Genomic DNA, 121,896 nt, shown 5'->3' with positions numbered 1-121,896 from the left:
TTGTTCTCTTAAGTGTGCATGGTAAATGACTAGTCCTTGTCCTCTGAATTGTTGCCCAATTAATGCCTCTTCAGCTTTGTGCATCCCTTGCTTCAGCTCCCAATTTCAAGAAAAGTGAGTTAGTCAGCTGGAGATGTAAGACCAGTGTGGTAAGTGGTTAAAATGTTGGATTAGGATTGAGGAGACTAATGTTCAAGCCCATCCTCAGTCATGAATACTTAGTGGGAGTCTTTGGGCCGTTCATTATCTCACAAACTTCACAGGGCTTTCATTGGGTTAAATTGAAAAGACGACCCCTCTTGTCAACTGCCTTGATCTTGAAGAGAAAAGGTGGGATATAAATTTAATAAATAAATAAACTTCAGTCAATCAGAAAAAACTTTCCTATGTGATAGAACATTATCCTATTTACAAGGAGGCTTAAGCAGAAGTGAATGTTTGGCTAGAAGACCCTGGTGACCTTAAAGTCTTTGAATTAAAATTGACTGAACCTACAGAAATGTTTGAACCTACAGAAAAAATCCTTAAAATATGTTTTTTTGCCACTTCGTAAAAAATGTGTTACAATCTGAAGGATCTTATATAAGCCAAAAACCAGAATCAAGGAATTGCAGTTCTTCCCGTATCAGCAATCTGCTAGATTATTGATCAGACTTTTCAACCCTAGTTGAAATGCAAACTTGCAATAATTGAAATTGTGTTTCTTTACTGCCAAACTGAAAAACAATTAACTTCAAGGTGAGTATCTAGTAACTTTAGTAAGATTTACAACCAAATATCCAATTTTCCTGATAATATATTGAAACGCTGAGTTGGCAAGCAGCAGTATTTTCCAGCTGATCTTCTGCCAACCAGAATTGGGAAAAGATCCAGTTTGCAACTGATAAATGTAAATCTTTACCTCTCCAAATATATGATTTGAATTGGAGATCACAATTGGACCAGCTAATCCTAAGGATTCTGCAGTCATGGTCACAACTAAGGCAAACCTACCGTAACAGCCAGAATGAAAATAAAACTCTTCATGTGCTCATCATTTGAATCAGCTAGCTTAGAATTTAACTTGCCAAGCGCTGTCATTATTATTCATTAATTTTAGTGTAATTTCCCCATAGGTTCTGCAGATTTTGACAAAGTGAATACAAATTGCTAACAATATATTGTTGGTGGAATCTTTAATAGCCAGGATTTTAATCATAACAGGGTCTCATTGCTAAAGCAGTTTTTCAATAGGTCAAGTTGGTGGGAACTGATAATACCACTTCACTGGGAACCTTAAATTCTAGTAGTTTAACTCCAACTTAAAAGCAAGGGAAGCAGTGGCTTTTGAGCTGTTTCTAAGTTTTTGCTCAGCCTGGCCAATAGAAAGGTGCTGGGGAGCTGTAGTTTGGCAAAAGCTGGACTGCTACAACTGAAGGACTACAACTGTAAATTCAGTCCTTTGCAAAGCATCCCATTGCAATAGGAAAGTTTGAGGGCATGTCTGTTCGTGAAAAATTATGCAGACTGACTTGTTCTTATTTATTTTAGAATAGTTTCATTGACCTGGCATCTACTGTAAATAGGTGTTGTTTTTAAAAAGGGAATTGCATGGTTGTGATTTTTTTAGATGGAAATTGCATCTCTAATACACAAATAAAACAAAACCCAACAACACTTGTACTATTTTAATTTTTTATTGTGGAACTGAGCTTATTTCCTTTACATCAAATATCCTCAACGGAAGAGGGGATATTGCACACAAATATCATAAAAGCACTACATATTACTTTCACTGGAAACTAATTTTCTACTTTAGATATGACTTGATAGGATAGAGGTGATGAAGGATTATAAGACATAAAACCATACACAGCTGCAGACTGACACAAACAAGACCATTCAGAACAAGAGAGAGGAGTGTGAGGTGCTTCTCAGCCATGACAAGACTTTCTCTCCATGGTTTGGAAGAATCAAACGGCTGCAGGCCATCATGTGAAAGCATCCTGGACTTTCAGAACTGTGCTTTTCCTGGTGTGATTACAGCCCAGTCTTGTACGAATAGAACAATCGCTCTGGGCAATGAGAGCTCCTAAGCTAATTTAGTGCAGAGAAACAATTCCCCCCCAAATGTTCAAGGTTTGATGCTTTCTTATTTTGTTATTTTTATAAGATCACAACAAATATTTTTTTTGTTAAAAAAAAGAAGCAAACATCCTTAACAAGGCAAGCAATGCAGTTTGCAAATGTATATAAATAATTAGACCAATTTTTCCGGTTTGTTCAACTATCAAGTGAACAAGGAGCACTTACAATTTTTGGTAAGTTTAAATATTTCCCCATTACTATTATTTCCAGACCACAAAAATTTCTATTTTCTCTGAGCTAGAACTTATAGTTACGTATGGAGAAAAAGGCTACGGCCATTGCCCCACTAGTGAGTGGCTGAAGAATGTTTCCATAGCATCATCCACTTATCATCGAAGTAATATGTAGTCTGTCCTCATTACTGTTAATTTTGGCACATCAATGATGGGATGATTCTAGAAGATGCTTGCTAGTGGAGAAATGACCTGTGTTGTAGGAAATGCAAAATTAACTCCTTGAAGCTGGGAGTTCTTGGAATGTTTTCCTTAACCAAGAGCCTTCTCAGTTCTGTGTTGCAAGGTTCCTAAACTGCTTAATAGTTCTACTGAAGACAGCTAAATATATTTGTATACACATTTGGATTCATTTACCACTGTATGTGAAGTTAAACACAAATCATGAAGAATGGAAGATTAATTTAGTAGTTGCAGAAATTAGACCCCCCATAGGAAAATGTAAAGGCATGCAAAAAAATCTGTTTTAAGTTTGAACATGACCTCAACTAAACTGCTACCACTGAATTTTATTCAGTGGGAAAGTACTATCATAACAGCCACAATAAGGGGAATGTTATCAATGGTAACATTTTCTAGAATGCAGGTAGCACTCTAAATTTGATTCATTAATTACTTTAATCAATATTGAACCATGCTTCTAGTAATCTGTGCTGAGTAACAGAGCACAATCATGGTACTTCTGATTGACCGTCACTATACTAACTGTGTAGGGCTGTGACTAACACAATTATTAGTTCCATTTATTTTGGTATAGAGGAGCTTCCTAAAACAACAGTAACAGAAATCCAGAATTGAGTGCCATTCAACTTCAGTCCTGATTGCCATTCAAAACCCTATGCCTGCTTGTTCAAAAGACAATTGTTTATAACTGCATAACCTACTAATATAACCATATTCAGAAACATAAAAAGGAAATATAGGCTTGGATCTAAAGGCACATCAACTCATGTGCGGGGCAAATGCTAATTTCATGCCCACTACATGTCCCTGTATTTTCAGAAAGATTCTTAAATTTTTCCCCAACTCTCAGGAGCAAGTTGTCAGGAAAGGGGGCTGTAAATGAGGTTGTAATGCTAGAATCAGTGATACTGTTTTTGAAAAATGAGACCTTTGAGCAAAGCTATACAAACAGGTTCTCTCCCCCCCCCCCAAACTGGTGGCCCCCAGAGTTATCAAACTATAAATCCTTCAATTTTGCAATCAGCATGCTGGCTGAGAATGCTGGAAATTGTAATCTACTCCTTTGGACAGTAGTAAGCTGGGGAAGGCTGCCATAAGAGAACATATATTCCCATAAAAACCAAGGTTTGCTGAATTAGGTCCTTAAGTCCTTGAAGAATTTGGAAGCATAAAGAAAAGAGGAGAAGTTGACACACAAACAAAACCAATCTGATTACATTTCTGATTCTACAATAAAATAATTACAAGAGGATCAATAATGTGCTTAAAGTGAAGGAATTTCAAGGCCAAATTTGAATCCCATTAAGGTGGCAATCCTATATATACTTATTGGGAAGAAGTCCTACTTGCACACAACAGAGTTAATTTCTGAGATGACATACAGAATTATCTGTCATGCTGATTTCAGACAATCGCTACAACAGGTCTATTGCTGTTGTCTTGCTAGGCTGCCCCTTTTGGAGAGAGCAAAGTAATTTCCCTTTTGCACTTTTAAATATATACTTAATATTGCTTGTTGAGCATGCACTACAAAAAAAAATCCACATAGAAGTATCCCAGTTCAGAACAGACTGAGTGCCAACTCAGTTCACTTTTTTTTTCTTTTGGCAAGAAGAAAATTAAACATATTTCTGCTGTGTAAATCCTTCAAATTCTGCTTAACAACAGAATGGGGGAAAAAGTCATAAAATTCATCTTGAAACAATAGTTAATAAATGGAATACTGCATTGTAACTGGGAACAGCTGATAGCAATTCCTTGGGCACCCACTCAGAATAAGTCCTCTAAGTCAATCTTTCCAAACTAAGGAACTCTCCAAATGAATTTCTCCAGAATTCCCCAGCCAGCATGGCCACTGCTAAGAAGCTCACATATTTTCAAGGTGGCCAACTTGGAAAAGTAAAAGAGGGTCATTATGCTAATAATGTGATAGAGCAACAGCTTTGCCCAGTAAACTCTTACATTTTAACCCACTTTCAGTACTATTGGCCTGGCTCATCCAATGTGGATGAACATACAGTTAGGACTGTATCACATTAGTGGATGCTATAGAATTGTATTAGAAATAGCAACTGTTGGGCTAAGAAAGGGGATGAGGTATGGGAGAGTAATATTCAGGAGTATATCAAAACTTGTAGTTATTTCTGTTTAATGAGTACCAGGACAATGTTTTCCCACTTGTTCTTCATAAGAAGTCTGGTTATAAATTAATTAAGTGAAAGGACTCTTTACTGTGATGTAAGCCCATCTTAATGTTTAAAATGTTAGTACTAAAAATAAATGCAGCATTCACAATTATGAGCTCAGCTATTCTGCTTCTTTCAAAAATACATTTTCCCCTTACTTTTCATTTCACAATTATACCAATTTTTAAGACTTGGGACCCAACCCATAGAGCTTCCATCTATGTTGTTCCAAGAAAAATAAAGAGCTACAAGAACAGAAGTGTTTCTTGGATGAAGAAAAAATAATAAATAAAGTAGCATTGCTAGAGTTGACAAACAAAAATAAAATATTAGAATTTTTAAATGCACAAAACAGAAACAATATTTCACAGCATTAATTGGGCTACCCAGCCCAAATTAAAAAGGATCTAAAGTAGTATTAAAATATATATAAAAATTAGCAGTGCAAATGCACATCTAGAATATAAAACAAAAACCAACAATGTAACAATTAAAATAAATTATATAACACATAATAAACAAAATGCTGCAGTTGTCCACTACTTAATGAAATCAGAACCTTCTGAAAACATGATTGGCATAAAACAAATTCCTATTATGGAGAGAATGAGCTTATGCAAATTCTGTACAGAGCTGCAAAGTAAAACATTAGGGGTAATGGAGATACCATTACAGGTAGTGATAACATGCACTCTGGTCATGAAAGTACTATACCAGCACAAGAAATATTATCATCAGGCCTCCGTTATCACACATTTTGATTTTTCCAACTTTTTGTTTCCATCTGCCTTAATAATGAAATTATAGGCTTCCCAGTAGAGGTGGTCTTGAACATTAAAAAACAAACAAGTAAGTCTGCACTAGGCCAGGCACATGTAATCTGTTGGGTAAATGGAATAGTGGCAAGTTTGGGAAGACGAGGGAAGAACCAGAGATCCCTCCAACCCTAGCAGGTGCTGTAGTAGCAGGGAGAAAGTAGTGTGGCTACATGCTGTGTGGTGTGGTGTGGCAGCACCACCACTCTACTGCAGTTGCTGGGAAGCCAAGTGAAGCAATGTGTGACCAGACAACCCAAACTCAGTCACACATAAAGTTGATTCCTGTAATCTGCAGAAATTATGCATACCTGAATGAGTTTTGCATACTTTGTTTTTCTGTGCTAGACTTGAAAAGATGTGGAATATTAAATCCCATCTGATTGTAAGAAATCCTAATCAGCAGCTCTCATTCCTGTAATTCTAGCAATTAGAACCTTTAAAAAACTTGGGAGTTGAGGTTCTTGTCAGCTGAAATCTGTGACCAGGATTACATTTTGCACTTTTCTATGATCTCACAGAACCACAGTATATACCCTGTTCTGGTTTTACTTTGGGGAGGGATCCTTCAACTAATTTTATTTAAGACAGTATAGGATAAAAGAATATCTAGGAAAAACTAAATCAAGTTCTCGGCTGCCCAGCTAACACTGGAGGGTTTGACAGGTGTCTCACAGGATTGCTTATATGTCAGAGGGCGGTTTGGTGCAACCCCCAGTTGTAAGCTGTATTCATTGGTACTGTGAAATATTGCCACCACAAATGACTCCTTGGGTTGCATGAAGCCATGGGCTAGCCCCAAACCCAGGCTGCCTGTTTAAAAGAAAGCCAATTAACCTTTCAATCCTTAGTTCTTTGATCACTAACACATAATGATATTGCTAGTGCGCTCTCCGCAAGATAATCCTTGGCAGTCAACTATGTTCAATAAATATGTTACTGCTTTATCATACTTCATTCTCACCAGAACTCAAAATAACACTATGCGTTGTCTTACAAAACTACTAAAAAATTTGCCTTCACCTGATTTTTTTCTTTGCATTTTCCTGTAAACAAAACATGTTTAAAAATTCATCTATTAAAAGTTCGTGCTGAGCTAAAAAAATTCTTCTGTACATTTGTCCCCATATTCACTCTTAAATTAACAGTCAAAATAATGTAAGACAAAGGAAAGCTTCAAAGACTGTACAGATGTGGAGACAACCTTTTTGTAACATCCCATATGTTTTTGTTAAGTTTTGCGTTTCTGGTACTGAACACCTTTTCTTTCATGCTTCCAGGAAGCAGGAAAAAAGAGAGAAAAAAATAACTTTTCAAACAAGGTTTGCTGTTCAGGTGCACCAATGAAGTGTTCAACTTACACACATAATTCATAGCACCAAGCTGTTTGACCAATCAGAGAGGTTTCCAATAGCACACATGCACACGCATAGTTCTGTACTGGTGTAACTATAATCCTACACAGATGGTTTATAAACTTGCTATCTTGCATTAAAAAATAAGTGCATCAAGTATCTTTGTACATTCAAGTCACTTTCTAAGGCAAATTGTCTACCATAGGTACTCCCAACTGCTTTGGTATTTTGCTTCAGTAAACTTGTCGGTGACCTGGGTGTTTTAGCATGCAAGTTTGTCAAATTTGAGAGGACTCTGGATTTTCACTGGGAGCATGCCTTAGACCAATATGTCTGCACATTAAACTGAATGGGGTTCAAACTACTTGCATATTTTGTCTAAGAGAATTATGTTACGTGACAATGAAACACTGAACGGGAAGATGCCAACAGCAAGTCAGTGTTTCCAATGCAATGTCCCTTCAAAGCCACATTCTGTTTCACTTAATTTTCTAGCTAAGTTGTCACTAAATTAAAAATGCCTACTCTGAAACAAACAGATTTTTCTTTCTATGGGATGCCAGACTGCAGGAGGTAAGTCACTGACTGCTTTGTAAGTAATGCAGAATTAATTATTTTATTCTCCTCTACTCCACCCAATTCATCTTCCCCCTCCCCCCTCTCTCCCCCTTTTTCTCTGTTTCTTCCAAGGGCAAATGCCCCCAACCTGGTAGAAGTCAGCAGTGTTTGCTAGTGCATGGTTTCCAAGTGTTCAATGAAGATGAACCTGGATCTGCAGATTTGCAGTAATTTGAACCCTATGGTGGGAATACTGTTATTTCCCGTAGCAATTAGCAAAGACTGAAAAAAAAATAGTGACTTGCATCACTCTGATACAGTATAGCATTTGGCAGGTATATATAGTTCAGCAGCTGAATTAGATGGATTATATTTTTAGAAAAAGTATTTTCAAATTGAAGAATTTCTGGAAACAAAGTTTAAAGTTGAAATGCATTGCTTTTTTTTTTTTACAGTTCAATCTTGCATGCAGGGAAAGATTCATCTTGCATAACAACAGTGCTACTGCTTGCCAAAACCATGATGTTAAGATCCTGTTGTTTCTCGTGGGTCTCTTGATACCATTCCCTCATCACCTCTGAGTCATGGGTTGGGATTAAAGTCACCTGTCATATAGAGTACATTAGAGAAGAAATTACAAAATGAAGGACAAATTCTAATCAGAAATCTCACTACAGTACTGACCCCCCTATGGATTTTTCTGGAATGGAAAGTTGTTTTCTGGGGGATGGTTCAGTGATTTCTGGAAGTAAATCCAGAACATTATAGAGTATTTACTTCTGAAAACTGCCAAGTTCCTCCCCCCAGGACATCATATGGATAGGGAACAGAACATTCTGAAGTTCTCCAGAACCTGCAGTTCTCAAATTGGGGAGTTTTGCAAACCCCTGTGACTGCACTACCAACCCTGTGTGCAATCTTACCCAATTTGCCATCCTCTAGGTGTGTTGGAATTACAACCATTAACATTCTCAGACAATCCCAACACATCTGGAGAGTGCCCAATTGGGAAAGCTTGATCATCAGAAGGAGTAACGACATAGGAAGACAATTGGTTGTTATGGATTTTGAAAAGCAGAGCAATATCCCAAGGCACCACCATCCTTATTGTACCACTACTGAGAATATATTGCAGTTCTATTATTTATGTACTTGCTACATTATTATACTACAATGTTCCACAAGCACTCATTACTTATGTTTTTCATGTTCAAAATTTTAAACTTACTTGAGTGTGATTCAAAGTTTTGTTAACCATTATTTTAGATGTGTGAAAACCTCTCTTCTATTAATTGGATCCTGCCCAGATACAGTAGTTGGGGCACTGAAACAATATCTAGGGAGGCATGCGATTAAGTAGATTTTTAACGTATGTGTTGTATTAATATTGTATTTTAATTCATGTTAGCCAAGCAGAGTCACATTGGTGAGATGGGTGGCCATATAGATAGATATAAATAAATACTAAAAATGTTAAAAGTGCAAGCATTTTTAAGGAGAGCAGCTTTTTGCATATGATCTTAGAAGTTAGCTTTATATCATTAAACAGTGAAAAATAATTAATTATGCGCACACACAAACAAAATTTGGTAAGATATAAATCAGTGCCTTCCATGTGTGAAAAGTAGCATACACATTATTCCTTCCCACTATGGTGCCCTCCAGATGTGTTGGACTACATCTGTTATCTCCAAACAGCAAGTTTATATTTCAACACAGCTGGGGAAAGTACCAGGATGGAAAAGATCAACACAACTTTTATTTTTTTGCTTAACTCTCAAAAGAAGGTTCTTCTGTTTAAGTTATTTATTTTTAATAGGACTATTTCTGTGCCTGAAAGATGATGTTGTACTGACAGAGCTGTCCAAAAATAGTAATGAGAAGGGAATTTAAAGCAAGACATTACCACATTCAAGCCCTGCACTTACATATGACTATAGCCCCAATAGCTAACATTTTTCTCTTGCTAGGCTTATTTATGTTCAGTCTCTGAACTATCTATCAAAAACAGGAGGGTGAGGGAAATTCAGACCAAGTAGTCAACAGTAGAAGGATACAGCAAATCCACTTACAATCCTCTTGAAATCACTGGATTGCACTTCATATTATAGCAGTTAGATGATTTACATTCCAGTGAGACCATTTCCATTCTGTATAGTTCTGTTTTTTACAGGTCCATTAATACCTTTATTTCTATTTAAAATATTCAGTTAACCAAAAAATCTTATTGGGACTTTCCTTCCTAAAGCCCTGCCAGCAACAAGTGATTAAGCAGGAGTAGGAAGTAGTGCTCACTGCCATTCTTTTCTTGATTCTTTTTTTCAATTGAAAAGCAGTCTTTCGATTTCTTACAATGGAAGTGAATCCATCTAGATCCATTTTCGAACATTTGGAGTTATGATGAAAAGTTTGGAGTGCTGAGGATCATTTGGATCTTCAGTGGTCCCATTCTGCTCAAAGAACCAACCCTTTCAAATCCTCCCAATATCAGAGTTTTAGATGTAGGAAAACTGAGTTCAAAAGCAATCAGGAAGAGGAGAGATCCAGTATTAGTTTTCACTCTTCATAGTCAAAATCCCAATTTGGGAAGTGGGAAAAAAACAAATATTCATTTTGCCCCAGGAGGTGCTGTCTCAAAGACTGTAGTATTGCACACAGAACACATGATTAATCAATTATAAATTATGCAATCAACTCTCCTTAGTAAAAAGACAACAGTTGAAGATTTAGATGTGGCACTCCTTTTATCTCGTGATTTTAAACAAAAGTAAATTCTTCCCATTTAATACAACTTTCACTAATTTATGTGAATAAAAGGTGGTTCTTAGCATCTTACTTTAATTTTTCCTTTACTTTACAAATCCTGGAGAACGTACCTGCATGTTGCTTCCCCACTGAGCTTTGCCTTCCAACAGGGAGTCCAAGACAGCCCTGCTTGGTTCTTCAGCAGCAGGATCATTCCCACTCACAACATAGTAGGATGATCTCACCCTCTTGAAAAATTCTACATCAACATTCTTGCTATTGCTGTGGTTGGGAATATAGACCAGGTCCAAATACACAGGAGGTCCTGGAGGCACAGCTATAGATTTTGTTGCTTTCCCGTTTCCAGGTCCTAAAAAATTAAAAACAACAACAACAAAGAGTCTTGTCTCAGTTTGTGATAAAATGGTAATACACACTGTCTATTAATGAGAAACTCAAGTTGGACAGACCGCCACATCAAACTCCAGCTGTGATATCCATATATATTTCTTGATGATTTTGAGTTATCCTGTGGAATTTAAGCAGTTGCTAAAATCAGGTATTTGTACCATAAAAATCTACTTAGTGAACAGAACAAGAAAGTCACATACAAAAAGAATAAATTATTAACTTTATTTATTTGATTTATATTCTGTCTTTTATTATACAGGAACTCAAGGCAGCATATATAGTACTTCTTCCTCCTATTTTCCCCCATAACAATTGTGAAAGAAATTGGGCTGAGAAGTGAGTGAGCTTCCTTGGCTGAGGTGGACTAGAACCTTGGTCTCCCTGCTCTTAGTCAAATAGCTTAACACCACACTGGTTCTGAACACCACATATTACGACAACTATGAAATATAAGAGATTCAGAAGCACAAGCATTAAGATAGTGAAGCTTGATTTCTGGTGACTTCATGGGCATGTCCACATAGTTTTCTTGTAAACAACTCTATGGAAATTATTTGTTCCTTTCCTTGGCCAAGATGCTTTTAAAACACCCCCATTTTAGCCTATAGCCTAATTTTTCTTGCAAATCGCATTTCCAAGTATTAACTAGGTCTGACCTTTTTTTCAGATTAGCCAACGTTGTCTAAGTGCTGTCACCTTGCTGGGCAAGCCCAAGCTGTTAGTGCATGCTAATCAAAGATGAAAATAAAGCAAGTAAAATTAGCCTATATTGGGCATACTGTAATTTATTTGTTTGTTTATTTATATCCTGCCTTTATTATTTTTATAAAGAACTCAAGGCAGCAAACATACCTAATACTCCTTCCTCCTCCTATTTTCCCCACAACAGCAACCCTCTGAGGTGAGTTGGGCTGACAGAGAGTGACTGGCCCAAGGTCACCCAGCTGGCTTTCATGCCCAAAGTGGGACTAGAACTCAGTCTCCTGGTTTCTAGCCCAGCACATTAACCACTAGACCAAATTCTACCACTATATTTTTTTCAAAGGAGAACCAAAGGTAACAAATAGAAATCACAAATGCAGGGTGATGTGAGAACTTGTAGTATAAAGAGAACAAAACCAGAAGACAGGAAATATTATAGCGTAGAGCCTAGATGATGATGATATTAAACTTGTATGCTGCCCAACTCTCAACGACTCTGGGCAGCTTATGTTTCTTTCTAACATCATGGTTTCAATCCCCAGTGAAACCCATGATGGTAACAGGCTATACAGTAGCCTCCCTCAGCTCACCAGCATCCAGATGTATTAACTTTTTTTTAACATTAAATTTAAGCACTAGTACAATGAGACACTTAAGTTAGTATAGAGTAATACAATGCTCAGTGCTGTTTTTAAACTAAGTATCTGACCATAGATTTCTATGTGTATTAGGAGCAGTATGCTCCTTCTATTTACTCAGTAAAGCTATACCAAACTGTAAGAAAATAATCTTCAACTATAAATACTAAGCTATTCTCTCTATTGTCCCCCTCACTTTGTCCATTATGGCTATTTACCGATGTTATTGAATCCAGATTGACACTGTATTATTTCTGACTTCCAAACACAGCTTTTAAATTGTCTAGCAGCCACTGACAAAAATGTTACCATTTCTTAATGCAGCAATTTTTATTTATTTATTTATCAAATTTGTCACCAACCAACTCCTCTCACCAGAGGACTCTGGGTGGTTTACAACAAAATAATCAGAAAAACAATAAATATATAATACAATTACCATATATAAAAATATGCTTTATATAAAAAAATTACAAATAATTAATAATTATAGATAAAAATAAAGTCCAGATGGCTATGATCTAATTCAGTCCTTACATGAGAGGAGCACTTTAGGACACTAGCCATCCCCAGGCATGACTATTCCCCTCCATGCCCCAAGCCAGGTGGCAGAACCAAGTCTTCAAATTCCTCCAGAAGGCCAGGAGTGATGGGGCTAACCTCACTTCTAGGGGCAAGATGTTCCAGAAGATGGGAGCTACTGCAGAGAAGGCCTGCCTCCTGGACTCACCAGACAGAATTCACTTATTGAAAGGGTCCGCAGCATGCCCTCTCTGCATGATCGGGTGGGACGGGTTGATATAATGGGGAAGAGGCAGTCCCTCAGGTAGCCTGGTCCCATGCCATGTAGGGCTTTAAAGGTGATAACCAACACCTTGAATTGGACCTGGAAGGAAACCGGTACCCAGTGCAGCTTGCGTAGTGAAGGTGTTATATGCGCCCTTCTAGGGGCGCCAAAGATAGCCCGCAAGGCTGCATTCTGGACCAGCTGTAGCTTCCGGATACTCTTCAAGGGTAGCCCCATGTACTGTAGAGTGCATTGCAATAGTCAACATGGGAGATAACAAGGGCATGAGTGACCATTCAAAGGGCCTCCCAATCCAGGAAAGGGAATAACTAGTGCACAACATGAAGCTGCGCAAAGGCCGTCCTGGCCACAGCTACCACCTGCTCTTCGAGCAGGAGCCGTGAGTCCAGGAGGACCCCCAGATTATGCACTGGGTCTGTCTGGGGCAGTGCAACCCCATCCAGAACTATAGATGACAAAGTCCCAGATATGAAGAGCCATTAACCCACAGCCATTCTGTCTTACCAGGGTTCAGCTGAAGCCTGTTGTTCCCCATCCAAACCCCTACAGCCCCCAGGCACCAAGAAAGGGTGGTCACATTGTCACTTACCTCACTGGGAATGGAGATGTACAATTGAGTATCATCAGCATATTGATGATATCTCATCCCATGATGACGGATGATCTCACCCATTGAATAGGAGAACTGAACCCTGCGGCACCCCACAAAGGAGGGGTCGAGGGTCAGACCTCTCACTCCCTATCAACACCAATTGGGACCGGCCCTGGAGGAAGGAGGTGAACCAGCACAAAACCACACCGCCCACCCCCAACTCCCTGACCCGACCCAAAAGGATACCATGGTCGATGGTATTGAAAGCCGCTGAGAGGTCAAGAAGAGCAAGGATGGATGCACTCCCTCCATCCCCCTCCTGCCAGAGATCATCTAGAAGTGCGACCAATGCTGTTTCTGTCCCATATCCAGGCCTGAAACCTGACTGAAAGGGGTCTAGATAATCCGTTTCATCCAGAACCCTCTGGAGCTGCAACGCCACCACTTTCTCAACCACTTTCCCCAAAAAGGGGAAGTGGAAGACTGGACGAAAATTGTCTAGTACAGTAGGGTCCAGCAATGGTTTCTTGAGGAGGGCACACCAGTGCCTCCTTAAAGGCAGTTGGAAACACCCCCTCCCTCAAGGATGTATTAACCATAGTCTGGACCCAGCCACATGTCACCTCCCGAGCTGCTTACACCATCCAGGGGGGACATGGGTCTAGATGACAAGTGGTCGCATTTACTGAGAAAGCAAATTTTTCATTTGCTTTCTCAAATGCTGATGGTAAGGATAACCTAAGACCTAGCACAGGATCTGCTGTGTTAACTCCAAATTCCATAACTTGGATTTCTCTGTCTAGGTATTATGGGTTTTAAAGTCCAATCATAAAGTCTACATCTTGAAGTGACCAGTTAGAGAAGGATAGGGCACATCAATCTGAATGGCTGCCACACACCCAGCTCTTTTTTTCACTTCTGCTGTACTAGACAAAGTTCAGAAAGATCTTTTCATACATTTTTCCTGTAACAAGAGATTAGATTTCTTTATATACCATCTAATCCCAATTTGAAACACAATTTTTCCAACAAGCAATAATATATCAGCCATTTGATAAACTTTTATGCCCTTTTTTATACTTAGAAGTTGTGAGGTGTGTAAAATGATCTTAATGTTTAGTGCAGCCTGACTTTCTAGTCCTTTCTTTAACACATGAAAGAACTCTGCATTATACAATTATCTTGATGTGAGTAGGGAACCTTCTTGCTCTTGGTAGCCATCCTTTTTTTTCTTTCAAACTAGCAATAATAGTCATGAGAAACATGGAATTAAGGGTTTGTTTGGGGTTGTTTTGCTTTTTTTGCTTACCCCCACTCTCGAAAAGATTTCATGAAAAATCACGGCAATAATATTTTTCTGCATTCTAACTGCAGACTTTAAATTGAACTGGACTGAAATGTATACTCATCGATCCTTAAAAATGCTAGCATATTGTCCACATGCTAAAACGTTTACTGTGGGAATTTTGTTTTGTCACGCATAGCGCAACACTATCCTGAGATACTGTTTAGAAACACTGACAAACATAAATGTTCCATTAAAAAAAAGATGTCCTTCTATCAAGTTGAATCATATCAAAATCATGCAGGTCAACAAGTCTGAAATTAATTGACTTGATTTAAGGCTATTTTAATGGTCTTCATGTAAAATACTGGCTTTTTAAAGCAGGCAGGTTTAAGTACAGCTACAAAAAAATCTCTACATCCTCTTCAGTAATTTAGTTAATCCAGTTGTGTTGAGATTACAACTTTCAGAATTCTTAGCCACCAGCACTGTCAATGAATTTTGACTGCTGCAATCTGGTACCTCTGGAAGACAATAGGATGAAGAAGGCTGATATATGAGATTAATTTTACAATTTATGCTCACCTGAAGTTGTAGTTTTTGCTGACTTTGATGTTGTAGAATTAGCTGCATTCTTAGTTTCCTTATCTTTCTCTTCATTATGAGAAGATTTTATCTCTGGAGTAGAGACATTTTTGGCAGCTTTTTCCACAGACTCCTTCTTCTTTGGAGAAGCTGTTCTTGAAACTTTATCCAATGATTCCTTCAAGCCAGCAGGCTTTGGAGAAGCCACCTGCTTAGGCTTGCCATCACTCTTCTTGGCAGGAGAGGAAGATTTAGTCTTAGTCCCCTGCTTTTTTGTTTTCGTCTTTTCTTTCAGATCCTTCTTCAAAGGCTTGCTGAGGTTCTGGTCAATAGGTATTGTCTCTGGATCTACCATGGAGACATCCGGGTGCCTAGGTGAAGGGCTGCGATCTTGAACAGGGGCTGGGGGAGGGTCAATGTGTTCATATGTAATTGTTTTATCTGTTGGTATAGTTTCAGATTCATCTTCTGAATCAATGTTAGCATCTGCTGTAATAGAAGGACACTCTTCTGTTTCAGGGGGTACATCTGAGTCGGTCTGTGATGGAGCAGATTCACTCACAGAAGTTGGGGGAGTTTCACCACACAGGCGGGCTTGCTGTTTTCCTCCGGAGGGTGGTGGAGCACCTCCTGACTGAACTAACAGTTTTTCTTGGTCTTGAGATTGTTCTTCATTTGCAAACCATTCTAAAGGGTTAGGATTTATAAAAGAAGGTGACAGTTCAGTTTTGGGATGCTTGTATTCACAAGATGAGACAAGGCATAAATCAACATCTTGACGGATTTCAGATTTTTCTGAAACAAGGTATTTATCATTCTCATAGTGATAACTTGAAATGCCAGGTGATTTGGTGGCTTTCTCTGTGGACTCATAAGGATAATGGACAGACTCTGATGGTTTGGTGAATTTCTCATAAGAATAATCAAGGGCTTCTGGTGACTTGGTGGTTTTTTCTGCTATTTCATAAGAAAAACTATCTGCCTCTAGTGATCTGGTGGTTTCCTTTGCTGCAGCATAGTTGTAATCAAGAGTTTCAGGGGATTCAGTGACTTCCTCTGTTTTTTCATAGGAGTAACTAACAGCCTCAGGTGATCTAGTGCTTTTTCCAGTTTCCTTATAAGAGTAAATAAGCGCTTCTGGTGATATGGATGTTTCTTCTGTATCTTCCTGATCCTTAGAGACTAGAAGCTCTTGACCATGTTTCGTCTCAGGGTCTTGAACTACTGATGTATGATAGCCAAACAATTTGTCTGGGGATACATGCAGTGATAATAGGGATGACTGAGAAGCAGCCATTGTTTCTTTCATTATGGGAGGTGAATCTGAAAAACTAGGTGAATATAAAGGAGAAGATTCCCGGGGTGTTAATGAAGATAAATCAGACTTTGGTGAGAGTTTCTCCCCCAAGCTTTGCATTTTTTCTGATGGAAATGTAGAATGGAATGGTATATCACTAGGCTGTGTAACACCTGATAGAATTTCTTCTTGTAGGGGAGAACTTGCCTGTGATGGTGTATGAACAGAGGAAGAAGAAGGTGAAGGTGAAGCCTCTATCTGAGAAACTGAAATAATCTCTGAAATATCCTTCTCATGGCCATAACATACTTGTTCGACTGGCGATATTTTATTTGGAAATCCGTGTTCTTGCATGTCTGAAGGGCTAAAATCAACTTCTGTTGGACCATTTTCAGATATATGGTGCACAGCAACACCTACTATGGGTTGCTCAGGAGACTGTCTGCTAAAATCCATGGCCAAAGACTGTTCAGGTGAATCTTGTCCAAATTCTACTGACATAGTTGATTGTTCAGGAGACCTATGATCTAGTATTGGTGTCCTTGACTTTGCTGTTTTAGGGGAAAAATCTGGTGGAGAAATAGACATTGGTCTTGGGCACTCTTCTTTAGATGGAGACATTTCTGTTTCCTGAAATGTAGTTGGTGTTTGTACAACAGACACAGAAAGAGAATCATCAACTTCAGTAGAGTGAGGAGATCCAACCTCAGCATGCAGTGAAGGAGACACATCATCAGTGGTTGGTTCCGGGAATGAACTAGTAGCAACAGATGCTGTAGAAACAGATGCAACTCCTTCAATATGTGAATAAGTATCTTCTGCTACAACTTCATCAACAGGAGTTGCAGATTTATCAGAGACTGTACTTTCAGATATTGACATTTTGGTGTCCTCTTTGAAATAGCCTAAATGACTAATATCTACCTGAGTAGGAGAAACCTCTGCTAGCTTCCTCTCTTCCAAAACTAATGCAGACTGAATTTCTGAAGTTTCTAAATCATCCTTTTCCTTTTCTAGAAGAATGTCTGACCTTGGAGGTGTCAGCTCCACATCTTTTTCATCCTGTTGCTCTTGGAAAATGTTTGTAGAAGTAAGTTCAGAAACTGAGCTCTTCTGCAACGTGGACCCATCAGTTTCACTTTTCTTTTCAAAGGTAATTTCAGTTTCTCTGACATATTTTATATCAGCACTCAAATATGTGTCATAGGAAGACTCTGTACCAATAAGGGGTGGACTTCGTAAAGGTGAGAGCACTTTCTCAAAAGGCGATTCAGAGTCTGGCACTGGTTCATCCATTGGGCTTATTCTGTGTTTTGAAATATTGTCTTTGGCATCACTAACTTCAAAACTGATCGGTACTTCAGTTGTCTTTCCAGGAATCTCAGTTGGAAGTTGGTTTGACTTTTCATCAGTGGGAGACTGATAGTAAGGTGTGTGACCAGCACTTCCAGCAGCTGATTGTGAAGGGGATATCACTTCTAATGTTTTATCATCAGGGCTGGGGCACTGCTCTTCCTGGGTTTCATGATGTTTTTCTGGCAATGTTGTGAGAGCCACAGGTTCAGTTGATGTTTTAATCTCATTGGGAGTTAGGGAAAAGTTCACACTACGTTCACTAAGAGGTGTTTTAGCAACTGGTGATAGTGGGGCTGGACTTTCATCTATACTTGGGCTAAGCTTCTCATCCCAAGTTTCCGAAATTTCTAATTTATTAATAGTTTTGAATTCATTTTCCCGAAGACGATAAAGATCCTGGAAGGAAGTTTTGTTAAATTTGTCTTCCTCTAATGAAGAAGGGGGTGAAATGGTAGAAGCTGAAACACTATAGTCTTTGCCTTCAGTAGCATCTGTTTTAGATCCTTCAGATAACCCATTAAAAGCATCGGGAAGAGAAGAAACTTTAGGCCTAGCAAGATCTTGAGAATATAGTGCTGATTCATACTTAGTAATGTTAACATACTCTTGGGAAGGAGATTCACTTTCTTCATTATTTGTTTCATCACTCATTACATCTCTTGGAGTTGACATTCCATCCATTGGAGTTGGTTCACTGGATATTTCAATTGTGGATTGAGTATAACCTGAAGTAGCAGTGAATTCCTCAGGCTGATCTTCTCTGTTTTCTTCATCTGAAACAGTTGCTTCACTTTCTGACCCACCAGGTAGAGTTTCATCATGAATTGAAGATGCTGGTTCCTTTGCTGGAGATGGAGATTCTGACAATTTAGTTGGAGTAGTTATATGCAAACTGTATTTATCATCCATTTCAGCAGCTTCAGCTGCTTTGTCTACCACAGCCATGACATAATCCTCTTCTACTTCTATTTTTTCAGCATCTTCTTCATCTTTGACCTCCTCAGTTTTGTCTTCTTCAGTCTCTTCTGTTTCTGCCTTTTCAACTGTTGTTTCTTCTACATTTTCTTTATAGTGCTCTTCATATTCCACTCTAAATTCTGCTTTTTTATCATACATTAACCCTTTCATTTTTTCATATTCAGGGGCTTCTATCATTTCTTTTTCAATCTCTCCTGTTTCGATGATATCCTTCATGTCTTGCTTTTTGAAACCTGGTGGTAGTTCATTGGCCCCTTGTACTTCCGCCTCCTCTGTCTCAGCCTTTTCTTCATAGTCACCTGCCTCGGAAGATTCTTCAAATCCTGCTCCTTCCTCTTCAAACTTTTCATTGTCATCAACCCTGTCCCTTCCCACAGACTCCAGCTCTTCAGGAGTTTGTTCGCATTCTCCCTCAGGTTCTGTGGTGGTTATGTCTTCATCAGGAGAATAAGCAGGGCCTTCTATTTCTTCTTTCTGAACTTCGTAATTCTCCTTTTGGTCTGTGTCAGTTGGCTGGCTTTCATCTTCAACTTTATCTTCCTGAAGCTTTGTTTCCTTCACCACTTCAACTTCTTCTGCTTTTAGTTCTTCAAAATCTTTTGTTAAGTCTTCTGGTGAGGACATAAGAGATCTCTCCACTTCAAGTTCTTTCCCACTCGCTGCCAGGCCAGCAGCTGCTACTGTTGCAGCCCCAGCACCCAAAGCAGTCACTGCTGCAGCTGGTGCTTCGGTCACCTTGAGCTCTTTCTTCAGTGACTTACTTTTAACTTTTTCTTTGGGTTTCCCAGCAAGCCCACTTTCTTTTTTGATGGGTTCTTCCTTCTTCTGTGGTTTTGGCTTTGCCGTAACCTTCTTTGATTCCGGCAAAGCAGCAGAGGTCTTCTTTATCTCCTTAGGAAGCTTCTTGGGTTCTTTCTTTTCTTCCTTTTTCACTTCCTTCTTCTCTTCCTTTTTGGATTCTTTTGGAAGAGCTTCTTTCTTTGGCTCTTTTTTAGATTCTTTCTTTATTTCCTTTTTGGACTCATCCTTTTTAGGCTTTTCCTCTTTCTTGGCCTGGGATTTTTCATCTCTCTTAGGCACCTCTTTCTTTGACTTTTCTTTCTCTTCTTGTTTTTCTTCAGATTTTACTTTCACTTCCTTTTTCACATGCTTCTCCTTTATTACTTTTGGTTTCACATCAGTCGCTTGTTTTTCAGGGGTTTCAGATTTCACGAGCTGCTGTTCCTTCGCCGTCAGGTCTTTTTCAGTCACAGAGAGCCTACTCTCACTTTTTGCTGATTTATCTTTTTTTATGATGGGTTTATTTTCTACTTTTTGAGCCTTTTCTGGTGGGCTAGATTTCCCCGTGTCAGATGCCTCCTCTCTCGATTCTTTTCTGACAGTCTTTGTAGACAGCGTTTTAGTAACTGGCTTGAGACTTTCTTTACTGTCTGTTCTCTGCTTCAGTTTTGCTTGTTTTACTGCTGGACTTGCCAGGTTACCAGTTAAGTCTTTTTGTGTCACCGTTGGTTGTTTAAGGAAGTCCAAATGTTTGAGCTTCTCTAGGCCATCTAATATGCTATACTGTGTACTGTTCCCTGGGAAAAGAACTCTGATAATTTTTTCAGCAGGGTTTGCAGGATGCCATACAATCAAAGACGAGATCGAAGTCAAGTAGGAAACTGGGATGTCTATTTCTTGACCATTTGGCAGCACCAGTTCAGCTTTGTCTTTGTTTGTACCTGTCCACTGATGCGTGAAATATTGCATCTCTTTGCTGTTTTTGACTGGGTTAAGCACATACATTTCCAGTTTCCCTACACCCATTTTTTGAAAAAGGATAATGGGCTCAGTGTTGTTTCCTACATTTCTAAAGAGAGGTTCTGGTTTCATGGATAGCTTGTTTAAGTACTGCAATGTAAAACAAGCCTCCTCTACACTTCTTTTTAACTGCAAATTAGGATCAGGATTTCCTAGGCTTTCAGGAACATTAAGAAATACAACTCCCAAATCAGGTGAAATTAGATTTTTCATCCAGTCACTGTTGGTAGTAGAGCCTTGGGACTGCTCCTCTTCTAATTCTGCTATTTTCCGTTGTAACATGCTGTTAATTCCTGGCAAATTATCATCTCCGATGTGAGTGAGCAAAATTGAATCCACTCGGTCCAAATGTCGGATGAGTTTCCAGAAACAAGATTTTCTCTCTGATCCTCCATTGATAAGCATGTTGAATCCATTTACTGCAAACAATGCTGAATCTCCTCTTCCACCAGGGAAAATATAACAACAAGGCTTAGAAAGTTTCAGAAAACCTCCTGATGTTGGTGGCTCCAAAATATCAAATGGTGACGGAACTTCCACTGACTCTGACAAGTATTCTGTAAATTCAGAAAGCCCTTCCATTTCAGGCAAAATAGGAGAAGAGTTCAGCTTAATGTTGATGAAGTCTTGAAGGTTGTGTCTGTCAAGGTTTGAATTCTTCCAGTCCCCTTCCTCAGGACAGAAAAGCGTTAAGCTGGCTTTATTAGCAGGGTGAGTAGTGCTCAATAATTCTCCAATCTGAAATTGCAAAACCCAAACAGAAGCGTTATATGGTTGTACACACTGAATCCATATTTCTGTCTCAAAATTAAATGAGACTGAATAGAAAGTGAATCTGCTTCCTGAGTTAGAGTTTTGCCCTTGGCCCCCACAATTGATTTCAGTATTCTAGTAAAAATCAAAGTAATTTTGCTAGTCTAAAGTCTTTTTTTCTCTGATATGCCCTGTTACCACAAGAAAAAAAATAGCAATTATACCCAGTAGTCCCAGTGCCCAGGCATTTCCATGTTAAGAAAAGCTGCTTTTATTTCAAAAGTATTTATATTCTGTCATGGGTGCAGCTGTGGAAATATCTCAGCTGTGTCTGCTGACATCCTAGAAAGAGTCAGCCAATTTAGTATTATTATTTTAGATTTGGGTAGAAAAGTTACCTATGTTTAAAGGGCAAAGTAAATCTGAAGCACATACATTTCCAGTTTCCCTACACCCTTCCCTACATTTGTGAAGGAGGCTGATATACTAGAATATACAGTACCTTGCAATGTAAAAGATCAGGAATGACAAAGAAACCTGCTTCTAGCTTTGTTTCAGAAACAAATATACCTAAAGGTCTTGGCTTCTTGTTTGAATGTATATTCATAATACAAGGAAGCCTTCATGTGACCTCATTTTTTTTAATAGCCTTCACCTGATATACTGCCTTCCATTTTTGAAAAAGATGCTTGAGAAGGTGGCAGTGTCCCAGCAACAGAGAATCCTAGAAGAAACAGATTATCCTGCTAATCAGGATTCAGGCCCAGTCCTGGGATGGAAGCAGCATTGGTCACCCTAGAGTCACCTTTATTGAGACCCTGAATATGAGAATGCATTTTCTTGGTCTTATTAGACGTCTCAGCTATGTTTAATACCATCAACCATGGCATCTTGCTGGATCGTCAATGAAGGTTTTAAGATTGTACCATGTTTTGGTGTTCTGCCCTTACCTCAGAGCACAGTTGCAATTTGTAGGGGGCAGCATTTGAACCCATGGTTGTTCCAATGTGAGGTGCCTTAGGTTTGATGCTGTTCCTGATATTATTTAATATATCTGTGAAGCTGCTTTAAAAAGTCATTTGTTGGTTTGGGGTAGGATGTCACCAGCATGCTGATGATACTCAGTTGTTCACTGTCACTCCTGGTTAAACTGTGGATGCCACAGAAAGCCTGAACAAGTGTCTGGAGGCTGTTAGGGTCAGATTAAATCCCTCCAAGAATAAGTTCCTGGACATCAATAAACATCTAAACATCAATCGCCATGGATACTCTGGGTAGGGTTGTGTTCTCCCTGAAGGAACTGCTTCATGACCTATGGATCCTCTTGGACCTACAGCTACTACTTAAACAGCAGATAGGGGCCATGGCCAATGGGACCATCAGTAACAATAGTTACACTCCTCCCTGTATCAGGATGCTCTCGTGATGGAAACTCATTCTGTGATCACCATGTAGTTGATTAATGTAATGCACTCTATGTGGGGCAACCTTTGACAATGTCCCAGAAGCTGCAGCTGATCTTGAATAAGGATGCTAGACTACAGGTGGATCAGCCCTGCCATTAGAATGTAACATTAATTTTGAATTTGCCATAGTGGCTACCAGTATAGCCACTAACTTCCTGGCCAATTCAAACTGCTTGTTAACCCTAAGGAGGCTTGGGGAAGGCATGCAAGAGTGTGCGGTGGTCACTGAGACACGGTGTGAGTGCAGAAGGGTTGGGGGAGGGTGCACGGGTGGGGGAGACTTACCCAAGCAACTTGTAATCTTCCCTGCCAGCTTCCCCATTGGCTTTGCTTGCGGGAAGCCAACAGGGAAGGTTGCAAATTGTGATCATGTGACTGTGGGATGCTGCAACCATCGTAAGTACAAGTTGATTGCCAACTGCCCAGATCATGATCACATGACTGCGGGGGTGCTGGGATGGCCAAACCTTTGAGAACCAGTCGAAACCAACACACTATGTTGTCCAGAATCTTCAGGTTGGGGATAATTACAAAAATTGTAAGCAAATAAAATAAATAAAATTGGCTTACTATTCTTTATTCCTTATTCTGCAGTCTGCATAGTACTTTAAAAATGAATAGCATGATGGGTATCTATCTCTGATTTTTTTAATCCTCTTCAAAAACATTAAATTGATGAACCTACTGTACAATTAAATGTACAAACAAAACTTCTGTCACACTGAGTTATAGAGTAGCAACAATTAAGAAACAAACCTCTTGGTCAGTGAAGATCTCAATGAAGTTCTGAAATGAGAAAGATCCTGACTGAAGAATGAGTTCACCTGTATTTTCAAAGCTCTGCCCAGTTAGTACCAGAAGCTTATGTCGTGCAGCATCTGTTATCATTAAACGCACCTGCAGCAGAAGATACAATAATGACTTTGAAACATCTTTTACACTTCATGCTTTTTTTAGGAAAAAAATATTGATACTAATATCCTCAAGGAAGTTATAGATTACCTGTGGATTTTATTTATCCAAAAAAGGAGGAATACTTGTGTTTCGGGTGGGGGTGGAAGAGGTTTTGTAAACAAACAAACAAACAAACAAACCCCACATATATTAGCAAATGAAAGAGGGGAACTTATTTAAAATCAAAGCAATAATGTTAACTCAAATCAAACAGATTTGCTTTTCAGAACAGAAAAGCAAATCCAGCCAACATTAAAAAGTTTGGAAAGTCTGGAAAAGCAAGCATCTATGGTCTGATTCACAATAGTCCTAAGCAATGGATTTGATCTGCACAACACCAGGGCTACCAGATCTGACTGCAAAGCTCTGGATGACCATTAGAGGAAAACAAAAACAGAGTTTTTGTACTACTTTGCTATCATCTAGCAGTCATCCAGGTTTTGGGTTGTTAATCCCAAGTAAACCAACCACATGATTGATTAGCATGATGTGTTAATGCCCAGGGTTTGCCTTGTCCTGAAAGGGAGTAACAGTAGATTCTAGGTGAGCTTTCATCGGAAGAGAATCCTGAGATGTGTTGTCATCACTACAAAGCTAAATGAACCCAAGATATGCATCAGTAATTAGGTCTGAAACTGAATTTGGTGTTTTAAATCTGAAAGAATAAAGAAAAGCTTTAAAAAGGTTGATGTGGCATTTATTTTCTTAGGATATGTATTCTGAAATAAACATGCATGGAAAAAAGACTCCATGTCCCCCTTCCACATGAACCTTTGCCTATGCAACCATAAGGAGCATTTGATGAGTCTCGAAATCCTCCCCTCCCCTTCCCTGGCACAACTAGACAGCCACCCCTCCATCTGGGGACAGGGCCACAACTAGTCGGGGGCAAGCGGGGCACATGCACCGGGCGCCGTGCTGGGGCGGGGTGCCAAAATGGGCGCAGAATCCATGTTTGCCCCGGGTGACACAGACCCTAGTTGCGGGCCTGTCTGGGGAATGGGGCAGCACTAACCATGGCAATTAGCTTACAGTCATCTTCTTCCCTTGCTGCAGTTTGCTGTTAAAGAAAAACTAAAACAAACAAACAAACCTGCCCATCCACTGTGGGTAAAGCAGCAAAGACATTCTGCAGAGCAGCTGTGGAGGGTAGGGGGATGGTGACAAGGCATAACTGTGCCTTTTACCTGGCAGGAAGGGGAAAATCCCAGGAGGTCAGACTAAGTGGATCATTCCAGCAATGGGAAAACTACTTGCACTGCAGCTCCACAGGAAATGCTGTACAACAGTTTTCATAGTGTTTCCTCTGGAGCAGGAGCCAAGCTGGTAGTTAATTGCCTTAGCTTCCCAAGCTCTGAGGAAGCCCACAAGATCACAGGGATATAATAGGTGGCACCAATCTGAGATCAACATAGCCCCCACATGTGGAAAGGGCCCAAATTTTCATCAACAAGAGAGAAATTTTAGCAGTTCTAGGTATCTCATCTTCATACCTGCAGTTATGGGAGAAAATTTTTTTATGCTATGTTACTAGAGATAGGAAAACAGGTAAGTGTCAGAAATATTCAATTTCAGATAGTCCTCTCTTAACAACTGCCCTGTTAAGCAACCATTCAAAGTTACGATGGTGCTGAAAAAGTAACTACAACCGGTCCTTGCACTTATGACTGTTGCAGCATCCCTGCGGTCATGTGATCACCATTTGCATGCTTCACAGCTGGCTTCCAACAAGCAGAGGCAATGGAGAAGCCAGCAGTAAAATCACAAGTTGTGGTCACGTGATGTCTTGCTTAACGACCGTGGGTGATTCACTTAATGACTGCAGTGGAAGTGAGGTCATAAGCCCATCATGATCACATGATATCTCACTTAATTACTGTGTCACTTAGTAATAGAGTTGCCAGTCCCAACTGTGGTTGTTAAGCGAGGACTAACTATAGCTAGTGATAAGAATAATTTCTTCAAATCAATAATGATAACATAATTCCCATCTGTGTCTATAATGTAAATAAATAAGAAACAAAACAGCTTTCTTTTCTCAATTATTGCTGTCACTAATTTTGCTATTCCCTAATCTTGTCCTTTTCTTTCTACTGTAGCCAACATTAGATTCACGCATCAGTTTAAGCATAACATTCTTTTGAAATGGCTTAGAATTTAGCCACTGTGGCTTGTTCAACAAACCATGGTTAAAATAAAGCATGCATAATGTATGCATTCAGTACTCATCATTTTTCAAAATTGTTTTGCTAGTTCTTTTTTCCTATGTACAACAAAAGTCAAAACTATCACTTCTTTTTAAAATAATAATATGCCATGAAAAAAAAGCATCCCCTCAATTTCTGTTCAATGTATGGGTGTCCACTACTTCAATGATAAAAAAATGACAATATGACATTATGATGCATAATTTAGTACTTGGGGTTTGCATTGGGACATCACATGTTTCCTCCTTTGCTCCTCCCTTGAAACACCTATGATTCAACAAATTACCTTTTTATTTTATTTACTTATTATCCCACCTTTATTATTTCTATAAATACCTCAAGGCAGCTAACATACCCAATACCCCTTCCTCCTCCTATTTTCCCCACAACAACAACCCTGTGAGGTGGGTTGGGCTGAGAGAGAGTGACTGGCCCAAGGTCATCCAGCTGGCTTTCATGACTAAGGTAGGATTAGAACACACAGTCTCCTGGTTTCTAGCCCGTTGCCTTAACCACTCGACCAAACTGGCTCTTTTAAAGTAAGTTCAAGAATGATCACTTAAAGCTTAAGGAAGCAGAAACAATTCCATGCTGGTTTGGCACTAATTGTGTTGGGATATAAAAATGTAACATTATTTTTAATGGGTTACAGCCCTTTCCTGTTTAGCCTAATCATTATATAATGAGGTTAGTATCTGACTATCTCATGAATGTCACTTAAATCTCATCCCTTTTAAGTGCACTAGATCCATTAAAAACAGAATTCTCTTTTTTTATTGTTTCCTGTGCCTGGTGTCACAAACATCTGATTGACCCGAGAGAAACCGGATACTCCCACTGGTCTGCCATGCAGATTCTTATTATATTCAGATTATTTGTTTTTTCCTCATAAATTAAAAAAGGAGATATACAAGGTCAGTAAGAAAATGGAAGGGAATGTGAAACAACCTCACTTACTCATAGATTCATATATTTTCATTTAGGTGTGGATGAAAAAAAGAGAGAAGCCTGCCACTGAAAATGTAACACAACTAGACTATATTATTATTATACGCTATTACCTGAATGTAAAACACACTAAACTCAGTGGAACTTACTTAACAGTAGGCAGGTATTCTGTTTCACTGTGAGTATAATATCAGTATCTCTGGGCTAGTTGCTTTTGAGTTATTTTATGACCACTGCATACACGTATAATTTTGATTAACTATATCAGCATAGTTATGATGTTGTACTACTTTACCTCAGTGCTGACAGCTTCATCTGAAGGGTTAATCAGGACAACAGTTTCTAAGACATCACTTCTATGGTGAAGGATTTTCTGACCTGTGAATATGGAAGAAAAGAAAAATGAATATTAAACCCTGCATTCAATGTATTTATGTTTTCCCAGAAGGCATTTGTTCTCCTAAGCAAACTGCTTTTTTGCAGAACATTTAAAATAAAATCCACATTTTAGTATTATGAAAGAATGGTGATCAGCTAACAACATAAAACCCCTTTAAAAAATCTGATTCATTTTGTTTCTTATTACTGGAGATGTGTTTATTTTTCAGTGTAACTGCCAGCAATAGCTTTTTCTAACTTTCCTTTTTTTTGGCATCATTCTGATGGGTGTTTCTTTGTCTGAGAGAGGCAGTGAGATTAATTAGCAATTTGCACTGGGATTATGAAGCCAATGCCACTATTTAAGCACCCAAATGGCAATTAGTTCAACATCTCAGGAAAGAACCTTGGCACCTTTTATTAAAAAGAATTAATCAATCATGGCAAGGAAAGCCTACAGAGAGTAGGCAGTTCATTTGACAAGTCTGAAATAATATTATTTTTGAAACCACACACATTCCTTTTAAAAACTTAGTGACATAAAGACTAATCTGTTAGGAGTCAGGCATTCCCCTAAGATGCTTTATAAGATAAGAACATGAAGCCCAACTATATGTTCAGATTGTCTGGGGTAAGGTATCCAGCATTTTCAGGGGAAATTTTACTTCCCTGAATTTTTCAGTTCAGTGTACTTCAGAATACTAACTTGTACTGGTTAAGTTATAACACTGAGCTTTTGGTATTATTATACAGTAACACGCAACAATATTTAATTCCTGTTTAATCAAATGCCAAAATGTCCTATAAAGTACTTCTTTCAAAGTCCTTTCTATATTCTTTTTTTTAATTGATAAATTATATTAATTGATTAAAATATTGATTTGCAATGATACCATCAATTAATCAGGTGGCAGGCTTTTTTAATCCAGCCAGTAGAAATCCTTATTAAAAACTCCAAATGGCAAACACATCATTAAAAGAGACATCCCAAGTGTATAAGAGGTAAAGAACAATGTCCAATATGATGAATACAAAAGGGACATGTATTTGCTCCTCTACTCCACCCAGCTTCAGCAAAGGATCGTTACCTTGTCGTGGTGCTGGAGCTTGAGCACCTCAATGATGCCATGAGCTAAACCGTGAAGGGCCACCCAAGACAGGAAGGTCATGACAGAGAGATCAAACTAAATACGATCCCTGGGGAAGGTAATGGCAACCCACCCCAGTATTCTTGCCGTGAAAACTAAATGGATCAGTACAACCAGAGATATGTCGGTATACCATCGGAAGATGAGACCCCCAGCTCGGAAGATGGTCAAAATGCTACTGGGGAGGAACAGAGGATGAATTCAACTAGCCCCAGACGTGATGAGGCAGCTAGCTCAAAGCCGAAAGGACGGCTGGTGGTGAACGGTGCTGGTGGTGAACGGCGAATCCGATGTTCTAAGGATCAACACACCATTGGAACCTGGAATGTAAGATCTACAAGCCAGGGCAAATTGGATGTGGTTATTGGTGAGATGTCAAGATTAAAGATAGACATTTTGGGCGTCAGTGAACTGAAATGGACTGGAATGGGCCACTTCACATCAAATGACCGCCAGATCTACTACTGTGGACAAGAGGACCACAGAAGAAATGGAGTAGCCTTCATAATTAATAGTAAAGTGGCTAAAGCAGTGCTTGGATACAATCCAAAAAACGATAGAATGAGCTCAATTTGAATTCAGGGCAAGCCATCTAACATCACAGTGATCCAAATATACGCCCCAACCACAGATGCTGAAGAAGCTGAAGTAGAGCAGTTCTATGAGGATCTGCAGCACCTACTGGACAACACGCCCAAAAGAGATGTTATTTTCATCACAGGAGACTGGAATGCTAAGGTGGGCAGTCAGATGACACCTGGAATTACAGGTAAGCATGGCGTGGGAGAACAAAATGAAGCAGGACATAGGCTGATAGAATTTTGCCAAGACAATTCACTCTGCATAACAAATACTCTCTTCCAACAATCTAAGAGACGCCTTTATACATGGACTTCACCAGATGGACAACACCGAAATCAGATCGACTACATCCTTTGCATCCAAAGGTGGCAGACATCTATATAGAGACCTCTTCCAGAAAATTAGAAACATCGGAGGTAAATTCCAGGCACAAATGGGTATGATCAAAAACAAAGATGGCAAGGACCTAACAGAAGAAGAAGAGATCAAGAAAAGGTGGCAAGAATATACAGAAGACCTGTATTGGAAGGATAACAATATCAGGGATAGCTTTGACAGTGTGGTCAGTGAGCTAGAGCCAGACATCCTGAAGAGTGAGGTTGAATGGGCCTTAAGAAGCATTGCTAATAACAAGGCAGCAGGAGACGACGGCATCCCAGCTGAACTGTTCAAAATCTTGCAAGATGATGCTGTCAAGGTAATGCATGCTATATGCCAGCAAATTTGGAAAACACAAGAATGGCCATCAGACTGGAAAAAATCAACTTATATCCCCATACCAAAAAAGGGAAACACTAAAGAATGTTCAAACTATCGAACAGTGGCACTCATTTCACATGCCAGTAAGGTAATGCTCAAGATCCTGCAAAGTAGACTTCAGCAATTCATGGAGCGAGAATTCCCAGATGTACAAGCTGGGTTCAGAAAAGGCAGAGGAACTCAGGACCAAATTGCCAAATCCGCTGGATAATGGAAAAAGCCAGGGAGTTTCAGAAAAACATCTATTTCTGTTTGATTGACTATTCTAAAGCCTTTGACTGTGTGGACCATAACAAATTGTGTCAAGTTCTTAGTGGTATGGGGATACCAAGTCATCTTGTCTGCCTCCTGAAGAATCTGTATAACAACCAAGCAGCAACAGTAAGAACAGACCACGGAACAACGGACTGGTTTAAGATTGGGAAAGGAGTACGGCAGGGCTGTATACTCTCACCCTACCTATTCAACTTGTACGCAGAACACATCATGCAACATGCTGGGCTTGAGGAATCCAAAGCTGGAGTTAAAATCGCTGGAAGAAACATTAACAATCTCAGATATGCAGATGATACCACTTTGATGGCTGAAAGCGAAGAGGAACTGAGGAGCCTTATGATGAAGGTGAAAGAAGAAAGTGCAAAAGCTGGCTTGCAGCTAAACTCAAAAAAAAACCAACCAAGATTATGGCAACCAGCTTGATTGATAACTGGCAAATAGAGGGAGAAAATGTAGAAGCAGTGAAAGACTTTGTATTCCTAGGTGCAAAGATTACTGCAGATGCTGACTGCAGTCAGGAAATCAGAAGACGCTTAATCCTTGGGAGAAGAGCAATGACCAATCTCGATAAAATAGTTAAGAGCAGAGACATCACACTGACAACAAAGGTCCGCATAGTTAAAGCAATGGTGTTCCCCGTAGTAACATATGGCTGCGAGAGCTGGACCATAAGGAAGGCTGAGAGAAGGAAGATCGATGCTTTTGAACTGTGGTGTTGGAGGAAAATGCTGAGAGTGCCTTGGACTGCAAGAAGATCAAACCAGTCCATCCTCCAGGAAATAAAGCCAGACTGCTCACTTGAGGGAATGATATTAAAGGCCAAACTGAAATACTTTGGCCACATAATGAGAAGACAGGACACCCTGGAGAAGATGCTGATGCTAGGGAGAGTGGAAGGCAAAAGGAAGAGGGGCCGACCAAGGGCAAGGTGGATGGATGATATTCTAGAGGTGACGGACTCGTCCCTGGGGGAGCTGGGGGTGTTGACGACCGACAGGAAGCTCTGGCGTGGGCTGGTCCATGAAGTCACGAAGAGTCAGAAGCGACTAAACGAATAAACAACAACTCCACCCAGAATCAATCAGATTGGGGTGGCCTATAAATGCTGTAAAACAAATAAGCAGTCTAAAATAAATAATGAATGTTTAAAATATAGACTTAATTCTTTAAAAGCATTTTCTTTCACAAGCACCATACATACTCATTCAGAAATAAATCCCACTGAACCTATGGGCTTTACTTTCGAATGGAAGGAAGGACTGGAGCCATAATAAACTATTTGTGTCTGTTGCTTGGAAGCAAGTTCCACTTTGTTAAATAAAGTTTATAGCTGCACCCATTTTTTTCCAATTTCAATAGAGGAAACATTCTATAGCCTTCAGATTTAGGAAAATAAAATTGGCTTGTGATCTAGAATCATAAAATCATAGGGTTGGAAGGGACCTTGGAGGTCTTCTAGTCCAACCCCCTGCCTAAACCCAAGGCAGGAATCCTGCTTAATCTCTGCCTACTAGCAACAACAATGGTTTCATACAAACAGTACAGCAATTTCAAAGTCTCCACAACATAATATTTATAGACAACTTTCTCCACTGTTAGGTCATGTACTATTTAGAAAGTAAAAAGTACATGCCAACCAGCCTGGATGGGAATGTTTGGAGTTACAGTTTCAATACACCTAGAGGGCATGATTGAAGGTGGCTATACTAATTATACCAGTTCTGTATATGGTGCCCAATAATATGTTAAGAGGGCTGACGTAGTTCTATATTGATTGTTTTTTTTCCTTTTTCGGGACAGCTGACTGTGACATCTGTCACCCCATTGATTAAATAAGCACCTGGGCTACAAAATGTGGGCTGCAAAAATCCAACTGATCACAAGATGGAAGCAAATACTTTTCTGTATCTTTTTGTTGGCATCTAAAAGTCATCTGGATTTTTGCAGCCTGAATCTGAATGGCCCTAGTTAAAAAAAAAATCCTGCTGGCATAATATTCTACAGATGCATTGCACCCTAGTCAAGGATTTATTTTGCTCATAGAGTTCTTATGGCAAGTCAGATGTTGACACCTTTGTCAGACAGCCATGTAAATCCAAGATTAAAGCTATTGATTTAATCTTGTCTGTGTTCCATAGATCATTTGTTTTGTGGACAAGCCATTTATTTCAGATAAAGTTTACGTTCTGAAATCAAAAATAGAGGTATTGGTAAATGAAGAGAGCACACCTTTCACACAGTTTCCAAACTAGTAGCTTTGATTAACACTAGTTACCTTTCATCACAGATCTATGGAATGTTCAATTTTAGTCAAAAACACATCACCATCATAGCAGAGTCATAATTTGCTCCTCTACTTTATCTAACTAAACATTTGAACATGAAGATTCTATGCAATGTTTGCTAGAAGTTCCACAAAACAAGGGAAAATGTTCCTTTTGATCATTTATGGGAGAGGTAGTTATTCAACATTTGAGAAAAATTTCATAAAGCACCTTCGCTTTGCTTTTAAAATTACTATTTGCCTATGGAATTGCAGTCCTCTACATGCTTAAAGGTAAAGGTGAAGGTTTCCCTTGACATTAAGTCCAGTCGTGTCCGACTCTAGGGGGTGGTGCTCATATCCGTTTCAAAGCCAAAGAGCCGGCGTTTGTCCGTAGACGCTTCCATGGTCATGTGGCCGGCATGACTACACGGAACGCCATTACCTGCCCGCCGAAGCAGTACCTATTAATCTACTCACGTTTGCATGTTTTCAAACTGCTAGGTTGGCAGGAGCTGGGACTAGCAGCGGGAGCTCACCCCGTCACACGGATTCGAACTGCCAACCTTTGGATCGGCAAGCTCAAATCCCACTATATTCACGGGGGATTACTTCTGAAATGCATAGGACTCCACTTAAGTATCACTTTTATGGTATGAATAATATATTTACTGCAGATATTGCAGCACAAGGCACTTAACATATGTCATGTCAGCAATTCTTTCTAATGAATCTTCATTTGACAAACAAAGATAAAATTGAAATGGCAGCAGGCTGGTAGATTTTCTGCATCTGTTTGCAAATTAGCTTAGAGATGCTTATGAAGCCCAGCATCTTCCTGTCAACTGGAAAATTTCCTCTAATGTGTGCAAAATAGAGGCCATAAAGAAGCCTTAGTTGAAAATAAGGAAGAATTTTGCTTTTAAAGATTCATTTGACTCTCAGATGTTTTTAAAAAATAAAATAAAGCAAATTTTGACAGTAATATTTGGTATGGTAAGTAGCAGCCTGAATTCCTTATTCTAACATTTTCATCCAGTCAGGAAATTTGCTTTGAGTAGGTGGTTAATAGCAAACAAAAGCTGTCTTTATAAATTACATGCAACACTAGATGAATCTAGAATTTATTTTATTTTTCAGAAAGAAAGGTTTGATCTCTTTAAATTTTCATGGGAGTTGAAATATTTTAGACCAATACATCAAGCAGAAATTCCAGGCTCAGTTTGAAGCTAGAATAGATTCAGTTCCAATATAGATTGCCATGCAAAATGCTACCAAATTTTGTCTTTCAACCTTTATATTTCTGGAAGGCTAATATGTGGATATCCAGATTGCCATTTTAGGCAGTGAACAAACATACTTTTTCCTGAGATCCCAAAAGTACAACCTTACACCCTTCTGCTAAAGGATTAACTGGGAAATCATTTATAAGTGACTGGAAGCACTATCTTTCTCTTAACCTCCCCTCCTTAAATGGGTAGTTTTTCCAATAACTCAGTCTCCAATGAATAAGCATTTTACGTATCTCACATAAAGCTCAGGTCTTACAATAGTTGAAACAAGATAAATCAGCAAAGTACTTGGAAGCAATACATGAATGGAAAAATAATGCAATGCACTGACCAATATAATGGAAGCAAGTGCTGTACTGTGTCAGCTAAGAGACACACAAACAATAGCTGATCTCCAATAACAGTTTTATCTGGGTATTTATTAGAATAGCCCTGATAACATAAGAATACAACCTGATTGACTGTATGAGATGAATAATGACCTAAATGTAAATTGCAAGACAGGATTCACATTAATAAACAACTAAGTAGATGAGAAAGAGAAAGTAATGAGTAAAATGTGCTGAACTTCAATACAATCCATAAACTAAAATGCCTCAGACAAAAACTACTTGAAATGTAATGGATATGTAACTCAAGCCTATGCCTATTGACTTGGAAGTAAGTTCAGTAAAGTTGTACAGCTTTGGTTAATATTCAAAGAATTCATCCACATGGGCAGGAACCAAAAATGTATGTTTCAATCACTGAGTTGACAGCTCCCCAAAGAGAAAAACACTGTACCCATGCCCTCTGGACCATATGTTTGGGATTTTAAAGTTTTACCCAAAGGAACAGTATCAACTCATGAAAAAGCAGCATAATTAGGATGACATTTACAGGATACTCTTATTAACCATCTCCATTTACTGAGATTTATTTTTATTGAGGACAATGAAATTGCTTAATCTGGAATCATGTTTACTCTTTCCAATACAATGGAATGTTGGAAATAAATTATGTAAAGAGGGTCTGCCTATCCATCTGCAGCATAACTCTGAAAACTGAACAGAACAGAACCAAGTGTCATATTGGAGAGAAGACAGGGAAAAAAAAGATTGAATATGAAAATGGACTGATCTGGTTGGAGGCTGCAAAGAAAAAATTCCTCCAACACATTCCCATTGACGACACAATTGGGTAGTGCTTGGAATACTGCCTACTTTTCCATTCTAAGCCCCTTCACTCCTTCCTCGGTCATGAGTCCCAGGGCGGACCTATTATTAAGGAGCTTGAAATAATTTCAGAAGCCATGTTCTGCATGCTTTATCTTGTTAGTTTTAATTGCTCAGTTATTTATCTCTCTCTCTTTTTATTACTTTTTATTAAAGACTTTAACAATAGTAAAAAATAACACAAAGCAAAATCAAAGATAAAGAAAAGAATAGACAGAAAAGAGAAAAAGTGCAGAAAAAAAAATAAAAAGGAAAGAATATTTAAAGAACTGGCTTCTGAACTCTTTTACAAGTACAAGAAAATTTAGTATTTCTCTACCCCCTTTGATATTACATTACATAAATAATTTCTTCCCATATCTCAACTCTTATCCATCCACAAATCCGAAAATCATTAACGTTTCTGCCCAGTATCAGCAAAAAGTCTATATAAGGTTCCCAGAACTTCATAAAATCATTTCCTATTTTAACCCTGATCAAACAGGTCAACTTTATATTCCTTTCTCTTGCTCCTAACATACTTAATCTTTGCTTCATTAAGATGCTGTCGTAGGATTTGATCTCCATCCAAATTTTTTTTCTCCAACCTTGGAAGTTTTTTTACGACTTACAGCCCTCTTTTGTAAATTTCTTTCGCAGTCTCCTTGTGAGGAGTAGCCATCTGAGATGCAAGTGGGTGAACTCTCATCCTTCTCCTCGTCCGGAGAGGTTCTGTTGGACTGGGCTTGTTGCTTATCCGTTGGTCTTCTCTGCAGCGTCACCTCTGCTCCTTTGGAGACAGCTTTAGCTCACCAATCCCTCACTCGGAAGTCCCAGTGATTTATCTCTCTATTATAGCTAATAAGATGTTTGATAAGAAGTGCTGTACAAAATTGTAGTAAAATTGTTTTGTATATATTTTTATTACTTACTGTCCCTTGTGGGAGGATAAAGTCCTGCTGGCTGTTGAGGATACATCTATATGAAGCCCACTGGGTGAAGTCATCCAATGGTTTGGGCTGAGGGGACCTCAGGTGACTGTGGGTTTTCTCAAATACTGTGTATTCTAATTTTTGTATATGTACCTGTTTTCTTTTTTATTACTGTTCGCCACACAAAGTTGTTGAAATGGGAAGCTATACAAATTGATTAAATAAACAAACTAACTAATAGGATATTACAAGCAATTCACATTAGAAAATTACAAATTACAAAATTACAAAATGGGTATGTTTTCTAAATCTAACATTTAAAGGTTCTCTGATAAAAGTAACACGGGACAGTTCCTAAAATGTGTTTCTAGCACTTTGCATTTTGTAATTTGTTTGTAATTTGCTTCTCCTACAACTTTTATTTATCAAAATAAAGCCCTTAAAACCATTTTGCAATGCAATCCTAAGCATATTTATTCAGAAATAAGTCTCTGAGTTCAATAAGATCTGAACTATAAGAAATACATTTAGAATTGAAGGCTATAAGTTTTTTGCAAAATCCAAACATTGAACTGAGAAGATATTTAGGAATAAGTTAAAAGAACATTCTTCCCTCAAGTATTTTACTAAATAATTTAACAGCAAAGCAAAGCAAAACAAAATCAAATTGATTAATACATACAAAATACACATACTGATTTTTTTGTGGGGGGAGACAGTATTTCAATCCTGGCACCTTTCAAGACTTTGATCCTCATTTGCCAGTGGTGAAAAATATTTTGGAATATCTACTTGGAACATCTATTGAGAATTGTTGCACTTAAACGGTAACAATATTTATGATGAATGCCTGTAAACCTAAATTAAACAATACTTTATCTGAACTTTTAAAAGAAACAGATGATTGCCTTGATATTTGCTGGTAAATTTTAATAATGGCTGCGTTCTACTCCCAACTTTCAAGAAGAAGCATCAGCTGTCTCACGAAAATACAATCTGCTTGGAATTGTTCCAATTATTGCCCATCGACTTGAATACTTTAGAGGATATTTTGAACACTCAAATAGTTTTCTATGAAAATCTCTGAAGTAAACTGTGTGTCTTAAATCAAGTTGTGTGCACCTTATGGTGTTGGGCACCCGAATAATTGTATCCATTCTTATCACTAAATATTGATTTGTTGTATCATTTGCCAATTTTATGTGACATTTAATTTGCTGTCAAACTACTGCCATTAATCAACCACAGACAAACAGCTGAACTTTTGCCCCTATTATTTACCATGGGGATAAACATTTCCTCACAACTGTTCTATATATTATACCTTGTCACATTGTTCCTATTTATGCTTTAATAATGCTGGAGTTCCAAAGTAACTGCTAAAGCCATTATATAAAATGGTCACAATCACATGCTTACATAAATCAAACACCCCTACATTGCTTTTCCTCTATTTAGTTTGTATAGAAACTTTAAAGGCCTTAATTTTTTTCTTCATTTGTGCTGGATTATGATTGTAATAAAGATTTGATTAGATTCTGATTTGATTTAATCATATGTAATTAAATATCATTAGCTTTAGTTTAGTTTAATAATTCTGAACTCATAGACCATCCCACAGAATAGCAATCCTAAAATTCACAAGCCACACTTGGATATAAGATGATACCCAATTACTGAAGGCCTTTCAGCATACGTCGGCCTTCATTGCTTTAAATGAGTACTGTATCTAATATCCAAAGGAGGTTCTTCATTGGGGCAGTGTCATAACAGAAACACATTGTTTTCTAGCCTTATCTCCCCATTATCACATGGACATTCAGGAAACCAAGAGCTTTTCCTATTATGAATGCACTGGATGGGTCAAATCTGGTTGGAGAATGTGGTCCTGCAGGTACCAAGCCATATGGGACTTTATGGGTTAAAACAGTCTTTCAATTGCACCTGGAAGCGTTTCAGCAACCAATGCAGAGTCTTGAGCACAGTATGGTGGTTAACTGCTCTGGTGGTTAACACCTGCAGCAAATAGGACACAGCATTTTGCACCAATTGTAACTTCTGGATGTAACTTCTTCAGATAGCCCCATGTAAAACATATTGAAGTAATCTAGACTTGTGATAATGAGAGTGCAATTTGCATTTGCAAAATTTTTAAACTCCAGGAAGAGCCACAATTGGCACACCACCCACACTTGGGTAAAGAACCCCTGGCCATACTCAGCAGCTATGAGTACAGGGGAAACCCCAAGTCACTAATCTGCTCCCTCAGGGGTACTGTCTTCCCCTTAAGAGACAACTCCCGAGCCAGCCACCAGGAACCTCAGCAAGGAAACAGCAACTTCATCTTGCTTGGGTTTAACTCCAGATCCCGATAGCCTCCTGACACTGTGACAAGACTGACACAACATCACCAGTTTGGCCCAGAATAGGAATGCAAAGCTAGATACTATCAACATACTGATGATACTGCATCTTAATCCAATGGATGACTTTAGTTGCAAAGCTAAGGTGCTTTAGATGCCATTATAAATGCTTTTGTGGTGCATGTCAAGCCCTACTTTAGGACAGATGGATTACAGCCAGCACATGCAGGAGTAAGGCCACTTCCTTCAGTTCCAGACCAGTCCCAGGAAGATTGAGTTATCTGGACAATCTCACCTGGGAGTTATTAAAACTAACAGAGGCATTGTTTTCTTTTCCAGTTTCTCCAAATTCCGTAATTTTCAATGATAATGTGCTGCACACTGAGGCCACAGATTAGTATGGAAAGAGATTATTGCTAGCAGTGATGGTAAGTGGCAATGATAGTAAGTGGCAATAATGACCCATAGCGGCATGTTCATTAAATAGTTTGACCCATAGCACTGGGTCAGGACTTCCCACTCTCCTCACAGAGGGAGCTGGGAGAACATTCAGAACAATGGGGGTGTGGGGCTAAAGTGCTGCTGAGTTTTTAATGCTCTTTGGTATGCCTTACTTCTGTGATCCTGCTGCTGCCTCAGGTAGTGGTAGTTGGAAGGGGATTCTCAAAAAAACCTGCTGAAGTTGTGAGTTTACTGGTAGACAAGGGCCAGGATGTTCATTGCTGATCAATGAAATGTTGCCTACACACACCTTCAATTTTGCTTAATTCCATCATTATATATTTGTTTTCTCTAGGTGAGTCCTATTTATATGTTGTAGTAAGTAACACACATTAGAAAAGGATAAGGAATGTATTGCACCAATACGGTATAATGGTTAAGTGTTGCACTAGGACTGCACTAAATTCAAGTCATCCTCAGCCATGGAAGTTGACTGGGTGGCCTTGGGGCAGTCATTATTTTTTACAATCTATTACGTAGGATGGTTGATGGGAAAAAATGGAGAAAGGAGTGCTATGTGTGCCTTTGAGCTTTTGAGTAAAGGCAGAATGTAATCTAATGAATAATTTATCTTAATAAATAAATAATCATGAAAATGTCTTATCACTGCAACTTCAAATAATTCATTTTTATAAATACAGGTAAATTGGTATTTTTCTGAAAAAAAATTGCTAAATTGGTATTTTTCTGAAAAAAAAACAAAACCTAAATTAGATTTTTGTAATGAAAACTATATTCAACATTTTGTTCTTCACCTCCTGTTTTTACAATCAGTTTCCTATAACTTTGCTATCTCATATTAAAACACTGTCTTTATCTAGTGTAGTAATATATCATAAAGCCTAAAAGATTCTCTGTCATTTTAATATGTTTAGAAAGGTTTCTTCTGGCAGTTTTATAGACTCCTATACAGTAATTTTCTGAGGTGCTTAGGGGACACTAAGGAGTAATCACTTGCATGTCGTGATACATTTTTTTGGCCAAACTGTCTCAAGAAGCAATTTCAAATATTAAAATAAGACTATCAATTAGTTCTGACTCTTTTGTCTATTTCAGCTGTCCCTGCTAGTATCTAAATACTGTGATGCTCCAAAACATCTTTCAAACATTAATTTCAAGCCATTCTACTTAAATTGCACAGTTTTTCTGTGCCATAAATTTGCATAATCTAAAAAAGCTAAAGATATTTTTCATAACATTTGAATCATTCAGGAAACCCTAATTGTTTGAATTCTCCATCTGTATTCATTTAAACACAACTAATACTTCCTGGCATCAATGATCTTCCACAGTGTTGACATGTTTAAGCTTATTTCACTGTCCCAATGTACCTCCTGACACAACCCTAAGATATCTTCTACCATGCTTTATATTTGAGAATATGAAGTCCACATATGAAGCTTGTTTGAGAAAGACTGCCCTTGTCAATGATATAATAGGGCTAACAGCTAAGCCTTATTTAATGAATGGTATGTGGTGGCTGGCCCTGAATAGTTAAGATGGTTCAGGAAATCATCAGAAGCAGCCCACAAACAAATACCAGGAATTCAAAGGAAGTCTCAGCTTTAGTCACTGTCCTGAATAGTAGGAAACACTATTAGGGAGAAATGTAGTGGCTTCCTAGCTTTGAATAGCAAGAATATAATGGGAATAGTATCAAAAGTACATACCATTTGGTTCAGTCATAATAGGATCTCTGTGTTACAAGATTTATGAAGCAATACCATCCAATAACAGAATCAATTCAGTAGAATAAGCGGCCACTGTTATCCAAGGCCATGTCACAATGCTAAAGAAAGAATTATTCATTCTCTAGATAAACATTTTCAACTTAGTGTCTTCCATATATTTTGGGAATACAAGCAATTTAAAATATTAAAATAAGACTATCAATTAGTCCTGACTCTTCTGCCTATTTCAGCTGTTCCTACTAGTATCTAATTATTGTGATACTCTAAGCAGTTTGGCTAGTTGTAGTCCCAACACACCTGGAGAACTCCTCTAGATCAGTGTTTTTCAAACCTGTCAACTTTAAAATGTGTGGACTTCAACTTCCAGAGTTTCCCAGGCAATTGAATACATTCATTCTGGTTAACTATTCTCTGAATACTAGTAAGCATCAACAGCAGCTTAGGCAAGTGCATACTAAGTTAATCCTGCATCCTAAAATATTTTAAATGAAAGCTGTACACTTGTTCACAATAGATTTATACCAATATGCAGCTGCCATGGAAGACGGAGCCTATTGTGTTCTTTTTTAGAAGTTTCTTAACATAAAGTAAGTTGCAATAGTTATAGACTATTCTCCATTTTTTCCCACCCACCCCGAAGTCCTTTCTATTTCTGTCTGCTGCAATGTCTGCTGCAATGATGAAGATACTCCATGGACTTACACTTCATTTTTGAGTCATATTGATGAGCCTATGCTTTGTCACAATGCTATGAAGAAGTTTCTCATCTTCATTCTTGTAGCACAATTGCTGGCAAATTTCAACTCTTTGCCATCGGTATGCGAAGAACTTGCATAATCCTTCTGATATTGACCAATTGTCCTTAATCAGGTCATCAACCTTTCTCACAGGAAATTTGTTTCTTGCTGTCACAACTCATGCTGTCACAATTCATTCACTTTGTTCTTGATCACACAAATCAGTTCTTCCCAGTTCACCATCTTTACATTTTTTAGCCCAGCAATGCACAGTACTCACATCAACATAATCTTCACCATATCTTCACATGATCTTCACATCAACATCCTTTCAAATGGAGGGCCTCCAGCAGGTAACAGTTCAATCACGTGTTGCTTAAAGCACACTTGACAAGTATTCACTGTAGCTTCCATTTCACAAACAACAGCAAAACAATTTTCTTACAGCAACTTCTCACCAATAGAAATGAAAGAATGGATGTGAAGGAACAGAGTTTCTAGCATATCAATACTGTCACCTGTTGGCAAGTGATAGCGTTTACAGGCATTTCTTTTCATTCACTCTCAGCCCAACTCACCTCACAGGGTTGTTGTGGGGAAAATAGGAGGAGGAAGGAAGATTTGGTATGTTTGGTGCCTTGAGTTATTTATAAAAATAATAAAGGCGGAATAAAAAAATAATAAATAAAATAAATAAAAAACCTCCATATTTAATCATGACTGAAGCAACATCAATAACATTTAGGCCTTGCAATTAGGCTTCTAAAGTAATGCAGAAGAGTCAAAAGTTGTGAAGTAATATAATGCTATACTTTTATATTAATTTGCGTTTCTGGTATTTTGGGTGGGCAGAGGGAGAAAATGAAGATTTAAATGCATAGCTCACATTCACAACTGCCACAGACAGAATGTATTCCATATAGTGATTTCTATACTAGCTTCTTAAAAATAATATTCAATGATAAATGAAGTGATTTATGACAGAAATCAAAAGATTACCAAAACAGGTAATCCTTAACAAACTAATTTGTAATATATATATACACACATACATACATACATACATACAGTGTATGTATGTGTATGTGTGTGTGTGTGTGTGTGTATATATATTCATATTCCATCCTGGACAATATTGGAAATAGTTCAGAAAACACTTTTTTTAGTATTATGGTTTAATAATTTATTACAATAACACTTCAATTTAATGTACTTTGATGCAATGAGATGCAATAGGTGAAATTCTTATAGTATTGATGTCAAATTATATAATTTGCATAATGATATAAAATTATGCAAAATTGATAATCTTTGTCATTTGCATTAATAACATTGCTGTGGATGACACTCTCTGATTTGACTGAAAATTGGGAATAATGGATACCCTCTCTGCTTAAATGACTCATTAAATCAAGATTTCATTGTTGTTTTATTTTTGTATTATTGCAAGGATTTGGGATATAACTAGTGTTGGAACTCCTTTCTACATTGTATTTATTGAACAGAACTAAATGTGCTTGAATATAAGAAACTAAAATAGCTGCATTTTATTTGACATTCAGCTTTCTTTAATAATAGTTTGATATGTTTTATTAATTACTATTATTTATTTTATTTATTTTACATCCCGCCTTTATTATTTTTATAAGTAACTCAAGGTGGCACACATACCTAATACTCCCATTTTCCCCAAACAACAACCCTGTGAGGTGAGTTGGGCTGAGAGCAAGTGACTGGCCCAAGGTCACCCAGCCGGCTTTCATGCCTAAGACAGAACTAGAACTCATAGTCTCCCGGTTTCTAGCCGGTTGCCTTAACCACTAGACCAAACTGACCAAATTATAAACAATTGTAAACAGCATCCTACATCTTTAAAACAATATTCATCTTACTGTTTTTAGAGTCAATTCTGCAAATGTCCTACATTTCCATTTAGTACATTATAAAAACTAATCCTACTGTATTTTCAGTCAGCATCATATAAAAGTATTTGCATATGATGAAATTAGATTCTATAATCTGTAACAAACAAAGGGTTTTTGATTTAGAAAGCTTTCTCTAGAACAATGTTTCTCAGCCTTTAAGATGTATGGACTTCAACTCCCAGAATTCCTCGGCCAGCATGCTCTAGAATAAAATCCTAGAGCCGGTAACTAATTCCTCCTATTCTAACTAAATTAGAGCAGACTTCCCTGGTGGGATTAGGTCTTGGGGGCTTCTTTTACAATGGTTGCCTTCTCTCATGTCTGGCCTTGTCCAGAAGGATGTGCTGTAACACTTTTTGACATCTTGGATGTTGATCCACAGTGCCCTACAGGATTCCTGCCCTTCCTCCCATGCTGCTATTCAATATCTTTATGAATCCACTGAGAGAAGTCATACGCAATTTTGGAAATGGGGTATTGTCTGAATGTCAATGACACTTAACTCTGATGCTCCTTACTTCAATTCAAGTTTATTACAGCCCTAAGGCCAGATACAATCAAAAAATCTAATAACAGCAGTAATACATCCTTCTATATATGCATAAAACAGAAAAACGTGATGCCATTCTATTCAAATCAAGGCAGCGGAGCAATTTCTGGGGTTGCACTTGGTTTCTCAGTGATCCAGGAGCCACTAAGAGGCAAGGCTTTTCCTAGTTATTCTTCCTTTGAGAACTCATTTATCTATTCTAGATGACAAGTGTATGAGATTTGAATAGAGCGCTATTTTTGCCATGCACCAAATATACTTCTTTAATTTTTCAAAGCACTTAACTTAGAGCTACCTTGCTGCAGCCAGTAGAATGAATAAAAGCTGCTGATATCATAATCTATTTATGCCCAAGATTAATATTGTAGTTGATTTACATACCAACACAGAACTGTTGGACTTGTTTTCATATAAAGATATTATGGATTGGAATATCTTGTCTTGATTTTAATCTTCAGTTCAAGAGAATAAAGACCATCCTATAATCACCTCCAGTTAATTCCTGCTTGGATCAAGTCAAAGTCCGTCATAGCATAGGGCCTGGTGACTTGAGGGACTGCATATTTTGCCCATTCAATGTTTCTGCCCATCTGGTAAGGTCAGCTAGAGTGATGTCAATCTTGCAAGGTAGTCTAGACAAGAAGCACACCCAGAAGTACTAGTTCTAACTTTATTGTAAGGTTACATTAATAGAATATTACAAGTCTGAAAGTACATCTCGCCTCCCACTTGCCTTTACAGTACACAAAACTAGGGAGACGTTCTGAGACGTTTGCCATGCCCACATTCCTTCTGCGGACTCAGCTGCCGCTTGTCTGACAGTTGTCTAGTCTGTGGCTCTTCCATCTGTCTCCCAAGGTCATTCCCACATTCAACTACAAGTGGTCCCACTCCAGGTCCCATTGATTAAGCATTGTGGGACCCAGGAAACACATGGCTCTTGTCCTCTGGAACAGTATTCCCCCAGACATTCATATTGCTCCCACCTTACTGTTTTTTCATAAATCGTTAAAAACCTGATTGTTCTCCCAGGCTTCTGTTAGGACAGCAATCAGGTCCTTTGCTATCTTTTGGTCTTCATGTATTATGGGGTTGGTCTTTCAGTCAATTATATTCTTTTTCTTTGATATACATTTTCTTTTTATTTCTCTTTTAATTGTAAAATTGAAAGCTGCACAGAGCAGTTGGAGAGTTGGGTAGCCTTAAAATCAAAATATTAAATTAAAATTAAACTAGTGAATACAATGCAATTACAGGAATTGCATCACATGACATATTTTATATAGTCTTCCTGTACAGAAATTCCAGACATATTTCAGAAATGGGAGTGCTGCCATTTTAATGCAAAGAGTGGTCAGGAAACAATCTACAGTCACTAAGGAGAAATTCATTATCAGTAGAAATCCAAATCATTGATATGTGCATCACATACGCATATTAATTTGTCCTTGTCAGTGGCCAAGAACCTCAGGTTTCTACTGGGCAATGCATTCTCCATTTGATCATTTATAGCAGCAACTATGAGTGTGTCAACAGACAGGAAGCTCTGGCATGGGCTGGTCCATGAAGTCATGAAGAGTTGGAAGCAACTGAACTAATAAACAACGAGTGTGTCATCTTTACTTATTAAACATCCACCATATTCATTGGTTCCTGGCCACTGACAATGCACATTTGTAAGTCCAAGCCCCAATGGTTTCTTGCCAGACTACTGCACCATTTTATGGGTGATTCTTCCTCTCTCCTATCTCTGATTGCCAATTTTGGTCCAAAACTTTGTTAATACACATTGTTCTTGACCTCCCTTATTTTCCCCATGTTTCTTGCTATCACAGGGCTTTACACTGGCTCCCTATTAACTCTTGGTGCTGGTATTTAAAGGCCCTATGGTCAGCCATTCCCAACTATCTGTCCCCACTCTTGACTTGGTATGATCCTGTTTATGAAACATGATCAACAGGACAGAGGCTTCTTTCCATTTCCTTTTCAATGTTGCTTCATCTCATTTGCATGCTTTTCAGGATCTGGGTTCTTGATTATAGAATACCCCCCAGCTCCACACATTCTTGCATGAATTTAATAAGGATTTGAAAACATATTTACTCAATAAAGGAGACTGATTGGTGGAAGTAGCTATAAATAGATGCCAAGAATGGCAGTAGAGTCAAATATACTAGGCAGGGCCGCAACTAGGATCTGTGTCACCCGGGGCAAACATGGATTCCATGCCCATTTTGGCGCCCCCCCCAGCGCTCATTTTGGCACCCCGCCCCAGTGTGGTGCCCGGGGGCACATGCCCTGCTTTGCCCCCCCCCCCAGTTGTGGCCCTGATACTAGGTCAGAAAAGCATGTTTAAGATACAACCTAATTCTTAGGCTGTCTCTACAACTACAATGTATTAATAGTGTATTATTTAAAATAAAACCAGCTTAATTTTATGCACAAAGATGAAAGGTTAAGAGGATGACAGAAGATACAAATATACAACTTCTGAAATTATGTAATCTGAATAATGTTTTTGTTTGATTGTTTGATTGTTTTATGGTTATGTTTTATAGTTTTTGGTTTTATTACTGTTGTGAGCCACCCAGAGTTGTTTAAGATGGGTGGCCATACAGATCTTTTAAATAAATAAATAAATAAAATCTGAGTAATGTTCCTTCTTATATGAATCTGAACATGACAAATCACAAATTGAAGAGAGAGAAAAGAAGAATAGTAATGGTTTAAAAATGGCAAGGTTCTTTTAAAATAAAAGACTATACTGAACTGCCAATATCTCAGAAATTTTAAGTATGGAATAGAAATAATTGTTGGGGAATCAAATTATGATTATTAATTCATTTTAATGGGGATAAAATCTTTTTTTAGAAATAGATGATTGCATTCATTTTAATTTTAGCTCCTGGGCATTATTAACATTTACAGGCTGAAGAGTCATGCTAAGGTATCATAAATATATTCAAATTGTACAGTAGGTACCTGATAGCACTAGCATAATTCTAGTGTTTGCAAAATTAGTTCTCTGAACAGACTTCGTTTTCAAAGATCACACATTTTACCATAGAACATCTGTAGCAGAGACTGCCTTTAATAATCCTCTTTTTATTTTAACGAAACTCTTCAATACTATCCTTCCTCTTCTTTTTTTTAATTTACTATATGTACATCAACTATGCTGAATCCAGGCCTCCTTTCTGCTAACAAAAGGAAACACGATGAAGTGGAAACACCTGCCAGAGGTAAAGGCCAGAAGTGAAGTTTCCCCATACCAACTACTTTATTGTTTCAGAATGTCCAACAGAGCAATTATTTCCTAAGCAAAGGAACAAGAATGGGTAAGTAGGAGAATTCACCATAAATTTCTACCAGTCCCATTCTTCACAATTCATGAAAACTATGCATTAAATTATATTTATGGTCATTTTTATCCACATATGACTTATCGGAATGCACCATTTCTTTGGGAATTAATAGAAGATAAATACACTTACATTTTAGCTTAAAACTGATGTTAATTGTGTGTTTGTTTCTTATTTTTAAGGCATAAAAGCAATGACAGTGCAGTCTGATAAAAGTTTAGTCTGGGTCAAGCTACATGTTACTATATGACTCAATTATTTAATTTAGAGGAGCAGAAAAGAAAATATAGGTCATTTGGAACTCCATCTATCACACTGAGTTCAGTGGGTCTTACTTCAAAAGAAATACGTATACGAGTGCGACCTGAATTATTTTTATAAATATTCCATTACCATGATTGGATAAAGATTTATTACAGAAGCATTTTCAGCCTTCCTCACTTCAGCCCAGAAGAACACAGCAAAAAAAACCTCAGCTGCTTTTTGAAGGAAAAGGTTTTTCATCTTCCTGGGAAGTGTCAAGTTTGATTAGATTATAGCATGGCTAAAGTGCTATTTTAGACATGTAGCCTTCCATATGCCGATTTATACATGCACTGTGTAATTAGTTTCATAAATTTTATCCCATCAGAATGACAAGGTGTCAGTGTTGGAAAGACTTTAAATGGCTTAAGGAAAAGAAAGCTTTTAAGATCACCATCAGCCAGACATAGCAGATAAATGATAAGGGAATGCTAATTGTGATGATAAACGTTTATGCTCTTTAAAAGAATATAAAACTGCATTCCAGGTCGTGTTACCATTAGTCAATAGGTTAAGCTTTCTCACTCTCATATCCCCCAGGCATCACGGAATCTTTGCCCTTGCTGGCTATGGATTCTGAGAGGTGCAATTCCAAGAATTCTCAAGAGTGCATACATAATACTTAAAACAACAATATAAAATGTACAATAAAGCATATGTATTTAAAAAAACGTGGAGGGGGACAGCGGAAAGAAAAGGAAAAATATTCTTCCAACATTCCTAGCAGGAAGCCCTGGGTGAAGAAGTTTTCAGCATGCTATAGTAGCTGCCCTCCAGATTTAAGGGGGAAGAGCTTTCCTCAGCATGGCACCACCCCAAAAGAAGCTGGCAATACACACTCCTAGCCACAGACGTCTCCAGCGACAATTGTGACTATAGGAGAACCCCCAAAACTACTATTCTCTATGAGGGAGTACAACCTCATTTAGACCAGGTTAACTCCCCAATTTCCAAACCAGGAAGCTACCCTCTGACAGATTCTCTGTCTTGTCAGGATTCCATTGTAATTTACTGGCCTTCCTCAACTATCCCTGCATTCCATCCAACAAATTAATAAGACATTCCCATTAAATCTGGAGCATTAATTTATTCTAACACTAAAAATGTAAATCATGTTGGTACCACTCTGGCAGAATTAAAGATGAGTCTTACAAAGAAAAAGGTGAATGCATATGTTCAAATTGGCAGTGGCAATACAAATTATTTTGTAGAGGTAGATATCATCCTATCAAAACAGTATGGCATCATTCCCTAATTAAGAAATGCAACGTAGTCAAATATATTACACTGTAGGATGTCAAATTAAGTTGAGGGTAACAAAGAAAAACAGCATGAAGAAAAATAACAAAACCATATGAATATGTTGAATATAAATGTCAAACATTTCTAGTAATGAGGAGCATTTCTGAACATTCCCAAAAGTTTCAAGAAATATGAAGCAGATCAAGTCATTTGGGCCAATTCTTAGGAGAAATCACCCAAACACCCCATCAGTAAGATAATTATATTTCTACTGCACCAATCATTCATCTCACATACATTAAGCCTTACTTCAATATAATCGCTGTAACATAAACATCTGGGGGAACCTACTGATCCATACTTTATATGAAACACTTCATCCTGATCTAGAGCCCCTTGTGAGATATGTCGGGTTCAAAGAATAAATGCTGTTTACTTCAAGGGAGAGAGTCGACCTATCCTTGCAGAGGTCTGGAATTTCAGCTCTGGGTGAAGGAAAGTCACTGTATAGTATTGCAAGGGGAAAGTGCCAAAGGAAATGAAAAGGACAATCTAATACATCAAAGTAAATATTTTCTTGACAAAGTACATTTAATTGCTAAGAATAAGCAGACTTAAGTCTTGTTGAAGAGCAAAAAGCCCTCTCTAGCAGGTGGTGCATTTTATTAAAAAGACTTTGCAATAAATACTGATTTATTTTCTTATATTATCTCTGACAAAATATAGTACTCTACATTGCCTAATCAGATAGTGCTAATATCCTGGCCTTCATCAGCTCTGTAACACTAAAGATCAGCCAGAATGTGATATCCTTCAAATCACATGTCATTTGAAAGGTCTGCATGGGAATTTTGTCTAAAAATAATGTGTTCTACTACATCATAATACAACTTACAATTTATATTTAAATCAACCTCTACAATTTTAAAACTGAAATGTTCTAATTATCCTGCAGCTACGATACACAGCAATGATGGTGCAAAATGACAAAAGTCAAATGCTGCTGGTCCATCCAAAGAGTTCAAAGAGCTAAATGGGACTTTGGCATTAAACTGAAGTTTAAACTTTGGTCAGAATCCCTGCCTGTTTTGTCAGTGCATAACTTTAACTGTTATGATGTAGGCACATTGTTGTCTTTGATTTTAGGACAGGCAAACAGATTCCAGAAGCAACAAAAGCCACATACTTCCAGGGAAGCATGGCAGTGCTTAAGAGCATACAATTCTTTTGTGAAGCAAAACCCAAGCAGACAGCAGCCCATACTTCACTGTGGGTTTTGCTTTGCACAAACATTTCAGATGCTTAGAGAGAAGTTATGAATTGCAAAGCCGCTTACTCACTGTTAAGACTATGAAAGCCAAAAAGAAAGGCGGGGGAGGGGGCGGAGGGGAGAGAGAGAGAGGGAGGAAAAAAAGGTGACTGCAATTGTATGCTTTTTTGTTTTTGGACACAGAAGCTTAAAAAGTGTTATTGTTACAGAATACACTGCATGCAGTTTGGTTAAACAGATAATAATAGTTATAAAAAGAAATGCAGAACTGAAACAAAGGTCCAAAATTATCCATATATGGAATTAGTACATGGCAGTTCTTCAAAATACAGGCTCAGCTCTGATCTCAGACTATTATGAATGTAACGAAAGGTCCTCTGACCAGCAGGAAGCAAATGGGAGCCGACATCCCCAATTCTGAAATGTCAGCACAGACTGCACAGCTGCCTCTGAGCACAATTCAAGACAGCAGTTATTGCTAGTAGTATTTAATGTCTCAAACAGTTTATAATACATGTAACATTCTTAACACATCATAAATTTATTTAAAGATTGAATGATTATATCCAAATTATGAAGATTTTGTCTATTTATTATAGCCTATGACCAGAAAAAAACTAGGAAAGTAGTAGTAGTAGTAATAGTAATAATAGCAAGAAAAGTTCAAATCTCAATAAACAAAGATGAAACCAGCTGATTTTAAAGGCCAATGCACATGGCACTATACATATTTAATATCCTCACAGAAGAGGATTTCAAAATTAGAGGGCTACTCCCTCCCAACCCCACCTCCATTTCAATTCAAGGAACAGAGACCTAGAAAATAAAGCATTTGTAACCAACCTGAAAGTCTGGGGAGATAGGTAAGTAAGCACCAGTTTCCAGTGTTCCACCACAAGAGTGCAACTTAAAAAAAAATACAATCCAGACAGAAGCAGGCATGATTTTGAAACCAGATAGAAGGAGGCATGGTTTGGCAAGTAATAGTTTGGCTGACACTGCAACAATATTTGTAAATCCTTTACTTTGTCTCACATTAACTAAATGCTTGCTAGGCTAGATGTGGAGCACCACCTACATAGAAACTGTTGCAGTGAGATTAAAACCTGTATCTCATCCATGACTTAGAGGCCCAGCTCTTACCAATAGGGGTCTGAGCATGTGCATAAGTATCAAATCTACTTTTGTACACATAGCAAATCTATGACAATCATTTTGTTACTTGGACCCCCCCCCCCCATGTGCTTTTTGGCTTTCCAAGGTTCTAGGATGAAACACCTTCCTTTCTTAAGTGGATGCATTTGTCACATATTAATAAAGACTTGAAAGTGGGGAGGCAAAAGTTCATATTATTTTATCTTTTTAATTATTTATTTATGCACACATACATACATACATCTACATATTCCTTTCTCACCCTATGGGTGGTATGTGTATCATCATCACCATCATCATTTTATATTATTATTTCTTTTGACCCCAGGCCAGCCAAGCAATGCTGTTGAAATCCCGCCCCAGTGCCAGGAGGTTGTGCAGGCTAGGACAGGGAGGAACTGACTCAATCCCACCAAGACCAAGTGGCTGTGGTTGTTGGGACTGTCTAGGTCCAAGGTTCTTCCATTCTTACTCCTGGATGGCCTTTGCACAATTCCATCTGGTATGCCAGCTGTGCCACTTCTTAAATCAGGCAGTCCTCCAGACAGCCACTAACACTCCTGTCACTTCATGTTTCACCTATGGGAAAGCCCTCCAGGTGAAGTTGTCCTTGAAAACCACTTCAAAGCTTCAACTGGTCCAGTACACAGCAGTGCATGCAGTGGTGGGCCTGCCTTGACATGGCTATATGACCCATCTGCTTTGCAAGCTATACTGGTTGCCAGAAAGCTTCTGGGTGTGATTCAAGGTGCTGGTTATCACTTATAAAGCTTTATAAAACATGACATAGGGCCAGTTATTTGAAGACCACCAGCCTCCAGTAGTTTTTGCCCAGCTGGAAAGAGCCGACGAAGTGGCTACACTCTGGATGCCCTCGATAAAACAGTGTCATATTTCAGGACCCAGGAAGTACAACTTCTCTACTGAGGTGTCTCCCGTTTGGAATGAGATCCCCTCTAAGACCCAGATGGTTCCCATCCTGTAGGCATTTGGGGAGGCCTTAAAGACCTGGCTGTCCTCCCAGACCTTGGGGTAGGGTAGATGGAACCTCCCTGTTAGATACATATGTTCACATATGTTCTGCTGCAGTTGTCTGGATTTGCCTTTTTGTGTTTCTATTTATTTTGGTGCACTTTTGTTGTTTTATATTGTGAACTGCCCAGAGTCAGCCTGGAGATGGGTAGCACTGAAGGTGAAACAAACAAACATTCTTCCTCCCCAATCACAGAACCTGTCACAATTTTAAATCATCAACTCCTTATCCACAAAAGTAAACTGCCACCACAGAGAAGTCTAAGGATTTCAATAGCTTGCCTTCTTCCACAGAATCAATAGAAGACATTCACTTTGAGGGGAAATGGTCATTGCAATCCATCATACTACTGGAACCTCACTTGTTATTTAGAGATTTTTAAATATTTTTAAGCCCTGTATATTTGAGGACATGTTCATCTAAAACACCCTCCATTATCCCTCAAATTACTTCAAAATAGCATAATCTGTTGTTGTTTTGTTAATACATTTTATTAAGTTTCAAGAGAAGAATAAAACTACAGAAAAACAAAAAACTATAAAGAAAGATAAAGGAATTAAAAAAGTGTGAAAACACTTTTTTTTCAGATTTACAAAAAGATGTGGCTTCCAACTTTTAACAGCAAGGATATACAAAAATTTCCATCTCTTACTCTGTATTAAACCAAAACACCAAATTATTTCTATAAATCATTCCACTTTAGCACATAATAAAAATCACTCAGTACAGTTACTCCTCCCCCTTATATTAAAATAAAGAAAAAAAAATTCATATAAACATCCTAAACATCTTTCTCCCATCCAAAAGATAACACCTATTTAATTATTCTCTTCCTACCACTATTCTGTACATTTCTACTATAATAAGAATCAAATTAAAAAGCACATAGGTTGTCTGCTATCATACTTGATAATACAACAGTTTTATTAATCTTAATCTTAACCCAAAAAACAACAATTCAAAATAGTAAATCCAAATCTTTAAAAGCAAATAATATCAATCAAATCCTTAAAATCCAAACCAGATAAACATTCTTAAATCCTTATCCCACTTAAAAATAAACCAGAGCATTTACATATCCCCACAATGTGCACAGAGCTTTCCTCTTGAAAGAATCAAACAGCCCAACTGCCCCCCTCAAAGATTCCAGGTTCTTTTCATGGCATTCCACCAGAAAGTCAACTTCACTTGTGGCTTGCAGATCTCTCTCTCCCTTAAATTTCTCCAACTCCATTATCTAATCTTCATCCAGGCATCTCGATAACAATCCCAATGTCACTCTTAAAAGAAACATTTCTATCGCTGTTGAATTCCTCAGTTTCATCCACCACATCCCCAACCTGATGGCACATTTTGGATCTCATATTTTCCACAATGTCCTGGATATCTTGCATAAAAGTTTGATAGAAGTCAGAAGAAATCTGTTTAAAATCCTGGTGAAACTCAGAAAGAATCTGTTTGAAATCCTCCATGTCTCACGCAGTAGATTCTAGGCACCCCCTAGAAGCTTAACCAGTGAAAGTTGAAGATATGGAAGAGTTTCAAAGTGTGTTTACATAAAGTGAGAGTGAGATAGTAGACAGTTCTCAAGGAAAAATGAAAACAGAAAGCGGATGGTTCAAATCAGCTGATTCAACGTGTAGGAAAATGTTAGTATCTTCAAATTTAATACAAAAATAATAACAGGAAGACAATTGTTTGCTCTCAATCTTTGGAATTTCCTTTAGAAGGAAAACAAAATACAAAACTTAAAAGATTTTTTTTTAAAGTAATCCCAAAGATAACGTTAAGCACCAAGAGAACCAGCTTCTCCTCACTGTAGAAAGCCTCTCTTGGGGTATATATATTTTTTAAAAAAATACAAATTCTTGATTTAGAAAGGGGGTGGCCAGTCTTAGTGTCCCTTTAAGGCTACAGCATAGCTTAGAAAGTGATTAATTCCCTGCCTCCCAGCAGGCTCTTACCAGTCGAAAGCGAACACTTTGCAATCTTCTGGCTGTGAGCAGCTGTATGGAGGACAGATGGGATGATTCCAGGTGTTTTCCTTTATCCAGAGAACATTTTTGGGCTTCAGGAGAACCTGCCTGAGCCCCCCAAAAATTGCCATGTTGTCAGCTGTTCAGTCCGCCATTCCCCACCAGAAGCCCAAACTAGCGTTATCTGAATTTCTTGATTATCCTAACTACCACCCTTTGTCACACAGTGACCTTAGTTATTAAGTAAGGATAATAATTGCCTTCCTTCCAGTCCAAGTCTAACGTTACCCTACTTTACCAAAGCTATGAGTCTACATTATTTTTAAGAACCAAAGGAAAGACAATATTAAAAATTCATTGCATATAGAATGTTACGCAATACCTGGGTAAGGCCTCTTAAATTTGCACTAATTGAAATTTATGATCTACAGGAATATTATCTGCTGTATGTATGTATGTATGTATGTGGATGGATGGATGTATGGATGGATGGTGTACGCACCTATATACTTCTTTTTTTTTTAGTGAATATTTGTGAACATTTTTCCCATATACTGGTTAAAAAGCAAAAGTAATTCATACATGCAAAAAGAAATGGGGACAGAATGATAATACTAACCCTATGGTGGGGCTGCATTTGAAGCAATGTGTACAATTCAGAAAGCTCTATATCAAAAAGATAAGGCTGCAGAAAATATAGAAAAGGACAGCCAAATTTTCAGCAGGCCAAAGCTTTCTCTTTGACAAAAGTCTGATTTGGGTCTTTAATCAGAAATAAACTGATTTATTCATATCTGAAATTACAACTGAATACAATTACAAATGGTGAGGAAAAAAGTGGACAAATGCTGTTTCTTCCTGCCGTAGCAGCAGAATTCAGGGTACTCCACTCCTTGATATAATTGGAATAGAAGAACTGCCATAAATTGCAGTTTTGTCTATTGACTTGAATGGCTTTATTAGGGATAAGGTCAGCCTTCTTCAGCCTAGAGACCCACAGATGTGTTGACACTGTAACTCCCAGGAATGGCAGATGTTTTGAACGGCAGACCCAAAACATCTGGAATACACCAAGTTAAGGAAAGTTGATCAAATTACATTCACCTCAAAAATAATGTGCCTTTGAAATGCCAACAGAAGGGCTTCTAACTTCAACCCCTGCTTATGGGCTTCTCAAAAGTATCTCAGTGAGCATGGCTGGGACTAGACCAATCAACAGGGCTCTTCTCATACAACAAAATCAACAGCAGCAGAAAGACTCAGTCAGTTCACAATAATGGTGTGCTTAATTGCTACAGTGCTTTCATATTCTGAGTGACAAAATGTTATGAGAAAGAAAATTAAATCCTGAAAAACGAATTTGTTTTCAAAAGGCAAGCATCCTAAGTGTATGTCAGTGCACTTCTAGTTGGTAGGATGTGGTCAACACCTATTTCCTAACTGATGAGATGTGGGCAATAGGTTTCAGTCAAAGAGAATAACAGGTTTGCTTGCAACGTAGTCTCTGGATTAGAAATCATAACTTGCCCAGAGTAGTGTGAGCCAATAATGACATAGACTGGTGACTCTTTGGTGAGCATCTGCTTAGGAAATGGTCTGGTTGTTTCAAATAACCTGATTTAGCATACGTCTGTTATGCCTACATATGGCAAAGGAATTAATTTAAATCTAAAACCATGATGTTTTGTATTGTCATGAGTGGATCATGGTTAAAGACAGACACAGAGAAAAGGAAGTGAAAAAGAGTAAAAGAAAAGAATGCTGTTACTGATCTTCTATACAAAAGGAAAAGTAGCAAGAATGAAGCAAAAACTGCAGGGGGATTAGTTTGTTAAGCGTGCCTAGAAAGGCATTTGATGGAATTCTAATTAAAATATGTCAATGATCAAAATTTGGAAAATGCCTTGAAACTTTATGCTGGGCAGCAGTTGTACAGACCAGGTTTTTGCTTTTCAACAGGTAACTGAGAAATGTATGAACATGAGAACGTTACTGTATGTCTGTTGGTTTAGAGAAAGTGTATGATAAAGTGAATAGCTTGAGTTATCACAGAATCATGAAATTGGAACAGACTTCAGAGGGCATCTAGTCCAATCCCCTGCTTGATGTAGGATCTGCTGATGTATTTGGGAGAAATAACTCTCCAGCCTCTGTTTGAAGACCTCCAGTAAAAGAAAAAATTAAGTCAAAAATTAATGTGTGTTTAATAAATGTGGATGCAAAGTAAGTGACCAGTACAGAAGAAGACAAAAGAAGTACATTGTGGTGGCTTGATCATACAGGGAGAAGGAATGAAGACTGAAATGGAAAACAAATAAAGGAAAGAAAAGCTCATGGCTCAAGGGGAACCAAGAGAAAATTATAGCTGGATGTGGTTGATGAGAACCTTTCAAAGGATAGAAAGGTATGGAGGTATAATGAATGATGATTGGGTAAACTAGTTTTAGCTAAATTTCCACTCCCTCCCTTTATCTAATGTCTTTAATTTCTTTGGATTACTATTTTTACTCCTTTTCCATGAACTACATAGCCTTGTTTATTTCAAAAGGGAATAGTATGCTAGGTATGTATGTATGAGTACATAAACCAAAGGGAAGCATTTTTTCTTCCACTTCACTTTAAAAAGAATTTACCATTGCCAATTAAAATTTAAGAGAAAGAAATGCAATTCATTTTCATTCTTTACTCTGCTTATTTTTAGCTGTCAATTAAGAAATGAAACTTCAGAGGAAACGAAGATATGATTGTGTGAGATGTCAGATGTAGGCAATAAACTCAATATTCAAGGTTCAGGAAGCAAACAGTCATTAATATTCTACCCAACAAAGCATGATAATAAGCAATATACTATATCCCACCCAGCAATGAACAATAGAACCTGCTGATTGCTTCCTGTCAAATTGAGACTAATTATCTCAAGGCAGTACTGCTTTTGAACAATTCAGTAAAATGAATTCATTAATAGAAAGGCCTATGGTGCACATGTGATGGACAGAGAAAATAACATGCTTTTGCTTGATCTCCTGAGACTGAAGGATTTTTAGTCCAGTAGAAAAATATGTTGTTAATACTGGAAGAACAGCTTGGGATTGTTGATTGAGAAGGAAAGTAGCAATAAGTTTGCAAAATAGAGGATTGTCCTTGGAAAGAACAAGCAGCAGTTTGTTGCTAATTTAAAAGGTTTAATTTGGGCCCATGTATGAGAATAAACCATTTTTACAATGTGCTACACTATTTCCTTGATCTGTGTAAGATTTTCAGGCTACATTCAGATTCTACTCATTCAGAAGAAGAGAGCTAAATCTGGTGACTGATTTATAGGCATTAGTTGCCTATACTTTGATTGCACTATGGACTGTAAAAGATGAAACCCTGATACTTCTAATTATTTTTCAAAAATATTTTGTGCCTTTTCTATAGCTTATAATTGGTGGGAAAGACTTATCTACATATTTCCATTAATTCCTTCAGTAAATGCTATACCCTCTGAATCATTCTGAGATGAAGGAAATCGGATTCTCCTATTTAACATAAAATGACAGCATCAGCAGGGTGTCCTCCTACTTTATAATCCCCAACTTGACATACAATGACATTATTCCACAGAAGGCAAAGGCAAATTATAATTCTTGATGTAATTACAGGTTTAATGGGAGGGGGAATTGTTACAGGCAAAGCAACCCTTCCCACCAGGGTCCTTCTATGAATGCAAATGGAACAAGCAAAATCTATTCTGTGAGGCAGCCCCAAAGAGACAATTCATAATTATGCATTACATATGAATAGCCAATCTTAAATTTTGGATTTTTGTTGTTATCAATGACTGCTTTGATTCTCAAAGAAAAAAAAAACCTGCCCATCTTCTATATTTTTAAAAGGAAGGAAAAGACAATATTCTGAATTTTTATAAATTCTTTACTTGTGGAATGCTCATGACCTATTACGGAATATTTGTATCTTTTAAAATTAAGGGACTTCCCTCAAATCTAGGGTCTGCAGTTTCCAGCTGATAACTACAAGCTTAACATTTTAGTAGACTAGGATAAATTATTATGAGTAATATTAAATTAACACATTGCTAAATCCTGCCTTCCTACACATTAGAGCAAATGTGTCTGAAGGAAATGTATCTAAAGAGCTTTTATGGTAAGCTAATATATCTTTCAGACAAGTAACATTTTTAAAATGTATCTAACAGGAAGACTTAAAAAATGTAGATAAAACAAGTCTACTCTCAAAGCTTTGTATCTTTTTAATTCTTCAGGAAAATAAAGGAAACTATTAGAAGTGTCCATATTCTACAAACAAAAGCGATAGAGCAGTGCAAGAAATTAGGCTTGATTCCACTAAAACCCATGGTGTTGTTTATTTGTTTAGTCACTTCCAACTCTTCGTGACTTCATGGACCAGCCCACGCCAGAGCTTCCTGTCGGTCGTCAACACCCCCAGCTCCCCCAGGGACGAGTCCATCACCTCCATCCACCTTGCCCTTGGTCGGCCCCTCTTCCTTTTGCCCTCCACTCTCCCTAGCATCAGCATCTTCTCCAGGGTGTCCTGTCTTCTCATTATGTGGCCAAAGTATTTCGGTTTTGCCTTTAATATAGTTCCCTCAAGTGAGCAGTCTGGCTTTATTTCTTGGAGGATGGACTGGTTTGATCTTCTTGCAGTCCAAGGCACTCTCAGAATTTTCCTCCAACACCAGAGTTCAAAAGCATCGATCTTCCTTCTCTCAGCCTTCCTTATGGTCCAGCTCTCGCAGCCATATGTTACTACGGGGAACACCATTGCTTTAACTATGCAGACCTTTGTTGTCAGTGTGATGTCTCTGCTCTTAACTATTTTATCGAGATTTGTTATTGCTCTTCTCGCAAGGATTAAGCGTCTTCTGATTTCCTGACTGCAGTCAGCATCTGCAGTAATCTTCGCACCTAGAAATACAAAGTCTTTCACTGCTTCTACATTTTCTCCCTCTATTTGCCAGTTATCAATCAAGCTGGTTGCCATAACCTTGGTTGGGTTTTTTTTTGAGGTTTAGCTGCAAGCCAGCTTTTGCACTTTCTTCTTTCACCTTCATCATAAGGCTCCTCAGTTCCTCTTCGCTTTCAGCCATCAAAGTGGTATCATCTGCATATCTGAGATTGTTAATGTTTCTTCCAGCGATTTTAACTCCAGACTTGGATTCCTCAAGCTCAGCATGTTGCATGATGTGTTCTGCGTACAAGTTGAATAGGTAGGGTGAGAGTATACAGCCCTGCCGTACTCCTTTCCCAATCTTAAACCAGTCCGTTGTTCCGTGGTCTGTTCTTACTGTTGCTACTTGGTCGTTATACAGATTCTTCAGGAGGCAGACACGATGACTTGGTATCCCCATACCATTAAGAACTTGCCACAATTTGTTATGGTCCACACAGTCAAAGGCTTTAGAATAGTCAATCAAACAGAAATAGATGTTTTTCTGAAACTCCCTGGCTTTTTCCATTCTCCAGCGGATATTGGCAATCTGGTCCCGAGTTCCTCTGCCTTTTCTAAACCCAGCTTGTACATCTGGGAATTCTCGCTCCATGAATTGCTGAAGTCTACCTTGCAGGATCTTGAGCATTACCTTACTGGCATGTGAAATGAGTGCCACTGTTCGATAGTTTGAAAATTCTTTAGTGTTTCCCTTTTTTGGTAAGCGGATATAAATTGATTTTTTCCAGTCTGATGGCCATTCTTGTGTTTTCCAAATTTGCTGGCATATAGCATGCATTACCTTGACAGCATCATCTTGCAAGAAGAACCTGTGGTAGGATGCTTTAAAGCAAAGTATTTACTGCACTGCTTTTTTTCTCTTTTTTTAAGGATTTGGTTATGACAAATACCATATTCTCTTTCACAGTTTCAAACTAGAGAGAAGATATCCAAGCTTAACTTTCTCCCGACATTCTTAGATTATTCTGAACAAGGCCTTTTGAAAGTGAACTAGAATCTCCTTTCACCTTTGTTTTTCCTCCCCGAAATGGCACTGACAGAGCAATAGGACAGAATGATCATTTACAGCACTATGTTCTCCTACAACAACTTGAAATGTGGTCACCCTATTCAAAGTATGAGCAATCCATAAATACATCAGAAAATTAGCAAAAGACTAAGGAAAGCCAGTTTGGTGTAGTGGTTAAGGCACAAGACTAGAAACCCCAGAGACCATGGATTCTAGTCCTCACTTTGGCACAAAGCCAGCTGGTTGACCTTAGGCCAGTCACTTTCTCTCAGCCCTAGGAAGGAGGCAATGGTAAACCACTTGAGTCAACAGACTCAAACCCCTCCCCTCCAAGAAAGACTAAGAGGGGGATTATTTCCATTGTTGTCCTGGGTATTATTTTTTTTATCCTTCTGGTTATAAAACATTCAAAAGAAGTTGTAGAAACCTCCAAAGCCAGAATGTATAGATGGACTCCCCCCAAATAAAAAAATATATGCAAATATCAAGTAGCTTCAATCTCTCCAGATATTGAGGTGCAGCCAATGCAGACTATTCATGCCATACAAGATATTTCAGTAACTCTATTTAATCAATACAATACAATAACATTGAGGTTGCAGCATTGCAAAAGAAGTTTAGCAGAATATGCCTATCCCCTTCCTGTTCCTTCATATTTAATCGAAGAGAACATTTGTAGCTCAGGGTTGAACTGTGTAGTCCTTGGTGCTCTCTGAGTCTTGTTGTTTTCTTGCAGTTGTTTCATTGCCAGACTAGGCAACATTTTCAGTGCTCACACTTTAGCTCACACTGAAGATGTTGCCTAGTCTGGCAATGAAATGTCTGCAAGAAAACAACAAGGCTCAGAGGACACCAACAACTATACAGTCCTTCATATTTATCATCCTCTCCCTATGGCTGCATAGCAAGCACCAAACACTAAGTATGGCAATCCTGATTAAATAATGTTCTGTAACATTAGCTACTTTAAATTAAACTTTCAAATATAATTAGGCTAAAAACTCATTGTCTATGTGCATTAGTGATACATTTATTTATCAGAATTTTTACATCAGTTTGACATAATAGTAGCTTCAATTTTTACAGGCATCACTAATAGCTGAGGCATCTTTGAACTTATGTTTTATTACATATTAGCCTGCTTCATTTTTTCCACACTGGGTGGAGTATATGGGAGCTGAAGTCCAGAATTTTGGAGGACATCAAGTTGAGAAAGACAGACAGACTGAGAAGGAATAGCATTCCATAATGAAAATGTAGCATATTTACAGTAGTGTTCAGCTAATAAATATTTTTTTAAAAATATTTTTCTATCACCATTTTCAGTAAGCAAATATTTCTATTTGAGTATTTAAATTTAAGGACCAGGATGAAGAACCAAGGACCCTGATTCAGAAAACAAGGTATTTCTTTTATTGATATTAAAAGTAATTTTACTGGCTGAAATAATTATGTTTGGATTTTTCTTCCTATAAAAGTAAGCACAATCCAGAGGCCTTTTAAGACAGATGTGTTCTGAGCCTCATTGTTACTATGCATTGAGAGAGTGATGCTATGGCACAGTTGCTAATAGCAACTCCTCCATGGGGAAACTAAGCATCAATCCATTTGCATGAATCAGCCAAACTAATCTAATCTCCTGCCTCTCTGTCTCCATTTTCTTTCTTGCCAAGAGTAACATATAAAACTAACATTGCAGACTTCAGCTATGTTAACGGGAGAGAGATCCAGAGTCCTTGCAAGATTCTGTGATTAACAGAGCTCTTCCAAAACTCATAAACTTTAATCCATTCTCCCAAAAGTATTGCAGAGTTGCATTTGCTTTCAAAACTGAGCAACTTTCAAAGCTTATAAAACTGCTGTGCAATTGAGTATTGAACTTTTCGGTACTGGATAAATGTGAAACTTGTTGCTTGATTGGAGACTTCTCCCACCCTGTCTGTCTGTATCAGTGTGTATTTACACACTTACACAGTCTGCCTTAAAACATGAGAAGTACTTTCATTTCAAAATATTGTTTTGTGATATTAACCATTTTGTAAAGGAAGATTATGAAACTGTCATATATTTAAAGTATTGATTCCTATTACTGGTACAGGATTAAGTAATTTTAATATCCAATCTTGGAATAATCTAGACTAACTTCAGGTCATCCAGCCTGAATAAATACCTCCATATATTTCTTACTATTCTAAACTATCATGCACTTACTCTTACTTTATGCATTTGAACAGAAGCAGACATTTGCATTAGTTCTTGCACAATGATTTTAAGAGTACAGGTTTTAATTAAAGTGACTTTAATTAACTGCTGCTTTAGTAAAGAGTTATTTAATATATAACTGAAAATCCATTAATTTGTGCTAAAATTTGGAACCTTAGATATATTCCAAGAGCGTTGTATCCCAGGAAGCTTCTGTGTTTTCCTCTGTAGCAGGAAAAGTTTAATATAGCTAATGTGGGTTCTACAGCAGATGTATCCTATTTACATATGCGTACCCTGAATTCCCATCATGCAGAGGCCAAGCATTTTGGATCAAGTCTGTTTCTAATGATCTTATCATAAAAGTGACTGTGCCACCGCATTCATTCTTTCTTGAGAGGCAAAAAGGTATGCAAGCTTTCCCTAATCTAACACCTACAGAGATGTTGCACTATCAGAGCCAGCATTCCCAGCCATCACAGCCAGAAGCCGATGCTTCCCCCACCACTGAGTTCTGTGTTGATCCTGTACCTGAATAAAGACCTAGGAGTATAAAGCTGGGTCTGTATGTATAGTACAAGAAGATGGTAGAGTAGCCTGAATCACTGCAGACTTCAGTCCCTCTTTCCCCCAAATTTTAATAATTGGTGGGAGAATCTTTATTCCAAAGATTTTTTTTTAAATCTATGATGAAAACTGGAATATTCTTATCAGAGAATACTATTCAGGGTCAAACTGAAAACCTGAAACCTCAGAGGCTGTCTGCCTTATTTTTTTCTGAACGCAGAGGCACAAAAACATGAAAATTATAGTGTAAACCAGGAATACACTAAGTTCCCATTAATTAACAAAGCCTCTCCTTAAACTCAGGAAAAAGAGATAATCCTAACCTCACTCATCTTATATTACCTCCCACTCACTGCTGTCTTCACCAACCCCAATTTTAAGTGAGGCTTCCAGCTGCTAAAAGTTTGCCCACTCAAATCTAAAATAGGACGGCCTCATTCTGCTGTGATTATGCTAAGAAAACTTTATTCAGGTAAAATCCTCACCGAATCCTTCCTAAAAGAAAGAGTAATACCTGTATGTTTTGATAGGATTTTATAATAGGTCACTGCACATTAGACTTTGGACACGTTGGGTATGTGCAAGGACTTGGAAGCATTTTATTTAACTTGAGCATCTGATCTGGGTTAATACGCAATCCTCTATATAGCAGACATACAAACTTTGCTTAAAATGAAGACTGGGCATAGGAAAGTAACAAAATCATAATCTGAAGCTTTTCTTCATTCCCAGTAATATCTACAAATTTTTGAAGCCAAGTTCCAAAAGCTTTTGTGATATAAACATCTGCAATGAAATTCTGTCAAAGCAGCCCAATTGCTTTAGCTTTTATTAATACGTAGAATTACACTGCTAAAAGGTAGCAGCTTATAACAGATTATTCTTTTATTGAAAAACAGTGTGCATAACTGAGTTATTCTAAGAATAGAATCCTTCTTGTTAACAACAACATACCACGGTTATTTACATGCTTATAGCCCAACTAAGTATATTCCCTGTGAATTGATTTTCATTGATCTCATCAACATTTACTTCCCAGTAAGTAAGTAAATCTGGAAATATAGCCATTGGCTGTCACCCCAAGCTTACATACTGGCTTTGTCTGTTGTCCTCTATAGAGCTTTCTTTAAAAGAGAGACAACCAACTTTACACTGTGACCTTAGGCTTGTTGATCCAAAAGAAAATCTCACCACCTTCAATTGACTTGCTCTCAGGAATGTGAATATAGGATTACAACCTTATTGTATTAAATGGAGACCAAGACCTATTGTGTCACAGGTATTTTAAATTAATCTACACCATATACAGGCAATAACAGAAAAATAAGCCTCACCTCTCACATCAGGAGAGAATCGAGCTGAATGGCGAGACACAAAAAGTTTAAGTTCTTGATCCAAGTTGCATTCAATGAGGTTTGTGTCCCATGATCGGATACCTAGACATCAAAACAAAACGAACATATAGTCAGGGATAAGTACAGAACTATTTATTATCATTGTTAGTTTTCTTTTCCCCTTTTTACCTTCCCCCACAAGGTAGGTTAGGCTGACAGACCAGCCCAAAGTTACAGGGCTTTTCCCACAAGCGTTAGGATAGAGTGAGGCTTAAGCCCAGTAAAGTTGAATGTGGATGATGTGGGTGGAGGTGGGTTTCTTTAGAGGGTGTCCAGAGTTTTTGTAATGGTTTTTATGCTTTTTACTGTTGTTATGGTTGTTTATAAGCCACCTAGGGTTATAGTACATGAGATGGGCAGCTATATGAATCTTTTTGATAAATAAATTCAGTAATCAAATTCAATGGCTGAAGATACATTTGAATGTGGGTCCCCCAGACCTAGTCCAACACATTAAGCCACTCTCAGATCTTCTTCAGATATGGATACATTTAGATTTTATTTTTTAAAATAAACCTGTCAATTCTCTGCTTAAAATACCAAGTTTTTAAAATCAGTTTACTTATTCCCCTTTTCACATTCAATCCTTTTAACTCTCAGAGTCTCCAATATATCTTAATACTTTAGTTATTGACTTTATTTAGAACTCCAGTGCCAGCAAGACCAGCCTTTTTTACTAGTTTTATTATTAGGGAGCAGATTATGGGATGTGGGATTTACAAAAGGCTGATGTATCCAACCAATTTGCAGCATGCTATAAAAATACATAACTGTTATATGCTACTTATAAAAAACACTTTCTCCAAATTCTTATGCTTTTTATGAATTCATGTATGTGTGGAAAACTAGGGTTCCTGTAAGGAGTTACAGTGGCAGCCACATTACAAAAATAATTAAATTTAAAGCAATAATTTACATCATCACAATCACAAAATATTTATTTATTTATTTATTATTCACATTTCTATCACTGCCCATCTCCTCCCAAAAGGGGGACTCTTTTGCATCACTACAAGAACTACAAACAGCACAAAGAAACAAAAATGAAGAAATCCTCTCCACAAATAAAAATGAGTCAAGGAACAACTGAGCCAGGAAAGACTTTGCTGATGTAAATTTTGGAGGGGTAGTGGTGGTAGGATAAAGATGGGAACCTCTTTCAGCTCAGGACAAACACTTTGCCAGAGTGACCAGGACTGTACTCCAGAACAGGCACTCATCAGTGTGCTGCTCAGACTTAAGTACACAGCTTATACATACAGTATATACCAAAACTTTTTGTGCAGATGTGTTTACTTGGAATTTCAAAAACATGTTGTGATCCTACCCAATTACCAAACAGCTACCCTGGGAGAGATAACCTGTTACAAAGCACCATTGATCAGAATGCTACCTGCCACCTTCTCCACAAGATGCTCCTCCCTGTTTAACTTTGCCCTTTTTCTGGTAAGTAGGCACAGTTCCAAATGAAATGCCCATCTTTCTTACCCTCTAAGGAAGCACGTAGGGCTCTGACAGCTAGCCTTCCATACATCAGTACTACTATCACTCAGGGTCTTCCACCAACAGCTGTATTAATCTCTGTATGATGGAGGTAGGCAATGAGGTATTGCTTAAGCATTGATCATCAACAACCCCCTTCATCTCTCACCATTGTCTTAAAGAAGTCCATGTACTTGCATCAATAGAAAGCACCAGCTCTATAAAACCCTTTTGCCTGGTCTGAGCAAACTGTCCCATTAGGTAACACTGCTCTCTTCTCATTTAACCTCACATTTGCCTTGTATTGCCTCACTTTTCTCTATCTCATCTATAGAGGTGAGTATTAACATTATGGCAGCCTCTCACAAACCATCAACAATCCATCTAGCTATGGTGCCTAGTTTGGGAATTTATTAATTCTTGGATTCCATCAATTCCCTTCTTTTCCCCAGGAGCTTAGAACAGTATACATAGTATTCTCTCCTCCAATTTTTTTCCCCACAACAACCACCTTTTCAGGTAGGGTGGATTAGGAGACTGATGGGGTACAGATGTCATTTTGCTTTCTGCATATGGTTAAGATGCATAGTACCCAGGGCCAGACAAGTTATTTAGGTACATAAGACAGAAAAAGCCACAAGCCCTTTCCCCGTATCTGCCAGTAACAACAATATAACCAATTAAATAACTAACCATTTGCTGCCCTTACATGACACACATAAAGACTGTTGTCTGAGGTAACTGCTTCACTCAGCCCAAAGGTACAGTTGTCCTGATACACCTTTTAGCCTGTGCCAACTTCAACTGTATCCAGCACAAAACATTATTGTGCAGAATTTATACATACTAATAAATCTAGCAATAATATGGATTCCCAGCTTATAATCAGCACGGCCTGACATAAGTGAAACTAAATATGGGAGCCCAGAAAAAAAGATATACTGATGCTCCCTTTTTAAAGTCTAGAAAATTCTGAGTGTATATTTCTACATTCAGTGTGTTACATTTGAACTTTTTATAGCAAGGTATTATAATTTAAAAGAATATTATTTGTTTACATGACACAGGTACAAAATATTAAATGCATGTAATCATATATAATTTTTAAAATGATTTTAAACAAAAGCTTACAAGCAGAACAAATGTAAATGTTTTGAAGCATGTCCAAACTAATTGGATCAGTTTTTTTAAAAAAGTTCCCCAAATTCCTCCCTCCCCACCCATTTTATTGGCTCAGCCAATAAGAGATTATCAATTCATCTGCAAGCCTGTACGTATATAACATTTATACTCTCCACTTGAACAGCAGGTATCAGCTAATTAAAAGGGAAGGAGCCACCATTAAGCACAACAGCACAATAATTCCAGGAGGATAGGGCTGTGTAATATTTTTCTGGCTGGGGTTGTATTTGGCCTTTGAGTGGCCTATTGAGCTGCCCTCCCAAAAGTAGATAGGATAAGACAAAAATTGAATTTGAACTCATTGAATTGAAATTGACTTACTTAATTAAAGTGAAGTTTAGATGATTGCTCCCCATTTTTTTTCCCTCTGTTGCATTTAAAATTAATTTTGATGGTAATTTTGTAAGGACTCTGAGGGCCAAGCCCAAGGATCCTGGGAGCCTCAAGTTGTATACCCTTGCAGGAGGAGTTTCAATGGGGTCAGAAAACTACCACCGCTTTTTCAGCATCTGCAACGGGCAGAAGGAATAACCTTGAAGAACAGGAGGAAGACCAGCAACCAAGATAATGGTCAGATAAAAGAAATTTGAGTCCAGGCCAGATCTGTAACCCAAATAAGTTAGACCCTCCCTAGTTCTCACGAAGATAAAGGGAGTGAGGGGGAAGTGCATTCAGACTTGCAAGATTATGTTACTGTAACCTTACAATAAAAGTAGTATTAGCTTATGTAACTTTGGTTTCCTAGTCTGGTCTACCTTGGAGGGCTGAGAGCATCCTTATCAAAACATACTCCATATTTTAGGGTTGAGATTTGATCATAAGTTATTCCTAAACAGATTTGTTTACAGACAACTTAGAAACAGTTATACAAATGGGCCTACAAAATTAGGCAAACCTGTTAGAAGTTCTGCAAAGATAATTTTAAATCCAAACGTTTAATTCCATCCCAAGAATTTAATTTGGGGAATGTTAATTATTTTAAGCTGCAATGGAACAGAATGGCTCCAAAGGTGTTTTGGTACTGGCAATAATAGTAACATTCATAATTGTACATTCCTTCTGCCTCTTAGACAGTTTTTTTTTTTAATATGGTCCCTTATTACAGAGATTTTATCCAATGGAATTTATTAAATATATGAGATTTGCCAGGTAATATATACATGTAATTCAGTAATTGGGTTATAGATTTCATTGTTTGAATTAAATGTAATGGTTAAGTGAAGTTTGGAATATACTGATTGTGACAAACAAATTTATTGATAGGTTTATTGTCAGGCTTAGTATATTTATCTGTATTTCAACAATAATAATTTCCAAGTAAAGTGAGCAATGTAATAAATGGACATAAATAAACCCAATCATAAGCTCGTCTACTACTGATGGACCAGTGCCTGGTATGCCCTCTTATATGTGCTCAAGACCCTGAGAATCATCATGCTGAAGAAGCAATTTGGAGGCTTAAGGGGTTCAGAGGTGAAAAGAGAAAGTCCTGTCATACGAGCAAAAAAACCCCTCCATGACATGGATGTCACCTATGGAACTGGAACTGTTCAAAGTGAGGTTACTGTAGAAAGCACATGGACATAGCATTCAAATCCCCTACTTAGCAAAGCCATATGGTCATGCTAAAATTAGCATGTCAACAGCCTTCAGTACCTCGGTGTTTTATAAGCATATCTGCTGAGTTGTTTTTGTTGTATTCCAACAAAAATAAAAATATTTTAGAAATGTTAAATAATTAAATCATGTTAGTATTTTCCCCAAATTATATTTCATTCCAATTACTCTGAACTATTGAAAAAAATAGAAACATTAGCTTGGCATACTTTTAAAAAAATTGTTAATAAAGGCAGTCAAATTAAATTGTATCTTAATCTACTAAATGCACTCTTTTGGAAGTATGCCTTTTTGAAAACTTCCAAAAGGAATCCATATTACTGTGCTAAATCAATCAGAATTTGCTTTTATCCTGCTTTTAATGGTACCCCTGAAATTCAATAATGGGAAAAAAATCAAAGTCCAAAGAAGACTGATTCCTACTTTAGTTTTCTTCACTTCAACTATGACATCATTAGTAAATCTCTGCCAGATTTCCACAAAAAGTATGACTTGACATAAAGCAATGTCTGTCTTCATTAGGAATGTAGGATGTTATTCTATATAATGTCAGAATTTATTGTATATTGTGACATGCAACATCTTCTGGTGGAGGATTTTCCCATCAACTAATAGCCAACTAATCGCTTTTTTACTGGAGATGACAGTTCTTATCTAATAAATTCCAAGGGTTAATCCCATACCTACAGCATGAATGTCTAGATCACATGGGTTTGTATGGAAAATAATCCTAGAATTTCTTGTACTCAGTGCATGTATCATATCCTTAAACCATTTTCTCCTGTCTGGAGTACATGACTTCAAATCTCCTAATACAAAACCAGGCTGATCTAAATAGTACAGAGTTTGAAAACGGTTTGGAGGACATCTTATTAACATCTTATAATGCTATACTAGGATATACAGAAAATTCTTCTGACCCATTAGTTATTATTTTAAGATATAGAGATTTGGTATCTGTTTTGTATCTTACTTTTATTTCTTAATAAATTTCATATCATTTCCAGGTATACAAAGAGTTTGTAAGTGTTCTTATTTTATGGGATCCAGTTAACAAAAATGTTTCAGAATGGGAATCATACAGATAACATATTCAGGATCATTCATATGAATATTACAGAACTCAGATCTTTTCAGTTTGTGTATTACATGTGCATTAGTTCTTGTAAATGAACAATTTAGTTGGACATTTCTGAAAGATTGCTTTATATCAAATCTCATAATCCTTAGCTACCACATTTGAGGGCACCAAGTTAGGAAGATGCTACTGAGCATTTGGTAACCAAATTCAGTTATTTTTAGAATACTGGCTTTTGCAAGAATGATTTAAAAAGAAAACAGCTGTATATCATACAGTTCTCAAAAGGCAAATTGTCAGAACCATTGTTTTAAAATTAAATATGGAAGCCTATTAATGATCCACTGTCAAGTCACCCTGCACAATAGAGCTCCGTGAGTCAGCACTTCTGACACAATCATAGCACAGAATTCTATTCTGTAAAAGTAGAAAGGCTGCCATTATGTATTAACATGAGTGATTAATAAACAGCCTAATGAAAAAGGATTGTTTTTATTTCCTTCTGAAAAAAACAAAATCAGATCCGTCCATCATTTCTGTCAATCAGGTCTTTATCAGCAATCTGGGCAGACCCACAATTGTTGAATTTTCCATAGATCTTAAAGTACTGGAAAAAAAATAATGGATATATGAAAATAAATATTGTAGCTGATTTTCTAAAATCACTAAATACAGCTGTAACTTCTAAATCCCTTTTGGTAATATTTAAAAGAAAGAAAACATGTTTCAGTTCATTCAAGATAATCTTTTACTATGTCATCCACACATGATGGGCTCTCAGATTTCTCTGCAGTGATTCATATTAATTCAGCATCTTCCAGGGTGGTGTCCAAGGACCAAGACTGAGAGTGCAGATTCATGAAATTGTGAAGGCCTTGCTGCAAATGCCTCGTTCCAAGGAAAAGAAACTGCTCATATTCCATCTACTCCAAAAAACTGCAACTCCTGTGTATTTTAACAGAGAAATCTCTAGACTTTTCTAATCAAGGTTTAAACCACTGACATGGGCAATCCCCTGAATTCCTTTAAGTATTATCATTTTCTATTCAGAACCCAGTATCAGGAATGCTACAATCAAACTATGCAGTAAGAAAAAAAAAACCAAGTAGGAACTTTGGGCTTACAAATTTTGTTTCTTTTTCTTGAAGGAAAAACAGACATCAAATGCCTTATTATTAAATTATTAATTAAAATACAGCAAATTCAGGCTTAATCTAAAACTTTTAGGTATCACTGGAAAGAACATGACCAAAGATCATTCCCAGCAACTTTTAGTATGATTACAGAAAGAGATACCAATATACAGTGTAAATTTCAAAATCAAGAACAAATCCCAAAGTAATTATGAACCACACCTACATGTAGCCAATATATTGTCTAAGGGTTTCTGACAATGGCTGAAATCCTTTGCTTTCCTTTTCCAAGGAAAGCAATAATCAGAGAGAATTTGCCTAAAATCTATGAATATAACTGGCTTTGATCCTCAAAATGCATACCATTTTATTCCACTTGTACTGCAAAATTACTTTCCTCAATTTACAACTACTTTTAAAAAGCTGTAATAATCTGCAGCCCAGCAATATTAAGATTTAACAAATAAATCTTATTGTATAATTATAATTTCTGCATGTTATTTGTCTTGAAAAATCTCTCTAAAATCTCGAATGTGCTCAGAAAGCTTGGGAAAAAAATTCAAAACCACTTATGGCTGAAAGTTAGAAACAAAAGAAGCTGCTGTATTTCTGATCAGAAGTGGCACATTTTGCAGCACCAGAGAGAGGTCTCTGAAGCCCCTTCCCTTCAATTTTCAGGGACCAACGGCAGACAGTCTGCAAACAGATCTTGAATATAATTCTCTTTTTCTCCTTGACTGTATAAACGCCCTTTGTCAGCTATGGGCTGCCATAGGGACCGCACTGCGGACTGCACCACGCCCACCACGCTGGTATCTCTGGGCAGACTCTCTAGCAGCAGCACCAAGAGGTAGGAGGAAAAAAAGAAGGAAAAAATTAAAAGGAGACACTGTTGCTGGCAAGCAAAGACTGGAACGACCTCTGCTCTGAGCTAGAGTGGGGGGTGGGATGTGTGTGGATGATGACAATAGGGAGGGGAGGAATGACTCAGAAGGAAAAAGTGGAGCAAACTCAAGATCAACTGCACCTTCCTTTTGCCTCCTGGTGCAACAAAATGCAGGAGCCAACTGCAGATCTTTGGGTGGAAAGCCAATATACCCCCAACAAAGTATTTGCTGCTTCAGAAGCTCAAACACCATATAGATCTCCAGGTACTGCATTTAATCTACTAAAAATCGTATTACCTTGGACTTAACCCCCCCCCCAAAATCCCATTTCCTTCTGCTTCCTGTCCTACATCCCTGGAAATATAAAAGCTTGGAGGGGGGAGATTCTGTGCAGGGTGAATTGAGACAGCACCAACGAACAAGGTTTTCCTAGGGAATGAAGAACGGATCAACTCTTAACCTTGTTGTTTGAAGCCAGCTATGGTAAAAAAAAAAAACCAAAAAGCCATTAATTACAAGGGTGCCATTTCTTCCCTCTCATCACGAAAGAACTGCAGCCTCACAAGTGAAGCAAACACACCCTTCAGTGCCTCGCCGCAGCTTCTTTCTTTCTTTCTTTCTTTCTTTCTTTCTTCTGCGCACAAGGCACTCCTAGAAGCGCGGATCTCTCTGAAAAAGGGATCAGGGGGCTAAGTAAGACATCACTGGCAGAGGTAGCACTGCAGTTCTAGGGAGAGAATCCTCACCCCTCCTAACACGAGCATCTACAGACAGAAAAGGGGGAAGGGGGGAAGAGAAGGGAGTGGTTGCATCAGATTTTCCTTTTTCGGATCTTCTCTGGGCTGAACTAGGAGATCAGCTCAACTGTTCCCCGCGAACTGCACCATAAACAGACAAGGAATAGAAGTTCTGACGGGGACGGAAGGGGCGGCGGTGCCAAGGTCGTACGCGGAATCCCTGCTTTTGGCAACTGCAGGGAACTCTCTCTGCCCACTCAAGAGACGGTGGGAGCGAGGACTTTTGTGCAACCTGTAGGGCGCCCCCGGTCTCTTTCTCTTCCTCTTCCTCTCCCCTTCCCAAAGCCAGCGTTCAAAAAGGGAAGGAGAATGAAGTCCCTCTTCCCGAGGGTCCTGAAGGAGGGAAGGGAGAAGAGAAATTGGGCGGGAGGAATACGGCAAGCCCCCGCCTTACCTCGCTCTATATTGCTTATGGCTCTTCTCAGATGCTCCTCCGTGACCAGCTCGCCCACCACGACCAGGAGATAAAATTTGCTGTCGAGAAAACGGTGCGACAGGCTCGGCGAGGGGGGGACCGCGTTGGGAAGGCTACAAGACGGCTCCGACTCGGGTTCCAGCACCACCGTCGCCATCCTGGCAAGCCCCTCGCCGCCGCCACCTCCCTCCTTCGCAGCGCCTTCCTAGCTCCTCTCTCAGGCGACGGCAGAGAAAGAGGGGAGGCGACGAAAGGGTTTAGTTCCAAAGGCGCCTCCCTCGACAGAAAAAAAATGCGCGCTGAAAGGCACCACCGCGCTCCAGGCAGCTGGGAGAGTGAGGGAGGGTGGGGAGGCGGCTGTGTTTTTATACCGAGACAGTGCGGGGCTGGGACCTGGCTAGAAGGCGGAGGGAGGCGGCGGCGGCGGCGGCGAGGAGGAGGAAACGGGCTGTGGGGGAGACCCGACAGAGCCACGCGCGCTGCTGCCGTCGCCGCCGCTGCTTTGCCAACAGGCACCACAGGCAGCTGATGTCATTTGCAGCAAATCATTCCCATCGCTGCCTCCGGAAGGAGGAAGGCTGAGGTGAGCCAGCGATGCCCAGAAAAGAGCCGCGAGGGATGAGGAAGGGCCTGCTGGCCTCCCCGAGCCAACCCGAACTTTTTTCTGTTGATGCTTTCAGTTCATCTTCAAAACCCTAATCCAGAAATAAGGATTAGTGTGTCCCACGGAGGAGGCACAGTCACACGGAGGACATTTAAATACACACAGGCCACACAGCCGAGGAAAGTCCAAGCAAGCAGTAATATTTGGCCTTGGCCATCCCCCAAGACAGGGCAAAGGCGTTATTTCCACATTTACAAGTCGCAGAAGATTGGCCATTGTTTTTCAGCATTATTAGATGACATTAGATAATTAGATAAGTTTATTTATATAAAAACAAGATAAAAACAAATAAAAAAGCAAAATGGCAGAAAAATAAACAGTGCATTCCTAACTATCATATAACCATATAACAGGCTCTGCTCTACTATGGTATCCCCAAGCTAGTTGACAAAGCCACGTTTTAAAGGTAGTTGTAGGCTGTAGGCTGTAAATAAGACGGATAGAGAAATTCCCTCAGCAGACAGCAGAAGCAACAAACATGCACTTTTATAGTGAGCCATTAAACTGAGCCCAGCAAAGAAGAAACAGCAATGAGGCCTCTTCATTGAATAGCTCATGAGTAATGTTAGCACGAAACATCTTCTCTGCTATTGGCTTCCTGCACTTTTTTTAATGAACATGCTTGCCAGTGGACACTTTTTGCACTTAGTAATTTGGTTGCAAAGTTCAATGAGCAAGCAAAGCAACATGGTTTTTGCATTTAGTAACCTGAAAGCTCAATAGCAAAAGTGTCTGTGAATTTTTACATTTTACGATGTGTGTGCCAAAGAAAACACAGCACACACAGGAACAACATTACATTACATCCCATGAACTCTATACATGAATGGTAACTAATAGGAGCACATGGCAGGGGCTTACAGTGTTCTTTAGATAAGAGCCTTTTAGCACATTACACATTTATACCTTGAACATCTTCTTTATGATGGTACATTTCCAAATGAGATATGATTGCCTCCAACTTTACTTTCTTTTCAGTACCAAGTCAGATGCTACATCCCAAGCATTTTAGAAAAGCAGTAGGTATCTATAAGCAGTCTGTTTACAATGAAACATACTGCTTATAGATGCCTATTGCTTTTCTATGCCACTTTTGTTATCATTGCAGGATATTTGTTTTAGAATCTTGTGTACCTTGCTCTGGGATCTCCTGCAGATAAAATAAGTTAAAAAAGCATAAAACGTGTCTTGTGGGGGATAAACATAGATTACTCCATGCCAGTGTTCCTTAAACTTTTTTCTTTCAAGACCCCTTCTCATTTTTAAAAATTATGGAGGAGCCCCAAATACCTTTTTTTGTATGGGTTATATTTATCAATATTTACCATATTAAAAATTAAAATTGATGCATTCACTGCTGCTACCACTTCTCACAATTGTTGGATGGGATTTTAATATTGCATTATTTTTCAATGTAGGCTGACAAATAATTTTGATATTTGAGGACCCCAAGAGGGTCTTGGGGTACTAGGGCCACACTTAGGCCACACCCCTAGGACCTAGGGGTCCTAGGGCCACACTTTAAGAAGGATTGCAGTGTGATATGTGATTCTCCAGGTAGCACCAGTATGCCACTGAAAAACATTTCTGCAGAAATAACAGTGAGAGAGGATTAATTTGTATTTGGTTGGTCACTAAAGGCTATCTGTAGTAAGTTCAAATCTGGTGAGGATGTTGATCACTGTGAAGAAGGTCATGTTGATGGAAACACAGCTTTCCTAAAGATGCTTTCCTCACACCATCTTTGTGACATTAGATGAAGTCATGGGAAGCCTCTGAATAACTCATGTGGTTTTTGTTTGGTTGTTTTTAGCCAAGACCACTCAATTTCAAATATCGTGTTCTTGTTTTACTACTGCATATTGTTTAGACTGTTTTTTAAATTTTAGTTTATGTTTATTGGAGGGCTACCCCTATGTACAAAGTATATAAAGGCTTCTTTACTGATTTTCAGGACTGATTTTTTTTTCAGAGAACTTATATGACAGAAAGACAGTACAAATATTGTTGTGGGTAGAATAAAGTAAATTGCGAAAGTCACACAGTTTTCTCCAAAATGATATAGTCATGTCAGTTCCATTTCTGTCAATCTGACATCTGCTTAAGGTGGGAGGAATAGGATGACCAAGATAATTTGCTTCCTAGATACTTATGCCAAGAATTTTCTAACAGTGCATTTAACCTGAAATATTATTAGGAAGTAATCACAAACCCTAGATTTCAGGTAACAGATTTTATGTTAGGGTAGTGCATTGAATGAAAACCCTGTTTTATTTCTGCATTAGGCAGGTGTCTTTCAAATCAAGCTCAACTCCTAGTTACTTTTAGGAACAGATCTATTAATTTTTCCTGGTAATATACTTCTCAGTCCCATGTATAGCACTGGTTCTTAAAGGTGGTCTTCCATCCATATTAATAACCAGGCCCTACCTGCTGCTCAGCTGTCAAGTTCAGCCAAAATGTATCTATCCAAAATACAAATCCATTGTTTTATTTTTTTGACAAGCACTTTTCCTGATGCACGTTTAAAATACAAGTTTCCCCAAAGTAAGCTCTTTTAAAAAAACAGCTATTGCTATGGGCATGTAAATTTCAGCAGCATACCCTCTTTGATTTTATATAGTGTGGGTTGGTGTTCTGTTTTGCAGAATTTGGATCAGGAAAGACTAATAGGCAAAAATCATTAGATTCTATCATTTATGCCATTGTGAAGTCAAGTGGAAATGTAATGCTCCAAATAATCTGTGATTTTTTTTAATATACCTCTGTACATGGTCTGAGAATTGTTCCCTAACATTTTCTGTGACATTCCATATACTTCTTTTTATTGCAGTGAGCTATTGTAGTGAATGCAACATGGTCTAGTAAATGCAGCCTCTAGAAAAGAAATAACACATGACAATACTGAGGAAATACAAGTGATAGATATATTATTGCATGGTAAGATGAGGTTTGCTTTTATTCAACTGGAAATGTTTTTGTTGAATTTTGCATTGCAAAATGCATGTGTTCTGCTAGAGGTTTCTTTGTTTCAATACTTGACATATTGTTTCTATATGTGTTGTCACTTTGATACTTGTACTGTTTACTAATGAGCATCTCCTTAATGCCCAGTAATAGCAAAAGCAATGAATTAATGACAATTATTTGGTGAGAGTACCCACAGTATGCTTCCAAAATTCCAAATGTCCTCATTGGTCCAACATTCAAAATCTGCCCTCAGCAAACTATGGAGCAAGCAGTATTTTAATACAGGAAGATTATATATTTTCAAAGAAAAAATAAATAAAATGAACAGCTGTAATCATATTTATGCCCAGCTAGCCAGCTCCTGACTATACAGTATTTTGTGAAAAGATATGCCACTGTTTCACTGTTTGTTGTTCTCTGATCATTTGTTCCTTCCTTCGAAGATGTGGGGCCACAGATCTCTTCCTGCACCAGTGATTCTGATATAACGTCAATATCTTGTAATTGCTTTCAGGGTTCCTAAACATGCTTCCCAAAAGGCAGAAAGGAAGAAGAAGCCCTACTGATATGAGAAAATGCCAGTAAAGAACTGGATCCTAAGGCTCACCAATATCATCTGCTATAGAAGAAAATTTTCAGCCACCTGAAGCTCCAACTGGAGATTCCATTTTCAAGGATATTTAAATTATATCCCTTCCTATGTAATAAATAAATAAATCAAATAAAGCATCAAATATCTGCACCCCAGGATTTTAGAAGTCAATAGCACCCTCTTGGCTTTAGTTTGGAAGTTAATCATCCTCCATAAAAAGCTAGCTGCACCAATTATAAGTGGCATACCCTGGACATACATGCATATATTTTAAATATTCTGTTGCTACATTCAAACGGTTTTAGAGTTTGATTCTAGTTAGATAGTACTGCCTTAAGAGAGTGATATATGGGTCCTCAGTTTCCAGGAAAAAATATAATTGATTGGAAATGACATAATTTTATTGCTTTTAAATTCAAACATTTACAGTATAGTTTATTTATTTCCCTAAAACCAGAAAGTTAAAATGCAACAACAGCAACAAAGCCCTGAAAGGAAACAATTAAAAGAAGTTTAAATACCTGTATCACTTGCTGGAGTGGTGTTTAAAGGCCTCAGGTGTGTGTTCAACAACACCATATCATAGGTGGAGGGCAGGTGATGAAATGTGCACCCATGACATTGCAGTGCAAACTCTACCCCTTTAAATACTTGTGTCTGATATTGCAACACCGGTACAAAAGAACAGGGCTTGTGTTTTGATGTCATGATGCATGTTTTGTCATTCTAACATCATCATGATTAGGAACAGACACTGACAAACCATATCACAAGGTGTAATATGGTATGGCACATGCAGTACCGTAACGGCATCAAAAGCAAATGAACTAATTGTTTGGGCTTAGAAAGTGAACCTGCTGCTAAAATGTCTTCCAAAGGTTTTGAGTAGTTACCAAATGAAATAAAAAAATACGTGTTAGAAATCTGATAACAGTAAATTACATGTTTTGTCAACTCATTAGGAAAATGCAGTAAAGGATTAGGGTGATCTTTCAAAGCTGAAGTATGCTTTATTGGGGCTTGATGGGAGGCTGTTGGTAAATACCAGGGCTATTTCTGAATTCTTGGTAAAGAACTACATTTACACACTATTAAAATTACCAAAAATCAAGCTCACGTTGAAAAAGACTTGTTTTCCTATTAATCAATGATATTCCACTGTCAACATGAATCAGAACTATAATAACTGATAATTAATTCACATTTCATTCTCTTTAACTATAGTTATTTCTTAATTAACATCTTTTTTATCATTTAGAATCATGAAAGGAAATACTGGACTTCAGAGAAAATGATTTATTTCTGGTACTTATGTGTTTTCCTCTTTTGTTACTGATTTGATCTGAACCAGCTATTTTAATTCTACTGCCTCTTAATAGTAACTGAATGGATTGCAATAATGTGAATATAGTGTTGGTATTTATTGGCTTTTGATATTGTTAATTGACTTACTGTTACATACATTTATTTGAACTTTTGGTATGCTTTAAATGAGGGAAATGTGGCCCTTTGGATATTGCTGAACTACAATTTCCATCAGTCCTTAAAGAGTTGTATCTGAAAAAACAAGTATTGCCCATTCACCTTTCAATTAACAAAACTATTTATTTATTTATTTATTAAATTTATCCCTGCCCATCTCCTCCCATCAGGGGACTTGGGGCAGTAAATTTTATAAACTGTTAAGGGTATGCTGTTCTGGTATTGCAATATTAATGCATTATATCTATTATGCCATTGTATTTAAACTGCCTATTTTTTAACTCATTTTGAGCAAAATGTATCTTAAAAGGACAATTATTTTATTCTAAGTATAATGAAATACTGACATAGATACATAACTTTAAGATCCATGACTTCACATAAAACTCACGTTTATACTGCCAAACACAGTATTTCAGTGTCTTAAACTAAGTCCCTTTACGTTAGCAATAAGTGGTATGGTAAAAGAAAAATTCTTGTGGTTTTATTTGACATAATTTCAGTAGCATCTGGAAGCTTTGAAATAATCACATATTTAGCTCCAGTGATACTGTTATCCAAGCATCAGAAGTGATGATAATAGAAGAAACTATTATGACCAAGGACGCTTTTATGATCAGAACTTCCAGACTTTGTTACAGGGACATGGAAATAGATTACTAGGAAATTTGAATGGCTAATCCTCTCAGCCTTGCTGAACAAATGTTAGTGGAATGCCAGATTACAAGAAAATATATTTTAAGAATCATGGAAATATTTACAATTTTACCAATTCTCTCTTCTGTTTGATGATTCCTATTATTATTATTATTATTATCATTACATATTTTCATAACAGTCACCAATTTTGTTGCAAAGGCCACCCTAATAATTTACAAATATTAGGGGAGAGAGAGAAATGATATCACCAGTACATAAATATAAACTCCTTTATAACAATGGGTTATAGTTGATAGACACATCCCAAATGAACAGATAAGCATCCTTATGTCCTCACAGATAATCGATCATATCAAGCAAAAGTAAGTGCCCTTTGAAACTGGACCTCATATTGGTTTTAAATGAGTTTCTACCATGAGAATGCAGTGCAATTCAATGGATTGCAACTGTACACAAATGCTATGAAAGAAGCTAGCATACATTCTTAATGCTACTTGTGAAAATGCATTCTGAAAGTATCTATGTGGGATCCTGTTCTTTTATTCCTCAAAGCAATGGGAGAATTAAAATTTAAAGTAGCTATAAATCATGGCAGCATGAAGAGTTTTACATTGAGATTTGAGAATAATACGGGGAAAACATACCTCTGTAAATAATGTATATACAAAGAATTGAAGAAAGAGAAGGATTGTGAAAACAAGTTGGACATGCTGGTTTACAATCCTATAACTAAGGACAATATAAGGAGTTTCAATCTCTACTAATGTATATGGATATTAATAGAAATCAGATTTTATAAGTGATGATCCCTGAAGTTATATTATGGAGTACCTGTTTGGGTATGCATATTTGTTCATAGGAGTTGCGTTTATGAACCAGGACCAGTCAATATTTTCATGCTTAAAACAAAAGCATACTGTCTAAAAGCAAGTGCAAGGCATTCAACAGTCATTGTTTAAAATATTATTTAAGCAGTAAATATTCATCTACTTTTTCCATTATAGAATCTAATGATGCTTCTCCTATGCCTAAAAAAATAATCTAAGAATGGATTAACACTAGCTAAGAGTTTATTTATTCCATATGAAGCATAAACTGAAGGTTACTAAGAAGAAATTTGGGGTAAAATCTACGGTAGCGTCTCAGTTACCATTTACCCTATGCCATATGCCACCAAAATAGTTCTATTCAAATGGAACAATTAATTTGCAAGACAAAACTTTAACATTCTGTCTTCTATTTAATAGGCAAATTGTTGGATTCTACTTTCTGCAAATACGGACATTATAGAAATTTCAACAATTAGTGTGTGCTTGATTCGGCTCATTTGTTTCCTTCCAGAACTATAAAATGATCTCTCTAGTGTTGTACTATCAAGTTGTCAGCAGCCTTTTTCCTATCACCAGCATTGGTTAATAATTTGAATCATTGGATTAGAGTTAGAAGAAAAATTATCTAGTAGGGAAAATGCAAAACAGTTTGTCTCAGAAGTAATGCTGGTGTGAAACCATCCTAAAACAGCTGTAAAATATTTCAGGAGACCTAAAATAACACTATTATTCATGATTAGTTTTTAGAATGATCCTAGGATAGGTCACTATTCATCTCATGTATTATATGATGGACTGCAGATGAAAATAGAAACTTTATTATGAAACGATAATCTGAATCCCTCTTGTCATATGATACCTTATATATGGGTGCTATTTTGTATTAGTTTTTATCTTCTTTTTTAAAAAATATATTTAAAAAATTGAGGTAGTTTTTATATTCTTTTTTAAAGGTTTTAATAAAAATTATTTGTAAAAAAAGATACGGGTACAATTAAATACAGGGCTTTTCTCTGGTTTCAATTTTTATTTTTATTATTACTATTATTATTTCTATACTGCCCTTCCTAAATGGTTCAAAGGGATTACCCCGAAATTTAAATCACTGACATACAGTGCAGCAAAATGACATCAAAACCAACCTAAACCTCAGTAATTATTATAAACCAGATTGAAACGAAGGCTTTCTTGAAAGTATCCAAAGAAATGGGTCCCTGATCACTACAGGAATGTGTTCAACAACTGAGAAGGCCAGTTCAAAGTCACTAACTGATTTGAAGACAGATCTCCCTGGATGATGTCACTTTGTGTGGTGGACCATGAAAGAATGATGTTCTCTCAGGTAACCACCCATACCTAAGGTATTTAGGTTTAAACATGATAAAGTATTTAATATTTTGTCTGGAAACATAAGCAGCTACTACATTGGCTTAAAACCTGACACAGTATAGTGTCTCCAAGTCACTACCACATTTTGAATTAACGGAAGCTTGCAAACTATTTACAAAGACAATCCTATCTATAACACATAGCATTGTCCAGTCTGAAGGTTACCAGCTTATGTACCATGATTTTGAAATTTTGTTCAAGGAAAGAGCAAAGCAGTTACCTTAACTGCAGCTGGTGAAAAGTGTTCCTGATCATATTTTCAACTTGAGACATCAAGGTGAGGTCAGGATCCTTCTCAATAAGTACCTCTATCTTGCTTGGATTCAGTTTCAGTTTATTATCCCTCATCCATCATGCTACTCTCTCTCTCTTGTCCTGGATCAATGCTACATTGCATATCGGGCAGTAAGCGTTGTCCAACTCTTTCGGTCTTTGAATTAGTTACTATCAATTAGCACACCAATTTGAGATTGGAACAAAAATTTGAGGGTCAGAAATAGAAGACTCCTTGTTTTCTATGCCTGTTTCTATCTTCACTGTCTTTGCAGATGCCATTGTAATACTGCTTCTTGTCTCTTCTAACAGCTCTCTGAAATTCTTTTAAGTTTCTTCTTGAGATCTTTGTCTCTTGGCTTTGGCTTCTCTTCTTTTGTTGGCAATTTCTACTCTTTCTTGATCTTTGGCAGTCTCTTTTCACATTCATACTTAACAACTCCTTTGATTTCATTCCACAGTTCCTCTGGTTCCTTATCAATCAAGTTCAAGCCTTCAAAACAATTCCTGATGTTCTCCTTGAAAATTGTGGGTATATGCTGAAGATCATACAGTGGAAACTGGTTGCCTTTGTTCTTCCACATTATCTTGACTTGGAACTTGCACATGAGCATTCATGACATGATCTGTTCTAGAGTCAGTCCATGGCCACATCTTTGCTGTTATAACTGAGCTTTTCTACCTCTTTGTACTAATAACATGGTCAATCTGATTTCTGTGTACTCTATCTAGTAATGTCCATGTATATAGGTATTGCTTTGGTTGTTTGAAAACTATGTTGGCAGTGAAGAAATCATTAGATTAGCAGAAACTGATACTCCTTTCTCCTTCTTCATTTCTGTTTCCTAGGCCATAGAGTCCAACTATGCTTTCCTCCTTACTAATTCCAACTTTGGCATTCCAGTGGCTGACTACAAACAGCATATATCGCTTGCATGTTCTATCAATTTCAGACTGAACTTGACCATAAAACTGATCAGACTCTTCTTCTGCATCAGTTGATTGGAGCATAAACTTGGATAATCATTCTATTAAAGAGTTGTCCATGAAGTCTAGTTGATACTATTTGGTCATCGACTACATTATACCCAAGTAGTGTTTTTCCTATGTCCTTCCTGACCATGAAAGAAAGGCCACCCCTCTTTGTGTTCTATGTCATAGTAAATAGTATCACCTTCTGTCTGAAAGTATCCAGTTTCAGTCCATCTCAATTCACTGATGACTAAGATGACATGAATTGACTATACATTGACATTTTTCACTGTGCTGAACGTTACCATGTTAATGCTTCTTACATTCCAAGTTCCAACTATAACTCTGTCTTTGCAGCTTCTTTTCCTTCATGGCAACATTAGCAACTAGATGTCCCAGAGACTTTAATCTAGTTGCATTATAAACACTATTGGTACCCTGAAAGATCCTTAGTTCTTCCTCAGTAGCACGTTGAGTGCTGTCTGACCTGAAAGGTCCGTCATCCAGAACTAGATTCTTTATCTCATCTATCAGTGTGGTTTTCTTGGTAAAATACAAAAATGATTTATCATTGCCTTCTCCATGCAGTATGAGATAATGCCTTTGCTGTTTTCAGTAAAGTTATCTGCCTCCAGCTGCTGTCCAATATAGGTGTCTACTTGCTTTAGTTAGATAGCTGGATGACTTTCATGCCTTGCTAAGATTATATACTCTTGGTATACACTCCTGGTGTTCTTCATTCATCCGCCCCAAGAACCTCCTTCCCTCCTTGCCATGATACAGCACCATTGAAGGATTCCATTATTTGGAATAATGGCATTAAAAGAGGGGTAATCATAAGACACCCTCTGAACCCTCAGGAAAGTAGAGCTCTTTCCAAAGTCCCTTGTTTATAAATAGGGGTGGGCAACTTTTTGCTAGTGAATGGATGGAAAGGTGATGCTGAATGGGTAGAGCAGTATCACTGTGAGGTTTACAGTTTTTCCAATTTGTGTTTTTTCTTTGTTGATGAAGCTATACTAAGCTTTTTCTTCTCTTTTTTTAGGGCTAGCTGCTTCCATTTTTGTGGGGCTACATACTGCTTTGAAGCCAGCAGCTGTCAATTTATGTTTTCAAATCACCCTGGGAGATGGGATGGCAAGGATACAGCACCCCCATGATCCTACAAAAAAAGTGATGTTCCAATACCAGGAAATCAATCCTATCTAAACCTATTTTTTCTGAAGTTTCAGAAAAATATATTTTTAGAGATTCTGACATTCCTAGAACCTTTCTCCCTTTACTACAAGTAGGTCTTCCATTTGCCATAAGGGATACTTTCTGTGCTAAAATTTAAAAACAGGGAATGTGAAAGATGATGTAATGGTATGTGGGAATGACCTTGGGAGACGGGGAAGAGGCACAGCCAGGGGAACAGTTGGATAAGAGGCAGCTTAGCCCACAGAAGGAATGTGGGCATGGCAAACATCTCAGAAGGAACCCTCCCTAGTTTCTTGTGCTGTAAAGGTGACAGGGGATAAATGTACTTTCAGACTTGAAATATTCTGTTAATGTAACCTTACAATAAAGTAGAGCTAGTTCATCTGTGTGTGCTTCCTGCCTGGACTACCTCACAAGGCTGACAGATGGTGACAGTGACAATGATGATGATAGTAGAACTTTCTTTGCTGGAACAATCTTTGAGATTTTGGGTCTAAAATCTTTTTCATCAAGATTTTCAGACTTAATCTTTCTACTTGGTATAAAAAAGGTGTTTATTATGCCCTTGGCTTTACCTGAGGTGTTTCCTTTTGAAATTTAATCTGGTCCTATGGAAATACTACAGCAGATTGTGTTTGGTTTTCCAACTACAAAATCCACAAAAAGTGTTTTCCACTTCTTTGACTGGAAACTAATTGCATATCTGAATACTGAAATCTTGTTTCTCTCTCTCTCTGGCCAGTAAACAAATTCTATTCATGTCTACATGCCTCCTTTAGCATTGTAACTTGAATTCTTAGGATTGCCTACACTGGTTGTAAATAAGTGGTTCCTATTGCAAATAAGTAAATGTTACTGCTTTTTACCAGACTTTCCCATGTAGTACCTTCCAAAAATATTGAATTTCAGCTTTCATAATCCCTCAGCCAGCATGGCCTAAGTATGTTGTGCCTATTTAGCTGAGTTTTGTTTTCTTCTTGCAAATGTTTTGTTCCAAACTAGGTACCATCATCAGTGCTTTGACGCAAGGGCGTAGGAGTTGCTGGCTTTATATGAGTGGCAGCTTGTCCCCTACCTGTCTTGATTTAGCAGAACACATACAGTACATGGAGACCAGTTGGCAGCATTTTAATTTCACAACACATAGATAAATTTAATGATGGATACAACTGGGAAACCATTACCATTTTTGATCAAGACTAATCCAAGCATGTAAGATAATTCCTAGAAACCTGTCATTCTGATGAATTAACCATTAACATGTATAGAACAACTTGGTCTACAAACATTCAAAAAGCAACAAAGGCCCAAGGAGGAAGCAAACCGCCTGGGGAACATCATCCCTTATCACACATCCAGCAATCACCACTTAGATAAGAAAGAACCAACACAATAGGCAAGAACAATCTAGATGAAAGCCAGCCAAGCCAGCTAGGCCAATCAGAAGCAAGCACACAAACTACAACAACCCTGATCAAGAAAGATAAGACAAGCTGCCCAAATAAAAAGCCAGCAAACTCCATCCCATGTATCAAAGCACTGGCAAGGTTACCTAGTTTGGTAATGAAATATTTGCAAGAAGAAAACCAAGCTCAGAGAATATCAAGGTACCAACATTGCACATATTTTCCACTATTGCTACTTAATTTTTTTTTAAAATGTCAACATGCATGCTGCTTTTTTTAAGAACAGAACAATCTATTTGCAAAGTTGGAATGAAATTTGGTCCCAGGCTTCAAGTACAGCTTTTGTTTGCCTCACTGCTTCCTTTTTATATACATGACCAGGGTTATTTCCTTAGGTTTTGCTATCATAACAAACCTCAGTTCTTGCCTTAAACACTCAGTGTTTTTCTTCCCAGAAATTAGCCAGCCCAGCACTGAAAGTTTACCAGCCAGCCCCTAATTACAGTAGTGAATGGAATTCTTTATGTGAGAGCAAGATCTCAGCTGAATTGTACCACAGAGAGCTATATAAATATACTGGTCCAGGTGCTCCAGAACATCTTATCCAAGTGGCCAAACATGTCACTCTGAGTCTGCCTCTGAAAATCACTGAAGTCAGAGCCATCTAGGAAGGTTTCCAGGTTCAGGTATTCTAGGATCGAAACTTAATTCCACCCTCTTGAGGACTGAAAGTCACTTAGAAATGTCTGATTTTTAAAAAAACAACCAGGAATATTGGGTGTGATTGCTTGTCTGTCTGATAATATAAATAACAGGTTTTACAAGCCATCACTGACTCTTCAACTCTTACTCCAGCCCCCTCAATGGCATCTCTAACTCATTTACAAAATCTACAATCAAGACTGCTAACTAAATTAAGTTCTGTGGGACCGAGGTTAGATTCAGCTTAGTTCAAGATCATGGCACTTATATTTTATCAACTTTCTTGCCAATAGGTAAGAGAATGTGTATTAAATTCAAAATAACTCTTCTCATCTTCACTGCAAAAAAATAAGTGTATCCAGTTAATGCATAGCCTGTAGCTCAGAAAATTTCTATTTGTATTTGCATTGGACTTGAAATGCTACATGCATATTGGGAAACATGAAGCTGGTCCAAATACCTCAGATTTTAAGGTCTGTTCTGAGTAATGACAGATAGGATTGAACCTCAAGACCAGAGTCCAAGATGGGCAAATGACTGCTCAGAAAGTGGCAGACCAGAAGGGCAAAAAGCCAACATCAAAACAAAATCCTTTCTTCTTACTTTAAAAAACTTAATTAAATTGTGATAGGCATAGAAATTGCTATAGAGGCACATTTTATTTTTCTGTCTTTCTGAAGTTTTGGGAAATGGAGAATCCATATATCTACACACACACATATGCACAAATACACACACATGCCGTGTTCTGAAATGAAATGATAGGACTGAAAGTGGTAGATTATTATAACCACTGTTATGTTATATGATTAACACTAATAGCTATAATGAACAGAACCTTTGAGGCTACCTAGCTTGGAATAACTGAAATACCCAGTGTGGTTCCATCCACAGCTTCATTTAGGTAGTTTTGATTTTTTTTATCACACTTTTTAATAAAATGTCATATGCAGTTTCTAATGTATACGTTCTCTGTTGTTGCTATTATCATATATTATGTTATAGCTTTAAATCATTAATATTTATTTCTTTTTAATGGAACCTATCACCTTCATGAGAAATGTGATTAATAATAGATTATCAAAATTCCAATAATTTCTCACTGCTAGATGGACAGATCAGCTGAAATTCCTAATTATACCTGGAACACTGTAAGTTCAATATGTATAGCCCAATCATTTTCTATTGTGCATCAGCTTAGCTGAATGTTCCAGTATGCCATTGGATGTATAAGAAAGCATTTGCCTTATTCTATACTTGAAATAATAGTGTTATGTTTTCCTACATGATGCAAACCCCAGCTATATCAGATACTAAATTTACCCTCATTATGAAAGTTGCTAACAATTCACTTAACAGATGACTTTTTAAAAAGTCAAAGTTAAAATGCCAGTCAGGTTGTTTGTCTGAAATTAATTTCTGCAAATAACTAGGAGATTTATCTCATAATATAAATGGAGATCAACCTAATTTTCTTTAAAGTATTTTGCAGTTGCCATTTTCTAGCCATTTCATTTGGTATTCATCTGCATAATTATAGAAAGGGTACTGATTTAGAAAACAATGATCAAAAGTAAGGCTGTAGATTAGTGATGGAATGAGACAAATTGATGGCCATAAGCAGAGCCAAAGGCTATTAATGTCATCTGCCCAGAAATCCCCAAGCGTTATTGTATTCTGATCCACATATGGCTTTTATGGGGGGGGGGGGGTATGAAGACTACACACAAGCTGCAACTGAATAGTTTATGAAGGGGAAGAAGAGCAGAATATGACAATCAGGGAAAGTATGAAGCAAATTTTGACCAAACTGGATTTAATTCGGAGCATTATTAAAGCAATCCATCAAGGTTAAAAATCTGATTGTCTAATAGATCTGTTTTCAAAACTCCGTTTTACTATATCTACGGTTAGCAGTGTATGCTTGTGTATGTGTATGCACAGTTTATTTATTTATTTTAAAGACTTACATGGCCACCTATCTCACATAGTGATCCTAGACAGCTCACAACAGCCTTTTTTGTTATTTCAGTCACTAGAATTTTAATTCTAAATATGAAAATATAACTATTTTTCTGTAAACATTATTGTCAAAAGAAATCAAAACTCAGTCTAGAGTTTCCTGGCCTTACAAAATATGTTTGTCTAATTGTTTCCATACCTTCTTCCATTTTTTAAATAAATTAACAAGCTCTATTCTTTTTATACAAATACTAATACCCTGTAACAGTTATATGCTGGTTTCATTTAGGCAGGGCAGAGCTCAGGGATGAGTTGTGTTCACTGCATTTCTTATACTTTTTCCTCACAAATTTCTTCTCTGTTGTAAGCAATGGAAAGGACTGGTTTAATATTTTTCTCCGACTAAGGGGGTTTAGATTTTCCTTTTTCCATCCATGGCATGTTCCTGATCTTCCTGCAAAGATCATGAGATTATAATCTTCAGGGGTTTGGAAATCCTGTGTGTGTGTGTGTGTGTGTGTGTGTGTGTTTTAGCAAACATTAGCAAAATTCTATCAGCTGATATCTGTGTCCTCTGCACAAATGGTTCTGTTGTTGCTACATAGAGATCAGTAGTCAGAGGGCATATTCTGACAACAGAATAAAAAATTGAGGTCAAAATAGTAACAATTTGTGATATTCAGGCAACACAATTTTCTTAGCTGAAAGTAAAGAAGGCTTAGAAGTGTTCATTATGAAAGTGAAAATCCCTGGAATGTTATTAGAAGAATTGTGCAAATACTAAAGACCACCTTGGTGACATGAGCCTGACTTGATGGCACCTAACTCACTTTTAATATATATCATCATCATCATCATTATCATCTTCATCTTCATATATCATACTGCAGTCAAACATCCTAATCTTCCACAATATGAAAATAATTTAAGGTTTTTGCAAAGCAGGCCCAAATTCCTACACTCTAGCAAATATTTCTTGATAAATTCAGATTTTTTTACCAAATGAATTTACAAGTAATAATGGGATAAAAGGGAGACTACAGTTAACTTTTAGTTTTTTTAAATGTACCCATATACAGCACTCAGTTTAGCTTTAGTTTCCTTCAGCTGGGCACTTATATCTTGCATTGATCAACTTTCATTCCAGCTCATTAAATATTGCTGATGCAAGAGATTTCAGTGATCAAGAAAAAGTGGACTGTCTGCAGAGGGCAAAAGCATTAGAATAGCTGCAACCAAACTAACTGCTTTAAAATAATGGCATTTATGGTACAACATTTATGCCTCATGCAGAACGACTCTCAGCCCTATTGTACATTGGGATCAAGAACAGCACACACCCTGATATACATTTATACAAGAAGAATCCATATTGTTATTGTTGCTGTTATTATTCTCAAAATCGGTGGTAGCTCATTTGGAAGACAGTTGTGTTAGATTCAGTCCCCATTCAGTGTATGTATGTGATTGCAAAAAGAAATACTGTTTTGTTACTCTTATTAGATTTCCACTTAATAAGAAATTTCAGGTGTTCAGCACTTACCCCCTTGCTTAGCGTCCTTATAAAAAGGTATCTCGAATTGATGGTTTTTCTGTTCATTGATATTTATCTATCAGGTCACCATAACACAATGGTTTACAGTATTGTCTCTTTCTACTTTCCAGCAGGTACCTAGAGGAACATGCTATGCCAAACACAGCTTTCTGCCTCTTTTTTAGATCCAGTTACAGCATAGATAGTCCCTTTTAATGTGCAAAGGCATAAGAAGAAATGTAATAATTTAAAGCCATGGGATACAACTTTTAATGACTATATTCAGAAGGGCAATCAATGGAAGTTGCTAAAACAAAGGCCCTGTCTTGCTCCAGCGACTTTACCTACTGATCCAGGATCAATGTAACAATATTTGGATATGGGAAACTCTACCATACAGTAGTTGTCCAGATTTTTGCAACCCAAATCTGGTAGCCCTGATTTCTGCTACGAAGCTGGTCAGTGGCTTTGTAATATGTGCAAAGTTAATACAATTCCATTAAAGACATAAGTACTGAACTATATATTTCAGTTCTTCCTGCTTGATAGTGAGCTGGTTGCAAGTGGATTTTTCTCTCTTCCCCACTCAAAACATTAGGTCTTTCAGATCAGTATTCTGATAATTGACTTTCATCATGAATGCTGGTTGAATGTGCAGTCAGTGATTCCACACTGCAGGCAACGTAAATAAAGCCTAAGCAAGCTTTGGAAAATTGGTCACACAGGATGGTTTCCATCAAATCCATTTCTTCTTCCTAGGTTCAATAATAACCCTGTGACATTGTTGGCATTTTTATACCATTATCAGTGCAATAGCAACAAATATAGCCTCAAGGCAAAAGAATTTAAGTGGCAAGTCATGTTGGAAAAATTGCCAGTGTTATCCAGATAGAGGAAGTCAATAACTTTCAGATATAAAGTGGAAGGTTAAGGAAATATTGAATAAGATGATGTTTCTACTAAACAAAGTGTAAAAAGCTACAACTTATTTAAGATAGAAAATAATTTATTCAGCTTGTTTTGTAAATGGTACATGTATTGTCAAAATATTCTGTTCACCACTGCAACTGTATATATTAATATCTGCATATGTAAATGGTTATTAGAAAAATTATGGATAGATTCTCAAGGGCAAAAGGTTTAATATATCACATATACTTTCAATAACTAGGTCAAGCATTATGAAATTAGCAGTAGATAAGTGTTTCTGCTGTTTTGACAGGTAGGCAATTTCAGACATCATGCCCAACTAAACTCTGAACAAGGAAATGCAGCCCCTCATCATCATTGGTACTAGAGGAAAACAAGAAACAGCTTATGCTAAGTCATTTAGATAACTATTTATGCTACCTTGAATTTATGGTAGGTTTGTTAGGCAAAAATATTGTGAGAGATTGTGGGGAGGCAGGGAAAGAAATGTAAGGGAAATTAAGCCTTAACAATCAAGAGACAGAAGGAAAATTCCTTGGTAGCTTATCTTATTAATGACAACTCAGATCAGGTGGCAAGAAACCTAGGAAGAAGCATTTTCAAATCATTCAGAGGGACTCCACCTAAATGAACTCACTATAAATGAGGTTGGGAAAGTGCTTTTCCAAGACCAGCATTAAAGGTACCTTGCTGGAGTCTTTGTAACCCTTGCTTCCTTGATCATGCCAAGCTAAGTGGGGCTTGACAGGTATAGTCACAGTCCACTCTGTATGGTTTTAAATATATAAAGTTCTACAATAGTAAGACTTCATTGAGTCAAGTTCATGGTTTCCAGAAAATGCAAAGTCAGGTGGTTATGAATTGTCCAGGACTTTATTGTTCGCAGATCATTTTTTTGTTTGTTTTGGAAGCTCCCATCCTGTGTACATGCTGTGTAAGCATAACTGTCATTGATCAGCCCCAACTGCAAAAACTGGTCCACCAAGAACAACAGCTTTTCCCCAACTAGACCACAAGGTTCTTTTTCAAACAACCTTGCACTCGGTGCTCTCTGAGTCTTGTAGTTTTCTTGCAGACGTTTCATTGCTGGACTAGGCAACATCTTCAGTGCAAAGAGGGAGTGGACCTTGCTCTCAGTTTATATACCATAGCTTGCCCTGCTTGTGTTGGTAGGGGTGTTGTTCTCTCCTTGGGAGTTCTTCGATTGGGCTGTTGTTTGCTGCTAGGTTGATTGCCTGAGTTAATCGTTCCTTGATTAGGGTGTATTGTGCTGTTTGATGGTTCATCTGGTGTTAACCCTAGTGTTGATTTTTGCATATCTGGGTGTTGATTGCTGGCAAGGGAGTATACTGGTCTTTTGGCTTTTCTATTGTCTCTTTTGAATGGTATGTAAATGTTGTTTACTTCTGTGTGTCTGCTGATGGCTGCCCTGTCTAAGCGCCAGGCCCCCTGGAACTCTCTGGCATTCTTGGATTTGGCTTGGTCTAGGATGCTCACAGTCTCCCAGCTGAAACTATGGTTGAGTCTGTCCATGTGTTGTGAGACTAAGGAGTTCTCATCGTGTCTTCTGACTGTTAGTTGGTGCTCATGGATGTGCTCTGCCAGTCCTCTGCCTGTCTGTCGTACACAGTGGCTGCTACAGTCTTTGCATTGTACGTTGCAAACAACATTTACATACCATTCAAAAGAGACAATAGAAAAGCCAAAAGACCAGTACTCTCCCTTGCCAGCAATCAACACCCAGATATGCAAAAATCAACACTAGGGTTAACACCAGAGGAACCATCAAACAGCACAATACACCCTAATCAAGGAACTATTAACTCAGGCAGTCAACCAAGCAGCAAGCAACAGCCCAATCAAAGAACTCCCAAGGAAAGAACAACACCCCTACCAACACAAGCAGGGCAAGCCACAATAAATAAACTGAGAGCAAGGCCCACTCCCTCTTCACACTGAAGATGTTGTCTAGTCTGGCAATGAAATGTCTGCAAGAAAACAACAAGGCTCAGAGAGCACCAAGGACTCCACAGTTCAACCCTGAGGTACAAATATTCACTTTGATTGGAACCTTGCACTCATCTACCTCTTACGCCCTTTGGGCCTCAACATGGACACACTGGGCAGTCAAGTCTCTAAACAGGACCAAAACCCTCAGTGCAGTCAGGAGCTATGGGGTTAGTCCTGCCATGCCTTTCATGCAAGGACTGGCTTCCCAGAATGAAGGTCTATTTGAGACAGTATTGTTTACTTTATTGGTACAGCTCTTTAGTGATACAGGTTTCAAACAAGAGTCTTTCTTGCTGGGGGCTGAACATAGAACCTCTTGCATTTAAAGCATTGTTCTACCACTAAGCCAAGGTCTATTCCATGATAGAGGTGTATCATACAAAATTTGTTGTACTCATATTTCACATTTTTAGGAAAATGCAGAAATACACAAAACACTTCCACTCACGCAAACTTTGCATTTGAATTTGGCAGATTCTCCTCCCTACAGTAGTTTCCACAACCTCAGCTGTTCTCTAAAAGGACAGAGGGCTGAAGAGAGAGTTAGATAAGTAGAACTGGCACAAAGAGATTGTGGATCACAAAATAACTGCTTTCAGCTGGAACATTGCCATCACTGGATTTGACTTCACAGTATTGCCAATACATGTGGCAGTTCCATGGTTCAGACAAATGTTTTTTTATTTGTAGAGCTGTTACCTTTTTTCTGCATATACCCACTGTCCTGTGATTGACCTGCATTTTTCAATTAACATCTGGAAAACAGGCTGCTTAGACAAGCTAGCTCTTTCTATTTACTCTTGCAAGTTGTAAGATAACAAACTTTTTGTTCTAACCCCAAATTATTTTCCTTTTTTGTCATAGCAGGGACTCAGTGCCTGCTAGATGCTTAATCCTAATTAGTATCTAACCTTACTTTGCCCATGTATAAACTAAGCAACTCTGGGGGAGGATGAGGTTACAGGGCTATCAAACATGCCCAATGAAAGCAACCCTTTTGTGAGTAGATTTCAGGAGTGTGGGCTCACCCAACAGATTAAGGAGGAATCTCTTGGCACTGTGAGTGTATTCAGGGACACTTTTTAAATAAACGTCTTCAAAGTTGACTGAAGAATCTATATGATGGATGATTGAACCCAAGGTGCCCATTAGTGTCTAAATGTTTCATTAATTATATAAAGGCACTAACAGCATCTGAAAGGTGAAATGTCCTTTCAAAATTCTTTCATGAAAGAGAAAATCAACTCTAGAATTAACAATGATTTATTATTGTTGGTTATTGATAATAAATTGCCAAGAGGTAGAGAAATAATTAACTCAAATACAATTATTCTATGAGTACTGATAGCTCAGTTATTAGATATATCTGAAATCATTAGCTCTGCATATGATGAGAAACAGAAAACACCAAATATGTAGGATTACTAGCTCATATTCAGTCAGGAATGCAGTATAAAGGAATATGTTTACCAGCAGGTTTGAATAGTTTGACTATTTTGATTCATTCTAACAATTTTTGTTGTTGTTTATTCGTTTAGTCGCTTCCGACTCTTCGTGACTTCATGAACCAGCCCACGCCAGAGCTTCCTGTCGGTCGTCAACACCCCCAGCTCCCCCAGGGACGGGTCCGTCACCTCTAGAATATCATCCATCCACCTTGCCCTTGGTCGGCCCCTCTTCCTTTTGCCTTCCACTCTCCCTAGTATCAGCATCTTCTCCAGGGTGTCCTGTTTTCTCATGATGTGACCAAAGTATTTCAGTTTTGCCTTTAATATCATTCCCTCAAGTGAGCAGTCTGGCAGTCTGGCTTTATTTCCTGAACAATTTTTACCAAGTGAGGTTTTTTTTTAAAAGATCCTTAATTTCTCTGTACTTTGGGCTTTTTAAATAACATGCTTGAAGACTGGATTTTTTCTGTTGCTATTATTAAACTTATTATCTTTTTCAGGCTTTTTATCAAGGAAGGAAATGAACTGATGGAATGCAATCCTGAAATACATAAGTTTCAGTAAATTAATGGGGCTGATGTGCCATTTTGTGCATTTTATTTATTTCAAAATGAGTTAAGCATGAATCATTATCTCTGTAATAGATTTGCAGACAGATTCTATTCACATCCACTCTTGGCTCTATTTGGCAACACTTTTAACCAGGTCAGTTTAAAGCACTATTGGCAATATTTGTACAGCATACAAAATTTAGTTACATACTGGCTTGTGTGTTTCTTTGTTTTAGTTTAATGTAGTAGTATGTGAACCTTATTGTAAAGCAATAATGTACATTGGCTATATATATATAAAGCATGCATAGGAGAACACAACTGTTTTTTACTCATCATCTGGAAGCTGATAAAGAGGGAAAATAGTAAATACTATATCCATGAGCTCAAGGCAAATAAAACAATTTAATAAAGCAAGGAGTGTGAATGTGAATGCTTATTCCCATATATATACTTTTTTGTCATAAACTAAAAACAGAGAGAAGAACTCACATAAAAACACGATTGCTCCAGAAATAAACTCAGTTATTATACTTCTTAATATATTAAGACATATCATGGAATAGCTGGAATAAAATAACCTACTAAATAAAACATTGGCTAAACACACACATGCCCTCTGTATATACATAGCTTATATAAGACATGTAGTCGTGTGCTGGCAAGGCATTTTATTAACTTATTACATAGTGTGTCATACATCATCATGCATACAACAGCAATTATGTGTAGGCTGCTGGAGAGGATGTGTCGCACCAATTATATCATGAAGATTATGCAAATTTATTTATCTATTTTTTTATCACTGCCCATCTTCCCCCTTCAATTGCATCAATTGCTCAATGACATCATAACATGCATTACCTGATCATGGCTTATGTCAGATGCCTATGTGTTGGTGACCTGGGTGCAGTAATGTTTTATCAAGTGAGTAGCACAGGGAGCAAATGGGGGTATTCATCTGATTGGTTTTGGTGGCATCTCTCTCTCTCTCCTTAATCTACACTCTTCACTTGAATTTCGTTCCTTTTTATTTCAGTTTTATTATTTAGTTACAGGTTGTTTGAGCCATGTATCTGTCATTTATGCCTAGGCATTCAAGAGTGAGGGTTGGCTTGACACTGGTCAAGACTGTAATAAAGTTAAACAAGTGTGTGAATGGTTCTGTATCTGCCACACCTCACTGTTCACTATCAATTTACTTGAGGTGATGGGTGGTGGCCATTTGCTTTGGACTTTGAGTCCCTCACCCCACCCCACCCCACCCCACCCCGATCATGACCAACAGGTAGGGTGGAATGTTCAGAAATCCTGCAAGGGGTTTTAGAGTAGGTAAACAATGATAGGTGCCGATCTAGTTGCAGAATGGATTCTCCTTCTAAAACCAAGCTGGACTTGCCTTTATTTGTGACCGTCAACAGTGTCTGGCATGTGGAGTCCTTGGTGATCTCTGAGCTTGGTTGTTTGCTTGCAGATGTTTCATTACCCGACTAGGTAACATCTTCAGTGCTAGTGAGTGTGGAGTTTTTCCCCTGTTTATATAGTAGCTTGCCTTGCCAGTGTTGGTGGGGTGTGATTTTCTCCTTGGTAGTTCCTTGATTAGGGTATATTTTCTGGTTGATTGTTTAGGTAAAGGTAAAGGTTTCCCTTGACATTAAGTCCAGTTGTGTCCGACTCTAGGGGGCGGTGCTCATCTCCGTTTCAAAGCCGAAGAGCCGGCGTTTGTCCATAGACACTTCAGCGGTCATGTGGCCGGCATGACTACACGAAACGCCGTTACCTGCCGGACGAAGCGGTACCTATTAATCTACTCACATTTGCATATTTTCGAACTGCTAGGTTGGCAGGAGCTGGGACTAGCAACGGGAGCTCACCCATCACACGGATTCGAACCGCCGACCTTCCGATCGGCAAGCTCAGCAGCTCAGCGGTTTAACCCGCAGCACCACCATGTCCCTCTCTGCTTGATTGTTTGCCTGGTGTTAATCCCTGCTTATCTGGGTGTAGGCTGCTGGAGAGGATGTGTTCTGGTCTTTTTGTTTCCTTCTTAGTTTTTTTAATGTTTCTTTTGAATGGTGTGTAAATGTGGTTTATCTCTATGTGTCAAAAGATGGCTGATTTGTCTGAACGCCAAGCTTCCAGAAATTCCCTAGCATTTTTGGATTTAGCTTGGTCTAGGATGCTCACAGTTTCCCAGTTGAAAGTATGGTTGAGTCTGTCCATGTGTTGTGAGATTCAGGAGTTCTCATTGTGTCTTCTGACTGTTAGTTGGTGTTTGTGGATGTGCTCTGCTAGTCTTCTGCCAATCTGTCCTACATAGTGGCTGTTACAGTCCATACACTGTATGTTATAGATAACTCCTGTTTTTCCTTCTTGGGCTACTGAGTCTTTTGGTTTGCTTAAGATGTTCTGAAGGGCTTTGGTTGGTTTGTGTGCTACAGTGATGGTGTGTGGTTGTAATAGTCTGTTGGTTGTTTCTGAGATGTTTCTGATGTATGGCAGTGTTTTCATAGCTTGTGTTGGTTGTGCTGTAGTGGGTTGAGTGGTCAGGCACTTTTTGATAAAGTTGCGTGGGTATCCATTTTGTTGGAAGATGCTGTATAGGCGGTCTGTTTCCTTTTTCTGGTGTTCTGGGTTGCTGCCGTGCATTTGTACCCATCTGAATAATGTTCTTACGCAGCTCCTGATGTGGGAGGTTGGATTGTTACTTTGGTAATGGAGCACTTGGTTAATGTGGGTTGTTTTCCAGTAGACGTGTGTTTTTAATTTGCTGTTATTTCCCCTACTGATGAGGATGTCCAAGAAGGGTGGTGTGTTGCTGTTTTCTTCTTCCCCTGTGAATTTTTTCCTTTGAAGATGTTGTTGATTGTTTCATGTGTCTTCTCTAGTTGTTCCTTTTTTGTTATGACGAAGGTATTGTCTACATACTATAGCCATACCTTTGGTTGTATGTATGGGAGTGCTATAGTTTCTAGATGCTGCATCACAGTCTCTGCTATGAGTCCTGGAGTGGTGATCCCATGGGTGTTCCTTTGATTTGTTGGTATATTTGTTCATCAAACTGAAAATAGGTAGTGAGGCAGAGGTTGACAAGGTCCATGATTCTGGGTATTTCAATCTTGGTGTATTTGGCTAGGTCAGGTGTCTTGTGTAGTACTACTGCCATGGATTCTTTTGCTAGTTCTGGATCTATGGATGTAAAGAGTGTTGTGACATTGAATGAAATAATTTCATCTTCTTCTATTTTTAAGTCTTTGATTTTCTGGAGGCACTGTAGTAGGGAGTTGATAGAATATTCACTCTCCTCTGTGAGATGCCCAACCTTTTTTGTAAGTTCTTTGGCTATGTTGTATGTTGGGTCCCTGGTAATGACACAAGTGAATGAAAACTTATGTCAGGTTTATGTATTTTGGGGCATCCATAGAAGCATGGGGGGATGAGTCCACTGTTTTTCATCAGCCACTGTTCTTCTTTTGTGCTTTGACCTTTCCTAGTTAGGTTGTTGAGGGTTCTCTTGATCAGGTTGTCCAGTTTCTATATGGGGTTGGTGTTTACTGGGGTGTAGATTTCTTTGTCCTCCAGTAATTTTTGTTGTTGTTGTTTTTTGTATGTGTTGTGTTCTGTCCATGATAACCATGGTTTGGCCTTTGTCTGCTGGGAGGATGGTGATGGTTTGGCCCTTCTTTAGATTTTTGAGAGCTGCTCTGTCCTCTGCAGTGTCTGGCATCTTTGCACTTGTTTTTATTTTTTGCAGTTCCTTTATTACTTTGGTTAATACCAGTAATGACTCATTCAGTTTCAACTCATGCAATCCTTCCACTGGGTCAACAAAGATACTTTACAAAAATTGGACATTATGTCTGTAGCAATACAATTGTCAGTAATACCATCACTCTGTCTTTTCAGAAAGATACTGCAAATAGAATCTGGTGGCACAGTTTGGAGAAGTTTTGTTAACTCTGTTAGCTGCACACTTTTCAAAGCTACTAGCTGCAAAAAAATAACCTAAACTTTCCATGTAGTCAAAAGACATTGGAAGTGAATACAGAATAGGAGGTTAAAACATTCCAGGCTGAATGTGCTGTTTCATTATTGCTCCCACCAGCTTTTAAAGAATGAATAACCTGGAAGACCTGCTTTTCATTTTAAACTGCAGTTGCAATTAAAAAAGAAATAGAGTGCTCACTATATGGTAGCAAATAGGGGCTGAGGATAAACAAGGACTTTAGAACTTTTGTGATTGTGCTCCAGTCTTTTTCAGTAAAACAAGAGCACTCCAGGATTAATGCAAAAACTCAAATGCTGCAGGTAGCTGGGAAAGACAATTCCTGCAGTGCTATTCTCTGAATACCTGTTTAGCTTGACTATGATGCAGCAAATAGGCCTGGAAGGGCTTTCTGCTGTTAGGAGCTGCTGCCAAATGTGATCCTTCATAAGCTGCAACCATTTTTATCCATGGGATTCTATATAGCCAGAAGCTCACAAGGAGATTAAGTAACACTATAACCAGACAGACTACATGGACAGACTTTTAAGTAAAAATAAAATAAAAATTACAAGAAAGGGGCTGTGCAAAAGATAGAGATATATTAAATAAGCAGTAATAAGATGGAGAGAGTTGAAATGACAAAAATAATAATCTCTACTTAGCAGAACTTGGCTATTAAGTGCTTAACTTAAGTTTATAATTTGGGGCATATAATACTATCCAAGCAGAAAAATATATGATGTGTGTCTCAGTGAAGCCACAGGAATTTTTTTTTAAAAAAAACTTTTTAGAATGAACAGTTAACTAAAAATTGTTCAGAATGAAACTGCATTAAAATGTTTTCTGTAAAAAAAAACTAGCAATCAAATGGTTTGATTCTAATGCACTTATGTACTAGCTATCACAATTTGCACGCTTTGAAAATATGCCATTAGGAAGATATCAGTAACTGTACGGGCATTAGTTAGAAACACCACAGATTTGTTTAAATTATATGTGAATGATTTAATGGAAAAGATTAAGTGGTTTAAAAAATTTAATAGGTATCCCATTTTGGATGAGCAGAGAAAGCAGATAAATTCAGGACCCCGGTCAGCTCTGCACAGAGAAACCAAGAGAGGCTGCATGTTAAGATAGATTCAATCATCATATTAAGAATTTAATTAAATAATTAAGTTGCTCCAGCAACTGCCTGAATCAACTGAGGTGTCTCTTGCAAGTGTTAAGAGCCCACACTTGTCCATAGCAATCTTTCTCAACCTTGGTGACTTTAAGACGTGTGGACTTCAACCCCCAGAATTCTGGCTGGAGAATTCTGGGAATTGAAGTCTATATGTCTTAAAGTCACCAAGGTTGAGAAACCCTGGTCTATAGCTTTCTTCTAAGGGCAATTATTGCAAATTAAAGGGCCTTGCCTTGTTTTTCAGACATGCATCTAGCAGGCACAGAGCTTTCTACTCCTTGCCAAGTGTGCAAATATGACTAAGACTCAGGTGCTTGGCATTTACTGTAGTGTTGATGCCATTGCCTGCTATCTAGTGCCATTCTAGGAAAGTTTGCCAGAATGTACCAGCACAGAAGGGAGCCTAATAGATCTGTATGGAGAAGGATAGCTAAAATATCTGTTGGATCCAGTCCTGGGCTGGGTGGGGGGAGGGAAATGCTTGTCTAAAGTCTTTCTGAACAGTTGTTGAATGCAAGAAATTATTCAAGAGGTTATTTTTTTCTCTTTTTAAACACCTTATTATTCATCTCTGTAGCAAGAATTGCTCGTATGAGTTTGTTTTTTTTTAAGGATACATGCTAAAACATTAAAAATTGTCCTGGAAAAAAATATTCTTCTCTTTGGAATGAAACATTTTTCATAGATTTGCCCCAGGTATCTTTAGTTCCTGGTAGTCTTGTATCACTGATTGATTTTCTTTACATTAGAAATTTATGCCTTGTTTGATGAAAAAATCCATCAACAGACCACTACATCATAAAAGATAAAAGCAGCAACAAGTACTGAAGGGCACATCACTGGTTAATGCTGGTTAGGAAGCTAAAAAAATATTCTAAAGCAAGGTTGGTGCTGTGGATGGATGTTTAAACAAATTGTATTGACATTTCGGAGTGCTGTTTAAGCACTTTCTTTCTTCCTTTCTTTCTTCCTTTGTTATTTTAAGTGTTGTATATTCACTTGAGCATGACTTCAAAAAGACAGTTGATTCATATAATACATAATCATTTTTATTCACAGTTCATATTAAACTGTAATATGTTTATTTATGTAAACATGTTAAAAATGGTGTCTGACTGCAAACAATATTCCGCCAGCCATTGGTTTAATAATTTCTATAGTATCACCCAATTTAAAGATTACAAAAAATTAATCTAATTGTTTTAGAGGAAACACAAGATGATTGGTTTATGTCTCTCCATTTCTAAAGGGAAATATGTTAGATGCTGTTCCATAGAAATGGGCAGAAAATCATAAAACAATAATGAGTTAAGTAAAACTGAAAGCTTGAATAATTAATTATTAAATGCAGGTATACATTTAATAATTATATATATATATATATATATATATATATATATATATATATATAATTATTATATTATATATATATATATAATTATTATATATATATATATATATATATATATACACACACACACACACACACAGAGTGTATATATATACACACACACACATATATACACATACACATACACACACACTATATATATATAATTATAGAGCCAGTTTGTTCTAGTGGTTAAGGTGCTGGGCTAGAAGCCAGGAGACTGAGAGTTCTAGTCCCGTCTCAGACATGCAACCTGGCTGGGTAACCTTGGGCCAGTCACTTTCTCTCAGCCCAACTCACCTCACAGGGTTGTTGTTGTGGGGAAAAGGAGGAGAAAGGAGTATTAGGTATGTTCACTGCCTTGAGTTATTTATAAAAATAATAAAGGTGGGATATAAAATAAATAAATATACAGTTAAACAAAGAGAGCTCAGTATTGTTCAAATATAATATATCATATTTGGCAAAAACAGTTCTTATCTTTGATAGGATGCTTGTCCATATTTACTTAAAATAATGTCTGCTGTGTCAAATGGGGCTTACTCCCAGATTAAGTCGCAACTGCTGCCCTGTTGCTTAATCTTCTGTAGGTCTATTCATAATCAAGTCCCTCTGAGTTCAGTGAGATTTTCAGTCAGGTGAATATAGATCACCAAGCACTGAGTTTAACTAGTTTCAGGTATTGGATTGAACTCTAATATTTCAGAGCAGATCATGAATTGTTATCTCAGAGACATACTAATTGCTTCAGCTCTTTCAGGTATTCAAAACTTAGTGTTGTCCTCCTGTGTTCTACATGTCATTTGAATATTGAAGTAAAAACACTGTTTAGGTTTTATACTGTACATCCCTATGCATAAACTCTATTCTGGCTAAAAAGCTGAAGTCATTCTGGAATGATTTTCTCCCAAGAGAGTCAGTGTAAACCTGAAAACAGTCTGAAACTCTTTTTGGCTTTGACTGCATGTTGATTAATTTTCTTCAAAAGGAGTCATAATGCATTCCATGCATCAGTTCCTTATTTAGCAACTTACAAAGAAGAGGAGGAGGTTGCTGAACAAGGAGCACCTCTATTGCTTGACATCAGACACTGGCCAAAGCCGTTAAGGAGACGCTTTTTCTCAAGCTTGTGGCTTCAGTTTTACTTTGGATTACTTTGTTTCCTATTCTTCAACACTAGAAGACATTAGGAAAAAAAGTACACCACTACATCTTCCTTAATTTGTAGATTATATTTAAATAATTCTTACTTTGAACAATAGTGCTAACTAAGCAGCCCTGCAATGTAAGAGCCAATTATCATCCTCTTGCCAATGTAACATTTTCATTTTTATTACTGAATTTATACCCCTATTTGACAGTCAAGATGGAAGGGAAATTTTTAAAAATATCAACTACATTAAGGCAACTTAAATATAAATAAATAAGCATAAAGTAAATAAATTCACAATTAAAACCCTGCAGGAGATATATATTTTATTAACTTCCTAAGTACTGAGAGAGTGTGGGGTAAACACATCTCCTTAGAGAGTGTATCCCACACCCTGGGAATGCTGTTGGAAGCCCTTTCCCATGTGCCATATTGTCAAACCCCTGGTAGGAGGGGGAGTATAACTTCAGAAGGGCCTCTCCTGATGATCTGAGAGGCCAGATAGGTTCATAATCGGGGGGTGATTCCATAGATATTGAGCTATTTAGGCCTTTATAGGTAGTACCAACACATTGCATTGGGTCTAGTGGGCAATTGACAGCCAACATAGAACTTTCAGTGCAGGAATCAAATGATCCCTCTACCTTGAACTGGTCAGCAGCCCAGCTGCACCATTTTGCACCAACTGCAATTTCTGGACACATTTCAGATGTAGCCCCATTTGGAGAACATTGCAGTAGTCAAGACAGATTGTAACCAAGGCATGGATAACTGTCCAGCCAGCTTAAGAAGCCTTGTGGTTGGTGCACCTGTAATTGTGCAATTATGTTCCTTGCCATAGCTGCCACTTACAAATTCATTGACAGGGAACAAGAAACACATCCAGATTGTGAATCTACTCCTTCTGGGGGGAATACAACTCCATACAGAACAAGCATCACTTCAGCAACCTAGGTGCCAAGCTGTAGCTCCCCTAAGACCACCCTCTGAGCTTGCATTGACAGGAAGGACCAGAATCACTGCAAAACAGTGCCCCCAAGCCCAGTCTCATCCAAAGCATACCATGGTCAATGGTACTGAAAGCTGTTGGAAGCTCCAGGAGAAGTAAGAGGTCTGAACTCTCTGCATCTTTCAGCATCTTGGTAGAGGAGGTGCTGGATAGAATTGTACAATACTACTGACTTGTTCTATGCAGACTTGATGGAGGTAGAGGACCTCTTTGTTGCATTCACTGCCAGGATTCAAAAAGGAATTAAAAAGGCCCCACCTTCCATTTGCATTCAAGCTATACATCACTCTCAGTTCATTGGTAAACATGAAAGGAATGGAGGCCAACTACCAGCCAACTGTCCTTTTCCTGCAGTGGCCATATTGCAGCCTCCCACTATATCTCCCCTGATGTTTGCTCCAAGACCTAACTCCATTTCCCATTCTCCCATTGTGTCTCTGACACACATCCCATACTGCCATGCAACACATGAAGAAAACTAGTAAAGAAGCAGATTCATCAATAAACTCCATGCTTCTCTCCATATTCTTTATAAGGGCAAGCCATAAGCAGAATGGCTCACTCTAAGGCATCTCAAAGGTATCAGCAGCAACCACCAGGAGCAAACCATCTGTGGGAATAAAATCTCTGGGATATAAAAATCCCAGACAGAAGAATGATACCATCTCTCTGAACAGAGGCCTCCATCTGGATCGATTTAGGAACTTAGTTTCACAAAGAGCTGGAGTAGATGTTGTTTTCACAGTTTCTTCTTCCCAGTGGGAGCTGGCAAAAAAATATTAAGAGCCTGGTTCTATAAACATTGTTTTAAATGCAATTATGTTTTCATATTGTAATATAACTTTATGACCACACTGACACTTTAAATCTGAACTCCTGATCAAGCAGTACCTTACTACAACTGGTCCAATGTGACCATGGAATGAAGAATTAGTTTTCTTGATGAATTCATATATTCCATTTACCAAATAACAACTTCCCATAGTGTGTAGGTAGCCACTTGACAAACCTTTTACAATCCTCTCTCATGCAATGAGAATGTCACACTACTGAACAAAAGCAGAAAACCCAGGCTACTGGAACAGTTGTGAGCTATCGCTACTTTGAAAGATAAATCAAATTATTTTGTTTGTTTGTTTGTTAAACTGCCCAATAGCCAAAGCTATAAAACACATTAAAAGATAGAATTTGAATAAAAACATAGTTTGCAAAATGAAAACACCATACAGACTAGGCAGCAGCAAGGCAGTCATTTAAACTCCAAAACAGTACAAATTAAAAGCCATCTAAAAAGCCTGGGAACATAGTAAGGTCTTCACCTTGCACCAAAATGATATTAATATGAATACCAGTCAACCCTCCCTGGGGAGGAATTCCATTAATTGGGTGCCATCACAAAAAAATCTCTCCCCCTTGTAGAGGCCCCCCTCACCTCCTTTGGTGAGGGGATCTGGAGAAAACCCTCATTAGAAGATTTTAAGGTCTGGGTAGATACATACAGGAGAAGGTGCTCCTCCAGATACCCTGGCCTAAGCCGTGTAGGTCTTTAAAGGTCAAAACCAGCACTTTGAATGGGATCCAGAAACAGACCAGCAACCAGCGTAGATGGCAAATATGTTCATATCAGCCAGTCCCATGAGCAGGCTAGCTGCTCTATTTTGAGCTAACTGAAGTTTCTGGACTGTTTTCAAAGGCAACCCCACATCCATTATATTATAATGACCCAACCAGGAAATTATCAGAGCATGAATATCTGTTGCAAGGCTGTCTCTGTCCAGATAAGGTTGCAGCTGGTAAATCTGCCAAAGCTGATGAAAGGCACTCCGTGCTACCAAGGTCACCCAGGCTGTAGCAACAGCGATGGATCTACAAGCACCCCAAAACTGCAAACTTGCCTTCAGGACAGGCAGGGACCATTCAGCTGGATGGATGTATCATCCACAAACAGTATCATACGTTACTATGTATAATGGCCATTTGTTAGCTGATCACTTACCTCAAGTTAAGTAGCCCAGTTAGAAATAAATCCACTCAGCTTAATGAGGCTTACTCTAATCTAAATGTATGTCAAGGGAACTGGCAAGAACCATGCTGAGCCGAAGTTGCACTCTAGTTTCTTTATTGTTCCTACCATATACAGAATCTTGCCAGACTAAAGGTTCCCTAACTAATCTAAGGGAAAAATACTCCTGGAATTCTAAGGCGAGGCCAGTCTAACTTTCTTTGTCGGCCTCTCAATGCTCTCAATGCTGTGAGAACGTTTATCTCCCTGGAATGCACTCTCTCCTCCCTCACCTCCGAGATCCATCACAATGTATGTGCCTGACTACCCCAACTTGGTGCCTCTAGTTATATTGCAGCATAAGACCCTCTGATCTCAGTAAAGCTTAATTTAAGTACACATATGTAGGGGTGTATTGCACATAATGTGGACAGAGCTTCTAAAATAGTTGAAGGATTAATTATTATACATATGTACATATCGTTGAAAAAGTTGTCTGAGTGGTTTACGATACATAAAGTATTCTAATACTTAATGTGTTTGGCCTAGTGGTTAAGGCAACGGGCTAGAAACCAGGAGACTGAGAGTTCTAGTCCCACCTTAGATATGAAACCCGTCTGGGTGACCTTGGGCCAGTCACTCTCTCTCAGCCCAACTCACCCCACAGGGTTGTTGTTGTGGGGAAAATAGGAGGAGGAAGGAGTATTAGGTATGTTCACTGCCTTGAGTTATTTATAAAAATAATAAAGGTGGGATAGAAAATAAATAAATAACTAAATAAAATAAAATAAAAAATAAAAGTCAGAAGTCACAACTTTCTGTAATGTTGAAAAAAAAAATTCTTTTGTGTTTTTACCTTTTTAGTTTTTCTTCTTTTTTTAGAATTTTTTGTTTTTTCATAGCTTTTATCTCTTCAAACTTAATAAAATTCATAATAAAAAAAAATTCATAATAAAAACATTAAACCTTTTGTAGACTTAAGTCAGTTGGATATAAGCAAAAATAGAAGTTTTAATCTCCATGAACAGTTGCATGCCAAATGCTTATATATTGGCTGCTGAAGTTTGCCAGAACTTGATTTTTACGTGGCTTGCTTTATGACCCTCGAAATTATGTCAGTACTGTATAATCAGATAAGACAATAAATATTGCATAAAGTAAACATTTGACAGGAGTTTATAAAAATGTGTTCCATTGATTTTGATCTTTTTTTGGGGGGAAAATTTATTTATTTATTCTTCAAACTTCTATTACCACCCATCTCCCCCAAGAAAGGGGGACTCTGGGCGGTTTTTTTCTATATTGGCTTTAAGGGAAGAATTATCTTCCCTTAAAGCCAATATAGTGTGTATGTATGTGAAAGGTGAAAGGTCCCCTGTGCAAGCACCGAGTCATGTCTGACCCTTTGGGGGGATGCCGCTTTCACGACATTTTCTTGGCAGACTACAGTGGGGTGGTTTGCCATTGCCTTCCCCAGTCGTCACCTTCCCCAACAAGCCGGGTACTCCTTTTACCAACCTCGGAAGGATGGAAGGCTGAGTCAACCTGAGCCGGCTACCTGAGAATCCAGCTTCGGTTGGGATCGAACTCGGGTCGTGGGGAGAGTTTTGGTTGCAATACAGCCACCTACCACTCTGCGCCACATAAGGCTGCTAGTGTGTATGTATATTAGGCATTAACTAGATATTTCAGGCCTGTAAGTTCTACCAGGAGCACTGATTCTAGCTGCTTGTGCAGTGGATATCCCTGGTTCTTACGGTAGTTCATCCTTAACACCCTTGAATGTCTCTCTCTTCTGTCTATTTAAAAAGGCCTCTGAGACAGGTAGTCTCATCAGGAGGCACACTGTCACACAGGAAAATGCAAATCTGTCTGTGACAGACCCCAGCTAACCCCAAACTAGCTTGCCATGTTTAAAATCTTCTCTGACTGCTCTATTTTCTTCTTCTGTCTAGTTACATTGCAGCCAACATCCATCTGCAAATGTATAAGGCTGTCTGACAGAGAGGTTGCTGCTTGTGTGCTCATTCTCACCTTCCTAAGTAAAGCTGACAATAATTGTTCCCACTGAAGGTGGTTTTTCTGCCTGTATGTACTGTTGACAATTATCCAGAAATATCATCTGTCAAAATGAAGTCACTTCATTTAAACTTAGCCAATTGCTCTCTGAGCCTGTTCTTGATTATTAGTCAGGTCTACTTCCAGGATTCTGTGGCTAATTCACTGGACTAGATAAGATCAGTCCATGAGAGGTTGTTGAATTGGTGAACGTTAATAATAATTAATGTATTGTGCCTAGAGTAAAGTAGCCTACCGTGGTACATCGATATACTGTAGCTCGACCAACTTTCTGATACAAGATTTTATTTACTTCTAAAACTGTGTACATCATTATTTCTCTCCACTTTTCCTTATCCTTTTTTCAGTAAGGGATAAAGTGGATATTTTTACTTCTTTAAAGAATGGGGTGCTCTCATCCACTTAGTCTGCCCAGAAACATTTACCATGTTTGCATAGCTATGTCAGAACAGAAGTAAGTGGTTGGAGGCTGGATTATAGTTAACCATCTCATAGGTGGAACTACATAGTTGTTCTGTTTTACTTCTGATTAGTCCAGCTGGTTTTCCAAAGATATGGAGAAATCTATTTTCATAAACTTCACCAAGTGTGATTTAAAACCTAGCTTCAGTGCTTCAACCTGCATCTAAATCCCTGATAAAAATCTATGCAATCATCCTGCCATTATCACCAGTTTTCATCTACTTGTATTTACCCCCTAGGATTAATCTGCATGACCACCCCAAAGGGAGAGGCAGATCATGCTCCATATCGGCTAACTTTGGTCACAGGTAGAAGAGACAGAAACAGGAAAGAAGAAAAGTTGCAGGGAGAACAGATTCCAGGAATTAGTAATGGGTCCCTGCAGGGATATGAGTCCTGACAGGTGCTGATGAAGCTAGACTCTGACATTCTATTCCTGATTTTTTAGTCACAATTCCAAATTCCTTTAATAAGAATGCAGCCATAATACTGGCTGCAAGTTTTCTTGGAATATTTGTACAGAAAGAGTTGAAATAAGAGGAGAGACTTTTTAACCCTTTCCCAATTGTTATATTCCACTAAAAATTGCTCTCAATAGTTTTTTTTTCCCCTCCAGTGGAGAAAGATACATGGGTCTGTCATTCATAGCGGAGTCCTGTTACATGGGCTTTTAGCTCCTTTGCCAACCATTTCTTTCTTAACAGTGTTCCTGTGTCCATGCAGTAATGTCACTCCAATTCATATTATAAGTCTTGCAATACAGTTTCCCTTGTTCTGCATTTTCACCATTCAACATTTGCAAAATTAAAACTGTGCTTTTGCTTTTCAATTTTCTTTAATAACCTTAAAAATTCAGCCAGAAAAATAGAGGGTTAGGTTAATCTGTAAAGATAGAGATGGCCTCTAATACATTGTGCCCAAAGTTCTCTCAACAATAATCAAGTGGGTGTGATCTCACAGCAAGTTTACCCATGAGTAATGTGATCATGGACCACTCAATTAAATCAGATTTCTTGACTTGCATGATACACTGAACCATAAAGGAACTGCAAAGGTTGTTGCTGACATATTTTCATTTCCATGTGCCATGTGCCATGTAAATACAATCAATAGATCTGTAACGATTATAATCTTATAAAAACATACATTCATACCCACCACACTATTTTCTTTTGGGAGAAGCAATGTTATGCAAAGCACAGAAAAGGAATGAGAATAGTGAGCAAAGAAAATTAAAGAATTGTGATAAGAAAAAAACCAGAGATAAATATAATTCCTGAGCATCCCCATTCACTATGTATATTTCATACATTCCATCCTTGGAAACCATTTTTTCTTTCACCCATTGCCTTTTGCTTGCATAAATTACATCTTTTTCTTCTGGGGGATTCCATCAACTCCATCCAACCCCAATTTTCTCAATCTTCTTTCTCTTGACCCATTTACTTTTTCTTCATATATTTGTGTTGCAATTAAATCCTCATTCATTATCTTTATGTGAACTTAGCTCTTCAATGTTTCTTTCATATTGGTCACTCACTCTGGATTGCATTCATTTTAAAAATAATAGTTATATGTTTTTTAGAAAATAATTAAATATTTTCCTTATAAACAGCAGACCCAAAATAAATCAAATGCAAATTCCTATATTGCCCAAGTAATGGTGACTGTAAAGAATATAAAAATAAAATGTATGCTGCAGAGTAGTCTCCATGTGGTTCTGTAAATATAATCCAAAGCATACTCTGGACATATTTGCAAAAATAGTCTGAACCTTTGAATAATCCTACTGAATCTGGTTGAAATGCTGCTCAGTGTACTTTCTTTTACAGTGTTTAGAAACAAAAAAGCAATACAATTTTCGTGTAAATGCCTACCAGCTGACTTTCAGGCACTACATACTGTTAATGATGGGGTTAATATTATCCTTCCTTCTTTTTTTTATACAGTATATTACTATGTTCTCCTTTTGTTTTATTATTTACCATCCAGAGGAAAGGGAGAGAAGGCCTCAACATTTTTCCTGAAAGGCACATGAATGAAAGGTTTCCTATTCTGTTTGTGACAGCAGTCATCTTCCTTTTATGATTGTTCAGAATGTGCTGAAAATGTCCAGCTCCAGCTTTTGCCGCTGAGCTTGTTCCATTGTGGCCTTGATGTTGCATTAGCAGAAATTTCTCTTTCAATTCTGCATATTGGGAAAGGGTGCAGATTAGCTCTCCTGCTTTTCATTATTTCACAACTCTTTTAAAAGGCGAATGACAGAAGAGAAGCCAGTCCCAATTATTGCTCCAGCATAGAATTGCTTTGAATCTCCAGATCTGAAGGGGAACACAATGTGGCCTCACACATTAGGCAAGCAATCTCAGCCTTCTTAGTCACTGACCTCCATCTTCCAGGAGGAAAATCGTAAGAAAAGAGAGATCAATCTGGCCACAACCGTTGGTCAGAGAAGAAACTGTTTCTCTGATGCAGTTTTCTTATTCCCTACTCAATCATTTTCCCTTTTATGCCATGTATATTAGAGTGTAAAATGGGAATTGAGTTAGTTTTTCCTGTTCTTCAATAACAGTTAAAAGATTTGCAGCTCTCATCAAGTTGTCTGACCTCTATCTTTTGTTCTTTTGTTGCTATTGTAGAGAGACAGACAGACAGACAGACAGACAGACAGAGAGATAAATTAGCTTACATCCTTTATTGCTATTCCAAAACATACTGTCTGAAAATATTTTACAGGAACCGTTCTGACTTTTCATCTAGTGCAACATTTCTGCAAGGTAAGTTTGCAACACAGAGTGTTCTGTGCATTGTTCTAGCCACTAGCCAACCATAAGGATATTGCATTCCACCCCACCAGGGCCTAGTCTTCCATTTCCTTACCAGCACCAACAATCAGGAAAAATTCCAGACACACTAAGCATGCCCAGGTTATTGACTAACTCTGCATGGCTAAATGCAACCTCCACTGAGGACCAGAAATGGAATATTGGAATCAGAAATCTTCTGAACCCAGAGCAATTCCAACTTGCTGGAATAAAGTCCAGTCTTGTTTGTCCCTATCCAGACCCTAATAGCTTCCAGGTACCAGGAAAGAATCTCAACCACACCTGTTTTGCCTGGAGCTGGGATGTATATCTGATGATGGTACCTGATGCCATGTTTCTGGGTGACCTATCTCAGGAGTTTCATGTGGATGTTAAATAAAAGGGGGGAGAGCATTGAGCCTTGTGGCCTACCTACAGTGGATGGCCCCAAGGTTCAACCACTCCCCACTGGATGGAACAGCCTCCTAAGGAAGAAAGAGAACTACCATCAAATAGTGTTTCCCATTCCCAGTCCCCATGATCAATGGTATTGAAAGCAGCTGAGAGATCAAGCAGGACTAGAATGTTGTTTTTTCTCAATCCCAGTCCTTCACAGATCACCCACATAGTGATCAATCTGGTCTAAATTCTGTGCCTGGATCTGAACCCAGACAGAAAAGGGTCTAAATAATTTGTTTCTTCCACAGCAATCTGCAACTGCAGACACACCACTTTATCAACAATCAACCTCAAGAATGGAAGCTTGAGTAACAGTTTTCCAGAACTGCTGAGTTGAGCAATTGTTTCCTGAGTATACGCCACTTCTTCCTTCATGACCTGACGTACCATTCCACTACTCAAGGATGTATTCACCACTAGCCTGACCTAGCTTCCTGACAAATCCCTGGAGGCTTTCACCAGCAAGCAGGGTAGGGATTCTGACCACAATTGGTGGGACTGATTTTACAGACAATCTCATCTAATTCCCCAGAATCAGTAGGCTCATACCCGTCCCAGATAATCTTCTATAGGATTTGTCCAGCTAGCATCCAGCTCCAAGGGAATCCAAGTGATTTTATCCTCTGAGTGCCCAGAAGATTTCTCACAACAGCCCATCAACCTAAAAGGGTCCATGCCACTTTGAATAGGGCCACTGAATGGCTATCTACAGATGCAATAAGCCCAGAGAAATATTGCTGCTCTTATTGCCATGATTGAACCAGTGCTCTTTCTTATGTTTGGTCAGAATCACTCCTTGTTGTCCTCCACCACTGCTATAGACATCTATTCTGTTGCTTCATTTCTTGAGCTACTCAAAAAATCATGGAGCTTCCCTGGATCAGCAAACAGGGAGAGGTTGCTCACTGTAATCCTGCTAAGGCTGCTGCCATCTTCTTATGCCAAGAGGTGACCAAAGTCTTGTCAGAACAGGCCATCATAGCCTCAGGAAAAACCTTTTGGAAACCAAATAGGTCTATGAGGTGCCTGTGATGGACCAATCAAATTCCTTCCTCTTTCCTGTAAGGTTAGTGCAACCACCAGTCAACTCCATAGCAATCAGAGAATGTTCTGGCCATGACAAAGGACAGATATTAATTCCCCCTACCCTCAAATCATGTTGTGTCAGCTCAGTGACAAAAAACAGAACTAATATGTGGCCATCCACATGAGTCAGGCCCAAGATGACCTGGGATAAGTCCATAGTGGTCATGAACTCCCAAGCTGCCTCTGATACTCCCCTCGAGGATGGTAAGTTGAAATCCTCCAGAACCATCAGTCTGGGAAGCTGCATTGCTGGCCCAGATATGAGATCAAGCAGTTCAGGAAAGGATGTCACTGTGCAGAATGAGGAACAGTACAAGAGCAGTAGCCTCACTGTCCTCAGAGCCCTTAAACAGTAAAGCTTCCAATGAGGTTATCTGTGGAACAGAGTCTCCTAGATGGCAGCTGCCACACCGTCTCCCCTGTCCTGGACTCATGGTTAGTGTCAGATCCAAAGCCCCAATGAGCACATTTCTTCTTTGAGGAAGAGAGAAGAACACTATCTTCCTCACCCACCTAAGCCTCCAACATGGGAGGTGGAGGTGGAGCAAAGTATTATGAACTAAAATATTCAGGGGTTGGGATACACGCAACCCTCCAGATTATTTTTTTTTTGGTGGTCCCTGATGAGTGGGACCAAATTGGGTCCTTTTTGCATTACAGTTGAGGAGCATTTAAAGTGGAAAAATGGGTGCAGTATCTTTTATAGGTAGACCTTGCTTAGCGACTGCATTAGACAGCAACCATTACGTTGGTGATGAAAAAGTAACTTTGTGACCAATGCCCGCATTTACAACCTTCGCAGGTCTGTAAAGCAAAGGAAAGCTGAAGATCATAAGCACAGTCATGGTCACATGATTTTTTCCTTAGTGACTGCATCACTTAATGACCAAGTTGTGAGTCCCAATTGTGGTCGCTAAATAAGGCCTAGTAAAGGTAAAGGTAAAGGTTTCCCTTGACGTAAAGTCCAGTCGTGTCCGACTCTAGGGGGCGGTGCTCATCTCCGTTTCTAAGCCTTAGAGCCGGCGTTGTCATAGACACTTCCGGGTCATGTGGCCAGCATGACAACTCGGAACGCGTTACCTTCCCGCCAAAGCGGTACCTATTGATCTACTCACATTTGCATGTTTTCGAACTGCTAGGTAAGCCTACCTGTATATATATTTGAAGTACCCATTTAGCTCTTAAAATTTCTGAACTCCTGTCCCAAAATGAAATAATTCTATATGCCATGCAAAGCCTGGTGCAGCCCTCGAGTGATAGAAATGCATTCTGGATCTCATCCAACATCCTGCAGCCTATAAGAGCCAATGAATGGCCTCCAGAAAGCCCATGAGCAAGCTAGGAAGAAAACAGCTAGTCTGTTGTTTCATTTCTTCTTTCAGTCCTTTTTTTTCTTCCTGTAGGGAGTTTTGCATGCAGCATTTCATTACCTAGCAGCAACTGCATCCATCTCAGCTTTCATCCTTTTCCAAATACTGCTAACTCCAATATAAAGGGCAAGCACTGCAGTGCTTAACACACACTTGGCAGCAAACTCTGAGACATCATATGAGCCCAGAGAAATGAGAATGTAAAAAATCCGGTTGGCTAATTACTATCTGGAAATCAAATTGAGTGAGGAGATATTTTCTCTGCAGATACTTCCCTGCTGGAGCCAACATCAGAACCAAATTTAATGTCTTGATAGATTGCTTGAAGTTATTTCTATACTTTTTCACAGACTAGAAAATATCAAGGAAGTCTAGATTAGCCATAAATTATATCAGAATAAAACAAAGTAGGATAAAAACAAGATTAAAAAAGGAAAACAAGATAAAAGAATCCATTCTGATGGAATTCTCTGAGGAATGGCTCACAAAAGGCAACATAGAAGGTCTAAAACACATCAGAATGTTGCAGATTCACTCCCCTTTATTCTAGTTGCAATCCCAGAGTTTGAAAGAGATCCTCTTAATGGCCACAGTGTAGAATACACTTCAACCGGGTAAAAAACATGCTTGTGAGTGGCAGTTTATGAGTGTTTCCTTTAAATATATTGGTTATCCTTATAGTCACACTGAAATGGAAACAAGCTTTCATGGTCCTTTTCTGTAATTTTTGCAAAACGCCTGAGAATGCATAATTTATACCAGATGTTTCTAACCTGATGTCTAATGCAGTGCAAAAGATTATAGGAATTAAAATCTAACAACTTTTCTATATCTACAGATATAGAAAAGTTAGTAACTTTTTTAAGTGCAGACCTGAGTCTACCCCTTTTCTAAATGTTCAATATAAATAAAATGACTTTGGCTAAGTCATTTTAAAAGCTAAATAAAAAGCTGAATGTATTACAGTCTAAGCCTACATCTGAGGCTAAAACAGATTTAAATTTATCAGTAATGAAAGGCCACGTTCTCTCTCTCAATTTTGGACTCTATATCACATATTAATCTGAAGGTAAGTTTATATGGATCTAAAAGAAACACCATACATTTTCCAGGTTCATCTTAGAATTACATTAACTGTAAAAGGCACATCTCTGCAGGACCTGGTGCTGCCAATAAGAACAACAGAAATCAGTAACTTTTCCATACAAAACCATAGAGAATACAGAGGGGAAAAAAGAGTTCTTGCAATGGAGAAGAAAATGTGTCTATGTGTCCAGAACAGCTTATCCTGATTGCTTTTGACGCTGGCAACACCATTAGGCCTCTCTGCTAGTAGGATCAGTCCTCTTGTAAGGTCAGAGACTTACTGAATTAGCCAGAGAGATTGAATTGTCATGCCAATGTGTTAGCTTTTGATTCTGTTAGTTTTTTTTTTTTTGCAGGATTTGCCTCAGGGTAATCACTTTACATCTAACTCAGAATAGTTCAGTCAATTGGTGTTAATGGTATCCTAAGGATTATACTTAATTAACTTCTGCTAGGCTTTTGTTTACATCACCTATAACCACTGCTTAGAGCTAAACTTGTAACTAGGAAGCAACAAATGCCCAGTTACCTCTTGGTACTGCAGTCAAGTGTCAAAAGTATGGTGGATGTACAAACCTAGATAATGTTTGTCATCTGTATCACTAGGTTAATAGAACTGAAGGGATCCAGAACTACATCAATCACTTGTCCACTTTCCTTCTGTTCTCGCTCCCTTTTGTTGGAACACAGTGTTAAAAATTAATGGTGCATTTCAGTGTTTTCCCATTTGGAAACAAAAGGAATACTCTTTCCAGCTCATCAAGAACAGCCTCCAACCATTTGGGCCCATATAGTTGCTGAGGGCTCACTTGCAACAGGGCTGCCATTGTAGACATCTGTTCCTGGAAAAGTCTCATTTTGATGCTTTAAAACTTGCTGCAAGATGTTCTGATGGTAGCAGCTAGTTCCACGTATTTCCTCCTAAGCCCACCCCCCACCCCCCACCCCCACTTCATCACAGGCAATGAAGACAATATAATACTACATCCCTTAACATTTCAGAGTTTTTCACCATAGGGACAGAATGAATGCCATGCAACTTTTATAATGACATTTTGCAGTCTCTTGGAATCTGTGTGATTCCTGTCAGAGATTGTTGGAAAGTGTTTGGCCCAAGAGATCAGAAAAAACACACACCGGGCATTTCTGGTATTTACAGAAAGCTTCATACATGTTTATATTTACAAGCTTATGCATTCACACACACTCAGAGAGGACTGGGAGGAAGGCAGATAGAAAGGAAACTGAAACTAGTAACAAGCCCAGGCAAATTCCTTCCAGGCAATTTCCTTATATGGTCATTCTTTTCACACCCCAAACTGAAAACGATTAAGTTTGACCTGTTCACCCTGCCAGAGTGATTTGTTTCCATAGTAACTTAATGGCTCTACAGCCAAATTTCTGGCAGAAAAAAAAAACAAATACCAACGATTCCTGGGTAGGGAAGATGGCCAACAGGGCTATGCAGATATGTGAAAGGGTATTTCAAGAAACAAAGGTTGAGGAGAGCACTTCCTTATAACTCCTTAATGAAGCAAGACAGCCTCTTCTAAGATTGAAGTGAAGTGCTCTCTCATTGTAGTCTGCCACCGCTTGTAATAGCTTGCAATAGCTGGAGGAAACGTTCATGGATAACCTCTTCATCCTGACAAGGTGAATCCGCAAGAAGTACCTGTCAAGACAAATCATAGCTGCCTCACACAGGTGAAAGCCCAAACTTTCAGCTAGCTAAAGCTGGAGATAGTTCGGGGAAGGTATCCAGAGAAGTTGGTGGAGCACCTGAAATTGGCAAGAGACTCACAATTATTTGAACTGCTTTACTCCATCACTCCTCTCCAATTATTTTTTTCTTTCTTTCCCAGTACCCTTTACTCACAGAGTTGTGTTCATCTCCTGTTCTTGACCAGAAAGTAATCAAAATAAGTTCAGGTGCATTTTAAAATGGATTGAGAAGAATTGGGAGACAAAATGGCTGACTGGAAATACTCCAGGCTTAGGAGAAGCAACTCTTCTCAGTGAAGCACCTTACTGAATGAGATGCACATTATAGCATGGTTTTTGAAAGATACCTGTTTTGTATGCAACATTTCCAAATATATACTTGTTTGAAAATTAGTTAATTTCTGAATAAAAATGACAGATTTGGTAAGATTTCCTTTACTGTTTTCTGTTCAGATTGCAATTGAATCAATTTTGATAGATCGTTTCACTTACTTTCACTTTTACATCTTTAAGCCCTGTTACATCTTTTGCTTCATATGCTTTTAAATTGTGTCACTGAGGACTTGCATTGTACACTTGGAACTTCTGCTTGTAATGCATGTGCATTAGCGTGAAAAATGGTCACTCCCCCTGGAATTCAGCAGGGCAGACCCATAGCCTAATTGAATTCTTATTTAAAGTAAGTTTTTTTTTCAAATAAGCTTTATCAACCATAGATTCTTAGCATGTTCTGGAATTGTTTTGTATGTATGCATGTATTTATTTATTAGAATTTTAAAATACAATAAAAGCGTAAAACAATTAAAGGAAAGATAAGAAAAAGGAAAAAAGAAAAGAAAAGAAAGAAAATATAGAATTATAACTTCCTTCCTGCTTTCTTTTGAGTAGTTGCCATCTTACTCTTTCCCCTCCCTCTTTTTTCTTTTCTCTTCTTACTTTGTAATTCCCTTCCCCTTCCCTTTTGACCCTTTTCAGTCCCCAAATCCATAAATCATCAATTCAGTCTTTTCTTCTTTCAGTAAAAAGTCCATATAAGGCTTCCAACCTTTCAAAAAAGTATTTATTGTTTTTTTCCCTGACCAAACTGGTCAGCTTTGCTATTTCCACAAGCTCAGTCAATTTTATAATCCAGTGTTCTACTGTACTGTGGAATAGTTTTATATGGAGAAAGTATCTGGCTTGTTTATTTTATTCATGATTACTGATCTTCTCTTTCTCCTAGTTAACATTCAATGGGAGTTCTGTGAGGATGCATTTATTCTAAGTAGCTGGTGTTACTTTCAAACCATAGGTTCCTTTTGTGGTCTATCAAATTATTATTTATTAGGGATAGACCAGTCCATTTATAATCTGAACCCTTTGTACCTGAGTTTCTTCTGTCTTAACTTGCAATTCCATTTTTTAAATCCACATAAAAATTAGATATCTGTGAGGAATTTTGTCTCAACACACATACATTACACACACACACACACACACACACACAAACATACATACTAAAACAATATGCATTTCTAAACATAGCAAAATAGGCAGTTTGAAATGAGTTTTGTTTTATGATGACAATTGCACTGTAAGATTTAGAAGAATGACAATTTGAATGGATATTGTGCTGAGACTGAATTATTGAAGCCAGGGAATTATTATTCATCTTTTGGCTAAGATCAAGTATAGTATGTCTGTATTTATCTAAGTTAGGTAATAACTGGTTCCAATAATTCAGGTAGTCCTTGCTTAACAACCAGCTTAGAGATAAAAGATGTGTTGATTTCAGGATTTTCTTCCCCTGTCAGAATATCAAAGTGTTCAAAATCACAAACTCTGTGACCACAGCTACATCTGTAGGAGACAACTCTTCCATTCCATTAGCACCACATTCCATCAATAAATATTAGCAGCAAATTCTGGGGGCTTACTTCAGATTATAACATCCAGAAGGGAAGTGATCCTTCCTTGGATGGCTAGGGCAGGAGAATTTGAGAGGCAAGCTATTCAGACACCATCTCTTCAGCACTGCAGCTGATTGCCTGTGCCATTCATCAGCCTTCTGGCAGACTAGAACCAGGGCTATGCCTGCATCCCTCTTCAATGAAGTATGTACAAGGAAGTGTCTATCAGGCACGTCCAGTGCCAGCCAGCCAAAGTATGTTCGCTTTAAAAGTTCTCGTGCTGAGTGAGTCTTGCTCCTAGATAAGCTTAGGAGATCCTATCAGCCCAAAGCAATAGAATTACAAAAGGGGTGGGGCTTTGTGCGGTTGTGACCACCGTCTTGACCTTTTTGACCTCCCACCGTGGATGCCCCTGAAAGGTCCACTAATTACCTAGAACAGCTCATGCTGACATCATGGACATCAGTGAGCTTTAATATCCTGTCCCTCTCACTTTTTCCTCTCTCTTAATATGCATGTAAAAGTGTGTGTGGGGGGGGGGGTGTTTACAAATATCAGTTATTAAGTCTGTGTTTGACGGTGGCTTGTACCTTGAACAGGCTGTGAGTGCTTATATTCCTGAGGTCACCTACCACACACCGTGATGGCATGCACGTTTCTCTGACCCTGCAGTGATTCAAAGCACCATGTGTGCAGATGAAAAATTTATGGTTTTTAAAATGCATGCTGTTATGAACAAAGGAAGATTCATCTTTATGTCTCTGAATAAGTGATCTGCATTTATTAACACTTACTGTAACTTGTACATCCTACCTTGAAAAAGATATATTTAAGAGCTTGTGTGCTAGAAACGTTCTTTGAGCTCTGTCTTTGGAGGTAAAAAATAAATCCGTGGCAATGTTCTGCTATACATTTAATGGGGATGTTGTCCATTATAAACCATTAGAGAGAGGCCACTGGCTGAGTTATTGCAGTGAACAAGCCAGGAAATTTGACTCACAACAGCTGCTGGAAAAATGCTTAGACAGCATCATTAGTCTTGAGTACTATGAGCACATTGCACTACAAAGCGGTCATGTGGACTATACTAACAAGCTATTAGATTATTTGTTTTCTTTCACACCTAATACATTTACAGAACAAATTATTCCCTCTAACCCTGCAACACTTTTGAGTGCAGTTTAAGTGTAAATTTCTTGTAAGGTTTTCCCCTTTTTTTGCCTCTAATGCAGATTTTACAAATACATCAAAAGTGGTATCACGTGCTGTTTGAGAAAAATGTTGTAAATTCAGTGTATGTTTTATTAACGTTGCACTTATCCACAGAGTGTTAACCTAATGTAACTAGCTGATTCTTTTTTTTCTCTTCTTTTTGTGACTTTGCAAGTATTATGAAGGTTATGGCAAATGAAAATGAAATGATTAGGTGAAAATGTGATTTGTGTTTTAGAGTGATATTTCCAGACTTTCTTCTCTTAAACCAGCTTAGGTTTTTGTAGTGCAAAAATTTACAGTGCAGCAGCCTTATGAAAAAACCTATGTTATTCAGCAAAATAATTTAATTTACAGTTTGATTAGAAAAACACAAGAAAAGCTCAGGAGAACCTACCAAGATTTGCAAACAGAGCCAGAAAAATAGTCATCTTGGACATTTTGGGAAGGGAAGGGAAGGGAAGGAAGCCGTATGATGTGAGGAGAAAGGAGTGAATTAGTAATGGACTTTGCAAAAGGCAGAATGTCTTGACTCACATTTTATGTCTCTCTTCACTCAGCCCTAGCTGACTATCATTGTGCCAGTAGTGTAAAGAGGGAGCTGCAGTTCAGGCTAGACAAGGAGAAGGTAAAAGAAAACTTGCTAATTTAAATGAATTCAAGTCTCAAGTCAAGGCCAGATACATTACATCCTAGAATACTGACAGACTAGCGGAGGTGATCACAGAACTGCTAACTGTAATCTTTAGAGAACTCCCAAAGAACTGGCAAAGCCCCAGAATACTAGAGGAGAATAAATGTCCCTGTCTTCATAAAAGGGAAGAACAACTTGGGAAATGACAGACTTGCCAGTTTGACGTCTATATATGAGCAAAGTCCTTGAGCAGATTATTAAACATATTATTTGTGAGCATTTGGATAGAAATACAGTAATTAACAAGAACCAGGATGTGTTTGTTACAAAAAAGTTATGTCAGATTAAACTTATCTCCTTTTTTTTTTTTATAAAATTACTAATTTAATAGATTGGGGAAATGCTGTGGATGTAATGTACCTAGACAAAGCATTTGACAAAGTATCTCATGATAGAATAATTAATAAAATGGTAAAATATGAGCTAGATGATAGAACTGTTAGATGGATTTATAACTGGATGAATGACCACACCCATAAATGATTCAATGTCAGAACAGAGAGCAGTATTAAATAGAATGCCACAATGCTTTATCCTAGGATTCATATTGCTCAATATTTTGATTAATGACCTGGTTGAAGGGCTTGAGTATCAGATCTGCAGATGACACAAAACTGTGAGGAATAACTAACACTTAACCAGAGAAATTCAAGTTTTAAAAAGTTATTTATAGGCTTGAACAGTGGGCCAAATCAAATAGGATGATACATAACAGGGAGAAACATAAAATACTGTATTGGGGGAAAAAATGAAAGGCAAAAGTATAGGATGGGAGAGACCTAGCTTGGTAGTAGTGTGTGTGTGTGTGCACATGCATGCATCTTTCAGTCAATATTGACTCCTGGCAACTGCCTGGACAAGCCCTGCAGCTTTCTTGGTAAGGTTTCAGAAGTGGTTTGCCATTGCATCCTTCCTAGGGCTGAAAGAGAGTGACTGGCCCAAGTCACACAGCTGGTTTCAGGGCTAGAACTCACTGTCTCCTGGTTTCTAGCCTGGTGCCTTAACCACTACACCAAACTGGCTCTCAGCTTGGTAGTAATACATGTGAAAAGGATCTCAATGTTATAGTAGATAAAAAGCTGAACATGAATCAACATAGTGATGAAACTGCTAAAAAGGCACATTGTTATTGATGTGGTTTTTTAGTGAGTGGGATTATTGCTTATCCATGGGTGCCAGAGGTTATATGTGGTGGATGTTCTGTGTTTTAATCTTTGTAAGAACTCAGAATAACTTGTGTGAGATGGGCAGCTATATAAAATATATAAGTAATTGTTAAATAAATAAATAAATAGCTATTCTGAGATGTAGTAATGATATTCAGATAATAGAAACTAATTCTGCCAGGTTTGATTAGGACCACCTGAAATCCTGCAGATCTAAAAAGGAGATTAACAAACTCAGAGGAAGGCTACCAAGGTGGTGGTAGAACTGAAAACCAAGATCTTTGAGAAGTACTTAAAAGAACTGGCTATGTTTAGTTTGCAGAAGATGAGAAGAAGTGTCATGATATTATTCAGATATCTAAAAGGCTGTCATACAGTATTGGTGGAAGTTGATTTCTTTTCTATAGCCCTGGTGGGCAGGACCAAAACCAATGGGTTGAAGTTATAGGGAAGTGTATTCAGGTGAAATATTAGGAGGAATTTTCTGTCAGAGCTATCAGCCTGCAGAATTGTTGTTGTTTATTTGTTCAGTTGCTTCTGACTCTTCGTGACTTCATGGACCAGCCCACGCCAGAGCTTCCTGTCGGTTGTCAACATCCCCAGCTCCCCCAGGGACGAGTCCGTCACCTCTAGAATATCATCCATCCACCTTACCCTTGGTCGGCCTCTCTTCCTTTTGCCTTCCACTTTCCCTAGCATCAGCATCTTCTCCAGGGTGTCCTGTCTTCTCATTATGTGGCCCAAGTATTTCGGTTTGGCCTTTAATATCATTCCCTCAAGTGAGCAGTCTGGCTTTATTTCCTGGAGTATGGACTGGTTTGATCTTCTTGCAGTCCAAGGAACTCTCAGAACTTTCCTCCAACACCACAGTTCAAAAGCATCTATCTTCCTTCTCTCAGCCTTCCTTATGGTCCAGCTCTCAC

At 38.1% G+C, this 121,896-nt stretch overlaps 1 protein-coding gene across 1 annotated transcript; it reads right to left on the bottom strand.

Moving 5' to 3' along the window:
* Positions 1-2,177: 2,177 nt before the first annotated feature.
* Positions 2,178-72,968, bottom strand: MAP1B (microtubule associated protein 1B). Its single transcript, XM_063295497.1, has 7 exons — positions 72,627-72,968; positions 63,997-64,098; positions 27,278-27,360; positions 23,630-23,770; positions 15,224-21,392; positions 10,334-10,572; positions 2,178-8,062 (listed from the first exon to the last, which is right to left on the bottom strand). Exons 1-7 carry the CDS (start codon positions 72,802-72,804, stop codon positions 7,907-7,909), a joined length of 7,068 nt encoding a protein of 2,355 aa, XP_063151567.1. The 5' UTR covers positions 72,805-72,968; the 3' UTR covers positions 2,178-7,906.
* Between the last annotated feature and the right edge of the window lie 48,928 nt (positions 72,969-121,896).

The sequence above is a fragment of the Candoia aspera genome, chromosome 2 (genome assembly GCF_035149785.1).
Source record: "Candoia aspera isolate rCanAsp1 chromosome 2, rCanAsp1.hap2, whole genome shotgun sequence".
Taxonomy (NCBI): domain Eukaryota; kingdom Metazoa; phylum Chordata; class Lepidosauria; order Squamata; family Boidae; genus Candoia; species Candoia aspera.
Note: the sequence above shows the minus strand (reverse complement) of the source record. Positions and strands in the feature narration are given on the sequence as shown.

What these genes read in the sequence shown, in the direction of transcription:
- MAP1B (XM_063295497.1), bottom strand. Translation starts at nt 72,804, where the DNA reads ATGGCGACGGTGGTGCTGGAACCCGAGTCGGAGCCGTCTTGTAGCCTT. An exon ending in AGATCTTCACTGACCAAGAG is followed by an intron (nt 21,393 to 23,629) that starts GTTTGTTTCTTA and finishes TTGCAATTTCAG; the next exon opens with ATTGGAGAATTATTGAGCAC. An exon ending in AGTGGGGAAGCAACATGCAG is followed by an intron (nt 8,063 to 10,333) that starts GTACGTTCTCCA and finishes TCTATATGACAG; the next exon opens with GTGACTTTAATCCCAACCCA.